Source organism: Callospermophilus lateralis, unplaced genomic scaffold, assembly GCF_048772815.1.
Source record: "Callospermophilus lateralis isolate mCalLat2 unplaced genomic scaffold, mCalLat2.hap1 Scaffold_63, whole genome shotgun sequence".
Lineage (NCBI taxonomy): Eukaryota > Metazoa > Chordata > Mammalia > Rodentia > Sciuridae > Callospermophilus > Callospermophilus lateralis.
The window spans coordinates 2,028,488-2,172,666 of record NW_027514713.1 but is presented as its reverse complement, the minus strand read 5'-3'; the positions used below and the strand labels follow the sequence as shown (position 1 = coordinate 2,172,666).

The window sequence follows — 144,179 nt, the reverse complement described above, 5'->3', positions numbered from 1 at the left end:
CTGACTCATTGCTCTGGCCACCATGAGATTATGCCTTTTAGAGCAGGGAACATAATTAACCAAGAGTCCCTCCTACCTGGCTCTGAACTTCAACACCACCATGTTGGTACCATGGCCATGTTTCCTATATGCTGCTCTCAGTTAGTGACAGAATGTGGTGGAAATACTATGGCAGACTCATTCCTGGCTCATGTGGAACTCTTCTGATGTGTGATTTTGGTTGAGGACTCCTCAACAGCCTGGGCAAGTTTCCAAACAAGTGCACTTGAAGCTGTCCAGGATTCTCCCACTAATTTGTTTTTCTACTTCCTATCTTTACTTGAGGGCAAACAAACATTATGATCTAATGTGTAAGTTGGCCTTTTCTAGGTCCCTCCCCATTTCCTTTCACAGACATTAACTCTAATAAAATTCTACCATGTTTAACCCTGCTTTTTATAAGACTTTGACTTATGCAACAGACTTAGAAACTAGCAATATCATTTGTAGAAAATATGAAAATTCTTAGAGAAATATGACAGGAGTATATGGCTATCTGAAATTATGTCTCTTTTATCCAAACTGCAGATATATTTATCAGAATGGTCTTCTTGGTTTTCTCAGACTGTTCCTTTGTTTACCCTACAGTGGTCTTCCTTTCTCTTTCTATCATCTTTATCCATGAATGCGTTATTTATTATTCAAGACTAGCATCAACACCTTCTTATCTGAGAAGCCTTTACAATTTCTCCCCTAGAAGAGCACTTGTTCTCTTTGGGCTTACAAAGAAATCTTATTGATTATGTCACTGGTTACAGTCAGCTCTCTGTCATATTTGGTAAATTACCATAAGATATTTGTGCTATGAAAGCTTCTTACTGATTTAAATTTTATGAATATGTAAGTCAGTTTTACATCACTGTGACCAAAATGTCTGACAAGAACAACCTAAAGGAGGGAAAGCTTATTTTGGGCTCATGGTTTCAGAAGTTTCAGTCCATAGACAGCTCTGGACCTGAGGTGAGGCAGCAGACATGGTAGAAGAGGAGTACTGCTCCATTCATGGCATCCAGGAAGCAGATATAAGGGATGTGGCCACAGGGAAAATGAAGCCTCCCAGGGCATGCCCCAAATGGGACCCACTTCCTTCTGCCATGTCTCATCTACCTATAGTCACCACCCAGTCAGTCTATTTAAAGTTGAATAGACTGATTGGTTACAACTATCATAATCTAATCATCTCACCTCTGAAGATTCCTGTACTAACAACAGAATCTTTTGGGGTACACTTCAGACCCAAACCATAACAGTCCCTTTCCTTTAAAAGAAAAAGATCTGGGTCTAAAATTACACTATATACTCAGTTGTATTGATTGAACTGAACATAAAATACTTTCTTCATTGCTGGCTACTTAATAAGAAAGTGCTTAGAAGTTAGGAAATTTAGAGCTGACCAGTAAGGCTTATTTTGCTTTTTTTTTTTCTATTGACTAATGAGAAACACTATTAATTTTAATACTACAGAATGTTCTGTCCCAAAACTTTTTTAATACACAAACCATAATGTTTTAAGACAAGTCAATTAAGTCTTTGAACTTGAAAGTATAACTGCTTCCTACAAGTATAGAGGCAGGTATCACCCATGAGTTCTCCCTTGAGTTCCTTCCAGCAGGAACACTCAACCTCACATCACATGCTCACCTTCAATATGTCAAAGCATTTTTTACATTGTCTCAACATACTTTCCCTCACACGGGGCCTGATGAGATCCATCAGGTTGCCAGATTCTAGAGAGGCTCTGGGTCCTTTGGACAGAGTTGTAAGTTGTCCTGCAGTTATGATAAAGCATAATCAGTGCTGTAATGGGGAAAGGACTGTTCTTTATCATGGAGCTTGGCATTTAAACAATTCTGAAAAGCACTCTAGTCTGACTAGGGTATGTATTACAAGTTAGGAAATTGGCACAGATTGAAGCCAGAGAGGCTAGGTCATAAATGACATTTGCCTTTATCTTGAAGCATTTGAAGGAGGATCACATTTCTCTTGTATTCTAGAAAAAAAACCCTCTTGATCTTTATTCTTAATCCTGATGATCATAGAACCAGCTCTACAAAAGATCGGATCAACTTCACATAAGAACTGTCTAAAAGTGATTATTCTTTTTGACCTCTGGCTCAAATCTTCTCTGTGAAAAACTCTAGGCTCTTATGCATAGGTAACATGGAACTACAAGGACTAGTTAATGCCAGTGGGGCAATCCTTAACTAATTGAGAATAGGAGATGACAAATAAAGAGCCAAAGGGATGAATAAAAAGAAGGTCGCCTAGGACCAAACTCCCAAGAACATCAAGTTTCAGAAATGGGCCACAGAAGAGAACTCTGCAAGGAAAGGTAAAAAGGATTAAAGAGAAACCAGAACAACAATATCACAGAAAGCAGAGCAAAGAGCTTTACCTGAGTGAGAGAGACAGCCACCACTGTCAAATACTACAGGAAGGTAAAATAGGACAAGGAAGGAAAAGCATCCATTGGATGCAGCATAAAGACCCTAGTAACCCTTACAGGATCAGTGCTATTCCACTAATCAGAGAGTAATCATATTACAGGAATTTGGGAAAAGATTGGGAGGTAAAGAAAATGTATTAGATTTTATTGCTGAATAATAATTCAGTAGCTTAAAACAACACACATTTATTACCATATAGTTCTGAGGATGAGAAGTCCAAGGTTGGGAGGCTGGGGTTGTAACTCAGCAGTAAAGTGCTTCTCTAGCACATGTGAGGCACTAAGTTTGATCCTCAGCACTACATAAAAATAAATTAAATAAAGACATTGTGTACAACTACAACTAAAAAAAAAATTTTTAAAAGAAATCCAAGGTTGGTGTTACTGGGTTAAAATCAAGGTGTTAATGGGTGCATTCCTTCTGGCGTCTCTAGGGAACCATTTTCTGCTTCTACAGTCTGCATGTGATCCTTGGCTTGTGCCTTGCTCTCTCTATCTTCAATGCAGTGCTACATCTCTGACCATCCTTCACAGTCACATCTCCCTCTGTAATCACACCTGGAAAGGTTCTCTGATTTTATGGATTCACGTGATTAAATCCTCCCACCCTAAGCCCAGTCTCTCTAGTTGTCCAGGAGAATCCCTCCATCTCAAGATCCTTAATTCAAACACACCTGTATGTGATGACCTTTGGGGTATTTAAAGCAACATATTTGTAGTTCTGGGGATTAGGATGAGGTGTCTTTGTATGTTTGTGAGCATTATTCTGCCTATCACAGGAAATTAGTAGAACTCTTTAGAATACTTTTTCTAGGGACTAGAGAAATAGGATGTAGTTTAAAGGTATATGGGTCAGAGGAATTTTTAAGGAAGTTGCAGGAAGGAGATTGGCAGGTAGATGAACACTGCAAGGATGATCTTCTTCTGAGACTAATAACAGACCCAAACTGCCTGTTGATTTTGTTGGGATGGTTATAAGTTAAGTACTCATACTGAGAACCATTACATGTTAGATTATGGCGATGAGGATGATTTGTTCTTAATCCAGCTAATCTGGAAATGATCACATCTTTAAGAACTTTAGAATCTAGCTGAAGTAACTTCATCTAAACATTTATTTAGTTTGCTGTGCCATAAAATATTGTCCTGGAAATTAAAATATGGTTTATGAAAACTATATTTTATTTTTTTTAAACAAGAAACACTCTAAATACTCGTATCAGTATGATAGAATTAATTATGTGCTCTGCCACAGTCTCTGGCTGGGACAAATCACGAGTGTCCACACAGCTTGTAGATTCAAACAGCAATTCTTTATTCCCGAACTCACACCGGCCGTCTACAAACACGTTCTGCGGGAATTCACGTTTTCTGCCCAAATCCACACTCTGCCCAAATCCACTCTCCTGGGCTTCTGTCTCCCAAAATATACTGTCTGACCCTAAGAACTCAAGAGGAACTCAGCAGCAGGATATGCCCTATTCTAAAGGGGGAACACCCTAATCTCCTATTATGCTAAACCGCCCTATTCTAAAGGGGGAACACCCTAATCTCCTATTATGCTAAACCGCCCTGGTCCTTGAGCAAGGTCACCTTACATGCAATGTCCTGCAAAATGTCCTATTTCCATGAGTCCTTCCACTAAAGAAACATGGGGGTACGCTGACAAGGAAATTGTCATACCTACTTGGCTGATGGCTCCCAGCAGTGCTCCAGAACATACTGTACTTGTTATGTTAAATGATCAACAAAGTGAAGTGCAAATAACTGAGGGATTAGGCAGGAATTATTAACTAAATTAATAAATATTATCAGAATTGCTTCTTGATGAAGACACTTAAAATATACATTAACATAAATGAAAGGTGTCTGTAATATTTTTCTACACTAATATACTATAGGGACATCTATCATAGATCAGAGCAGTAAAGGAAATTACAGAATCAATTTTACCTGTGGATAAAGAATATTTAGATTCTTGGAGTCCTCTGTTTAATAAGATGATTATGCATTAAAGCAATCTTGCTTTTTTTATCTATATCGTTTACTGAACTTCAGTATCTAATTATATTTAGTTCTTTACCCAGGCAAGTATTAATATAAAAATGATGAAGAGGCTAAAATGACCTCTTTCTGAATAGGTTGGGAGAGCTGTCTTCTCGCAAAGAACCAGCCATGGATTTTTCAGTATCTTAGTCCAGGAGTTTTCCTTCTCTGGACCTAACCAAAGAAAGACCACTGTGCTCCTGAGCTTTGGCTCTTTGAACTTTAAGATAATGGATTCTAACCACATCAAGTTTATGCATAGGAAATAAATTTAATGGCTAAGCTAGTTTAGTACTCAGCTACTTCTCTTGATGTTCTTTTCTCTCATCTCTTTTTTATCGGAGGCTTCAACTTCATTGGTATTTCAGGAAAAAACTGGATCTTGTCCATCATTTTGGTTGTTGCTTTCCTTTTCCTGGCAGGCAGAGACTGAAATTTCAATTGGGGAAATGGGAAGGGATACTACACATTCAGAGTTTATGAAAGACCTCATTTACCATCAAAGTGTCTTTGATGGAGAATTAAGAACTCCACCCAGGGTTACAGAAGACACTGAAAGGTGACTGGCAGATGGCATTACATGGTGTCCTGGAGTTGTTCATTAATTATAAATGATATTGAAGAGCAGACTGAGGAACAGAAAAATGGTGAGAAACTGTAAATATAATATTTTATACGCAGGCACTTCTGAGAAAAATTCGAATCTGCACAAATAAACGAGTATCTTTAAACTTCCATTGCATTTTTGAAATTTTTTTAAAATTAATTAATTAATTTTTAAATCTTTCATTGCATTTTTTTTGGCAAAGCATTCATTGCCCCTTGCCTTTAATATAGTTACTTACTTATGACCTGAGTCTATTGTTAAGTCCTCACATGGTGGTTCTCATATGTTAGTGAGCATAAGAATAATCTGAGAGCTTTGTTAAAAGACATTAAAGTGTAATGTCTGAGACACTTAATCAATACATTTTGGGGGCAGAGCCCAGGAATATTTGACTTTAAGGAGAGCATAGGTGTTGTAATTCAATGGTCCATGGTCCACTTTGAGAAATTTTGCCTACAAATAAGTGCACCTGTAGTCCTGGTGCCTTAACACTACATTCTTCACAAGGTCTTGGAGGCATGTTGGTGAAGCCAAGGCAAATGTTTTGGATGTGTTAAACTTCAGGGGTGATTCATAATCAAGTATATAGTTTGCCAAGGGGAGACAGCATTTTGAGTGGATTTTCTAAGGACTAAAGTTGTTGATAAAACGAATTTGCATAAGTACTTTTCTGTTTGGGGATAATTTTAGAGGATTCTTTTTTATCTAGAGTTCCTGATGGAAAGCTCTAGATAAATTTACTCTAGATTATCTAAAGTTTCTAATGAAAAGCTCTAGATAACTTAAGTTTTTTCATTGAGGAAGGGTGGACATCTACAGAGGAAAAGATGCATTCATTCCTTGCTGTCTGTAGTGCATGGAGAGGCAGGTCAGTCCATTCACCACTGGATGTGTGATTCCTAGCTCTTTCTTTTCTTTTGTTTATTGCTTACCAGGTGCTGTGAGGTCTGCTCTTTAAAGTGCCTTGCCCTTTATTCTTCTGCCTTAGGGTGTAAAGCTATTTACATTATTTGTTCTCTGCTCTCTGCTATCTCTTTAGCCATATGCAAAAGAAAGGGAAAAAATCTGCATCTTTTTCATCAGCTCCAGACAAAACTGCATCTTTCCTTCAAAAAAGTACAATTCCTCTTTGTCTCATTACTTATTAGAGCCTAAAATCATGCTCTGAAAAGACATCATAATCAAACTGATGTTGATTTTAATGTAAATACTGAGGAAAAAATCTTTTAGAGTTTCACAAGAGTTTTCAACTCTGGGAACAAACTAATATGCCCCTTTCTTGCATCAAAACCATTCACTAGTCTAAATAAACTTATTTAGATGTCATTAGTTGTGTGTGGACTGTTTAAAGTTGTTTTAAATAGAAAAAAAATGATTCTGAAAAATATGTGGTTAACATCTAGATGAAAATATATATGGGTTATTTTGTTTGCTACATTCATTAGAAGAAGTCAGCTCTTGGAGGTCTTGACTCTATTTCCAAGTGAGAAAAGGCAATGAATTTAAACCTTAAAATCAGAAAGCTCTGTTTCTATCTTCAAATGTAAGATAATCTCTCTCTCTTTCCTTCTTTGTCTCTTTACCATGAGCATTCAATAACAGTTTTACCTTTTTAAATCACAGCATCTCTTAGAAACAAAACTAGCACAAAGATTCTGCCTCTCCTTGAATTTACATACTATGTGGACTTTGAAGAAAAGTTATAGACATGCAAAGATGTCTAAACACCCCAGAGCAAGGGTGATGCTTATTGTATCTGGAGTTTATTGAATGGGTAGGGGCTGTCACTTTCCTATAGCATCCTCATTTATTATGCTAATTGACTTTCCAAGTGCAGAAAGGAGGGTGTCTGTCTGTTCTGTGAAATATTCTCAGTTTTTTTTTTTTTTAAATGCAAACCTGTTTTGTGCCTGAATAAAACCAGAAATCAATGTGTTTCTTTTCAAACATGGGAGGGTCAATACCGGGGTTACTTTTGTTCCCATCAAGTTATGTAACTGCCAGGACTTGTTTCTTTGCTTTCAGGATTTGTGAAAAACCCATTAAAGCTTAACAACAGGCGGGAGTCTCAGGAGCAATGTCCAAGACACCGCTTTGGCTGCTGGAACCGCCTACACTCCGGGGCTCAGGCCGCCTGAGGCTGGAGCAAGGGGGCTGGGCGCTCAGAGCCCCAGCGGGAGCTTGCTCTCCCAGGAGTTTCCTGTGCAGAGCCCCGCGCCAGTCCCTGAGTTCCACCTCCCTATCCTCATCACAGCATGTAAAGTCGTCCGTCCCTCCTCGGACTTTGCCAAGGCGGCAAATTTCCTCTCTAGCCGCCAAGAGCAGAACACCAGAAGCGCACGGGGCAGCGCGCAGCAAGGCCTGCAAGCCCCGAGGCCCGCCCCCACCATGAGCGAGGAGAGCTGAGGGGATGGCCGCGCTGAGAGCGCCAAGGACATGGAGAAACAGCTTCGGCTGCGCCTTTGCGTTCTCAGCGAGCTGCAGAAGACTGAGTGGCACTACGTGGGCACCCTGGAGTTCCTAGTGTCGGTGAGTGCCCCAGAGCTGCGACGACGCAGGGGGACCCAGGGGCGGGGAAGGGGAGTGGGTGCTGGAGCTTCCGCAGGAAGCATCGGGGCATTGTCTATATGGGCACTAAGGGACTGGTGGGGACATCCGATCTGCGCTGGGACAGGGAGTTCGTGGTCGCGGTGATCCACTGCAGGGATTTGTCAATGGTTAGAGTCCAACTGAGTGATCAGGGCCTTGGAGAGCTGGGAATCTGAAAAGTTAAGCTCCAAAGAAAGGCGTCCTGTGAGGGAAATCCTGGCTGCCTGATCTCCCCTCACTTTTTATTTCCTCCATAGCAGTTTGATCAGTTTGCAGTGTGACCCCCACCTCCACCCCCTCCCTAGATCTCCTAACCCTGGAGATTTTGTTATAAAGCCTTGGTGACTAAAATCTAATCTGCTGCATTTAGGTACATGTAGTTTTAAAAAATTCTTTGAATCTACTGGAGCTGGAGTTACTCAGATAACCTGGCAGTGAAGTCCCCTTAGTGATAATCTTTGCAACATCTTGGCAGGGTGGGTGCAGAAGGAGCAGCGGGGTTGAGGGGGTAGGGGTTACCATTCTATCGCAGCTGTTGGATATTAAAGCCACATGTGTGCTTCCCTGTCCTTGGTCCTACAATCTCCTTCCTCCTGGTTTAAATCTATCCTCTGCTCTGTTGCTATGCACATGAGCCCATGAGAGTGGTATAATAAAACTTGCGTCTAACAACTACAGGATTTCCTAGAACTGGGCACGAACTTGGTTTGCAGGTTTCAATTTGACTCACTGAAAGTGTGCTTTGAAAATATTTCATTCATTTTAGGGCAGAAGGGACAAAATTTAGTTAAAGTAACTTCTGAGACATCACTCAAACAGTACATTTTTCCTGTTCACTGCTGACAAGACAAAGAACTTGAAGATTGGCTCCTGTCCACCCAGATGCCAGCGACAGCATCATTTAAAGAAGCTTTGCAATCTCAACTCAAATCCTCTAACCTTCCACTTCCTTCACTCTGTTCCATAACCCTCCTTTCTGAAGGGAAATATTTCAAGTGCCAAACTTCCGGCCCAGTTGTATAAAATCTGTAAAGTTTCTGCTTACAGTACCCATAGAGGAAATTAACTTCTTGGCTGAGTCAAGAAGGAAAGAAGGATGTCTCAAATGATGTAAAATGCACAGGTTGGCTACTGCTTGATTTCTCAAAATCAGTATAGTTCAGTCCTATTATTTGTAATGGCTCAGGTATTTGAGAATATCCTGGCAATTGGTGATATATGGATGATTTTACATTTCTTTCTCATAGGGACTGTGAAAAGAGTTTTTTTTAAGGAGATTTAATTTTTAGTAGCTTCAGATTTAGCTTTCATAGTACTTTGTGGGTGATAAAGTCTTTTGACTTTTGAAGAATTTGAGTTATTTCTTAAAGAGGAATTGCTTTTTGAAAATAGCTGGAAAAAGTACCCTGCAGAATGCTAAGCCGGAGAAATACACTACTAACATAATCTACCTTAAAAAATGATTTGTTGATCTTTATCAGTTTTTCCTCTCATCTGAACATATGATTATTACAATTGAAAACTTATTATTCCTATATAGACAGCAAGGTGAAATTGTATGGGAAGTCTAAAATAAATTGTATTTTCCTTTTTACATGTAGAAGATTATATTATGATTTCACTGTTTTTAATCTTATTTAGAAATTATGAACTCTTCCACTTCACCCAGTATTTGTGCTTGTGTATGTTTACATACACATATTCACTTATTGACCTGAATGTCACCTTAAACAAAGGGTTACTCTGTCTTATTTTTGGTCATGACTGATTATTCAAAGCCAAAAATCTATTATAAATTATTATATTCAGTTTTCTCTTTTAGGAGTTATTATAGCAACTTTAACCCCCTTAAGAATTTACTTGGTCACCTGTAGTTGATGTAATCAATCTAGTTTTCATATTAGACTACACTGATATGTACCAAGAGCTTAAAAATATTCACACTCTTTGGCTTGATAATTTCTCTTATAGAAGCCTATTCTAAGGGAATGAGCAGAAATAGAGACAATTTAAATTATTTTAAAAAATCAGCCATACTATTAAACAAATTGAGCAATGCCGCAGTCCAGCTGGTTGGGCAAAATAACCGGGGAGTGACGAACAACTTGTGTACATTGATATAGCAGGAGTAGGAGCCATTTATTGTAGGACAGGAGCAGTATTTATACATTTCACACAGCTTATCTAATTAGCATAAACTAAATGCAGCAGTCAACCAATAAGGAATCTCCACACTTAATGGCTCGCTGGCATTACTTCACAAACCACTCCCTCTGGCATTTTGTCAGGCGCCATCCTGACTTGTTTACAGACTCTAACATTTCTCTGGCAAAATGCCAGGCACCATCCTGACTTGTTTACAGACTCTAACAGAGGAAAAAATATGTTGCAATGAATTGATAGTGCATTCCTAAGTCAAATCAAAATATTTGATTAATCATTGGTTTAGATTTCTGTGATTGCCTTAAGCCATACTTATGTGAATAAAGCATGACTTTATTAGGAAAAGGAAGAAGAGGTTGAAAACACATTTTTAGTTCTAACAACAAATTTTTACTTATAGGTCCACGAATGAGCAACACAAATGGTATTATTCCCTTTGATTAAAAGATCATAGTGGTGGGCTAGGATTGTGGCTCAGCAGTAGAGTGCTTGCATAGCACGGATGAGACCAAGGGTCGATTCTCAGCACCACATAAAAATAAGTAAATAAAGGCATTTTATATATATATATAAAAGATCATAGTGGGCCGGGAACATAGCTCAGTTGGTAGAGTGCTTTCCTCACATGCACAAAGCCCTGGTTCAATCCCCAGCACTCCACCGAAAAACAATCTTGAAAAAAAAATTAAAAAATGATCATAGACTACCTGGCTGGTGGTGTGCACCTGGGTTCTGGAGGCTAAGACAGAAGGATTGCGAGTTCAAAGCCAGCCTCAGCAACAGTAAGTGTCTAAGCAACTCAGTGAGATCCTGTTTCTAAATAAAATATAAAATAGGGCTGGGGATGTGGCTCAGTGGTCAAGTGCCCCTGAGTTCAATCCCTGGTACCCGCTCCACCCTCTACCCCCACAAAAAAGAAAAACAGATTATAGAGCCAGAGAGGAAAATTTGTTACTAAAATCTTAAATATCTTTGAGTCCTGTTTCCTCAATTCAACCTTTTTTGGCCTTTTTAAAAAGGGCTTTTGGAGCCAGGGATATAACTCATTGGTAGAGTGCTTGCCTCACATCCACAAGGCCCTTAGGTTCAATGCCCAGCACCACAAAAATAAATAAATAAATAAAGTACTTTTTCTCCTACCTCATCCCCCAGAGGACCTATGCTCAGCTCTCTGTACCATAGTATCATTCCATATGCATCTTTTTTCTAGTTGTTGCCCAGGCACCCAGGCACACACTTATTGTTTGGCAAAAGCTCTGTGCTTTAAGGTGGCTGTCCTCATTCAGAATGACTTGCCCTTCCCATGATGTGCCATGTTTTCTCAGGCCTCGGCCTTTGTTCTTTTTTTGTTCTTGGTGATTTCAAGGCTCAGTTTTCTCCTTCTGCATTGTTCGCTGCTTTGTATCTACTTCTCTACCCCATTTACTACTCCCTATTTTATACCCACAGGACTCCATATTTACTTCTTCTGGAAAACAAAGTAATTGATGCACTTATTTGTTTCCCTTTGTCTCATTCTACTATACACTCCTTGAGGACCAGGATATATATTTTGCTTGTCTGTGCTTCCCCAAAATTATGTGCAGTTCTTGTAACACTGTAGCTGATCAATAAATGCTTATTGAGTGATGGAATGAATCAATGAATTGATGCATCCTCCATCCTCCTAACCCTATTTTTAAGGATAGTTCCTCAATCATCCTGAACATTCAAATTCCCCTTGCCCCCAATTGGTCTTAAGTTTCAGAATTTGTGCCACAACAAGTTTCAAATGAGACATATACCTGCCTTTAAACCAGGATCATGTCATCAATAAGGCATTGAGATATTAAAGACTTTGTAATGCACTATTGTTTCTTCTCAGGTGTTTTGAATTTTCACTTGAGATCATGGGTAGGTTACATAATCTAGATGAATTGTTTTTGAGATCATTGATAAAATGCTAGAGAGTGACTTAATTTATTGTTGTATTTACTTAATTTACTTTTATATCTTGTTCTGTTTGGGAAATGAATTTTTGTTGCATTAGAAATACTATAAAACAGTTATTCTAGACAAATGATTTCATAGGCCTAATATCCAGTATTTATTGTCTGGAGTGTGGACAATAGTAGGTTGTGACCTGCTTCCTGTTTGCAGTCCAGTGACACAGCATGCCAAGATCGCAGACCCATTTGAGTGGACGGAGAAAGGGCAGACTCAGGGCTCTTCATGGGTGTGCGCAGTGGTACAGGGCTTTGAGCTCAGGGTTCAATGCTCAGCTACCTGCATCTTGAAATTCTTACTGATTTTATCTTTTATTTTGCAAGTGAGATCAGGTGGGACAGTGGGGCACCAGCAGAACAGATATATGAAAGAAAAAAAGCTTTGTTTTTCCAAACCTTTACTGGTATTTCCCCCCCACTTTTTGAACAAGGGGTCCTCCAATTTTTATTTTTTAGTGGAAAATTCTGTAGACAAGTTTCATCATGGGCCACTGGCATTGAAGCAGGATAACCATTTAATGTTTTGTCTTCTTTACACTTCTGAGAGAGAAAGGGAGGGTTGTCACTAATTATACTGGCAACAGATTCAAACAGGGATTGTTCGTGGCATACCAGAAGACGTGGTTATTCACATTATAGGCATATTAACATAAAGTGTTTCAGCTATGAGTCTTGTTATAATTATAAGATTTTTGACCTTTGTTGTCTGTCTAGGCATTGACCTCAGATTTTTCTAGAATTTGAGTCCTGTCTCCAGTTTATTGTGTAACATAAGACATTCCTAAACTTCTCAGGCCTCTTTTTTCTTCATCTGTAAAAAGGGGAAATAGCATTTCTCCAGATTGCAGTGGCACATGCTATGTCCTCAGCCTCAGCCTCAGTATCTGTCCTCAGATACTACAGTTAGAAAGAGTCAAGTTTGAATGGTCAATAGATATAATTTTCTCTGTATATTTTCCTCTATGCTTTTCTATGTTTCCAAGTCTCTTCTTGTATTTCTATTCTGTCAATGTAGTCCTTTTCATGGTACTCTTTTTGATGTGCTAATTGACTTTAAGACAGTGAAAAAAATTCTATATTCTGTGTAATAATTACCAAAATTAATTTGGTGCCTCATTGTTTACACTAAGAATTTGCATATTTGCTGTGTGATTTGGCTTAGCACATAGTGTCTCAGCTCTTTCATTTTTTTTTTTAATTTTTTTGGTACTAGATATTGAACCTAGGGTGCTTTACCACTAAGCTACATCTCCAGACCCTTTTTTTTTATTTTGAGACAAGATGTCACTAAATTGCTCAGGTCCTCTCTAAGTTATTGAGGCTGGTTTGGAACTATTCCTCCTGTCTCAGCCTCCTGAGTCACTGGAATTACAAGTCTCTTAGCTCCTTCACATGATGCTCCCTGGAGCTCCAGGGACTCTTACATGGGGCCAGGGGGAGCAGAATTTTATGACTGTGGTTTGCCCACCTTGGCTTCTTCCAGGCACAACACACTTTCTTTATATTTGTGCTTTAGCAAAATCAGTTAGTAAAACCACTTTTCTCTGTGGTAAATTCCCAGTGAACAGTTCCCATTGAACAGGGATTGTGAGTTTACTTCCTATGTGGGCTTTTCTTGGCTTGAACATGGTGCTTTGTAAATAACGGGTGCTCATGAAAACAAACAAACTGGCAAACAAAGCAAAAGCAAACAAATCTGAGTTTGAATGAATCTGAAAACAACCTCTTTCAGTCATGACCTGAGTCTTCCAGACAAATATCAATTGATTCAACACATTGTGCCTAAGGTCTGAATTGTCATTCTCTCCCCAGGATTCATTTGTTGAAGTCCTAACTGCTAGTACTTAAGAATGGAACTGAATTTGTAGATAGATCTTTTAAAGGGGTGATTAAGTTAAATTGAGGCTCTTCCACTGAACCCTAATCCAGTGTGACTAGATTCTTCAAAGAAGAGATTTGGAGACACAGAGAAACACCAGAGGCTCAGAGAAGCAAGCCCTTGGGAGGACAGACAGACAGACAGACACACACACACACACACACACACACACACACACACACACACGGTGGCCATTTGCAAGACAAGGAAGGAGGTCTCAGCAGAAACCAAATCTGTTGACACCTTGATCTTGAACATCTAACCTTCAGAAATGGGATGAAATAAGTTTGATTTTAGGATCTCAGTTTGTGATATTTTGTTATAGTACCCTAGGAGACAATTATAGCTTATTGTTAGGCACTGGGGATGCCAAGAAAAGTCAGGCTTGGTTTTATCCATAGTAAGTGCATGATTTTTTGGAAGAAAAAAGAAAAATGCACAGATAACCATGATGCTGTGTGGCAAGAGCAATATTAGAGTAATAAGCAAGGGGACATGGGAGCATTATAGGAGTCCCCAAGACTAGGAGTGAGGGAGAGGTGACCATGAACTGACCCAGCAAAGGTGGGGAGGAATGTGCTAAATTGGAAGGAGAATTGACTGTTCCCCAGCAGCATGTGCAGTGTGTCATTGTTATGGCAGAGCTTGGCACCCTGGGCTGCTGAAACAGTCTTCATGACTGGACATAAAATGTCCTGTGTTTGGGGGTATTGGTAGGAGACCAAGTAAGTTCAGTCCAGCTTGAGAAAAGTTCCATTCTTGAGAATTCTGACTTCTTCTCTAGGTAATGAGGAATCAACTGTGAGGGGACACTGGTTCTTTCAATAATAAGCAGGTCTGAGACCACCACAGTTGGTACTGAATGGGGATCTCCTCTGGGAAGAATTTGCCAGGCCAAGATTTTCTGAATCTGTGTGGCTATGTTTCTCCTTGGATCCCTCTCCTGGCTTACTGTTTCCCCACCTCCCTGGCCTCCTCACCCAGGCTTCTCTAGCAGTCCACACAGCATACAGAGAAGCCTTCTCCTTGCCCTTCCTAACTTGGGACAGGCTATAACCTTCAAAAGTTGTTCCTGTTTACTAAGGGTGAGCACAAGCCAGAAATCCTAGAAACTGCATAAAACATAAACATAGCCTAGCTTGTGCAGGACCAAGGAGGTCCTGCTCTCAGGGTCTGCAGACCAGCCTTCTTCCCCCCCCCCCAAATTCCAAGATTGCTCTCATTGGATCACCCTGCCTCAGCATTACTGGCTGACTTGCCTGGGTTTTTTGTTTCCTAGTCATTAGTCTGAATATGTATATAAGAAGGATGACATCAGGAAGCTGCTTGCAGAATGAATTGACTTTTCTTTTGTAGCTAATGAACCATGAACTAAATGGGTTTCTTTCTTAATTCTGATTTTTGGAGCATTGATCATAGGGCAAGAGCCCATTCCCTGCTCAGAGGGATGTGTGTTTAGTCTTGATTTCATCTACATAATTACATTTTAGCATAATATGATGACATTGATATAAGAATAGTCTCTATTGAGATTAGATTTGTTTCCTAAAAAAATTCTGTCCACAGGCCCTTAAATATTTCTTGCCCTTGATTGTTTATACTATTGTTATGATTTGTCTAACAGTTCTGAAAATATGGGAAAATAGCAAAAGGGGAAACCAGTCACCCTCACTGTAGAAAAACCAAAGTGCAAAATGATTGTGTTTATTAACTTGATGTGTGCATTTGAGAAACAGTTGTTTCTAGTCAGGTTAATAGCTGTTCCTTGGAACTATGGCCCCTAAACTTCATGTAAGGCAGTGTGAAGTCCAGATACTATTTAGTCATCAAGCTTCCACCCCAAGACAAACTCAGAAGTGAATAGAAAATTCCAAGCCTCAAAACCTCAAATGAGAGCTATTCCTATTTATAGAAAGAAATATTATAAGGATCATCTGTCTTTTTACAACATGGAATTAATTATCCCAGCAACAATAACAATACCCCTAATCTATTTCCATGGTTCTGTGTCTCTGATGGAACCAATTTACAAATAAAGCCTGATAGTTCACTTTGCAGTTCTCAGCCCCACCAACCTCCTACAAAGATTGGGCTGGGATACTAGTTTGGGAAAAATACATAAAAAAATTTTGGAGTTGAGTTCTCATACTAGTAGCTATAAACTCATGTTTTCTTCATCCATAGGTAATAATTTTTTGACTTCGAAGTAAGTAATGTAAAAAATATCAGTATCAAATCATTATCCTCTTGTGCAATGGGATACAATTGGTGTCATCCACTAGCTTACCCAGACCTCATGTCAGGAGGTCAGGGTCAATACAGGCTGCAGGTGCTCAGCTCACTTTACCCATCTTCTGACCTAGTGAGGCCTGTACTGTCTGTACTATGTGAAGCCAGTGTGCTTATTTACCTAGGCACCTACTTATTTACCTAAGCTAGACAGATTCTCTTTGTGTATGTGTGTGTGTGTGTGTGTGTGTGTGAGTGTGTGTGTATACTGGGGATTGAACCTAGTGGCACTTAACCAATGAGCACATCCCCAGCCCTTTTTATATTTTATTTTGGGACAGGGTCTCACAAGTTGCTTAGGGCCTTGCTAAGTTTCTGAGGCTGGCTTTGAATTTGTGCTTCTCCTGCCTCAGCTCCGTAGCCAATGGAATTACAGGCTCGACCATATTTATCTCTTATATATCTCTCTGGTAACACAGAATGAAAGCCAGTGACTTTTGAGTAGATTATTACTTTTGATGGGAATTGTTGGAAAGGGTGTCTCACCCCCGGGTTTTGTTTTGGTAGAACTGTGATTGAAATGGTCTGACTGCAGATTGGTGGATGGTAGGGGTGCAGAATGGGATTGGGGTGATCAAGGCCTTCTAGGCCATAAGCTGGATGGCCTTGAAAGCCAAAAGTAGGAATTTAGAATTAATTTAGTAGACAGTGAGGGGCTAGGTAAGGTGTTAGAGCAAGGGAATCAAAGAACTGAGCCTTGATTCAGAGGAGTCATTTGATGAGGAGGGTTAGCAAGAGAGTGGAATGGTTCTGCTGGGCACAGTGGAGATGGAGAGAGGTCAACCCATTAAGTCCAACAAATGTGGGAAGGACTAACTCAGTGGGGGATATATGCCCGGGTCACCCCAGATCATTTTCGTTAGAATCTCATAATAGAGAGGCAAGGGGTAATTGGTATTTAAAATAAAAATTAATTGGTACAAATAATAGCATACATTTATGGGGCATAGGGTGATATTTTGATACAATATGTAATGAATGAATCAAGGTATTGTCATACCCATCACCTTAAACATGTATCCCTTTTTTTTGTGATGGGAACATTTAAAATAATCTCTTCTAGCTGTTTTGAAACATGCAATAAATAATTGATAACTCTAGATACCTTACTGTGCTATAGGACACCCAAACTTATTGCTCCTATCTAATCATAATTTTGTACCCATTAACATGCCTCTCCCTATCTCTCTCCTCTCCTCCTCCCAGCTTCTAATATTGTCCTGCTCTCTACATCTATGAGATTGGATTTTTTTTACCTTGTACCTAAGAATGACAAGAATCAATTTTTTTAAAAGGTCCCCAGGTAATTCTAATTTGTAGGTAGGGTTGAGAAATACAGGGAGGTGGATGACAGGGCATTCATATGCATGTCAGTCAAGAATTGAGATAAATAATGTTCTCCAGTGAGTCCCTAGAAACTTGATTCCTGTACTTTAAATGGTGTGACTGCTTTCGAGAGCTCTGAGATGACAGAGGAAAAGAAAACGAGTTGAGAACTGAAATGTGTTTATGATGTAATTGGAAGACCACCAGTAGAGAGAGACTTGCTGATGGGCCACAGTGGCCAGAAATAAAACAGAGGGAAAAAAACAGGCTTTTTCTGTACTTGAATGTGCTTAGGGATTTTTTGATTCTCTCGTCTCATGGTTTACTCTAATTCTCCAGATTCATGAATCTTTGAAAAAAGAATACCTCCCAACCCTGTTTTTTCTAAAATGTACTGTGCAGGGGAGAGTTAAAATTGACTCCTTGGTGCAGTGAAATATGGTTTCTTGTTCTTCCACTGCTCATTAGAAAAAAGGAGAAAATAACCAATATGCAACTCCCATGTAATAGGAATTTATAATCCTTATCAGTAACCTGCACACAAGTCCTGTGGTGTGGGAGCTGAGCCCCCAATGTTATAGGAGAAAAAATGGGAATCAAAAAAGTTTTTCTCCTAACTTGAGAGAGAACATATACATGCTCTCACTCTGAAGTCTGTCTCAGTATAGGTGAGAGAAACTTGAAATGCTTTTTTCTCATTAAGGGAAGCACAGAGATTATTACTGTCATGATTAGTTCTTGTGGTGATAACCCAGATGGACGGTATCCTCAGGTACAATGAAGATAAAGGAGATTACATAAGAAAGCAGAATTCCCTTACCATACCCCAAGAATAAAGAACAGAGTTGGACTGAAAACCCAAAAATTCACATTACTGTCTTCTCATTGTCTTTTTGAGAGAGAGAGAGAGAGAGAGAGAGAGAGAGAGAGAGAGAGAGAGAGAGAGAATTTTTTTTAATATTTATTTTTTTAGTTTTCGGCGGATACAACATCTTTGTATGTGGTGCTGAGGATCGAACCCTGGGACGCACGCATGCCAGGCAAGTGTGCTACCCCTTGAGCCACAACCCCAGCTTTTCCCATCGCCTTTTGAATCCAGCCCTACTGGCTTTCATTCCATCATTCCTTCAAAAATGCCTTTGCCAAAGTCACCAAGGAGTTTCATATTGCTAAATCCAGTGATTGGCTTCTTAGTCCTGGTTTGCTTGACCTAAAGAAATATTCAACCCACATCTCATTGGGACACTCGCTTCCAGGATACCATACTCTTCTGATCTCCTTCTGACCTCCTCCTGATTCCCCAGGAATCATTCTCTGCACCCCTTCTCTCCCCTACTGACACTGACTCCCTTGGTGATCACCCTGAGATTCCATCCTGTCTTCCTGTCTGTCCCTCTGGATGTCCAGTACGCAGCTCAGACTTATGGCCAACACAGAACTCCTGATTGCTCCCTTAATTGCCCCTGATCTTACCCAGGCAATAAAAAACTTAAATCTTTTTTTCTTGAATCTTTCATCTAATAGCAGAATAATCCTTCTAGTTCTATCTTTAAAAAACATCCAGACTTTAACCACTTTTTGCCACCTTTGTCTTCTGCTGTTACCCTAGTCTTTTGGCTTCCCTGGAACCTGCTGTCTCTTGCCTTGTCTCTGGTGTCTCTGTAGCCACAGGTTAATCCAATATCCTGAGTGTTTCTTTTAGAACATTTTAGGCCATTTTAGTGTGCTCTGAACTATCTGTGGCTTCTTGTTGTCTGCAGGGAATCGATTCCAGAACTTCCTGCAGACACTCAAATCCACAGAGACTCAAGTCTTGGGTAAAGTGGCTCAGCATTTGTACATAACCTAGGCACACCCACCTGTGTACTTCAAGTCACTGCTAGATGACTTTTAATACCTAACAAAAGTGCTATGTAAATAGTCATTGCACTGTATTGTTTATGGAACAATGACAGGGAAAAGAAGTCCTATGTGTTTAGTCCAGATGTGAGGTTTCTTAAAAAATATTTTTCATCTGTGCTTAGTTGAATCTGTAGACACAGAATCCTCAGATATATACTCAGGGCCGGTTGTACTTCTCATTTCCATCAGCGCAAAAGCCAGAGTCCTTCTGGTGGTCTGTGAGACTGTATCATCTGCACCTTTACTCATTTCCTTTCTGACCTCATTTCTTGCAATTCTTCCTCTTACTTTCTTCTAATCACTACATCCTCTTTGCCGATGCTCTACATGGCACCATGCTCCTATCTCAGGGCCTTTGCACTATTGCCTTGTGTTTGGGGCTGCTCTTCTCCTGGGTACCTTTAAGTCCAACTACTTTGCTTCCTTTAGGTCTTTGTTAAAGATGGCTCCCCGATCTCTGTGTTCCAGGTTATAATCATTCCACCTTTAGTCCAACACTCCCAACCACCTTTCCTGCTTTAATTTCTCTGAAGCACTTACTGACACACTCATTATCTTAATCATTTTGTTTATGTCTGCTTTCTCCACTAGAAAGTGAACTCATTAGGGAAGCGACTCATACTTAATTGCTCTTTGCTCAACCCCTAGACATATGCTGAACACCTAGTACGTGTTCAATTACTGTCATTTGAATGACTTAGTGTGACTAGTGCTCAGTATTTTAAGGTAAGGAAATATTTTTTAAAAAACCTTTTGTTGAGAAAAACCCTGGAAATAATTATCATATATTGGAAAGAAATTAGAGGTCTAATAAAGGGTTATAAACTTGAGTCAGATCCATAAATGCTATGTGTTTAACAGAGTAGATAATATCAATAATAGAAAAGTGGTGAGAGATGCAGAGACAAAATGAAATTAGAAAAAGTCTAACCAAAGGAACCCAAAAAAGAAATAAAATCATCCAGGAGATTGCATTTATAAGCAGATATTAAGCCCAGATATTAATACCTAGTAATACTTTTTGATAGCAAGAAAAAAATTCTGGTAGTGGAAAAGATATTGTTAAAGTTTTGATACAACTTAGAAGAAAAAGTCAATTTATTTTCCATGTATCTGAGTGAAGCAAAAGCCAAGCATGATTAGTGCGAAATACTTTGGATGTGGGAAAGGAAGTAAGCTACTTTGGGAAATAAAGATGTTATAGAAATTAATATTTTTAAGTCTTTTGAGGATTCCCACAGGGCACTGATGTATTTTCCAAAGGTCTTTGTTATGATGAGCTATGGAGGGTTATTTTCTAAGTGCCAATTTGTGAACATGAACACGTGTGTACCAAGGAAGATCTGAAATGCAAGAAACTTATTTATGTGAAGCTACTTGTTTTCTTTTAATGTCCTTAATAATTTTGTTTTGTTTTCACCTCATCCATCGGGTCCAAAGATATAATTAAAGTTTGCTACTGTCAGAGGCTCAGATGTCTTTATTTTTTGCAGTAATAGATCTTGATCTGTGATTGCTGTAATTTCTGCAATAAAAGAATTGAGTCTGTTGGTGGAATCCACAGAACTCATTAAGGAACAAAAGGGTACTCTTACTTTCTTTCTGGTCATGCTATCAGCTGTAGGCATGTGTTTCTTGTTGAAAATTATGCAGAAGACTCATCTGGAGTCTCATTGCCTCCTATAGGTTCTGTGTAAATTCTCTCACAAACTTCCTTGCCCTCTTGTAACCATTTCCCAGCCTAGATTCCTGAACTTATTAGCCTTTGGAAGAGAGCCACCTGGTTTTTTTCTGTGATCATTTTTTAACCACATTTCTTAACTCTACCAATTTTGATCTCATTTTGTATTCCTGACATTAGCCTTGGTTGATAAATGTTATTTTTTTTGAAATTCCCTCCCTATGTATTTCCTTTGGGTTCATTGATGAAATTAATCCCTTATCCTTTAAAAGACATTGAACATGTCATTTTTGTCTCTGACTAAATATGTGCAAAAATGAGCCCTTCACTTTCTCTAATAAGACACTCAACCTCATTGTCTCCCTACCCCACTTCTGTAATTCACATTCTCAGGTTATATTGGAGGTTATATTGTCTATTTATCTTTCATCCCCTATGCATCCAGTCTCAATGTCCTGTTTATTTCCATTTCTAAATGTCTCTATATTTACCCCTTTCCCCTGGACCTCCACTTCATGTTCTGTTAATGATCTCCCTTCATCAGAGGAGATATGACAATGAAAGAATGAGCAGAGTGCTATCCCTCCCACGAATATGCCCAGCTTAATCTTCCTGTAGTCCCCCCCTTACTCATGGATTCATTTTCCATGGTTTTAGCTACCTGCTATCAACTGTTGTCAGGAAATATTAACTGGAAATTCTAGAAATAAACAGCTCCAACCTATTACACTCCATTCTATCCAGGGGTGTAAGTCATCTCTTTGGCCAATGAATCCATGTTGTATATGCTACCTTCCCATTAGTTACTTTTACACTGTCATGGTATTGCAAGCACTTGCTTTTCAGTAACTTTAATGGCCCTAATGCATAGTAATAGTGATGCAAATGAAGCACCAGGGTACAAAACATGCAAGGACAGATTTAACTCTGGGGAAATATGTAGCAACACTGCAGAGCCCATAGTAAAAAGAAATAGTATAGAAGACTCCCTCTGTATCCAGGGGGCATTGGTTGTAGAGCCTTTTGTGGATACCAGAATCCACAGATACTCAAGTTCTTTAATCAATAAATCCTCCCATATTCTTTAAATAATCTCTATATTATTTCTAAAACCTAATATAAATGTTATGTAAATAGTTATTATACCATATTGTTTGGGAATTATGAAAAGAAATAAGTCTATACCTGTTCGGTACAAATACAATTTTTTTAATATTTTCAATGTGCAGTTGGTTAAAACCACAAATGTAGAACCTCTTGATACAGGGGACCTGTTTTTGTCATAGGCCTCACTTCCTTGCTGCTCAAGTATCCTGATTTTTCAATTTAGCATTCTAGAACTTTTATAAAAAGAACTTAACATCTGGGTGCAATGGGGCATGCTTGTAATTCCAGTGGCTCAGAAGGCTGAGGCAGGAGGATCACAAGTTTAATGCTAGCCTCAACAACTCAGTAAGGCCCTGGGTAACTTAGTGTGAACCTGTCTCAAAATTAAAATTAAGAAGGGCTGAGGATGTGGCTCAGTAGTTAAGTGCCCCTGGGTTTAGTCCCCAGAAAACACACACACACACATACACACACAAAGTCCTTAACCCTTATCTGTCCAAATTTGCTCATTATATCTCCCTCTAAATAATTCCTCCTGTTGGTTAGTTTGGTTCTGAAGTAATCCAATTAAAAATATTTCTGCTGCTACCTTTCTGCCTTTGTCTGTGCTATTTTTTTAAAAAAATTAGGATGCCTTTTCCTTCTCCATAGTTAAAATGCTTTTCAGGATCCAATTCAAATACCACCTTTCCATAATGATACCCCTTACTAAATAGTAAGTCCCACCCCACTATTACCTTTTGTCAATTCATACAGGTTTTATTGTTGCTAAAACATATTTTAGATTTTGGTGGTTTTGGTCTTGTCATTATTTATTTGGTTTTTGTCGTCATTATTTCTCTGGCACATCATAGTTTATGAAGCATTATTATATGGATGATAATATTAGTGTGAGCCTCAGAACACATAGGTACTGAGTTACATATGAAAATAGAACCTAAGAATTAATGTCAAGAGCAATGCTGTTTCAGTTATTCCAACTTTCAAGGTGCTTTTATTTATTGTAAATTTTAGTTTTCTTGATATTTTTCATGGAAACCAGTGTATGCCTTTTACAAAGAAATGTGAATGAAATGTTGTCTTGATTGAAATATTTGTAGCAATAAATGCTGTAAGTAGGAAAATATTTTCTCAATTAGGCAACTGTTTATCTTTATGCACTTGAAAATCAGAAAATTAGCTGCAAAACTTAATAAACTTAATAAACTATGATATTCATAGGTAGGCTTTAGCTATTCCATCTAAGACTATGTTATAAAGTATGATACCTATTAAATATATTTTAATATTATAAAAAATAGTCATAAATTTTGCCCCAAATTGCTTGGATGTGCTCTGAAAATCAGTTTTCGTAGGATAATTTAAATGATAGATAGCTCATGTATGACAGTTCCTCTCTCAGTGGTGCTTTGGTGATACTTCTCTGGACTTAGCTAGAAAAATATAATTTTGCCAGTATCTTGATTAAGAAGAAACAGATGATTGCTATGTTGAAAAGATAAAAAGAAAACAAACAAAGAAAAGAAAATTGGTATACTTTTTTTTAATTTTAATTTTTGCAGTGCGAGGGATTGAACCCTTGGATAATTCTCATCACTGAACTAACCCCAGCTGGCTGGGCTGGTGAGATGAACTGGGTTCAAAGGAGCTGGATATATGAATAATGAAGAGAATTGCAAAGAAACAACACAGCATACAAACATGAGTTTCTATTATGGAGGGTGGGACTGCACTGCGACCCCAAATGTCAGCTCTATGCTAGACACCTGGATTCTTTTTATTTTATAGGAGGTACACACACAAAGGAGGTTCTATGGAATGTTCTTCACCAAATAAGGCAAGAAATAGGGTTTCAATAGTGGAGTCTTGCTTTATGATGTGTGTGGTCAGCAGATTGACTTACATCTTGGCTAGTCACACTCATCTCAGGTGCTGTGTGGGATCACAGGCAGAGCAAGAGGAAAGGGATTCATGCATCACACAGCTCAATCATCTCCCAATTCCAGACCAGTCCCCTCTTACGCTTAGATGTGCATAGCTCCCACACACAGCCCATGGATGGCTTGCAACACTGAATTACATCCCTAGCCATTTTAATTTTTTATTTTATTATAGGTTCTCACTAAATTTCCCTATCTGGCCTTGAACTTGCAATTCTATTGCCTCATCCTCCCAAGTAGCTGGGATTACAAGCCTTTGCCACCATGACTGGCAGAGTTTTTAAAAGCATTCTCCTAAAGTCAATTTTTAAAATGAAAATTTATGACTATTTTTTATAATATTAAAATATATTTAATAGGTGTCATACTTTATAACATAGTCTCAGATGGAATAGCTAAAGCCTACCTATGAATATCATAGTTTATTAAGTTTTGCAGCTAATTTTCCCAAATAAAGGATAACAAAAAGATAAATGAAAGGGAGTTGACATTTTTATTGTTTTGCATAGATTAAAATAATGTGCTTTGGTCAAGCATGAGTGTGAGAAAATTTTTCTACTACTTATCATGCAAATTTTGAGAATTTGTTTGCAACTGATCCTACAAAGGCTAATACCAAGAAGTTACTTAGCTGTCATGAAGGGGAATGTGGCTGCACTCCCAGCTGCTCCAGGTTATGTTGGGAGGATCACTTAAGCACACTGTTTTTCATCAGCTGCCTGGTTAACAGAGTGAGACCCCTCTTAAAACAAAACATGCTTAACATATATATGTTTATGAACAAATGCCATGTACTTTCTATCTTGGTTTATGCTTGTTTTATGATGTCTCTTACATTTACCATTCATTTATTTATTCTATAAGCATTGATTTATTGCATGGAGTGAATATCACTCTGGGATGTTCCAGTTCTTTAGACATAGCTCTTCCCTGGAAGAGATCACTCTCCTGGGGATATCAGATTTTAATACAGATACTCACAATATGATATCTCTTAGATATAGGAGCAAAGTAGATCAGACTAATTCATTCTATGTAGGGGAGTTCTGGAAATTTTATGGAGCAGGTAAAATATGAATTGAGACGTGAAGCTTAGGGCATGGTTGGAGAAAAGAGAGATGGGAAGAGTAAGGATGAGGTAGGTTGCTGTCCTCATAGCCAGAAACTAACTAACCACCCAGCCTTTCCCCTTATCCTTTTCTGACCTTTTAAACTTGGAATGCTGCAGTTATTTGGGAACTGGTAACCCTTTGTGGAAATGACAGGAATTGAAGGAAAGGTAGATTTTTTTCAAAAATATATATTTTTTAAGTTGTAAATGGACACAACATTTTACTTATTTATTTTAATGTGGTGCTGAGGATGAAACTCAGTGCCTCACATGTGCTAGGCAAGCACTCTACCACTGAGCCACAACCCATCCCTGTAAAGGTAGATTTTTGAGTAGCAAAAAGTATAGGATTGGAAATTCCAGAAAAGAAGAAAAAAATGGATATGAAAGCTGGGGAGTAAGCCCAGCATGTTCTCAGAACAGTAAGCAAATCAGTTAGCTATTCCTAAAAGAGAGATACTAAAGATGGACTGGGAGTAGGATTTGAAGGGAGGCCTCTAGAGAGTTTTACAGGCCTTGGGCCTGGCTGTCTGCATGCCTTTGTCTCTCTCTGCAGTGACCTGTGTGAAATTGTAGAGGGCAGTTTGGTGCAATAGCTGTAAATGTGATCAAGCAACAAATATTTTTCATGAGAAGATGTGGAATGAGAATGTGAAATTTAAAGACATAAATTCTAAGTTCCATAGTTCAGTTACTGGGAAAAAGACATTGGGTGTTTTATACAAATGCCTCATGTAAGAGAACAGTATCATGAGACTGTCAATAAAGCAATTGTTCTCTTACAATGAAAGAAAGACCTGGATAAGGGAAGAGGGCCTCTCCCCAGGGCCTCTCCAGGCTCTCCACCTTCCATCAAGGCACTTCAGTTAGTTATAGATGCCATCTTTAAAAGCCAGCAATTACAAAGAAGAGAATGGCCAGGTGAAGGAAACCAGGGTTGTGAAAACTCTGGGAACAATATTGCAGGCAAAGTAGATAGTGAAACTGAGGCTTTTTACCCTCTAATTGAGTTAAAGTGACCAGACAGTTGCTGAGAGGAAGAATTGTCTGGAAGGAAGACAACAACCACTGAATACAAGCCCAGGGTGGGAGCTTTGGTTCTATGATGAGATGATTTTTCTAATGCTTTTCATTGTGAGCAGAAAACTAAACAACACTGAAATTAAAACCCTGAAGATAATGAGTTCCCTGTGACTGGGAGAATTCCATCAGAGGATGGAGCCACCTTGTTGGGGATGCTGTGTGCTATGACAGTTTCACCTGAATGGCTGTCGGCATCACTATATGATGTTCGAGAGCATAAACTAGACTCTCAGTTTCCCTAAGAGGTGTATGTTCCAGGTGCCTTCAGCTGGATGCACTTAGGAGCCCTGGGCCAGTGAGCCCTGGTCATGAGGAGGGCCATGTGCTGAGAAGTTTTATTGGAGGTTTTATGGGTGAGAAGTCACTTGGTTGCTAAACTCTGATGCTTCTATAATAATCACAGCTACTAGGGGTGGATTGAGTGCCTGTCAGTGTCTGCTCAGGTGGCACTCGCTACATGTCATCTGGTTTAATTTTTATAACAAACATAGATGGGGGACTTTAAGAGAAAAAACAAAATCCGACCCTCTTTTTACCAGTGAATAAATAGAGGTTAAACAACTTACATCTAGCTGTGGTGTTTATTAACTTTAGAAATTTTAGAAAGTTATATAATACCTCTATGTCCCTGCTCCCCCATTTAGGAGTGTGAATAATGGTGTTTGCCACACAGGTAGGCTGTGTGGTTAAAATGTGAGTGTTGAAGTCTGCCATCATATTCTCATATTCATTGTGGCTACAAAGCTTAGACTATTTTCATACAACACCTTGATGATCCCTCCAGTGGCAATGGATGGCAGGGAAATATGATCATTAGCAAAAGAATACATAGACAAACATGAAAATAGAATTTTCACAAAATGAAAATAGAATTTTCATTCTTTAATTTTTTTTTTTAGTTGTAGATGGACACAATACCTTTATTTTATTTGTTCTTATGTGGTGCTGGGGATCGAATCCAGTGCCTCACACATGCTAGGCAAGTGCTCTACCACTGAGCCACAACCCTGGCCCTGGAATCTTTATTCTTTACAGGGAAAATATTTAAAAACTATGCATCGTGTTTGAGAATTGGGTAGAGAGCCCCCAAGGAGTTGATGGGCATATGGATAGACTTACATTTTTATAAACAAGAACAGCTTTAAACATTTTGCCTTTGTATTTCCTTCATCATGCACAAAATCTCTCAAAGTCAATCTAAGAATACTACTTACTTTGTACAACTTTTTCTGACACTCAAAATGAAATGGGCCTGTGTTTTCTTTGAGTCCTTCTAGAATGTTCTTACTCTCCTGTGATATTGTTTCTTATGTTACAGTATATTTACTTATGTTATTTTCTTATCCTCTCCAGTGGATCTGAAGATCTATTTTGGCCTGACCTTCAGTGTTATGTTGGTGGTATTTCTTGGAATAGTTTAGTTTTGGTGTATGGGGACTCAAATCTCTATTTGACTGAGTGGAGTCAATCAAAGCTATATCAAGCTGTAATTTTCATCTCTTTTTCTGATCCTTTCAGACAAACAGTGTGGGACATCTGCAGAACATTTGCTGTGTACAAGCTGTACTAGTAGTATTTCTTTTAAACACATATGGTAATTTCTAAAAATTTCTAAGTTTGTGTATTTCTTCAAAAACAAACATTACTTTTAATGAGATCTGATTCAAAATCTTTGTTTGTTATCTGCATATCGATGATTGTGAATCAGTGGTGAAAGAAACACTCTTGGTTTCACTCTGACTTGCACCAAAGAACTTTCAGGGAAAAAGAACAGATGATAAAATATTCTCCCTAGTTGACCCAGCTCTGTCCACCTGCAGATGTGATTCTCCCCTGCATTGCCCAGCTGAGTGCTGGCTCAGGGGTATTTGAATATGCAAGTGCTTTGTAAGGTCTATCAACTCTCCATCTTCTCTATCACTCACTTTGTGCTCTGAGTTTCTCACCTGAGTTATTACAGTAGTCCCATAATTGAGGTTCCTGTTTGCATTCCCTCTCTTTCTCTCTTTTAGGGGTTGAACCCACAGCCTTGCACATCTAGGCATGCACCCTATCACTGAGATACATGCTCAGCCCTTTGGCTTCATTCTTTTTTTTTTCCTTTGACACCAGGGATTGGATCTAAAGGTGCTTAATCAGTGAGCCACATCCACAGCCCTATTTAGAGACAGGGTTTCACTGAGTTGCTTAGGGCCTTGCTAAGTTGCTGAGGCTGGATTTGAATTTGCAATCCTCCTGTCTCAGTCTCCTGAGCTGCTGGGATTACAGGCATGTGCCACCACACCCCTGGCCCCTTGTCTTCATTCTTGACTTGGCAGTGTTCCTCACTTTGCTGTGAAGGGGAATTTCTATACAGTGATCATGTCTTCCTAGCCAGAAGGGTCACAGGATAGGTTCCTGGCAGTGAAGCTGCCCCCCACCCACCCCCAGCCATCCATGACCTCCTCCACTGAATTTTCAGCAGGACCCTTTTGCCCTCTCCCTTCTTCAGACTCCTTGAATGTTTTGCTTTAAAATTCCAAGTTTAATTGTTTGCACTCGTTTTCCTATTGATTATTCATTAAATATTATTGAGCACATAGTTGTGGTTGGGGTACCTGGGGACACTGGGAATTTGGGGGATCTTCTGCATTCTCCAGACCTGTAACAAGAGATGTATGGTCCTAGAAGCGGTTCTTGAGTTTTCACATCTGTGAGATGAAAATAGTATACGTGCCTACATCAAAGAATTGTTGCCAGGATTGAGGAGATTCCTGGAAAGTGCATAGGACAGTGCCTGGCACAGGCGAGGTGTGTGCCCTTTCACTCTGTGCTCTGGGAGCTGGTAAACTCACGCCATTGTCCTGCCCTTCTCCCTGTGTTGAATGTTCTTGTCCATCAACTTGAAGAATTTCTGAAAATCTTTTTAAATCCCTCTAAAGTATTGACCACTTAGTAAAAACCTTTCATATCAACCCTTCTGCCCTCAGAACAGATCACTTCATACTCTGTCCTGCTTCTGAACCTTGCAAACAAAAAGTATTTAGAGCACACTTCAGTTTGAGTGTTTGTGTACCCTATCAGCGTTCACTGCTGGACTGCACATTTAGGAGAGCAAAGGTTCTGATGTACTCAGCATTGTTGACTTCTTGGAGGTTAGCTCAGTGCCTGGTGCATGGTATTCAATAAATAATTGTTGAGCTGTGTTTTTCAAATTGAACAATTAAACACTTTGTGACTTTAAGAGGTGGAGGTATTGCATTGCAAATTCTAGGATTCAAAGTATTTTATCATTGTGTTATGCTGATAAGCGTGCATACAGCAATGGCTACATGTGTGTCCTTTGATCAGCATATGCCTGATTAAATAGAATTAATTTCTGTGAGTTATTCCTCTATTCACTGACTTCTGATAGTTTATAGAAATGAATTCCTGTGACTTCCTCTGTAGAACTGCAAGCCAGGAGTTGGAGTGCTCGAGTGCCAAGGATCTGTGACAGTTGGCCTGGAAGACTGCATGTTGGCTGGTTCAAGCTGTTCTTTAATAAACAGGATCTCAGACACTTTATGATGGGAAGTACAGCTGAGGACTATGTCAAGTGCATGGGCTGATCATGCTGAATGCTTTTCTGGGTCATGTTCATTTCCTAGAAACAGCCAATTCCTAGCCTTCCCTGAAGAGGAAATCCAGAAGGTCCCCAGCTGCCATGTGGGATGAGGAGGAAAGCGAGAATAGAGCCAGGGGTGGGGGTGGGGGATTCCTCACTGCCTCTCCTTTCCTTGGCCAGTATTGGGACAGGCACTCAGCCAGTCACACAGGTCCTCATTCAGGATTTCAGGTTGTGCTGAAATGCAGAAGTTCTCCCCCACCCCCCTTTTTGTAGCAACTATGTTGTTCTAGTGACCAGAGCAACATGACATTAGAGGCAGACAAAACACACCAAGTTCCTGCCAGTTGCTAGCAGAGCAAATGCATTTGGATGTTTGAAGTACGCTTCCCATGTTGATTTCCTAATCATGACTTGTTTTCAGAGCCAAGCACAATAGCTTTGTGAACAATCACCAGCACTGGGTAGGCTTTGCTGCCAAGCTAATTAACAGATTTCAATTTAGAGGAACGAGAATAAAAGAGATGCTTTATGCCAAGAAGCTTCGTGGGAAATTTGACTTTTCCTTAAGGATTATTTCTAATTTTCTGACACGGTATAAATATGAATTCCACTGTTATGTTTAATCTGAAGTCATGCAGTGTTTAGGCAGTACTTAGCATTGATGCTATTGTAGTAGCAATGGATTTTCCCCCTCCCATGTTTTCTTTTTACAAATATGTTGAATTTTTGAAAAGGCAGTTTGCTTTGGATTTAAATGTCAATACCAGAGCATCTTATCTGTGTGATGACTTACTTGTGCCTGGATGGAACTTCATTTACCTTATTGTCAGGGCTAGGAAAATAACTGTTTGCTCTGGAAAATCAGAGCTCTCACTACTAAACAGTAAATCTTAAAATAAGAGGCTGAAATCCCTGGGAGGTGGTTGAGTTTGGGAGTCTGGAAAGGAATTAGGAGAGGGACTTTCTTCTCTGCATGGTCAGACAGATTTTCAGGGAATTGTTGGGTGGTGGTTCTAGGTAGGACTTTTGGGTGCAGGTGGACGTGGGGCAGCTGTTTTCCTGTGGACAGTGGCTGCTTCATCCACGCAAGCAGCTGGTGGTCCCCCACCAGGGCTGTCCAGAGTGATGACCCTTTAATTTTATTATCAGGACCATGAGGTTTCTAGCAGAGAACACACCTCCCTAAGAGGTTGTAAGGAAACTCTGTGAATAGAAAGCCACATAGTGGTGGAAAGATCTCAGACCAGTCATCCCTTGGGAGGTGGAAGTTCAAGGTTAGCTTCACTCAGTTGGCAGAAAAGTTTTGAGGGAAAAGTTCATTTCCATAACGTTTCTTATGGCTGGAGACAGGACAAATGTGGCAAAGATGAACGTGTTTTTCTACATTGGAGTCATACATGTACCCAAGATAATGATATCCATCTCTTTCCACTATCTTTCCTGCCACCACACATTCTTGCTCCCCTCCCTCCTCTTTGCCCAAAGTTTCTCCATTTTCCCCATGCCTCCCTCATCCCCATTATGGATCAGCATCCACTTATCAGAGAGAACATTTGGCCTTTGTTTTTTTTGGGATTGGCTTACTTTGCTTAGCATGATAATCTGCAACTTCATCCATTTACCTACAAATGCTATAATTTTATTCTCTTAATGCTATGTAATATTCCATTGTGTATATATACCACAGTTTCTTTGTCCATTCGACTATTGAAGGGCATCTAGGTTGCTTCCACAGTTTAGCTTTTGTGAACTGAGCTGCTATGAACATTGATGTGGCTGCATTACTGTAGTATGTTGATTTTAAGTTTTTTGGGTATAGACTGAAGAGTGGTTTGTGAATCAACTTAACAAAAGAGGTGAAAGACTTCTACAATGAAAACTAAAGAACAATGAAGAAGGAAATTGAAGACCTTAGAAGATGGAAAGATCTCCCATGCTCTTGGATAGGCAACATTAATATTATCAAAATGGCCATACTACCCAAAGCGCTTTAAAGATTTAATGTGATTCCAATTAAAATCCTGAAGTCATTCCTTATAGAAGTAGAAAAAGCAATCATGAAATTCATTGGAAAAATAAGAGACCCAGAATAGCCACAGCAAGAAGAGTGCAGCAGGAGGTATTACAATACCAGACCTCACTCTATAGTATAAAGCTTTAGTAACAAAAATGGCATTGTGTATATTTTATTTTGAAACACGGTTTGCTGAGTTGTTTGAACTTGTGATCCTCCTGCCTTAGCCTCCTGAGCTGCTGGGATTACAGGCATATAACACTATGTTTGGCTAATTATGAATAATTTGTATCATTAATTTCATTGGTCTGTTTCAAAAAAGAGTTTTATATTATTATTAATTAACTCATACATTGTTTTTAAGACTTTTGAAGATTCTTTTCAGGGTTTGAGGTTTATCCTACCTATATTGTAAACTCTTTTTAAGCTCCTATATTTCTCTGTAAAAATTTCTTAATTCACACAATGGGATACTATTCTGCATTAAAAGAGAATTAAATCATGGCATTTGCAGGTAAATGGATGGAGTTGGAGAATATAATGCTAAGTAAAGTTAGCCAATCCCCCAAAACAAATGTGGAATGTTTTCTCTGATATAAGGATGTTGATAATGGGATTGGGAGGATTATATGAACTTTCAACAGAGTAAATGGGGGGAGGAGGGGAGGAGGTATGGGGGTAGGAAAGACATGGAATCAGATGGACATTTTACCATAAGTACATGTATGAAAACATGAATGGTGTGACTTTGTGTACAACCAGAGCTATGGAAATTTGTGCTTTATGTGTATAATATGAATCACAATGCATTCTGCTGTTATATATAACAAATTAGAATAAAAAATAATAATAACAAAGTAACATGGAGAATCCCCTCCCCCTAGAATTTCTTAATATGGTAATTTCTGATTAAAATTGTGACTTTTTAAGATCTAAATTTCTCAGAAGACATAAGATAATTGAGGTTTGGAGGGGACACCTTTCCTGGTGAAACTAGTGAGTAATATGTTAACCAGGAAAACTTTAGCCAGCCCCTGGTAATGGCTGGAACTTGTTAAGTAGAAGTAGGTGCTCAATGGCATTGTGTTTTTTAAAGTAATCTTCTTAACTTACATGCTGTAATTAAGATGAGAGGAAAGGATTTCTGGAGAATTTTCTTTTATAAGCAACATTCTGTTTCAGAAACACAAGGTTACTCAAATTCTGTAATTTTTTTTAAAGTTAGAAAGTCAGTTCAACCAGTCTTGTTGGTCTTACAGAAGAAATTTTAAAAATTTCTCTGCTGCCTCAGGCAGGCATCAAATCCAGGCTGTTTGACTCATTTCCTGGTTTTTTCACATTGGAGGAGTTACTTAACCTCTGTGAGACTCAGTTTCTTCATTGCTAAAAAGGAGCTAAAATGACTTCCACCTTCACAGGATTATTGAGGATTAATTGAGATAGTTTGTATAGCTGGTAAAGAAATGAGCACATTGTAATCTTTACTATGACTAATTATGTTAGAGTAAGTTGGAATAGTCAACTTACTATTAATTTTATTTTATTAATTACTTAATTTTTCTGTAGCTGCTTTTCTTGCTTTTTTCTATTCACCTAATAAGGCTGGCTTGCTTATTTATTTATTTATTTAATTGTTTTGGGGGTGCTGGGGATAGATCCTAGCACTGTAAGCACTGTACTACTGAGATAAATCCTCAGTCTAATATTTACAAAAAAATTGATAGATAAAAGGTCATAAAATTGTTCATATTAATGGGATATCATCTGACATTCAATATGGGTAGTTATTTCTTGGCCATTCATTTATGTGTTTTCTTTTTTAAAAATTTTTATTTATTTTTTTTAGGTGTAGATGGACACAACACAATGCCTTTATTTTTATGTGGTGCTGAGGATCAAACCCGAGTCCTACCCATACTAGGCGAGCGATGTACCGCCGAGCCACCATCCCAGCCCCCATTTATGTGTTTTCACTTGCCTGTTTAGCGATTGTATGTGAATCCACTGTACCCTTCCTTACTGACTATGACTCTGTTGAAAATTTAAATTTTTTTTTGTTTTTGGCCACTAATAAAAGGACCATTTCAACTTACTTGAACTATTCTACTTAGTTTAGATTTGCAAATTCATAGTGATGAAATATTTCTTGATGAAAATAAGTTTCAATATTTTCTTTAATATTAGTAATCTCAGAAAAATATACACAATGTTTTTTATTTCTGAATCCATATACCCTCAAGCATGGTCTTTTTGTATCAGGAGGTTTTCATTTATTTATGTCACTTCGGATTAAGAATTCTAAACCAAGCATGATCACACCTCATTCTCAATTTACATGTAGAAAATAAGAAATGAATTGCTATTTACTATTACTATTAATTCTACTTACTAGGAATATTTTTGATGACTTCCCTTAGTTTGGTATGTAGAACAGAAGGGTATTTTAATGAGATAAGAAACAAACCAGATGGAATAGCTGTGCATCTGTTCATCAGTTGGTGTTTTAAATAGTTTTTAGAAATTGAAAAGACATTCCTTGGATAAGTGCTTATTAAGTGATATTAGTTTTGAGTGGATTGAGTTTTCCCTGCTGATTCAGATATTGCTTTGGAAAGATTAGATCTGTTGATGTTTTTCCTTCCAACTCTGCCATCCCCTGTTCTTCCCAGTAAATGGCTCCAGTTTTCACTCAGTTGCTCAGACCAAAAATTTAGGAGGCGAACTTGCTTTGTTTGTCTTTTTTCCTTACAAGTCTGCATGACTCTATCTGCAAATCCTTTCAACAATAACTTCAAAACACAGCAGACCACTTACCATTTTAGCCACACACAGCATCATCTCTACTTGTCTTATTTCAATTGAAACCCAGTTGGTCTCCTCCATGGTCAGTCTCCATTCAGTAGTGGGAATAAACTTTTGACCAACTCCTCTGCTTACAGCCCTTCAATGGCTTCTCATCACACTGAGAATAAAATGCCAAGTCCTTACCGTGACCCCTTCAGCCCTCTATCAGTTTTCCTTGTCTAACTGTTAGATGCTTTTACCAATTCTCTCCTCCTCCCTTGAGTCATGCCTTCCACACTTGGTGTCTGCACATGCCCTTCCTTCTTTCACTCCAGTTGTTGGTACCTTTGTCCACTATTCCTGTGCTTCCCTTCAATGTCTCTTCTCAAATGACAATTATTATTTTTTTTTTCCTTTTTGGCTCTTGAGTTTATTTTTTATTTTATTTTTTTATAATTTTTATTGTTGGTTGTGCAAAACATTACATAGTTCTTGATATATCATATTTCACATTTTGATTCAAGTGGGTTATGAACTCCCATTTTTACCCCATATACAGATTGCAGAATCACACCGGTTGCACATCCACTGATTTATATATTGCCATACTAGTGTCTGTTGTATTCTGCTGCCTTTTCTATCCTCTACTATCCCACCTCCCCTCCCCTCCCCTCTTCTCTCTCTACCCCATCTACTGTAATTCATTTCTCCCCCTTGTTTTTTTTTCCCTTTCCCCTCACTTCCTCTTGTATGTAATTTTGTATAACCCTGAGGGTCTCCTTCCATTTCCATGCAATTTCCCTTCTCTCTCCCTTTTCCTCCGACCTCTCTTCCCTGTTTAATGTTAATCTTCTTCTCATGCTCTTCCTCCCTACTATGTTCTTAGTTACTCTCCTTATATCAAAGAAGACATTTGGCATTTGTTTTTTAGGGATTGGCTAGCTTCACTTAGCATAATCTGCTCTAATGCCATCCATTTCCCTGCAAATTCTATGATTTTGTCATTTTTTAATGCAGATTAATACTCCATTGTGTATAAATGCCACATTTTTTTATCCATTGTCTATTGAAGGGCATCTAGGTTGGTTACACAGTCTTGCTATTGTGAATTGTGCTGCTATGAACATCGATGTAGCAGTGTTCCTGTAGTATGCTCTTTTTAGGTCTTTAGGGAATAGACAGAGAAGGGGAATAGCTGGGTCAAATGGTGGTTCCATTTCCAGCTTTCCAAAAAATCTCCATACTGCTTTCCAAATTGTCCGCACCAATTTGCAGTCCCACCAGCAATGTAAAAGAGTACCCTTTTCCCCACATCCTCGCCAGCACTTGTTGTTGTTTGACTTCATAATGGCTGCCAATCTTACTGGAGTGAGATGGTATCTTAGGGTGGTTTTGATTTGCATTTCTCTGACTGCTAGAGATGGTGAGCATTTTTTCATGTACTTGTTGATTGATTGTATGTCCTCCTCTGAGAAGTGTCTGTTCAGGTCCTTGGCCCATTTGTTGATTGGGTTATTTGTTATATTATTGTCTAATTTTTTGAGTTCTTTGTATACTCTGGATATTAGGGCTCTATCTGAAGTGTGAAGAGTAAAGATTTGTTCCCAGAATGTAGGCTCCCTATTTACCTCTCTTATTATTATTATTTTTTTTTTTTGCTGAGAAAAACATGTTTAGTTTGAGTAAGTCCCATTTGTTGATTCTAGTTATTAACTCTTGTGCTATGGGTGTCCTATTAAGGAATTTGGAGCCCGAACCCACAGTATGTAGATCGTAGGCAACTTTTTCTTCTATCAGACGTCATGTCTCTGATTTGATATCAAGCTCCTTGATCCATTTTGAGTTAACTTTTGTGCATGGTGAGAGAAAGGGATTCAGTTTCATTTTGTTGCATATGGATTTCCAGTTTTTCCAACACCATTTGTTGAAGGTGCTATCCTTCCTCCATTGCACGCTTTTAGCCCCTTTATCAAATATAAGATAGTTGTAATATTGTGGATTGGTTTTCTGTGTCCTCTATTCTGTACCATTGGTCCACCCGCCTGTTTTGGTACCAGTACCATGCTGTTTTTGTTACTATTGCTCTGTAGTATAGTTTGAAGTCTGGTATCAAAATACCGCCTGATTCACACTTCCTGCTTAGAGTTGTTTTTGCTATTCTGGGTCTTTTATTTTTCCATATGAATTTCATGATTGCTTTATCAATTTCTACAAGAAATGTCATTAGGATTTTGATTGGCATTGAATTAAACCTATAAGAGAACTTTTGGTAATATTGCAATTTTGATGATGTTAGTTCTGCCTATCCATGAACAGGGTATATTTTTCCATCTTCTAAGACCTTCTTCTATTTCTCTCTTTAGGGTTCTGTAGTTTTCATTGTATAAGTCTTTCACCTTTTTTGTTAGGTTGATTCCCAAGTATTTTATTTTTTTTGAGGATATTGTGAATGGAGTGGTTGTCCTCATTGCCATTTCAGAGGATTTGTCGCTGATATACAGGAATGCCTTTGATTTATGCGTGTTGATTTTATATCCTGCCACTTTGCTGAATTCATTTATTAGCTCTAATAGTTTCTTTGTAGACCCTTTTGGGTCTGCTAGGTATAGAATCATGTCATCTGCAGATAGTGATAATTTAAGTTCTTCTTTTCCTATTTTTATGCCTTTAATTTCTTTCATCTGTCTAATTTCTCTGGCCAGTGTTTTGAGAACTATGTTGAACAGAAGTGGTGAGAGGGGGCATCCCTGTCTTGTTCTAGATTTTAGAGGGAATGCCTTCAATTTTTCTCCATTCAGAATGATGCTAGCCTGAGGCTTAGCATAGATAGCTTTTATAATTTTGAGGTATATTCCTGTTATCCCTAGTTTTTCTAGAGTTTTGAACATAAAGGGATGCTGTACATTGTCAAATGCTTTTTCTGCATCTATCAAGATGATCATATGGTTCTTATCTTTAAGCCTATTGATGTGGTGAATAACATTTATTGATTTCCATATATTGAACCAGCCTTGCATCCCAGGGATGAATCCCACTTGATCATGGTGCACAATTTTTTTGATGTGCCTTTGTATCCGATTCGCCAGAATTTTATTGAGGATTTTTGCATCTAGATTCATTAGAGATATTGGTCTGTAGGTTTCTTTCTTTGAAGTATCTTTGTCTGGTTTAGGAATCAGGGTAATGTTGGCTTCATAGAATGAATTTGGAAGTTCTTCCTCTTTTTCTTTTTTCTGGAATAGCTTGAAAAGTATTGTTATTAGTTCTTCTTTAAATGTTTTGTAAAACTCTGCTGTATACCCATCTTGTCCTGGGCTTTTCTTAGTTTGTAGTCTTTTGATGGCTAATTCTATTTTATCAATTGATATTGGTCTTTTTAGATTGTCTATGTCCTCCTGACTCAATCTGGGCAGATCATACAACTTAAGAAATTTATTGATGCCTTCACTATCTTCTATTTTATTGGAGTATAAGGATTCAAAATAATTTCTAATTATCTTCTGTATTTCTGAAGTGTCTGTTGTGATATTGCCTTTTTCATCCTGTATGCTAGTAATGTAAGTTCTCTCTCTTCTCTTCATTAGCATGGCTAAGGGTCTGTCGATCTTATTTATTTTTTCAAAGAACCAACTTTTAGTTTTGTCAATTTTTTCAATTGTTTCTTTTGCTTTGATTTCATTAATTTCAGCTCTGATTTTAATTATTTCTTGCCTTCTACTTCTTTTGCTGTTGTTTTGCTCTTCTTTTTCTAGGAAGGGATATATGAAGTTAGAAGGATCCAGAGGGTATCGACCTATGTTATAGTTGTGTGTTTTCAGGAAAAGGGTGGGCAATTTTAGAAGTCAGTTTTAAAGAACCAGTAACATAGGTACCTAAATTTCTCAGTTATAAAACTTAGAGGCAAAGTGGATAGTAAATTTCAAAAATAAAAAAGGTCCTTTTATTAATTGGATCAATCATCTATCATTAAGCCATTTGTAAATCCTCTCTCTGTTCCTCACAGGATTGGGAAGTGAGTTGGAGTAGAGGGAGATAAAAGAGGGCTTCACATTGCCCTATTGATTCATTTCTTTGGGTTGTTTTCCAGCATCAAATACTTTTCCTTCCTCCTCTGCTAACATTTCCTTTTCATGGGAACAAAATTCTTGAATAACGACTTGAACAGGAATAGTGTTCTGCACTCTAAATTTGGAAAATGAACCATTTCCTGTGCTAGAGAAAAGTCTGTGCCTTAGAATATTATCTCTATAGTGTACTTTGTACTTCCCGCTTTGCCTTTTCTTTCATTGTGCTGTGTTATTTATCTGCTATTAATGCAAATTCCTGACCAGCACAAAATGAAGTATATATAAGAGACACAATAGTCCACTGACATCTCAGTATAAATATTACTGTAAAAATAAAAATAAGGCTGTGTTGCCAATGTCTTACTAAGGAAAAACAATTCACAAATATGTTGATGTAAGCTTGTGAAGTACTTTTAGATAACCATTTTTTTCCATGATGATTACCATCTGACACTGTGCAAACATTTTTATGTGAAATACCACCAGAATAATTATGGGGTATTTGAAATCTCTTTATTTCTTTGTGTGTGTTTTTTCTCTTTCTTTGTTATTTAATTGTTATTAATTATTAATATTTATTATTTAATTATTATTATTATTATTAATTATTTAATTATTATTGTAATTTAATTGTTATTTGATTATTTAATGTTCAACATAGGGTAATGTTGCAAAAGTATATCCATTTTGCCATACAATTTACCATTCTTGGTTGGCTTATATGGACCACCACAAGGCCAAGTGGGTGGTATTCTGCACCTGTAGTAAAACAGCTACTAATAAAGTTACTTTCCATAATGTTATACAAGGCCTTATTTAAGAATCAGTTTGATGTTTCCTTTTCTATCTTTCAATTTTATTTTAGCTTCTTGTCTAAGATAATACCTCTCAGCCCAACAATATTGATTCTTAACACAAAACTAACTATTAGACAATGAGAAGAGCCACAAGATGAAGGAGACTGGGCCCTGAATCATAAACAGAAGAAAGCTGCCCTTCTAATAAGAACACCCAGGGTCTCTGGTGTGAGCTGCACAAAATTTTCTATGGTGAGCCATTAGAAATGTAGAATGTTTCTATACCTAACCTTATTATTTACAAGTAAATAATAAGACATCATTGATACTGGTCACTGGATTTGAGGTTGATATTTCATGACAATTCATATTTCATGACAATCCTTGCTTAACCTTATGACAGAATACATGAAATTGTGTAAATTTTTTACATCTTCATTTATATATCTATTGTCAGAATGAAAAAAAATTAAAAAGGAAAATGTCTAAAATTTAAAATGTATTTGTAATATAGATAACCAAGTTAACCTAATAGTTTTTTATTCTAATTTAGGTTCCCTTTTGGAAGTGTCTTGTTGTAGACATAAGAGTTTTCATTTTACTTTAAATTTTTATAGTTGACCAGAAAAACTATATTAGTGATTTTGTGGAAATATGAAATTTTAAAAATCAAAAATGAAAACATTGATTGAATCAATAATCAGAAATTGACATCAGATTAAAGGAAACAAGACCTATCTAAACTTGATATTCTCTTGCATAGAACACTGCATGATCTCTGTTTAAAACTTCCTTTATGTGTTTTGCTGCAGTCTCTGGCTGGGCACGAATCACGAGTCTCCACACAGCTTGTAGATTCAAACAGCAATTCTTTATTCCCGATCTCACACCGGCCGTCTACAAACACATTCTGGGGGAATCCACGTTCTCTGCCCAAATCCACTCTCTGCCCAAATCCACTCCTCCTGGGCTTCTGTCTCCCAAAATATACTGTCTGACCCTAAGAACTCAAGAGGAACTCAGCAGCAGGATACGCCCTATTCTAAAGGGGGAACACCCTAATCTCCTATTATGCTAAACTGCCCTATTCTAAAGGGGGAACACCCTAATCTCCTATTATGCTAAACTGCCCTATTCTAAAGGGGGAACACCCTAAACATGGATCCTGCCCTGGTCCTTGAGCAAGGTCACCTTTCAGAAGTCCTTCCACTAGATAGCATGGGAGTAAGCTGGCAAGGAATTTGTCATACTTACTTGGCTGATGGCTCCCAGCATCTCCCCCCTTCTGATTAATTAAACAACAAGTAATGTGGCTTAAGGACCATGCCTGGTAGGTTGTCCAGTTCAACATATGGCTCTTACCCGTCATTGGAAAACTGACCTTTAGGCGTCAGCCTCCTGTCTTAGGTTGATACCACTGCAACTGGATCATACCCGTCACTGACTACTGGTCCAGCATACAGCCATACTTGTGGATAGGTCTATGCACCAGTGGGGGGGTGAGGTTCTTTGCCTCACCTCTGTTGGCCCCCAAATTTGGCCTTGGTGCCAGTGGGGGAGTGAGGTTAATGTGGCTTAAGGACCGCGCCTGGTAGGTTGTCCAATTCAACATATGGTTCTTACCCGTCATCGGAAAACTGACCTTTAGGCAACTGACCTTTAGGCGTCAGCCTCCTGTCTTAGGTTGATACCACTGCAATTGGATCATACCTGTCACTGACTACCAGTCCAGCATATAGCCATTGGCCCCCAAATTTTAGACCATCACTAGCAGAAGGGAGGAGGATACAGAAATGCCATGACACCAAGCCAATTGACAGTTCCTTTGGAAAAACTGCATCATTGGTGACACCATCAGCAAAGATATGCCAGCATTACCACAATTAACATGTGGTGCGCTGGCAAGGAAATAAAAATTGCATCACTGGTGACACCATCAGCAAAGATATGCCAGCATTACCACAATTTGCTGCACTAAACGTAGTTACATAGTCTAGGCAAGTTCTGTAAGCAGTTCAAAGTGGAGGAATCTATCAATCTGTCCGTCTCCTCCCAAAGTCCGTTGCCTCCCAAAGTAAGCTGACTCCTTGATTGAGCATACTTGTTGAGTTATATTCATTGGGATGAAGATAGGAATTCTGGCAATGATGCTAAAAAGACATTATCCTGAAAAGAATTATTAAATATAATGAAAAGGAAAGGTGAAAGTAAACAAACAGATCTGTTAACCTCCTTAAAAAACAATCCTTAACAGCTGTTTACCTGATTTAAATTAGTAAACAAGCAGATCTGTTAACCACCTTTAAAAATAATCCTTAACAGCTGTTTACCTAATTTAAATTAAGGCATTTAAATCACGTGAATAATAAAAAAAAATAATTCGGATCCATTTTCTCATGAGCGCTCCTCATATATGAAATATGGACATACGCACACACAGACATATAACACAAAACACAAATGTGCAAACAAACGTACAACACATAAGATAATAATAAAGGCCTTGTAGCTTTACCTAGATGAAATCTCCATTGCAATGTTTAAAAACTCCACAGTCAAAAAATAAAACTGATCAGAAAAACATTAACCTAGGTTTGTATGAGCTCAAAAAATAAAAATAGAACCCTATGATGTGGAAAAATGCAATAATAAAATAGATATTGAAAAAAGCATCCTGGTTAATCACAGTCGCAGATGTAAGAATGGCCAAGCTGGAGTTCTGGATATCAGCTGTTACGGATTTGAGTCAAATCATCTTCTTTTCGATCTGTAGAAATCGTTTTGGTTAGTCTTTCTGGAATCCAAATCGGTTGCTGTTCTCCCTGTGGAAACACACAGACAGAGCCCCGACTCCAGACAATCACTGGGTCAGGACCTTTCCATTGTCCTGTTAGAATATCTTTCCAAAGAACTTTAGGCTTATGTACATTTTTTGGATACATATGCCTTTCCGCAGCACTAAGTCCTGATGAATCCAAATTTAAAAAGTTTAGAGTAAAAAGGGTTATTTTAAGTTTATCTTTGGGGGATATATACCCCTTTCCAATTCCCTCTTTTTGCTTTAATAAGTACGTTTTAATAGTTTGATGAGCTCTTTCAACTATGCCTTGTCCCTGTGGATTGTATGGAATTCCTGTTATATGAGTAATACCAAATGATGAGCAAAATTGTTTAAAAGAGGTAGAGGTATAGCCAGGACCGTTATCAGTTTTTAACTGTTTAGGAACGCCCACAGTGGCAAAATTTTGTAAGCAATGAGCTATAACATCTTTAGTTTTTTCTCCGGCATGAAGGGAGCCCATCAAAAATCCGGAAGAAGTATCAACTGTAACATGTAAATATTTTAATTTTCCAAATTCTGGCAAGTGTGTGACGTCCATCTGCCAAATATGGTTAGGTATCAGTCCTCTAGGATTGACTCCAAGATTAACTTGTGGTAAAAAGGTCACACAATTTTGACATTGTTTTATTATATGTCTGGCTTGTTCCTTAGTTGTTTTAAAACGCTTTTGTAAAGTGTTAGCATTAACATGGAATTTTTTATGAAAATTCGTAGCTTCTTCTAGTGTAGAGAAAATATGTATGTCATGTGTAGTTTTATCTGCTAAATCATTGCCCAAACTAAGGGCTCCAGGCAATCCTGTATGTGCTCTAATATGTCCTATAAAGAATGGATCTTTTCTGTCCCAGATTAGACTTTGTATAGTGGAAAACAAAGAGAAAACAGTAGAGGAAGGGGAAATCCTACCAGCATCTTCAAGAGATACTATAGCATTAACTACATACTGACTATCAGAAAATAAATTAAATACAGAATCTTTAAACATTAAAAAGGCTTGTAATACTGCATTAAGCTCTACCTTTTGAGCTGATTGTTTGGGTACTAAAAATGTAAAAGTTTGATCAGGGGTAACTACTGCTGCTGTACCATTATTTGACCCATCAGTGAATATATTTGGAGCATTCATGATAGGGGTTTTTCTTGTCATTTTTGGAAAAACTACAGGATGCTTAGACCAAAAAGACAACAAGGGATTAGATGGTAAGTGATTATCAAATGAAACATTAGATTTGGGCTTTTCCTTAATCTTTGAGTGTTCTTTTTAGAGAAGGTTAGCTCTTGTTTTGAGTATATTGAAAAATATGCTATGATTAAAATCATAAAACTATATACATCACTATATCCTTTTTTTAAATTTATTTTTTAGTTGTAGTTGGACAAAATGCCTTTATTTATTTATCTTTATGTGGTACTGAGGATTGAACTCAGGGCTTCATATGTGTTAGGTGAGCACTGTACCATTGAGCCACAAACTCAGCCCATACATCACTATATCTTTTGAAGTAAACAAGAAGCATCTACTTATTTAATACAATAATTCATACTTATGATAGCATTATGAAGTAGGTGGGAACATATTACAACATTGTGGAAAACATCCTCAGCTAAATGAGCAGGGATATTACAGGATCCGTCTAGTAGCTCATGGCCCAAATGGGAGATAAGATATATATTAGAGGATGGAGACTTTATTTGAAAAGCTAGTTGGTTAAGAAGATAGAAGTTTCTTACCCAAAGTCCATCTTTCTTGGAAACTAATTCAGGAGTGGTTTATTTTGAGAGTTAGTGGGTATTGTCATAATGGTAGGCACCTTTTCATCATATGGTGTGCCATATGATGCATACCTACCTGATCCTAGTAGTTCCCAGCTGGTTTCCAGTTCTGCAAATTTGAAGAACAATGATCAATATTTCCATCAATTCTGAGCTTCAGGCATAGAAGAAATCTGCATATTTTGACTTGATTCAGTGGCAAAACACCAAAGCCTTTTGAGCTAAATGTGGCATGATGAAAAAAATAGTAAAGTAAGAGCCAGTAGGGTGAGAAGAGAGGGCAGTGATGTGACTTGAGTAACCCAGGAGGGAAAGGAAGGAAGAGCTGGGTTCTATAGGTGGTAGGCCCAGGGCATACACCTGTGCATGTTAGGAGCATTACCTTGATGACTTTGGTGTGTGAACTCATTGTCTTTTGGGCTCTGTGGGAGGAATTTGTTGTGCTGATTTTAAAGTAAGTCCAGACAGGTGCAGTGTAATTTCAGTAATTCCAATGTAATGCCTATAATTCTAGCTTCTGAGGAGGCTGGGGCTGGAGGATTCTAAATTCAAAGCCAATGTTGGCAATTTTGTGAGACCCTGTCTCAAAATAAAAAAAGGGCTTTGGATGTGGCTCACTGTTTCAACACCATTGGATTGAATTCCCTGTACCACACACATACACACAAACAATAAAGTGCAATGTTTAGTACATAAGCTACATGTGGCTACTTTGGTTTTCTTCATCTAGAGTTATTGCTTAAATGGTAATAAACGTAGTGGAATGCAGGATCTTTTAAAGTGCAGTGCAAGATTCACTTAGCTAATCACAGTTACTGGTATTATAGGGAAACAAGTTGTGGTTGGGCGGAGGGGTTGTTAACATGTATAATCTGAAATTTTTTTGAACAATTTTTTTCTACCAGTTTATTATAATCTCTTACTTGTTTATTTTTGTAGCTATTAAGGAGGGTTCAGAGTATAATTATGAAATAAATAACTTTTATTTTCCCTCTGCCCATTAATACTTAAAATGACTTGCATTATGAGGTTCTGCTACTTTGAACAGAATGTGAACGTAAATCAAATATGTAAAAGGAAGAAGAAAAGTACAAAAATTATAATGTCTGATATAATGTATTCTAAACCAAATGTTACCTGGGAGTTTGAAAGACCCACAACTCTAAAACATCATTTGATAGTGAATTTTGGGAATTAATAGTCTAAGAGCAGGTAATGTGTGGTGACATTTGGGTACGAATGAAAGAATGTGGGAAGCATATTATCAGAAACTGAGTGCCAAGAACCTCTGCTTCTGTTCAAAACTTACTAAGCAAAATCAATCATTTGAGAGAGGACTCACCAAGCCAGTGTAAGTGCTATATAGAGTCATTCTCTAAGCCACCTTTAGCCTTTTTCTGGCTTCTCTCTTATCTATGGCCATGGCTACTCAATAAATTTTAGCAGAGACAAATAAAAACATTCACTGTTTGAGTCAGATTTTTCACTGCTGTGATTAAAAAATCTGACTAGAACAGCTGTAAGGAGGAAAAGTTTATTTGAGGGCTTATGGTCTCAGAGGTCTCAGTCCATAGAAGGCTGGCTCTATTTCTTTGAGCTTGAAATGAGGTGAACATCATGGAGGAGTGTGTGGCAGAAAGAAGCCGCTCACATCATGATGATCAAGAAGCAGAGAGAGACTCCACCCTCTAGATACAAGTATATACATCAAAGCCTCACTCCAATTTGCACCTTCTCCAGCCACACTTTACCACTTTAGTTAATCCCATAGTTAACTCACTGATTAGGCTGGGGCTATAATCTGGTCATTACTCCTCCAAAGCTTCTTGCATTGTCTCACATGTGAGATTTTGGAGGACACTACATCTAAAACCTAACATTCACTTCAGTCGCTACAGACACTGACACAGCCCTCTGAACTCCTTTATTCTGTCTTGGAACCTTTGTTTCAGAGTGGTCTGCACGTCTTGGCCAGTAAAGTTTTCTTACAAGTTTTGTCACAGTAATATACCTTTTGGTCAGAGAGTAGCCATAAAGGGCTTCCTGGGGACATTCACAAATCCATCTTCATGGTTTAGACAAAATTGTAATAACATAACAAATAGAAACAATTTGATGTGCACTCATCTTCAAGGAAATTATTTAGTGAACCTTTATTCATGAGAATTATATGAGATAATATGGTTTTCAAAGAATATGTTTTAACTACATGACATGATAATGGTTTGGTATTTGTGTTTTCTCATTTTATGGCAGCTTTGGTATATCCACTTGTTTTGTGTTTTATTGACTTATTCTCATTCTTACTGTGCTGTTTATTAAATAATAGAGGATTGTTCTGTGGGTACAAATCGTCCCTGAAAACTTTTATTACTTTAGAAACTTTAACAATATTTTTGGACATAGAACAAATGAATGTTAATAAGTTTGTAGTGTTTAATTTCATTTAATATGTTATGAGTTAGAAAAGTTACATAATTGAGCACTGACTATATCCAACATAGAGCTGTTTCTTTAGTTTTTAAATTTTTTTTACAAAAGCAAAAATATCTTGAAGAATTTTGTGGTCTTGAAACTTTCATGAATTGAATGATCATGTTGATATATTACACTTTATATTTTGCTTATTGGCCTTTGCCCATTAATTTCCAGCTGACTTCCATAGCAGTGGACACATTGTTGTTAACAGTTGGAAGATACATAATACAGCAAAAAATAAGTGGTTTGTGTGCATGGCAAAAACACCTGAAGAAAAGCATGAGTGGTTTGAAGCTATTTTGAAAGAAAGAGAATGATGAAAGGTGAGTATATGAATTAGGCACTGTGATTTTTTTTGTTTGTTTGTTTGTGTAAAGATTGTAACTTGGCATTAGAGCAGATAACTGAAAAAAGTTATGAGAATGTGGACTGACAAATAATATTCACTTTGATTTGCTGTGTGATATAAGGTCTACCCTAAAATATTTTTGAATAATTAACAATATTGTTAAATATACAAAAGGGAAACTTTTTATAAAGTTAGCAACATAATTATAGTATAGATGACAATGTTTCACAAGACTGACAATGTTTTAGTTTCACTTATTTTAACAGTTATTCTGTTACTGGGCATGTCATTCTTGCTGCCTCCAAAAGCAGAACACAAAGTCTTCCTTTAAGCAGACTTCATTAATGTATCATAGTGAGGGCTGGGGATGTAGCTGACTGAGTGTTAGAGCACTTGCCTAACATGTGTGAGATCATGGGTTTGATCCCCAGAATTAAAAAAAAAATGTACATAGATATAGGTACTTTATCTATATGTATAGATAAAAAGAAATATAGAAAGAGATATGTAGTAGTGTCATAGGATCTTTCTGCATATTTAGGACCTCTATGTACATTTAATAGTGTAATGAAAATCCTTTGATCAAACATGTTAGTTTTATAGTTGTAAATTGAGTCCCTGTGTGTGTGTGTGTGTGTGTGTGTGTGTGTGTGTGTATAAATTTGAGATATTCTCAGCGTGTCATTGAATATTAGGGAATGTAACCAGTAAAAAATTTGTTCAATTAGTTGTCCTAGGTAAAATTTGATTTATGTTTTTAGAAAGATTTTCAAAAGATATTTGACCTGGCAACATTCACTTGTGTGAAGCTTATTGACAAGCAAACATGTGCAATTCAGCTCAGAAATAGAAATACTTATATTTCTTTACCAATTGATTTGTTAATTGTTAGCAATCTTGGCACTGCTGATTACCCTTCCTAAGATTTGGGAACAAAACTTCTCTTGGTAATGAAATTTTAAGACAAAAGAGCTTTCTTCTATCTTCAGGTGTTTCCCCTTGAATATACAAAGTATCAACTTTAAGATATGTGTAGTTTACATCTGCATAAGAATTTGCAAAGCATTTTTAAACCCTTATTCTTTTGATTGATCACAGATGGAGAATCTGACAGAAAAATTTATAAGTTATAGATGCATAACTGACTCCTAAGATTTGTTGAATCTAGCACTTTGTTCAATCTAGCAATTTTTCAAGTAGAAAAGCAAATAAATTCAAAGGAGAACTGAATTTCTCATCAAGTTGAAACTTTAAATTTTTTTCTAGGAAAAACTTTGTCTTAAGATACCCAAGATAAAATATTGAAAGCAAGAGAGTGAAAAAAAAAAAAAATAAAAAGCACATTTTATAAAATAGGGAAATTGTACAATGTTTTAGGCTCTGATCCTGTGGTATTATTCATGATTTTTGGTAATTGTTAAAGGCTCCTGTATTAGAAAAAAATAAATTTTAGTAGAAATTTTTTAGCTTAGAAGACTAAAAATAATTCAAACATTTCTTATTATAGTCCTTCCTCTGGCCTGTCTGCTGATTAATTGTTGCTGGTCCCAACATTTTATCTTTGGCACTAGCTTCTAAATAGATTTCTTTCTTGGGTTATCTATTCCCAGTAGATTAACTTCCACATTACACTGCCAATTTTACAATTTTCATGTCCAGCCTTTGTCCTCTGTCCCAAGCTCTTTACTTGTGCATTTGGTTGACCCCAGATTCCACTCAAAACTCTAGCACTGATGGATCCTTATTGCTTGCTTGTTTCAGGCCAGAAGCATCCCCATCTACTTCCTCTCATCAAACTCTGGAATATCCTATTTTCTTCTCTCTCCTTTACACCTACATTTGATCAGTTGCTGTGACCTATCATGACCACCACCCCCCCATCTAATTCTCTATTTGATCTTTCTTGCCCTAGAACCCTTATTGTTTGCAGGGTCTTGTTCTTGCTTAAACTTTCACAGTTTCCACCAAATGGTCTCTGTATTAGTCAGCTTTTTTTAGCCATGACCAAAATACCCTACAAGAACAACTTGAAGAAGAGAAAAAGTTTATTTTGGGCTCATGGTTTCAGAGATTCCATCCATGGTCAGCCAGTTCTGTTGCTTTCAGCCTAAAGTGAGGCAGACTATCATGGTGAAAAGGTGTAGCAGAGGAAAGTTTCTCAGCTCATGTCAGCTGGAAGGGGGGGGAGAGAGAGAGAGAGAGAGAGAGAGAGAGAGAGAGAGAGAGAGAGAGAGATTGAGAATGAATATGAATGAATGAGAATCAGACAGAGACAGAACTGAAGAATCAAAGATAAGTTATAGGCTTTGAGGGCAACAACCTCAATGACCTACTTCCTCCAGCAATGGCCCCTGCGTATAGTTACCACCCAGTAGTTCATTCATATTATGAATCCATCAACTGAGTTAATCCTCTAATGAGGTTACAAATGTCATGATCCAGCTTTTTCCTAAAATTCCCATCTCTGCATCTTGCTGCATTTGGGAACATGCTTTGAACACATGTTGCTTTGGGGGAGACATTCCAGATTTAAGTCATATAACATTCTTCCACTTTGTAAATCCTAACCCCCTTCAGTTTGTTCTCCACATTGTCCTATGAACTTTGTTTCCAAAACAACAGAACTTTCTTTCCTATATTGTACTGCCTTTTATTTCCTGCTAGCTAAAACACAGATGTTTCCCCCTCTTCTAACTTGAAAACATAAGCACCCTCCCTAACCCACCAGCACATCTCCTGCCTTCTTGCGTAAAACCCAGGACTCTAAGGCCTCTGTGTTGCTTGACTTTAATTAGCTCTTGCAAATCCTTTGTGTAAAAATACCTATTTGTAGTGGTGCTCTTAAATATGGCCCTACTGAGAAAGATTTCTTAACATTTTCCAGGTAGAGATGTGGTACCTTGAATATTTCTTTATTTTATCAACCTTTCCCTTCACAGGGATGCCTAGGACCACCATGATGGTAATGCTCCTCTTATCTTTTGCTCTCACTCCACTGGCTAAACTGTGTTCATTTAGGATATGATTGTACAAAGGAGCTCTGTGCTCTGGGAATCTTGTCCTGGTTATCTACCTAGCATATCAAGAACTTCTTGAAAACTATGCCCAATCTTAAGAGCTCTGTATCCATACCCTGTATCCCATGGTAGACACATAATAAATGATTCTTTAATGAATGCATAAACTAATGGATGAAGAGATTTTTTTCAATTACATGTCCTTTGTCTCATTTTTGATAGGGTTAAAACTAGGAATGGAGCAAGACACCCGAGTAATGATCTCTGAACAGGGTGAGAAACTTTATAAAATGATGTGCAAACAACAAACTTTTTAAATGTACATGATCTCAACCATTATAGTTTATTTACCCTCTCATATTTTTATTTTTTTTTTATTTCTTCTATTCCTTCCTTTTTTAAAAATTTGTGGTCTTTCTTTTGGATGGTTCTCATTTAATAAGTGAATTGGAAGAACTTTAACAACTTTTTCTGCCTTAAAATATGTTTCTTAGACTAGACAATTTATTTTTAGAATTTCATATCTAGAGTCTTTGAAATATTTTGTGTTTCCTTTGGTTTAGCAATAAATGAAAAATAGTTTCCTGGTGCTGTCTGTAGGTTTGATTCTCTGGTCTCTGTGTAACAAAAAAAATTTTAAAAGTCTAAAACAATTTCACTAGGATGTCAAAGTTTAAATGTTAGTTTTTTTTTAAAAAAAGCCTATGAGAATATTTTTATTTTTAAAATGTTTGTGTAATTAATGTTCTTTTAAGGATAGTTCATGAGCATTTACCTTTTTGTGGACAGTACTCTTGTAATTAAGGCTATGCTAAGATTTTCACTTTGGGTTTATGAGAGATCTCAATAATTTGAATAGTTTATTAAATATAGTTTAGGAGAGTCTCAATGTGTGGACATAGGTTTTCTAGAATAAAGTCCACCTTCTATGACATGCAGGTCTTACATGTGAAAAAATATCTGCTGAATGGTATTGCCAGTATTCCTTTATACTTTGAGACTCCTTTCATAGTTGTTTCATGACTGCATGATACAGATAGATTTCCAGGGGAGGGAAATGAAATGTTCTACTTTTATTATTGGCTTTCTGTTGCAGTGAATTTGTGTCGTGGTTGTTGGAAATTGGAGAAATTCATAGATCGGAAGAAGGTGTTCCCTTGGGACAAGCATTATTAGAAAATGGAATTACCCACCATGGTGATTATATTTTTTTAATTTAATTACTTATTTAACTTACATATTTACAAATTGCCTGTCTCTTAATCTTACTGATTGTTTAGTTTGTAATTTTCTATGTTATAGGAAACTAACCATTTTCCTCAGCATTGTCAATACCTAATATGTGCAGAATTGTGAGTGTGGGTTGATGGTGATGTGGGTTTATGAAGTGTGGGTTTATGGTGAAACCATTGTTAACTTTAAAATGAACAGCCACCACATAGGCAGGAGTAATGATATGGGTAGGTTATGTGGGATTATGGAGTAAGAGATGGCAAGTTCTAACTGTAGTATATTCCATTTGTTACTTTTATTTATGTTGTACATTAATTACAAATTAATACAAAATATAGTTAAAACAAACTTTAGTCTTGATCAAATTATCCCTCCTACCCCAGGCACCACTTTCTTCAATAATACATTTTGAAATCAAATCATTTTGAATAAAAATTAATTTTGAAATTTCATATGCAATAACCCTTCAAGTATCTAAATTATTAGAACTGCATTGGTATCTATAATGTGATTAATTCTTGGAGAGAAACAGTACTATGTTTTCTTTATGTTGTTGTTGTTTGTTTGTTTTTATTTTTTAGTTGTAGTTGGACAAAATGCCTTTATTTTATTTAGTTTTTATGTGGTAGTGAGGATCGAACCCAGGGTTTCAGATGTGCTAGGAGAGTGCTCTACCACTGAACCACATCCCCAGCCCAGTACTATGTTTTTAAAATAAACAAATAGATTGATAGATAGATAGATAGATAGATAGATAGATAGTTTATCTATCATCTATCAATCCATGCTAGAGATTGAACCCAGAGCCTTATACATGACAGGCAACATTGGTTAAAATTTGATTTTAGTGGCCAGGGCTTTTACTATTATCAGGATTTGACCAGTTGTAATGTCACATTTGGTATTCTGAATTTTTGTCATGAGAAATTTTTTTAAAGTGTCTGATTACCCCAAACTGGGGGTAAAAGAACATATGAAGATATGACAGTACCTCAGCAGCGGGATGGCCGTAGCTGTGGCGGCGGCTGCAGAAGCCGGAGCAGCTGCGGCTGCAGTGGAGGCTAGAGCCCGAGCGGCGTCGGCAGTGGCACCCTGGGGAGTTTAAGATGGCGGCGGGAGGGGGGGGGGCGGCGGCCTGCTGGAGGAGCAGCGCCCGGACTGTCTAGCGGGTGGCTAGGGCAGGACAACATCACTGTACTGCATGTGAAGCTCACCAAGACAGAGATCCGGGCGCTCGAGACTTACCAGAGCCACAAGAATTCAATTCCTTTTCGACCTTCGATTCAGTTCCAAGGGCTTCAAGGGCTTGTCAAAATTCCCAAAAGTGATCCCCTCAATGAAGTACATAACTTTAACTTCTATTTGTCAAATGTGGGCAAAGACAACCCTCAGGGCAGCTTTGACTGCATCCAGCAAACATTCTCCAGCTCTGGAGCCTCCCAGCTCAATTGCCTGGGATTTATACAAGATAAAATTACAGTGTGTGCAACAAATGACTCATATCAGATGACAAGAGATAGAATGACCCAGGCAGAGGAGGAATCCCGAAACCGAAGCACAAAAGTTATCAAACCCGGTGGACCATATGTAGGGAAAAGAGTGCAAATTCGGAAAGCACCTCAAGCCATCTCAGATGAAGTTTCAGAGAGGAAAAGGTCAACCCCCATGAACCCTGCAAATACAATTCGAAAGACTCATGGCAGCAGCAGTGTTTCTCAGCGGCCATATAGAGACAGGGTGATTCACTTACTGGCACTAAAGACCTACAAGAAACCTGAGCTCCTGGCTAGACTACAGAAAGATGGAGTGAATCAAAAGGACAAGAACTCCCTGGGAGCAATTCTGCAACAGGTGAGGGCATCTAGGGAGAGGTCCTTCTGTATAACTTCTTGTTGAGAAGTTCACTAAGAGAGTTTATTATCATTTAATCTTTTTATTATTGTAATAGAGAAATTCAGAGTAATTTGATCAATGGTGCATGAAATATGTAATTGCCTAATATTAAGTTAAATCATCTTTTTTTTTTCTTTCCCCTTTTTTATTGGTACATTATAGTTGAACTCAATGATGAGATGTGTTGTTACATACGTGCAGACAATATAAACATATACTTTGGCCAATAGCACTCCCCAGAACTTCCCACACTCCGTCCCTCCTCATTTTTTAAATTATTTTTTAAATTTATATATGACATCTGAATGCATTACAATTCTTATTATGCATATAGAGCTCAGTTTTTCATATCTCTAGTTGTATATAAGGTATATTCAAACCAATTTGTGTCTTCATGCATGTACTTTGAATAATAAAGACCATCACATTCCAATATCATTTCTAACCCCATGCCCCCTTTCTTCCCCTGCAACCCTTCTGCCCTACATAGAGTCCCTCTATTCCTCCAATGCTCCCTCTCCCTATCCCACTATGAATCAGCCTCCTTATATCAGAGAAAACATTTGGCATTTGTTTTTTGGGATTGGTCAATTTCAGTTAGCATTATCTTCTCTAACTCCATCCATTTTCCTGCAAATGCTATGATTTTATTCTCTTTTATTGGTGAGTAAAATTCCATTGTGTATATATGCCAATTTTTCTTTATCCATTCATCTACTGAAGGGCATCTAAGTTGGTTCCACAGTTTAGCTATTGTGAATTGTGCTGCTATAAACGTTGATGTGGCTGTGTCCCTATAGTATGCTGTTTTTAAGTACTTTGGGTATACTTCGAGGAGAGGGATAACTGGGTCAAATGGTGGTTCCATTCCCAATTTTCCAAGAAATCTCCATATTGCTTTCCATATTGGACGCACCAATTTGCAGTTCCTCCAGCAATGTATGAGTGCACCTTTTTCCCCACATCCTCACCAATGCTTATTATTGCTATTCATAATAGCTGCTATTCTTAAAGGAGTGAGATGAAATCTTAGAGTGCTTTTGATTTGCATTTCTCTAATTGCTAGCAATGATGACCATTTTTCATATATTTGTTGATTGATTATTTATCATCGTCTGAGAAGTGTCTGTTCAGGTCTTTGGCCCATTTATTCATTGGGTTATTTGTTTTTTTGGTGCTTAGTTTTTTGAGTTCTTTATATAACCTAAAGATTAGAGCTCTATCTGAAATGTAAGGGATAAATATTTTCTCCCAAAATGTAGGCTTCCTACTCACCTCACAGATTATTTATTTTTCTGAGAAGAAACTTTTTAGTTTGAGTCCATCCAATTTATTGCTTCTTTTTTTAAATTTTTTTATTGTTAGTTGTTTAAAACATTACAAAGCTCTTGACATATCATATTTCATACATTTGATTCAAGCAGATTATGAACTCCCATTTTTACCCCGTATATATATTGCAGATTCACATCGGTTCCATATCCACTTTTTTACATACTGCCATACTAGTGTCTGTTGTATTCAGCATTTAGTCAAAAACTAATTGAAATGTGGGCTTATTTTCATGTGCATCAAATTTTACCATAAAATTCCATTAAGAGTAGGCAAGGGGCTGGTGTTGTGGCTCAGAGGTAGAGTGCTTGCCTAGTATACATGAGGCACTGGGTTCAATCCTCAGCACTATATAAAAATAAAGATATTGTGTCCACCTATAACTAAAAAATAAATATTTTTAAAAAGAATAGGCAAGAAGTTCTCTTCTGCCTTTAGTCTCAAATCACCTAAACTTTTGCCTTAATTTTCATTTGTTTATGTATAGGTAAAGTTATACAGTATATTTTGTGGTCTTTGGTAAAAGCCAGGATATTTTTCCACTACATAATTTAGAATGTCTCCTGTCTTGAATATAACTTTCTGCTCTCACTGGCCTGCCGTTTTCTGCCACCAAGTGTGCCGATATCAGTCCCATGTCTGCATTAAATTATATAAATGTGTTAATACTCTGAGCAGTATTAGCTTGATGAGTTCAGTATATACTCTGAGCAGTATTAGCTGTGATGAGTTCCCTTGCAATCACAAGCTTAAGTATAATAAGCCATTCTTTTAAATTAAGTCAATAGTTTGTCAGATTGTTAATTTCCTGTATTTTTCATACTGGCTTCAGATCCACCATCAATGGTGATCCATCTCTGTTTTTTCTAAAGCAATAACATTTCCAAATTTAAGTTGTTCTTAAATTTCATCATTAAAAAAAACCTATAGGCTTTCATCTGTTTTTCAAAGAATAACATATTTAAATTTGTTTTTTATTAATACATTTCTTATATTCAAGATGTAATACTACATGTTATAAAAGAGAAAAACCATCAACTCCAGTTCAGGATTAGCCATTCCCTATCACCTCTGTCTGCCTCAAGGATCTTTTAGATCTGAACATCTTTTAGAAACAATTTAAATCCATATATCCCATAGAAGGTTTAAGAGCTCCAAAGAAAGGATGAAAGAAAAAGTGAGGATGAGAGTGTGTGTTCAGTCTTACATTTGAGGAATTGAGAATCAGGTTACATTTGACAAAATATTTGGTACTTGCACCTCCAGAAAGGTTATGGATTACCTTCTAGTTTAATGGATGGAGAGGGAAAAATAATGGCAGAAGGGGTTCTCATAGAGACCAATCATAGTTGTATGGTCATATGTATGTAGATAGATATATCTAAAAATGTAGGTATACTTGACCTCTGAGCAATTGAGACATAGAGTTATTAGGGTTGGTTGGTAGAATCTAATGTAAAGACATCCTTGCTGTATATTAGAATACTCCAGGGAGCTTTTTTAAAAATGCCAGTGCCAGAATTCCACCCCATAGCAACGAATCCAAGGGTCTGAAAATAGGGCCTGGGCACTGATATTGTATAAAACTCTTCAGAAATCTAATGTATGATATGGGCTGAAAACTGCTGGTTTTGTGAAAACATAGATACAAGGGCTACTTACATCTATCATTTGGGGGGCATTTGCTATGTGCTAGGCAATTCACTTGTGCAATCTCATTTAATCCTCAGAAGGAAAATAGCAAAAGCATATTTAGAATTTTTACTTAAAACAATTACCCTCTTGTTTCTTTCCCTGAACACTCCTGATAGCTAACATAAAATGACTTGTGCACCAATGAAACTGACTAAAAGTAGCATGAAAGAGAAAGGGAAAAAAAACAACAAAATACTTAAATCATTCAAAAATTGGTTAGTCTGTCCCAGAGAAGCCAGCTGGCAAACAAGTTGCCTAAAATGATCAGTCATGGTTTTTCTTTGTCAATAAAGATATCTGCTGATTCGTTGCTTGTATAGTTGTTTTTTGTACCCTGTAAACATTATTAATTCATCAAAGTAATAGCTATCGAAGGTAAACTAAGCTGCTAGCACCTAGTGAAATTTAAAAGCTTGTACCTGAATTTTAAAATGCTTGACATCCATCAGGAAATATGGATTGTTACTAAAATGGTATATATTTATAGAGCTTTTTCTTAGAATGATGGTTTTCCTGGAGAAAAAATAAATTTTAGAAATCACAAAAGCAACTAGATAAATCTGAATAATGTTCTTCTTAAGCTTAACATTTGGCTATTTGGCTCAAGCTTAACATTCATTTATTCTACTCATTTTAAGTATAATTGGCCTTCCGTATCTACTGGTTCCATATCTACAAATTCAACCAACTGTGTATCAAAAATATTCAAAATAAAATTACATCTGTACTGAAAAAAAAAGAACGTATGAAGCAATTTCACATTAATAGAGTAATTCTATTAGATGGAAGTTATGAGGCAAATGTGGTAGATTCACTTGTATATAGTTCCAGGTGCATTTTAAAGAAAATAGAATCCCTAAATTAAAGTTGAATAAACCATCTGTGATAAGAGAGCAAGTTTAAAAAAATTGACTGTTGAGACCGGAGCAGGAAGCCGCGACAGCCGCCCAGCCAGACCGAAGCAGGAAGCCGCGACAGCCGCCCAGCCAGACCGGAGCAGGAAGCCGCGACAGCCGCCCAGCCAGACCGGAGCAGGAAGCCGCGACAGCCGCCCAGCCAGACCGGAGCAGGAAGCCGCGACAGCCGCCCAGCCAGACCGGAGCAGGAAGCCGCGACAGCCGCCCAGCCAGACCGGAGCAGGAAGCCGCGACAGCCGCCCAGCCAGACCGGAGCAGGAAGGCGCCAGCCGCTCAGCCAGACCGGAGGAGGAAGTCCGGTCCCGCCCAGAGCGCTAGTCTCCAGGAAGCCCATCAACCCTTAAAACCCATCAAAGTGGGTGTGGCTACCAGCAAAGTTGCGGCTGATCCAGGTACCCGGTTTCCAACTCCCCCACCCTTAGCTGCGATAACTCAAAATATTTCCCACAAGCTTTTGGGGATTGTAGCTATCAACACAAAACAACAACTCTAGAGGCACCTGGTTTCTACCTCAGAGACTAGAGTAGGGAAGATACAGGTGGAAGCTCATTTCCCTTCACACTGGCTATACCCACCACCCTGAATACAGAGGCTCAAACTAGGAATAGACAACGCCACCTACTGGAAGCAAGGAAAACAGTGTTCTGAGAGACTTTTTTTTTTTTCCTCTCTTTCTCTTTTCTTCTCTCTCTTCCACAACTTCAGCATATGTGAAACCAAGAACTGAGCATGAACAACTGAATTACCAAAGTAATATAATATAGAGGAATTGCATATACCCCACCTCCCCCCATTTTTTTTTCTGTATTTCTATCTTACTTCCCTTTCCCTTCTCTTATTTCTCTTTTCTTCCTTGTTATTTCTTTTCTTTTCTTTTTTTTTTAATTCATATTCTCTCTATACCACTTTCAATCTCCTAACTTTTGCTATCTATACATAGGGTAACTATCTAAATAGGAGGTTGAGTCTATACATTCTTCCATAAATTACCAGTCGAGTGGTTAGAGTTCTCCAAAGGTGCTAAGTTAGTTTAACCTCATTCCCTCACTCCTTTCTCTTTAAGTATAACATCCTTCGTCTGAAATTAAGTTTTCTATATGCCACCAGATATAGTACGCCTTTTATGAAACTAAGGAATATATTCTTAAGTAATAATTAAATCCAACATCTATAGTCTTAGAATCTAACTATAAATGTATTAATAATGAAAACTTGTCCTTAGATAATGTACTGTTGATATTGGGATCTGTTAACATTGTCTTTCTCCGAAAAAGAGGGATATTGGAGCTATTCAAGAACAATACAAATATATAAGGGGAAAAACATTAACTCAACAGTTTCACAAAGCTAGAAAGAATCATGAGCAGTATAAAAAGACAAGGAAAGAAAGGACCACAAACAATACAGGTCAATTCAACATTAGATGAGGTAATATCTGCAGCTGATGGAATGTCAGACAAAGAGTTCAGGATATACATGCTTCAGATGATCTGGAGTCTCAAGGAAGACATTATTCATCAAATTCAGACAATGAAAAATCACTTGGACAATGAATTACATAAACAAATCCAAGAAGCAAAAGATCAACTCTATAGGGAGATAGAGGATATAAAAAACAAACAAACAGAAATCCTGGAAATGCAGGAAACAATAAACCAAATTAAAAACTCAAATGAGAGTATTACCAGCAGAGTAGAACACTTGGAAGATAGAACATCAGACAACGAAGACAAAGTTTTTCAACTTGAAAAGAACATAGACAGCTCAGCGAGAATGTTAAGAAATCATGAGCAGAACATCCAAGAATTATGGGATAACATCAAGAAACCAAAACTAAGAGTTATTGGGATACAAGAGGGTACAGAGGTCCAAACCAAGGGAATGAGTAATCTATTCAATGAAATAATACTAGAAAACTTCCCAGACTTAAAGAATGAAAAAGAAATCCAAATACTAGAAGCCTACAGGACACCGAATATACAAAATCATAAGAGATCCACACCAAGACATATAATAATGAAGATGCCCAACATACAGAATAAGGAGAGAATCTTAAAAGCCACAAGAGAGAGGAAGCAGATTACATTTAAGGGTAAACCAATCAGGATAACTGCTGATCTTTCAACACAGACTCTGAAAGCTAGAAGATCCTGGAACAACATATTTCAAACGCTGAAAGAAAAAGGGTTCCAACCAAGAATCATGTATCCAGCGAAATTAAGCTTCAGGATTGATGATGAAATAAAAATCTTCCACGATAAGCAAAAGTTAAAAGAATTTGCAGCTAGAAAACCAGCTCTTCAAAACATCCTTGGCAAAACATTACAGGAAGAGGAAATGAAAAATAACAATGAAAACCAACAACGGGAGGTAGTACAATAAAGGAAAAACTAAGCATAGAGGAAAAACTAATCATGTTAAGTATCATACATAACCAAATATGGCTGGAAATACAAACCATATCTCAATAGTAACCCTAAATGTTAATGGCTTAAATGCACCAATCAAAAGACATAGGCTAGTAGAATGGATTAAAAAAAAAGATCCAACAATATGCTGCCTACAGGAGACTCATCTGATAGGAAAAGACATACACAGACTGAAGGTGAAAGGTTGGGAAAAATCATATCACTCATACGGACCCCGGAAGCAAGCAGGGGTGTCCATACTTGTATCAAATAAAATAGACTTCAAGCCAAAGTTAATCAAAAGGGATAAACAAGGACAATACATACTGCTCAAGGGAACCATATACCAACAAGACTTGACGATCATTAATATATATGCCCCAAACAATGGTGCAGCTACGTTCATCAAACAAACTCTTCTCAAGTTCAAGAGTCTAATAGACCACAACACAATAATCATGGGAGATTTTAATACACCTCTCTCACCAATGGACAGATCTTCCAAACAAAAATTGAATAAAGAAACCATAGAGCTCAATAATACAATAAATAACTTAGACTTAATTGATATATACAGAATATACCACCCAACATCAAGCAGATACACTTTCTTCTCAGCAGCACATGGATCCTTCTCAAAAATAGACCATATATTATGTCACAGGGCAAAGCTTAGCAATTACAAAGGAGTTGAGATACTACCATGCATTTTATCTGATCATAATGGAATGAAATTGGAAATCAATAATAAAATGAGAAAGGAAAAACCCTACATCACATGGAGATTAAACAATATGCTACTGAATGAACAAAGGGTTACAGAAGACATCAAAGAGGAAATTAAAAAATTCTTAGAGGTAAACAAAAACTCAGAAACAACATATCGAAATCTTTGGATCACTATGAAAGCAGTACTAAGAGGAAAATTCATTTCATGGAGTTCATTCCTTAAAAGAAGTAAAAGCCAACAAATAAATGACGTCATACTACACCTCAAATACTTAGAAAAAGAAGAACAAATCAGCAGCAAATACAGTAGAAGGCAAGAATAATTAAAATTAGAGCAGAAATCAATGAAATCGAAACAAAAGAAACAATCGAAAAAATTGACAAAACTAAAAGTTGGTTCTTTGAAAAATTAAATAAGATTGATAGACCACTAGCCACACTAACAAAGAGAAGAAGAGAGAGAACCCAAATTACTAGCTTACGGGATGAAAAAGGCAACATCACAACAGACAATTCAGAAATACAGACGATAATTAGAAATTATTTTGAAACCCTATACTCTAATAAAATAGAAGATAGTGAAGGCATAGATAAATTCCTTGAGACATATGAACTACCCAGATTGAATCAGGAAGATATAAACAACCTAAACAGATCAATATCAAGGGAGGAAATAGAAGAAGCCATCAAAAGACTACCAACCAAGAAAAGCCCAGGACCGGATGGATATACAGCAGAGTTTTACAAAACATTTAAAGAGGAACTAATACCAATACTCCATAATCTATTTCAGGAGATAGAAAAAGAGGGAGAACTCCCAAATTCATTCTATGAGGCCAATATCACCCTGATTCCCAAACCAGAGAAGGACACCTCAAAGAAAGAAAACTACAGACCAATATCCCTAATGAATTTAGATGCAAAAATCCTCAATAAAATTCTGGCAAATCGTATACAAAAACATATAAAAAAGATTGTGCACCATGATCAAGTAGGATTCATCCCTGGGATGCAAGGCTGGTTCAATATACGGAAATCAATAAACGTTATTCACCACATCAATAGACTTAAAGATAAGAACCATATGATCATCTCAGTGGACGCAGAAAAAGCATTCGACAAAGTACAGCATCCCTTTATGTTCAAAACATTAGAAAAACTAGGGATAACAGGAACTTACCTCAAAATTATAAAAGCTATATATGCTAAGCCTCAGGCTAGCATCATTCTAAATGGAAAAAAACTGAAGGCATTCCCTCTAAAATCTGGAACAAGACAGGGATGCCCTCTCTCACCACTTCTATTCAATATAGTTCTCGAAACACTGGCCAGAGCAATTAGACAGACGAAAGAAATTAAAGGCATAAAAATAGGAAAAGAAGAACTTAAATTATCACTGTTTGCGGATGATATGATCCTATACCTAGAAGACACAAAAGGGTCTACAAAGAAACTACTAGAGCTAATAAATGAATTCAGCAAAGTGGCTGGATATAAAATCAACACGCATAAATCAAAGGCATTCCTGTATATCAGCGACAAATCTTCTGAACTGGAAATGAGGACATCTACCCCATTCACAATATCCTCAAAAAAAATAAAATACTTGGGAATCAACCTAACAAAAGAGGTGAAAGATTTATACAATGAAAACTACAGAACCCTAAAGAGAGAAATAGAAGAAGATCTCAGAAGATGGAAAAACATACCCTGTTCATGGATAGGCAGAACTAACATCATCAAAATGGCAATATTACCAAAAGTTCTCTATAGGTTCAATGCAATGCCAATCAAAATCCCAACGGCATTTCTTGTAGAAATAGATAAAGCAATCATGAAATTCATATGGAAAAAAAAAAGACCCAGAATAGCAAAAGCAATTCTAAGCAGGAAGTGTGAATCAGGAGGTGTAGCGATACCAGATTTCAAACTGTACTACAAAGCAATAGTAACAAAAACAGCATGGTACTGGTACCAAAACAGGCGGGTGGACCAATGGTATAGAATAGAGGACACAGAAACCAATCCACAAAATTACAACTATCTTATATTCGATAAAGTGGCTAAAAGCATGCAATGGAGGAAGGATAGCCTCTTCAACAAATGGTGCTGGGAAAACTGGAAATCCATATGCAATAAAATGAAACTGAATCCCCTCCTCTCGCCATGCACAAAAGTTAACTCAAAATGGATCAAGGACCTTGATATCAAATCAGAGACTATGCGTGTGATAGATGAAAAGGTTGGCTCCGATCTACATATTGTGGGGTCGGGCTCCAAATTCCTTAATAGGACACCCATAGCACAAGAGTTAAAAACAAGAATCAACAAATGGGACTTACTTAAACTAAAAAGTTTTTTCTCAGCAAGAGAAACAATAAGAGAGGTAAATAGGGAGCCTACATCATGGGAACAAATTTTTACTCCTCACACTTCAGATAGAGCCCTAATATCCAGAGTATACAAAGAACTCAAAAAATTAAACAATAAGAAAACAAATAACCCAATCAACAAATGGGCCAAAGACCTGAACAGACACTTCTCAGAGGAGGACATACAATCAATCAACAAGTACATGAAAAAATGCTCACCATCTCTAGCAGTCAGAGAAATGCAAATCAAAACCACCCTAAGATACCATCTCACTCCAGTAAGATTGGCAGCCATTATGAAGTCGAACAATAACAAGTGCTGGCGAGGATGTGGGGAAAAGGGTACTCTTGTACATTGCTGGTGGGACTGCAAAATGGTGAGGCCAATATGGAAAGCAGTATGGAGATTCCTGGGAAAGCTGGGAATGGAACCACCATTTGACCCAGCTATTGCCCTTCTCGGACTGTTCCCTGAAGACCTCAAAAGAGCGTACTACAGGGATACTGCCACATCGATGTTCATAGCAGCACAATTCACAATAACTAGACTGTGGAACCAACCCCGATGCCCCTCAATAGATGAATGGATAAAAAAAATGTGGCATTTATACACAATGGAGTACTACGCAGCACTAAGAAATGACAAAATCATGGAATTTGCAGGGAAATGGATGGCACTAGAGCAGATTATGCTAAGTGAAGCTAGCCAATCCCTAAAAAACAAATGCCAAATGTCTTCTTTGATATAATGAGAGCAACCAAGAACAGAGCAGGGAGGAAGAGCAGGAGGAAAAGATTAACATTAAGCAGAGTCATGAAGTGGGAGGGAAAGGGAGAGAAAAGGGAAATTGCTTGGAAAGGAAAGGAGACCCTCATTGTTATGCAAAATTACATATAAGAGTTTGTGAGGGGAATGGGAAAAAAATAAGAAGAGAAATGAATTACAGTAGATGGGGTAGAGAGAGAAGATGGGAGGGGAGGGGAGGGAGGATAGTAGAGGATAGGAAAGGTAGCAGAATACAACAGTTACTATTATGGTATTATGTAAAAATGTGGATGGGTAACCGATGTGATTCTGAAATCTTTGTAATGTTTTGAATAAAAAAAAAAAAAAAGAATCTAAAAAAAAAAATAAAAAAAAAAATTGACTGTTATTGCTATCTTGCTAGAAGGGGAGTTCTTGTTTTCTGGTAGCATATGTTTTTTCCATGGTATGCTGTTAATATTCATCTTGTTTGACTCTAGAATTTATAGTAAAATTCTTATGTGAGAATTCAGAGATCCATTTGTTAAATCCTCTAGTGTGCTGAAGTTGGCTTATACAAGCTCCTGAGAGCTGATAATTAAATTAAAAATATTTTGCAAGCTGGTTGGTTGTTAAGAATAATTATTATTAATGTTAAAACGATATAAACATTTACACAAGTTACATTATAAGTAAAGGTGATGTATCCTTGAAAGTTAAACACTTTCTAACTATTTCACTTCATTTTATTGTTACCTATATTCTTGAGGATATTTATTATTGAAGTTATTATTTTTGTGTGGTGGAAATGTGCTGTAACAGTGGGACACTCATAATTAACTATGTGTTAGTAACTGTAAGTTGGTAGTTTGAAATTGCCCAGAATGAGGCTGTTTATATCCCAGAAATTAGCATATGCTACAAATCAGAGGTCCTCCTCCCACACTTTCCTCTACCTCCTTGTATCTCTCTGGTTCTCTCAGAGAGAATTGTTGTAAGGATTACATTAAGCAAGATGCCTAAACTCTTTTTTAGTTAATAAATTTTTCATGCTAGATAATTTGGGCAGTGGATGGAATGTGTTTTTCCAAGTCTTCACTGTTTTTCCAAGGAAGTGGCTAAGATTGACAGAGTGGCCCAGGGCTGGAACTATTAGGGTCACAAGCATTTGCATTACAGTTGAACCCTCCCTTTAACAATGAGTTCAGCTACCACTTGTTTTATTGTGGCAAGAGACATTTGGGCCCAATATTTCCTTGAAGTTTGGAATATCAAGAGAATAATTGATTTCAATGAATATTAAGGGACAAAATTGAGATTAGATTTCATAGGAGAAATAAATGACCCATCTTGAAATACAGTATAAAATTTCAAAATATTTCTCTTAAATTTTAATTTTTTCATATGTGTCTTTTTCTTTATAGCTTATCCTAAGGAAAAAGATTCCAAAGGCTGTATTGACTGTTTGGGGGCTGGCAATAATCTTAATTCAGTTTTATTGCTACATGCCCCAAACTTTGGTGGGTTGGGTAAAACTGTGTGTGCATGCTCTTTTGCATGTGCACTGCATGTGTTTACTAACTAATGTTTTAATATTCAACTGACTTAACCAAATGTAGTTAATGAGAATTAATTCTGACAGTTTTGTCTTCTTTCAGTGTTTCTAGCAGAAAGTCAAAGTCTTCTATGTAATCCTGAAAGCATAGCTTATTGCAGCAAATTATTTCTTTTGCAAATGTTGTATTCCCCATAATGAAAATATTTAAATATAAACATTTGAACTTTTAAAATATAAACCTTTGATCTTATTTTAAGGTTTTATTCTCTAAAACAATCATTTTAAAAATTTTGGAGTCTATAAAATAGCAGCCTGGAAAAGAGAAAATTTAATGGGATTCTTTACTGAGGTGTAATCAGCAAATAAAAGTTATATGTAATTATGGTGTACAACATGATATTTTTTATACACACACACACACACACACACACACACAGTAGGAAATTATCACCAATCTAGTTAATGAACATACCCATTCCCTCACATAGTCATTATTTTTTGTGGTGGTAGCATTTAACATTTATTCCCTAAGCAATTTTCAAGTGTATAATACATTATGTAACATTTTCTTTGTTTATCCATTGATGGACACTTAGGTTGATTACATATCTTGACTGTTCTGAGTAATGCTTCAGTGAACATGGGTATGCAGATATCTCTTTGCATACTGATTTTGGATATATTTCCAGAGGTAATATTGGAGGATCATCATGATTCTATTTTTAATTTCTGAAGGATCCTCCCTACTGTTTTCCATAATGGCTGTACTAACTTACACTCTTACTAACAATGTACTATAGTTCCCTTTTCTGCACATCCTCCTGTACACTTCTATTTTGTCTTTTTGATATTTGCCATCCTAAGGGATGTGAGGTGATATTATTGTGGCTTCAATTTATATTTTCCTGATCACTAGAGATGTTGAGCACCTTTTCATGCATCTGTTAGCTATCTGAATTTCTTATTTTGAGAAGTACCTATTTAGATCCATTTCCTGTATTTCAATGGGAGTATTTGTAGTGTGGTGTTGAGTTCCTTAATATGTCTTAGAATTTAGCCTACTAATCGAATATATAGTTTGCAAATATTTTTTTCCCATTCCATATATTGCCCTTTCATTTTGTTAATTACTTTACCTGATATGCAGAAGCTTTTTAGTTTGATGTAATTCCATTAATTGATTTTTGCGTTTATTGCAAGCACTTTGGGTATTACATTCATTACTTATCTTTTTACTGGTAGTTTTATAGCTTCAGGTCTTTAAATATTTAATCCATTTTCAGTTGATTTTGAGTAGTGTAAAATAAGGGTCCATTTTCACTCTTCTGCATGCAGATATACAATTTTTCTAGTTCCACTTTTTAGAGAGAATTTTTTTCAGTCAGTTTTTTATTGCCGTGACGAAAATTGCCTGACCAGAACAACTTAGAGAGGAATAGTTTTGGGGGATTCATGATTCAGCATTCTTAGTCCACTGTTGGGCAGTTCTGTTGCTCTGGGCCCAAGGTGAGACAGCCCATCATGGCATAAGGGTGAGATTGAGGGAAACTGCTTCCGTCCTGACCAGGTCAGAAAGCAGAGAAAGAGGGAAGGGGCCAAGAGGAAGAACACCTCAAGGGCAAGGCCCCAGTGACCCATCTCCTTCAGCCATGCCCTACCTGCCTATAGTTAACTCCCATTCAAACTAGAATGGGCTGATCAGATTACAGCTCTCATAGTCAGGTCATTACCCCCAGACATTTTCTGCATCAACACAGAAGCTGTGGACTGATATCTCAAATTCAAGGCATTGCTCTGTCTTTTGCTATTGTGTGTTCCTGGTAACTCTTTTGAAGATAAATTGACTATAGATATTTAGGATTCTTTCTGAGATATTATTTTATTCCATTGATTTTTTTGTCTCTTTTTATGTCAGCGCTTTGATTTATTTACTATATAGATTTACTTTCTATCTAAATTATGTCTTAAAAATTTTATACTTTAAGAAAAATAATATCGGGCTGGGGATGTGGCTCAAGCGGTAGCGCGCTCGCCTGGCATGCGTGCGGCCCGGGTTCGATTCTCAGCACCACGTACAAACAAAGATGTTCTGTCCGCCGATAACTAAAAAATAAATATTAAAAGATTCTCTCTCTCTCTCTCTCCCTCTCTCTCTCTCCTCTCTCACTCTCTCTTTAAAAAAAAAAAAAAAGAAAAATAATATCAAAAAGCCCTTGTAGAGCATATCATGTATATGATAAATTCATAGTACAATTGAATCCTGCTATTAATGATTTAAAATATTATTTTTGGATTTATCATAACATTGGGATGATTTTTACACTGGTTGAAATTGGTGTAGTGATTGCAGGATATTGACAGTGAATTTGCTTGTTCTTTCAATATGGCATTGACATGTCTCTTGAGGCACCTCACTTGCTTTTACCATTCCTTTATTTTTCAGAGGGTGTAAGATTGTATTGTCATCTTCATAGTCTGTTTACCCCAGTGATAAGGTGAGTCTGGTTTCTATGTTCCAGGAATCTTAAATAGAAATATTTTTATTGCATATTAGAACTTGGATTATTTTGTCTACTTCTGAAAGTGGAAATTTTACTTTATTTAGTATTTTAAGTAATTATTTATCTTAAAGTATGCCTTAATTTTTCTGAGACTCTATGCTGTGCCTTTCACTTTTTTATTTTGAGTTCCAAAGTTATTTTGCTTTTATTACATGGTAAATTATAGACTTGAAAATGGAACAATCCACACTCAGTTAATATTAATAAATAATAGTTAACTGGAGAGAATTTGGAAATACCATGAACTCTGAATGTTTATCATTATGATTACTTGTATTTTAACCCTTTTAATTACATTGTATAATTAATTATTAGATATATAGTTTATCTTATGATAGTTCCTTCTAATAGTCTTAAGAAAAGTTTTATATTTGAAAATTTAAAATTTCTTTGAAATTACCAAATACAACTTTTAAATTTTATTCTTTCATGTATTTGTTACTGAAGAGATATGGCTTCTTTTATAGGAGGAATTAGGATTAGTTTTGTTTTTGACTTCGTGAAAGATCTAGAGTTTTATATTAAGATTACTAATAGATTAGATAGTGAGGAATATTATTGAAGCTTGGTAATATACATTAACTGATAGAACGTTAAATTTATTTTAGGTGGCTAGATGCTATTTGGAGTTTAACAGCTAGATCATATTTTCAGAACAGAAATGTGTGCTCCATTTCTGAAATGAATAAAGATGCTTTTTATTCTTGGCTGCAGGATCCAAATGTTTTATGTGTGCAGTGTTTCTATTTTTCATTCTGATTTTCAATTCCAAGAAATGCGAGACTAAAAGAGAGAGAAGGAAAGAGAGATTGCAGAAAGCTGTGCCTTAAGTGTGTGGTGTGTCCTTTCACACTGCATAATCACACTGCATGCATATCCTGCAGGAGAATTCAGGATCTTATCCATTATTCCAGAAATGTTATGTGCACTTTTTCAAACAGGCTTCACAAAGTAGAAAGAAATGAAAATAATGAATATTTATTGACTTTACTCCATGATCCTATTATGGATACCCTTCAAATATTTTGAGTAACTTAATACTAAGTACTTAATAGGAATTGGGTAATTTTTTTTCTGCTTAGTAAGTAGAAAATAGGAATGGTTTAATTTGCCATGTCACCTGTGTGCATATTGATCTTATAGGTGTGAAAATATGTTCTAAAATATATTTTAACCATATGGGATTTCTTATCCAAAAGGCTACATTCTCTAAGACTTGGTAAGAAAGAATCATTCTCTGGATAGAAATGGTAATTGTTTTTGACTTGTCAAAGGAAAATTGAATGGGTCAAAACCCATAATACAAAGGGAATGTATGTTCGTCATGCTTTTAATATGCATGGCTTCAACTTACACATAGAAAAATGGGTATATTAACCACAAGTCTACATGTGTTGTATAACACACTGTCCCTTTTATTTCTTACTGATGCTTATGGAATCCCAGATGGAATGCGTGGTGAGGTTTCAGAAATGTGGAAGTGGATTTAAAAGATTCAAAAAGAAAAAGCTACCTTTGATTATTGGCTGACCTAGTTTATTTATATTGAAATCTCATAAATTCAACTGTATCTTGGAGCTTTTTAATGCAAGTGGGTAAAAAGATGGAAATATTAATTGTAAATTACTGACAGAGGCTAAACAGTGAATAGAGCTAGTAATTACTAGACACTTTAAGCTTTTGCAGTTTGCATTTTTTTTTGACATTTTGAAAGGACCATGATTTCCTCATTCCCTTTTGATTCAGGCCTGCAAAATGAATGGATGAATGCCCTTGGGTCTGATCATGAGACTTTGTTGGTATCTAACTGAACTTTGAGTGATTATTTCCCTCAGTACTTGGAAATCTACTGAACTTGATGTAGAGAACCCATTGGGCTGCTTTTTCCCTGGAATTTTGGTGTCAGTATGTCTGTGCTCTGATCAGGCAGAAGAGGTGACAAGTGCTCAGTGTATCTATTTCAGGGTAGGCCTGCAGGTTTTCAGGACAACAGAGCCATATGGACAGTCTTCTTTTAAATACAAACCCTTCCTTCTTGGAGAATACAGAAGTGGGAATAATGGGCGTTGCTTTCTTCTCCACATTTTATAGAAATTTTTAGTAGAAACTTCTATGTGACTTAAAGGAAGAAGTTCTGTTTTAATTTTTCTTTATTTATGAGATGTTATACCTCCAGCTAAATTATTACTAGATATTATAACAATAGTAGCCTATTTGTATATAAGAAAATGTTCTGCTTCAATGTCATAATCAGTCTCTCTTCCCCTTGTATGAGACGATGAAGGATTTTTTTCAGGCATTGTCCATACTTCGCAAACATGTACATTTGTGCATTAATGGGCAATTGATTCTCATTAAATTGGTAAACTTTTGTGTTGTACACCAACACCAAATGAAAAATATGTCCTTGTGCTCACTTATTATTTACTCAATGTATTTGGATTCTTTTTCCTTTGTAGAGATAAAGATTACCATTTCAGGACCTACAAATCTGTTGTCATGACCAAGAAATTGATAGACTGGTTAATTGCACAGGTAAATACACAAGTTTCTGAGTTTCATTTACTACTCTTCTATACTTTGAGCATGTGAGTTAGGCACTTTTAAAAAAATTAATGTATGCCTACAGATGAGGTACAGTGAAGTATCTTTTCCGTGGTCATATCACTAATAGGAAGCAAAGTTAGAATTTCAACATAGATATTCTCAATTCAGAATCCTTAAACTTAACTTTTATGTTGTCTTGTCTTTTAAAAGTATCAGCTGAGATTGATCAAAAAACACTAGGCATAATTTGAGCATCATCAAATACTTGCTACAATTTTTTTCATGTTTTTTTTTTTTACTAGTTTGTTTTAAAGTATCTTTTTGTTAGTCCTTGCAAATGATTCTATTTCCCTATGCCTTTTTCTCTATTAGATAACAATTGTGCTTTGGTAATGTCAGTTTTCATATGTCTGTGTATATTTTAAGTAGCAAAGTACAGATTTTATTATTGTTATTGTTTCTTCGCTTCTCAGGAATTTGATGCTGACAGCTTGTGTTAAGAAAATGATTTGCTTCTAAGTGTAGAACAAATTAAGACATCTAGTACATCATAAATATATTCAAATATAGTACTTATTTAGATATTTTCTCATACTAGGTCAGTTAATAAGTGAATGAAAATTCACTTATTAAATTAAAGAAAAAGCTAAAACAACTGATACCCTTTTAACTGAACTTATTATCTAGGAGAAAAGATAGTGCTTATCTGAAATGTTATTATTACACTTGGATATTAGAGTCAATTTTATGAGCAGATAAACCATTGTTTTTAAAGAAAGTCTCTATCTTTGTTACAAGTAGATGATAACATTTGGTATTTCATCATAAAGTCTTTATTTTTGTTTCATTATTAATATTTAAACCTATTAGTTTCATCTCTGCACATGTAATTTGAGATTTTTATTGTTTAATATTATTTTTGTTTTTATTATTATTTTTTTCTGTGCTGGGGATTGGACCCAGGGCTTTGTGCATGCAAAGCGCAAAGCACTCTACCAGCTGAGCTATATCCCCAGTTGTTTAATATTATTTTTAGACTCTTTAAGATTACTTATTTTTTTAATGACACCCAGATTTTTACATTTAAATGTTAATATTTTAGATGAGACTGAATGATTACTTTCAGATAAAACCCTAATTTGTGTATCCAGCATGAGGTGAAACTTACCCTGGGTTCTTCATACCCAATGGGTAGAATTTAAATGAATGGAGGGCAAGGGAAAGGGCATTGCAAGCATGAACAATTACCTGAGTGAACACAAGGACGAAAATGACAGAGAATTCAGGCCACACAGGGAGGCTGAGATGACTAGCATGAGAGCTGTAGGTATTAAGCTTTGTAATGTGAATCTGGAGAGGGACAGTAAAACTAGGGACATGGAAGGTCTTGAAAACATAATAAAATTTTTGATATAAATGTAAAATTTTGGAACATGAAATTCCTGTGTAGAAAAGTTGAATTCTATAATAGCATATGTTAATACCCAGAAGAAAAGTTGATACTTTGTACAAGGAAAATTCAAATATCAGACTAGGGTGTTGACAATAGAAATTAAGTAGAATTGATAAGAAAGAGAAAATAGATTTGGTTGAGGATCTAAGCTCTAAAGAATATGCTAGGGAAAAAATGAGACAATATGTGAGAAAAAGTTGCTTAAACTATAAAACATATAAATATGAGATTATATAGCTACAAAGATATGTGTTCATAGAGGTAGATGGATCTTTATCAGTAGAATTGTGTTTTCCAAATCAAAACCATATTAAAATGTTGCTTGGGCTGTTTTGTTGGGTTTTGTTGCTTGATATGATTATTTCTTTTGGCTATAGAGTGAAAGAAAAGCTTGCATTTGCTGGCTTGACGAAACACTTTCAGGTCTTACAAGTCACCAGAGATTAATAGACTGTGTTAAGAGTGCCTCAAAAGCAAGGGCATTTGGTGGAAGAGAAGAGTGATTAGCCAAGATCATGCAAACTGGTTTTTACCTACCTATATTTAGAGCGTCATCATTTTATAGGCTATTTTCCTGTTCCTTAACCATGATACAGTATCTAAGAAATAACAGGGATTATGTGTAGAGGCAACAAATATTATATACTTATATATTTCCATATTTAATAAAAATTTTACCCAGAGAATATTAAACATTTTTATTTATTGTCAAAAAAAGCATTTTTGTATTAAATGAGTGTTGGATGCATTCTGTCTTATGAAATAATGGATGTATCTAATAACTGTTGGATGCATTCTGACTTAGGAAACAATGCATGCAGATATATGAATGACTTTATTGAATATAGTCCTAGGGGCATCAAGTGTGATAAGATACAGGACAGCCTGTGTTGATTCTGACTTACACAGTACTTTTTGGTTAACAGGAGGATTGCCATACCAGAGAAGAGGCAATGATATTTGGCATTGAACTCTGTGACAATGGATTTATGCACCATGGTAGGGATTTTTGTCTTGGAAGCTTACAGATGCATTTCATTGTTTTGGTTCTTCTTAGGACATTGGGAGTATCTCAGTACTCTAGTGATGTGCAGAGGAACCAACAAGTCTGTCTGGGTGTTGCCCTGGGTCCATGCTGAGTCACCATATCTGCAATCCATTTCACTGCTGGTGCCATTCCTGTGTCAAATTGCTGTTATCTACCAGTTGCCATGACTTCTTTTATTTTTCTAGGCGATGCTAATTGCAGAAGAGCAATGGCTTGAGTTAGAAGTTTTGGTTTGATCATGTACCTCTTTGAATTGGTTTCAGATTAGACTCATATTTTTAAAAATTACACTAGAAAGTAGAATAATTAAATGAATTATGGCTGAATATTTATTGTTTTTTGAGGGGATATTTTCAAAATCTCTTTAGGGAATTAAATTATAGATCTCTGGGGAAAATGTTTCTTTTTGGCGATTAGTGACTGATTTTTTCTAGTTTCATGACTTGATTTTGATGATTTGCTGAAAGTCATCAAACAAAAGTTTTAAATAAAGTTCATGGATTTATCAAAATAACAAGATTGGATTTTTCCTCTCTTCACACTAGGTTATAGAATCTGTGGACTCAAAACATTTTTCTTTCGAAAAAAATGTGCTTCTAACTATGTTCCATAGCACTTGTATTCATTTGCCAGTTATTTACAGAATGTTGTTACACCTTTATGAAAGAAATATAGCCGAATCACATGGGTTACACATCCATGCTAATGTATGAAATATGATATGTCAAGAGCTTTGCAGGGTTTTGAACAACCAATAAAAAAATTAAAAAATAGAAAAAAAGAAAGAAATATAGCCAAATTCCTAGCAGTTCTGAGAGCATTCTTGGTTATCACGTGTTAGTTGGGGATTTCTGTCCCTTCTCTGTGTAGACAGATCACTGTGCGGTTGGACAAGAGAAACACTAGTCCCTGAGGAACCATTTAGTGGAAGAAATTATAATATTTTAGGGAATTAAAACTAGAATATCAAGCTGATAATTCTCAAAAGTTTTGATTCATTCTTCATTTTAACACAAAGCATCAGGAAGCAGTATATTTACCTAAACATTTATTGTAAAATATTGTATTACAACAGAGTAGTGATAACTGACAAGGGAAAAATAGTTTGCCTCATGCCTGGCTATATTGATGCCTTTCCTTGTTGCTTTTGATGTGTTATTTGGTGAATGAAAGCAGCTATAGCAGAGCTTTGTAACTCTGTTTATCTCATTTAGGCAAGATTTAATCTAAAATATGTTATCATTTCTATTTTTCACCATGAATTGTGTTGCTTTTATGTCATGGTTGATACGTTGCCAGTGAGTCTTTCATTCAGAGATCAATACAGTCTTCCCATCCAGGCAACTCTGTAAAAATAATGAAATGAAATAGCGGTCTTTTTGGATTGCTTACCAAGTTTCCAAGTTATTTATGAAGATCACCTCTTTTTAGTTTAATGCAACATGGTGAAAATTTTATTACCCTCATTTTGCAGACTAAGAAAACTGAAGTATGGAGTGCTTAGGTAGTTTTCTCATTATCACATCCAGAATCAGTTCCAGACCTGGACTAATCCATCACAATTCTTTCTACTGTGCCCTGTGACCACTATCTTCCCTTTAGCTCTTAGTTCTATGAATCAACTTGTACCAAGAAGTATACTTCAAGGTACAAAGGACAGATGAATAAGAAATACAGAAGATTTCTCTTGTAAAGCATTTTGACAGATGTCAGGATCTCATTCTGTACAAATTCTTTAGTATTTAGACTTTGTTTAAACAAGGCTAACAAAACATAAACTTTATGTCATCAGTCCATGCCAAGGATCCTAAGGGTTTTGGTGAAAAATATTAATGGTCAGATAGAAGGAAGAAAACTGACCTTGACCGAAATGAGATTACTTGAGAACATTGCAATTTTGAGGTGGTACCGGGGATTAAACTCAGGCGACTCAATCACTGAGCCACATATGTAAAGTCCTTGCATAGCATCTGGATGGCCATCTTAAATGACAGCCACCATTTAAAGAAAAAATTCACTTTCCGGCCTAAGGGTCTTTCTGAGAAAGGCTCACCCTCCCTGATACCAACCTCTCCCTTAACAGCCACAGTGGAACCCACCCGGCTGTATTCCCTGAGCCTGCCCCATGAAAGTCCTGAACCCCAAACTTGTTTTGCCTCTCTCCATCTATGGAGAGATGTGCCTTTGTTTGTCAGCTCTGACAAATAAACAATCCTGTGTATCTCTGCCTACTCTCCGTGTTTTATTTCTCACTCACCTGTCTCCTAGTTCCTGGATTTCCTTTCACATCCCCAGCCTTATTTTGTATTTTATTTAGAGACAATGTCTCACTGAGTTGCTTAGAGCCTCAATTTTTCTGAGGATGGTGATCCTCCTGTCTCAGCCTCCTGAGCTGTGTACTCCATCACACCTGGCTGAATATTGCTTTTAAACAGAAAAGAACTATGTGGGAAAAAAAGATCACATTTCACACAGAAAGCATGTTTATGTGAAAGTCTTAGAAGAAAAGTGACACATGGGACTTGCTCACACATGAAAGGCAACCCTTCACCTATTTAATTTTTCCATAATTGTGCAAGATATTAAAAACATGCATAAAATGATTACTATGAGTTGAGAACAACATAGGTTTCTAAGTTTGCTTTGCAGTGCATGTTAGGATTTATTAAAATCTTTTAGTTAAGTTTGGATTTTAATCTGATCAATGACAGACTTGGTTAAATAGAAAAGAAGTTAACATTGGAAAAATAATTACTTTAAAAATCCAAAATCCTTTCAGTAACAGCAATTTAAAGGAAACATTGATTTGAAATTATAGAAAGAAATAGAAAAAAAAATCTGAGGGATATTTGTGTCACTTGTCCTAGAAATATAAAGTTGAGATTGTGGGTAGATATTTTATTTACCTAATGTCTACAGGTGTGGAAAATTTGATTTTTTAATTAATTGAAACCATTTAAATCTTTCTGTTTGTGTAGTCCTGGAAAAAAGTGAATTCAAAGATGAGCCCCTACTTTTCCATTTTTTTGTAGATGAGGAAATGGAAGGATCAAATATGAAACATCGACTTGTGAAACATGATTTAAAAGTTGTGGAAAATGTTATAGCCAAGTCACTTTTGGTAAGTTAGTTAATATGTTAAGCCTTTTCATTAGAGAGTAGCAGAAGCCTGAATAAACATATTTGGTGGGGATACATATGCCTTCATTCTGTTTTAATTTTAATTTTTCACCAACAATGCTATTATTTTGCATTTCAGATTAAATATAATGATGGTAGTTATGGCTTTGGGCTAGAAGACAGAAATAAAGTTCCAATAATAAAATTGGTAGAAAAGGGGTCTAATGCTGAGGTAATGTACATTAGCATTTTTATTTAAAATTGTTGTCATGATAGACAAACATAAATCTTCTAACAAATAGAAATCAACCTTATAAGTATCCTTAGCAAAGACAAATGTCTTTGCATGGTCTTATTTTCAGGTTCTACAAAATACCCTTGAGATTAGTGGCTGCTGAACTCCTATCTATGCATTCAGAGATATTTGGGATGGGGAGGTGGTAGTAATTCCTGGGATCTACAACTCTGATCTTCTTGACCTCTTGGGAGGCCAAATACCTTGGCACCTCTTATGTCCCTGGGGCCTCTCTAATCAGAAATTCCAACTGGAAACTTATGGAGACATGTTTTTCCAGGCATTTTCAACAGATGCTTTGGACGCCCAGCTTCATCTGCTGTGACACAAATGAATGCCCTCTCCTAGTGATACTGCTGGTTATCTTCTCCCTCAAACGTACCTAACATTAGAGGAAGCACTCTGAGGCAAGCATATAAAGTAGGGTTTATTTAGAAAGGGGTAACATAGACTTCTCCCAGGAGGGAGAAGTGGGCCATAGCTTGTATCCTAGTATCCCAGGAAATGAGGGGTTTTGCCTTTTTTTTTATATGTCCTGGGCTTCCTTTGTTATTCTGCTCTCTTCCCCCTTATCTCTCTCCTCCCTGCTATGACTAGGCCAAGGAAATGCTGGGTGGAATGTCCAAAAGGTGGGAAACAGGTGGGCTAGAGTGGCCTGGGAAGAGTGATCTGGGCAGGAAGGGGGCCCACGGTGAGTTAATTAGCAACTTTTACAACTCCCTGTAGGGAAGGACAATTCCTGGGACTGGTTACCTTAGCAACAGGGTTGGAGCTGGGGAAGGTTCTTGATAAGGGTGGAGGAAGGGCTCTGAAAGAATTAACATTTCAATCCCTTCATTCTCTGGATATGACCCTTGCCAATCTGCCTGTCTCATTCTGGCTTCAGCAAATAGGCAGCCAAAAGCAGCATGGAGTTTATGGAAAGTAGATTGGATAAGAAAAGCTTCTGGTTGGCTTGGAGGAGTGATGTCTTCCTTGTCCTCTCTCAGAATCTTGCACTCTTGACACCTCTGTGATTACTGGAGCTCTCTTGCCCACTCCTCTCCTCTGCTGGAGACTCTGATGCTAATGAAACTGGTCTTGAAAATCAGTATCTGGTCCTCTTCAGTTTTATTTAAAGGACAGAATGGAGAGAAAGACAGTTCAGAGTCCACAGAGGAGCTGGTGCTGAGGGAATGAGGGTGTCTTAACCCTTTTATAGAATCTAGATTTCCTTTCTTCTCAAGTTCCCTACTCCTCCCATTTTTCCTATAGGACCAAAAACCCTGAGAGAAGCTGCCCTTGGGGTATATCTCCCTATTTTCCATAGCTGCCCTAAAAAGTAGGAAGGGAGGGTGGTGTGGATACTCAGGTCTTTTTGCCAGGGTCTCAGAAATGTCAGGCTAGAGGTGCCCATTGAGTGTCATTGATATGTCGGTAGATATACACACACAGCAAGGATTGAAACTCTCTTAGTATAAAAAAATTTAGCTTGGGGTTTAAATATAGTTTTAAAGGGTGAAATTTTAAAAGGATCTCTTTATACAATAGAAAAAGGAGTAAGAGGAGTACAATGTCAATTCAAGGAGGAAAGGATGAGAAATTCACTGAAGCTTTGTAATCAAATTCAAAACTAGATCCTCAAAAAATGAAAACTTTGTTATTTTATCCTTTCTGTAAATTTGCATAAAACATTACAGATGTGTTTAAAATGCCAAAGTGTGTAAGCTCTGAATTGTTCAGATTCTAGTTCTGTGAAAACTTAGATTTCTTACTAAGTCACCATTTGAATTATATATGTGTGTGTGTGTGTGTGTGTGTGTGTGTGTGTGTGATTTCTCTTTTAGATGGCTGGCATGGAAGTTGGGAAAAAGATTTTTGCTGTTAATGGTGACCTGGTTTTTATGAGACCTTTCAATTAAGTGGATTGCTTCTTGAAATCAAGCTTAAACAGCAGAAAGCATCTAAGAGTTCTTGTGAGCACAAAGCCAAGGGAGTAAGTTGTATGATTTTTGTGGGATTAAAAAAATATACAAAAAATGAGTGAAATAAGAAGTTAACTAAGTAAATTTTAGAATTAAGCATCTCATATTTTAGAACATAACCATCATCCTAAATACTATTCTGTAGGACATGGATCCTACATTGCTTATAGTGGATGTGGCTCAATGGTCAATTACCCCAGAGTTCAGGCCCCAGTATAAAAAGAGAGAGAGAGAGTGAGAAAATTATGAATGAGAATTCAGAATTGCATGTGAAATTGTTGCTGAAAGCTGGAGTTGCAGGCCCTGTTATGCTCGAATTCAGGACCCCCAAAGACCACCAGAGACCCAAGATCGATGTAAGCAGCAAAGAGGTGTTTATTGCGAGCTAGCTCGGTCCTCTGCATGCACACACAGCAACTGGTGATGCTGAGAGGCCCCGAACCCAGGGTTTGCAGCATTTTTATACATTCTTTGGAGAGGGCAGGGACTTCACATACATCATAGCCTCTTTTAGCAAATCATCACAAACTGCGGGAAAATCAAATAACAACTCTAAAACATGATTAGCACATTCACTGGTGGGAACAACTTGTCTAGGGGTGATTGGTCAGTACAAAGGGAGTATTCATTTGAACTGATTGGTTTAAGCCAAGAGGGGTGTACATGCTGAACTACATGGTTTCCCAACACCATAAACTACTGGTAGGGTCATCTGGCATCCCAGGTATTTCCCTGTCTCATGCTGATTGGTGGCTGCTAGGGGGCTGCTATGGGTCCCCATCTAGCCTGACTGAGTCAGAAACACCTGGCACAACAGATCTCTCCTGTAGATAAACAACTTAGCAGGGTGGGAATGTGCCTAGGAGTGCTCTGTGGGTTTTTCCAAGGACAAAGGTCATGTCTCTTCCTTGGACAGGCTTTGCTCTGAGATAGAGGCTGTTTTTTCACACCCATAAGGGGTCATGTTGTTTTCTGGGTCCTGGCCCACCTTAGAGGGAAAGGGCCAAAATGTTGGCTTCTTTTTACTTGCTTGACTTTTGTTTTCCAAGTTTTGGGTTTTAAACACTCAGCAAGCCAGTTTCACCAGTCTTAAAGAGGGAGTAATAGGTTATAACTTCAATATTGATAATTTTACAGTTATCATTTTCTTTTAATTGGGGTCATTATTAGTACTAGAAGTCAGCATTATATACTATTTATCCTGTCAGTAATGACTTATTATCACAAATTAACCCAGGTTTTTTTTTTTTTTTTAAGAAGTAGTACCTCTGTGAAACAGTAATAGGCAACAGTTACAAAGTTTACAAGGAAAATACAAAATGAAATTAATAGAGCAAAAACATATTCAGTTTGTGTAATAGCTATGAACCAAGAAAAATGACTTTCATAATCTTGAATCTTTACTTATACATTATATGCCCTGTTTGAGATCACAGCCATCTTTACAACAAAAATAAATCTTTTGAAAACAATTTTAAATAAGCTGAAGTCTTGTTAAGCTCGAATTTGGGACCCCCAAAAGACCACCAGAGACCCAAGATCGATGTAAGCAGCAAAGAGGTGTTTATTGCGAGCTAGCTCGGTCCTCCACACGCACACACAGCAACTGGTGATGCTGAGAGGCCTCGAACCCAGGGTTTGCAGCAGTTTTATACATTTTTTGGAGTTCAGGGACTTCACATACATTATAGCCTCTTTTAGCAAATCATCACACACCTCGGGAAAATCAAATAACAACTCTAAGACATGATTAGCACATTCACTGGCGGGAACATCTTGTCTACGGGTGATTGGTCAAGACAAAGGGGATATTTGTTTGAACTGATTGGTTTAAGCCAAGAGGGGTGTACCTGCTGAACTACATGGTTTCCCAACATCATAAACTACTGGGAGGGTCATCTGGCATTTCCCTGTCTCATGTTGATTGGTGGCTGCTAGGGGGCTGCTATGGGTCCCCACCTAGCCTGACTGAGTCAGGGACACCTGGCGCAGCAGATCTCTCCTGTAGATAAACAACTTAGCAGGGTGGGAATGTGCCTAGGAGTGCTCTGTGGGTTTTTCCAAGGACAAAGGTCATGTCCCTTCCTTGGACAGGCTTTGCTCTGAGATAGAGGCTGGTTTTTCAGTCTAGCTTACTTTGGAGCTATCCTAACATTGAGTAAGGTGGGAAGCAGAGCTTTATCTCAGGTAAGGTGGGGCTCTTTATAAATAGCACAATACAACATTACATCTGAAACATGAATCAAAGAAAGGCTAAGAGAGCTTTTAGCTTCTTTTTGTGGAAAAAAAGTGGCAGAATACTTCCATGTTTTACAATGTCACCTTTAAACAGATCAGGCTGTCCTTGTTATTTTCCAAAAATGCATTTAAATTTCAATTTTATTGTGAAGAGTAAGACAAAATTGTATAAGTAACTTATTAATAACAGGTTAATTTATCCAGCTATAAAATTTCTAATAACATGAATAAATACCAAGTTTTTTTTTAATACAAATTTGAGAGTTTTGCTGCACGTACTTTTAGTTCAGAGAATACCAACTTGGCAAATTGCTTTCCTAAGCTTCACATTTACTAACTTTAACTTTCACATTTAACTGACTTTAACTTTTAAGGTACAATTTAGAATCCAGAGTGCATTTTCTAAATATAGAATCATGTAGTTGGCAAATAGTGAGTTTGAGTTCTTCTATTTGTATCCCTTTAGCTTCTTTCATCTGTCTGATTGCTCTGGCAATCTGTTTTGAATAGAAGTGGTAAAAGGGGGCATCCCTGTCTTGTCCCAGTTTTTATGGGAAATGCTTTCAATTTTTCTCCATTTAGAATAATGTTGCGTGCAACTGATGTGATTCTGCAATCTGTATACGGGGTAAAAATGGGAGTTCATAACCCACTTGAATCAAAGTGTGAAATATGATATATCAAGAACTATGTAATGTTTTGAACAACCAACAATAAAAATTAATTAAAAAAAATAGAATAATGTTGCCGTTGGGCTTAGTATAGACAGACTTTACAATATTGAGGTGTATTCCTGTTATCTCTAGTTTTTCTAGTGTTTTGAACATGAAGAGGTGCTGTATTTTGTCCAATGCTTTTTCTGCATCTTTTGAGATGATCCTATGATTCTTGTATTTAAGACTATTGATGTGATGAATAATATTTATTGATTTCCATATGTTGAACCAACCTTGCATCCCCAGGATATAAGCCAGTTGATCGTGGTGCACTATCTTTTTTATATGTTTTTGTGTGAAATTTGCCAGAATTATATTGAGAGTTTTTTTGTGTCTTTGTTTATCAGGGATATTGGTCTGAAGTTTTCTTTCCTACATGTATCTTTATCTGGTTTTGGTATCAGGTTGATATTAGCCTCAGAGAATGAGTTTGGAAGGGTTCCCTCCTTTTCTATTTTATGGAATAATTTTGAATCCAGATTTAAGGTTAGGTAGTCAGTGTAGTTAGGTAAATCGGGTCTAATGTCGAGTGAGATCTAAAATGGAGGCCATGTTAAGAACAAATTCTGGGAAAAGTTGAGCAACTCTTGGATAGTTAATGAAGTGCAGGAAAAAGCCCAAGGCCAGAGTCCATTCCAAAGAAGTGTTAATAAACAGCCCCCAGCAAACATAAAGATAGCCCATCCCAAAGGAGTGTTAATGAACAGCCCCCAGCAAACTTGAAGATAGCCCATCCCAAAAAAGTGTTAATGATCAGCCCCCAGCAAACTTGAAGATAGCCCATTCCAAAGAAGTGTTAATGAACAGCAAACTTGAAGATGCTGACTCAGAAGTGCCCAGATTACTTCTTTGGCCCACCTGTGTCCCAACCCTTTGGGCCTTCCCACCTACTTTCTATCACTGAAAACTATAAAAAGTGGAACACATTCGCCCTTCAATGGATTCCATCTCTTGGATCCCCTTCTTCCTCCGGGAGGGAGAAATCTTTTCTGCTGTCCTTTAAATAACTTTTAATTTTCCACTCTGTCCTTGCCTGGGCGTGCTTCTCTGGTGTTATTCTTCAACATTGGGGAAGCAAGGACTCATCACCAGTAAACAGCAGTAACATATTGGAGGTTGCACTGAGATGCTACACTGAGGTAAGCGCCTCTCCACGCACCCCATGTTTGTCTAAGGTGCATCTTTTTCTCTCTTTCTCTTTGGAGGGTAAGATAGGCACCCGATGGCTACTTATGCAATTAGTGCAGCCGCCACTCTTTGAGACTTGGGTGAGAGGCTTCCCGGCCTAGGAAGCTCTCAAATCACCTGTTCAATACAAAGCAGACATGTTGGGTTCTTCCAAAGCCACTTCCAACTTTTCTGTCTGGGCCCAGAGAGCAATTGGTGTGAGTACACAGTGTCCCTAAATCCTGATCTGTCTCGGATGTGTTGAGGTGGAGGAAGGAGTTTGGAACAATTGCAGTCTGGGCTACACTCAGTCATATTCCTAAGCTTCCTTTCTCTTGAGCCCCCTCCCAACATCTCTAAGGGGTATCTAGGGTGATTGCTAGATGAATGGCACTGAGGGAAAGCCCCAATTACATTTGCCTCTGTATGGGCTATGCAACACTCCCAACCCTGCTTCCATTCCCTCCAGGATGCTCCCCTTTTTTCGCAGGTCAGAAATGTTAGCAATTCAGGTTGTAGGACTGAGAGAAATGCATGGGATAATTAGTAAAATCTGCCCAGGTTCCCTAAGATGCATAGGTAACTTTCACTAGTCTGTTTTACTGCTCTGATATTTAAAATATGCTGTGTTCTCTTTAAGCTGCTAGAGAGGCATTTTTAGAACCAACTCCTCCAGTAATCGCTCTGATAGAAAGCACTACGTTACAATCAGTAGATATCCCTCACCCTTATGCGGTTCCTCTAGTCTACAGAGCAAAGGGGACAAAAGAGCACACAATTTTCTTTTGCTGTGGGTTTTTAGTGGCAGGGAGGAAATCAGTTAAGCCCTTAAGTATGAATCCTCCCAGGGTCTTTGGCATGGGGCAAACTGAGAACCTATCACTTTGACAAAGGGGACCAGAAACCCCTTGGCAAAGCAAGGTGAGAGATGGGTTTTCTGGACCATTTAGGAAGCTCAAGCTTAGGGAGATGAACAGTTTTCTCTGGTGTGGGCTCCTGAGTCCTGTTTTCTTTTCTTCTCACTCAGATGGGAGCTTCACTTTCCAATATGCCAGGTACACCACTTACCTGCATATTGAAAAACCGGGATAGATTTGACCCTTAGATGCTCAAGAAAAACCACCTCATTTTCTTCTGCCACCAGGCTTGGCCTCAATACAAACTCCCTAATGGAGAAACCTGGCCACCAGAGGGAAGTATCGATTTTAATACAATTTTACAGCTTGATAAATTTTGCAAAAAAGGAAGGGAAATGGTGTGAGGTGCCATATGTTCAGGTTTTCTTTCCTGTCTAAATTATGCCAACAATGTAAAGTAGACTTAGCCATGATATCTGCCATGAAGAGAGAAAAACTTGGGGACTCACCTACTGAGGAGAAGGAATCAGGATAACCCATAAAATCTCTATTTGCTGTTGGTGTGCAACAACAGCCTTCCTGTCCCCCATATCCTGGCCTCCCTGCATCTGTTCCAAAAGATAAACCAAATATATTACCTCTCCAGGAGATTCCAGGAGGAGAATTTGGGCCAATCAAAGTACATACGTCCTTCTCCCTTCAAGACCTAAGCCAGATAAAAACTGACTTTTGGAGGACCAGATAAATATATTGAGGTATTTCAAAACTTATGCCAGATATTTGACCTCATTTGGAAAGATATTATGATGTTATTCAACCAGACCTTGACTTTAAATGAGAAGGAGGCTACTCGGAGAGCAGCTGAGGAATTTGGGGATGAACTACACCTTGCTCCTTCCCCAGCAGAACAGACTAGGAGCAACCTAATTACCCATCTGGAGCACAGGCAGTTTCCAGAAATGATCCTGAGTGGGACCCAAATGATGAGCAAGATGCTTGGAAAATTAGCCATTTTCAAGTGTCGGTCTTTGAGGCCCTTAGGAGAATCAAGCAAAAGCCCAAAAAACTATTTTAAGATTTTATAAATTATTCAGGGCCTCCAGGAAAGCCCTGCTGTTTTCATGTAGAAACTCAGAGAGGCAATGAGAAAACACACCACCATGGATTCTGAATCCACAGAGGGCCAATTACTTTTAAAGGACAAATTTATCACTCAGTCAGACCCAGACATCGGAGGAAGTTACAAAAATTGGCATATGGCCCTGATAAATCTTTAGATAATATCCTCCGACTTGCTACTTCCGTTTTCTATAATAGAGATATAGAGGGAACAAAAGGAGAAAGAGCTCAGAGACAGAAAAAGAACTGAAGCATTGGTATTTGCCTTTAGAGGAGTAAGCTCCCAGGGTGTAGGAGGAAAATGAAATGCTCCTCAATCCACAAAAAGGACGTGTTTCCATTGTGGAGAGGTAGGACATTTCAAATGGGATTGCCTGAAAGCCAAGCGTCCACCTCAAAGGCCCTGTCCTAAATGTCAAGGCAATCACTGGAAGAGTGACTGTCCTCAGGGGTGTAGGTTCTTGAAGCCATTCTCCTCCACACAGGCCTGATGGGGCCTGGGCTGGATTCTGGCTCCCGTGACTCCTATCACTGCATGTGAGCCCCAGGTATGCTTCCCTGTAGGGAACCGAAAGGTCAACGTCCTTTTAGATACTGGCGCCAGTTATTCTGTGCTCATCTCTTATCCTGGATCCCTTTCCTCTAATACTGTAACCATACCAGGGGTGTCTGGATGGCTTATTACCAGAAGGCTTACTCCCCCACTGAGTTGTGAGTGGGACAGGGTGATGTTTTCTCATGCATTTCTGATAGTCCCTGCCCCTTTATTGGGAAGGGACTTACTTTCAAAACTTCAGACGTCCATTACAATGAATTTAGGACCGAGAGGACCATTATATTTGCCTTTATTAGAATGTGATATAAACCCTGAAGTGTGGACTACTGAAGGCAAAATTGGAAGGGCAAAAAGTGCAGTTCCAATTAAAATAATGTTAAAGGACCCTTATGTCTTTCCACATCAGAGACAATATCCCCTATGTCCAGAGGCAAAAAAGGGCTTATTAAAGATCATTCAGAACCTCAAGAGACAGAAACTTTTAGTGCCCTGCAATAGCCCATGTAACACACTCATTTTAGGAATTCAGAAACCCAAGGGGAATGGCCACTAGTTCAGGACCTGAGAATAACTAATGAAGCAGTTGTTCCTCTCTACCCTATGGTTCATAATTCATACACCCTGTTATCTGAGATTCCAGCAGTCGCTGCTTGGTTTACTGTGTTAGATTTAAAAGATGCCTTTTTTTGGTATACCCTTAGAATCACAATCACAATGTCTGTTTGCCTTTGAAGAGCCAGATAGTGGATCTCAACTAACTTGGACTGTATTACCCCAAGGTTTTAGAGACAGCCCTCATTTTTTAGGCCAAACCCTAGCTAAGGGTTTAACAGAGTTCAGAGATAAGACATCTCTGACTGTCCTACAATATGTAGATAATATACTTTTGTGTGCCTCTACTGAAAAGGAATGTCAAAAGGCTACTAAAGAGCTTTAAAACTTCTTAGCTGGTACAGGTTATAATGTCTCAAAGAAAAAAGTTCAGTTATTCCAAGAACAAGTTCAATATTTAGGATTATATCTGTCTCAAGGAACTTGCAAGCTAGGACCAGAAAGAATAACCCCCATAGGACAATATCCTCTACCTCAAACCATAAGACAACTTAGAGGCTTCCTAAGGATAACTGGATACTGTAGGCTTTGGATCCCTGGATATGGGGAAATAGCTAAACCTCTCTATAGCCTCCTCAAAGAGACACTATGCCAAGGAATGATTTCTCTCATATGAGAACCAGAACAGATTAAAGCCTTTAAGGCATTGAAAGGGCCCTTACTCCAAGCCCCTGCCCTCAGCTTACCCACTGAACAAAAATTCAACCTATTTGTTACTGAAGGAGGAGGAATAGCCCTAGGAGTGGTCACACAAAAGAAAGGACCAGCTCAACAGCCAGTAGCTTATCTCAGTAAGGAGCTTGATCTAGTATCTTGAGGATGGCCTCATTGTTTGAGGATAGTAGCAGCTGTGGCCTTGCTAGTCCCTGAGGCAATTAAAATCACCCTGGGAAGAGACCTTATATTCTACACCTCCCATGATCTCTCAGGAATTTCAAATACAAAAGGTGAACGATGGCTCTCAGACAATTGCCTTCTAAAATATCAAACCCTATTTTTAGAAGGGCCTGCAACTCAAATAAGGACTTGTTCTAATTTAAACCCAGCTACCTTCCTCCCAGAGAAATTAGATGGAAATTCTGAACATGACTGCCAACAAGTAATAGCTATAAATTACTCAGCTCAAAAGGACCTTCAAAACCTTCTCCTATCCAATCCAGACCTCACCACATTCACAGATAGGAGTTTTTTTTTATGGAACAAGGAGAATGCAAAGCTGGATATGCTGAGGTGACCATACATGACACCATAGAGGCAAAATCTTTGCCCCCAGGCACAAGCTCACAAGTAGCTGAATTGATAGCCCTAACAAGAGCATTGGAAATAGGGAAACAACAGAGAATTAATATTTATACTGACTCTAAATACGGCTACCTAATCCTGCATGCACATGCAGCAATTTGGAAAGAAAGAGGATTTCAAACGACTGGGGAACGTCTATAAAGAACTATGAGCAAATCTTAAGACTGCTAGAGGCTGTCCATTTACCCAAAGATGTAGTAGTAATTCATTGCCAAGGACATCAGAAAGGGATAGATGAAATAGCAGAAGGAAACAGACCAACAAACCAAGGAGGCTGCTAAGGGAAATTCACAGATAACTACCTTAGCCCCTTTGATATGGACAGGCCCTCCCCCAGAGATAAGACTTCAATACACCCAGGAGGAAACTAAAAAGGCACTATCTAAAGGTGGTATTCTTTTACCCTCTGGGTGGATTCAAATGGAAGATGAAAAACTTTATTTACCTGCTAATTCCCAGTGGAAGATTTTACATACCTTTCATCAATCTTTCCACCTAGGAGAAGAAAATACTCTCAAATTAACCCGAGAGATATTTGAAGAAAAAGATCTTTCAAAGACCATCCTCCAAATAGTCAAAGCCTGTGACACATGCCAAAGAAATAATCCACTTAATTCTGCCAAAAAGCCCCCAGGATTACAAAGAACGGGACAGTTCCCTGGGGAAGACTGGCAACTTGATTTTACCCATATGCCTAAGAGTAATGGATTTCAATATTTATTAGTTATGATAGATACTTTTACTTGATGGACTGAATCCTACCACTCCCGAACTGAACCAGCAGGATAGGTAGTCAAGGCATTATTACAGGAAATAATCCCACAGGTCTGCAGAGTGACAATGGAGCAGCCTTTAAGGCAGCTGTCATTCAAGGGATATCCAAAGCCTTAGGCATCAAATATCATCTCCATTGTGCTTGGAGACCTCAATCCTCAGGAAAGGTAGAAAAAACTAATGATATATTAAAAAGACATCTAAGGAAACTCACTCAAGAAACCCACTACCCATGGCCTAAAGTGCTTCCTTTAGCACTGCTCAGAACCAGGAACACCCTCAAAACATTAGGGCTCAGCCCATTTGAGCTCTTGTACGGTAGACCATTCCTAAGAAATGATATCCTTAAAGACCAAGAAACTGCAGATCACAAACTTGGCCAAATTGCAAACTGAAATTTGCAAATATCCTATATCAGAGCCAGTTACTTCTCCACCTCTATATGAGTCTGGAGATCTAGTTATGATTAAGACCATACCTTCAAACTCTCCAAACCTAGACCCTCTTTGGAAAGGACGTTTTTCTGTAATCTTATCCACCCCTTCTGCAGTAAAGGTGCTGGGACAGGAGAATTGGATCCACTACTCTTGGATTAAGGCCTGCCATCCTGAGTCGATACCCAAAGAGACTTCTTCTGCCCAAGAAATTGAGGAGCGATACTCCTGCACTCCAGTAGAGGACCTAAGATGTCTCTTCAACAGAGAAAATGGTGATATGTAAACTTTTTCTTCTCTCTTTGTTTGCTACCATAAACAGATCAACAGACACTAACTCTTTTATAATGTGGGTTCAACAATATGCCACTAGGTTACAGAAAGATATATGGATATGTGGACTATTACCCCTTTCCATCACTTCTGGACTACCTTGGTGGGTATCCCCCTTACAAGGAATTGACTGTTTAAATTTACAATCCTTAATGTTACAACAAAATAAAGAAACACCCTTTTTACAAAATGCCTCTCATGAAGATGTTAATATATGGCCTATAAATGAAACTTTATCACAACCTGGTCATGGAAAGATTTTCATTTTAAATCAGACCAACCTTCAGACTTCCACTACTGTTAAATCCATATAGGCCCATCTAATTCTCTCCTTCCACTACCCGCACCATCAATATGTCACAGATACAAAAATGGTTACTATCAGATTTTGGACAAAGATTTATGACTCACTCCCACTATTGGGCATTTAAACCAAAAAGCCTCAATCTGTTGTGAACAACGAAATCATACACATGACACGTGACTTAATGCCACTTGAGAATCAGGATGAACCCCAGAGTCACAATGTCAACAAATTATAGTTTTACAAGCCAATGATTGGTTTGGAACAAATTGGCTTTCTAGACCGAAAACTATTTGGCCAGCACCCAATGGGACTCAAAGGATATATGGAACTAACCTATGGCCCTGGCTTCCCCCAGGCTGGATAGGAAGATGTACTATTGGGTACCCCTGGATGCAGGGGAGATGGACCTAAAATATACCGCAGCCAGAAAATCTCCCCAGTTTCAAACACAGATGGGGACAATCTGTGTTTCATTGGTATGATCATCTAGCTTCTCTGTTTATCCCACAAATTGGTTTAGAAGATGTAATGTGGCATGTAGAGACTTTAAACCATTTAACTCAAACTGCCCTCCATGATGTTGAAGAGAGTATCTCTCTCCTTAATACTAAAATAACACTTAATAGGAAGGCCATCTTACAAAATCGGATGGCTTTAGATGTCCTCACTGCAGCCCAAGGTGGTACTTGTGCCATTATTAAAACTGAATTTTGTGTTTACGTCCCTGACAATTCTGGCAATGTGACAAATATCCTTAAAGATTTACATGTTCAGATAAAAGCCATGTAATCATCAACTTTGTCATGGAAGCAAATCCTTAGCTCCTCTCTGGTACTTCCTGGTGGAAAACATTGTTAGTCTCTGTCTTTGGCATCATACTCATTGGCATATTCTTGTGCTGTGGCATTTATTGCTGCATCAGTATGGTTCCATTACTAATGAATTCTTGTTTCTCTTATAGACCACCCATCACTCAAATGGCCTTCCAGCCTATTACTTCTCAATCGGACTTCTATCATGGACCACTAAATAGACCTGATTTTTAATGGGGGACTCCATTTTCTCTCCCTTTCCTTACTGTTAATCTTTTCTTCCTGCTCTTCCTCCCTGCTCTGTTCTTAGTTGCTCTTATTATATCAAAGAAGACATTTATTTGTTTTTAGGGATTGGCTAGCTTCACTGAACATAATCTGCTCTAGTGCCATCCATTTCCCTGCAAATTTCATGATTTTGTCATTTTTTAGTGCTGCATAATACTCCATGGTGTATAAATGCCACATTTTTTTTTTATCCATTCATCTATTGAAGGGAATCTGGGTTGGTTCCACAGTCTAGCTATTGTGAATTGTGCTGCTATGAACATCAATGTGGCAGTATCCCTGTAGTATGCTCTTTTAAGGCCTTCAGGGAATAGTCAGAGAAGGGCAATAGCTGGGTCAAATGGTAGTTCCATTCCCAGCTTTCCCAGGAATCTCCATACTGCTTTCCAAATTGGCTGCACCAATTTGCAGCCCCACCAGCAATGTACAAGAGTACCCATTTCCCCACATCCTTGCCAGCACTTGTTGTTGTTTGATTTCATAATGGCTGCCAATCTTACAGGAGTGAGATGGTATCTTAGGGTGGTTTTGATTTGCATTTCTCTGACTGCTAGAGATGGTGAGCATTTTTTCATGTACTTGTTGATTGATTGTATGTCCTCTTCCGAGAAGTGTCTGTTCAGGTCTTTGGCCCATTTGTTGATTGGGTTATTTGTTATATTATTGTCTAATTTTTTGAGTTCTTTCTATACTCTGGATATTAGGGCTCTATCTGAAGTGTGAGGAGTAAAAATTTGTTCCCATGATGTAGGCTCCCTATTTACCTCTCTTATTGTTTCTCTTGCTGAGAAAAAACTTTTTAGCTTAAGTAAGTCCCATTTGTTGATTCTTGTTATTAACTCTTGTGCTATGGGTGTCCTATTAAGGAATTTGGAGCCCGACCCCACAATATGTAGATCGGAGCCAACTTTTTCTTCTATCAGATGCAGAGTCTCTGATTTGATATCAACCTCCTTGATCCATTTTGAGGTAACTTTTGTGCATGGGAGAGGAGGGGATTCAAGAGAAAAGGAAAATTGCATGGAAATGGAGGGAGACCCTCATTGCTATACAAAATTACATATAAGAGGTTGTGAGGGAAATGGGAAAATAAACAAGGAGAGAAATGAATTATAGTAGATGGGGTAGAGAGAGAAGATGGGAGGGTAGGGGAGGGGGAATAGTAGAGGATAGGAAAGGTAGCAGAATACAACAGTTACTAATAGGACTTTATGTAAAATTGTGGATGTGTAACCGATGTGATTCTGCAATCTGTATTTGGGGTAAAAATGGGAGTTCATAACCCACTTGAATCTAATGTATGATATATGATATGTCAAGAGCTTTGTAATGTTTTGAACAACCAATAAAAAAAATTAAAGGGGGACTCCAAACTGCTTGCCTAACATCGTTCACTTTCAGCCTGAGGAAGCCAGAATGACTTCACCCCCTTTCCTTACAGCAGTAAAGAGTTCCCAAAATTAGAAGTGGGGAATGAAACCAGATTTAAAGCTAGGTAGTCAGTGTAGTTAGGTAAATCGGGTCTAATGTTAAGTGAGATCTAAAATGGAGGCCATGTTGAGAATGAATTCCAGAAAAAGTGGAGCAACTCTTGGAATGTTAATGAAGTCCAGGAAAAAGCCCAAGGCCAGAACCCATCCCAAAGAAGTGATAATGAACAGCATCCCCCCTGCAAACATGAAGATAGCCCATCTCAAAGAAGTGTTAATGAACAGCAAACTTGAAGATGCTGTCTCAGAAGTACCCAGATTACTTTTTTGGCCCACCTGTGTCCCAACCCTTTGGGCCTTCCCACCTACATTCCATCACTGAAAACTATAAAAAGTGGAACACATTCGCGATTCAATGGATTCCATCTCTTGGGTCCCCTTCTTCCTCCGGGAGAAGTCTTTTCTGCTGTCCTTTAATAAACTTTTCATTTTTCACTCTGACCTTGCCTGGGCGTGCTTCTCCGGTGTTATTCTTCAACATTGGGGAAGCAAGGACTCGTCACTGGTCAACAGCGGTAACAATTTGAAGACTGTTGTGTATAGTAACAATAATGACAGGTCTTCATGGATTAACAAAAAATCAAAGGAGAGGCTTAAATCTCTTCTTTGCATCCTTAGTTTTGCCCTCTTTTGTCTTTGACTTTAGCCCAAGAATATTACTTTACCAAAAAAAAAATATTTTATCATCCAGAAACATTTCTTTTACCTTCTAATTTTCTGTACTAAAATATATTTCCATACCTATAATTTCTATTTTTGGATCTTTCTCTTAAATTCATATTCTGAAATAGTCCTTGTGAATTTTATCTGTGCATTTACTTTACACAACAGATTTCATTTTAGGAGAGGGTTGGAAAATGTAGCATATACAAAACCTGTGCCTTAATCTTTTTTCTCTCAGGTTACATTCAAGGGGTTGGAGGACATGATATTTTTGATGCTGTTCCAGTAATCAGTATCACAATGCCATCAACTTTAAGTGAGTTCCCCACTGAGAGTTGTGTTGGAAGGCATTTTGGGGGCCTTTTTCTTATACGGTATTGATAAGCAATGGGGGAGTCCCCTTTTCATTTTTTCTTTGGGCTTCCTTGAGGATCCCTTTGCAGAGGCTGCCTAAAACACAGGTTGGCCTTAATTTCTGTCTTTTTCTTTTCTTGGTGCAGTTATTTATTTTGCCAGCCTCCAAAGGCATTGAATCATTTTGTGCCAGTGATGGCTATTCCCTGGCCAAATGGGGCATCCTGTCAGATCCTAAAGGGGAGACTGTTTCTGTCTCCAGGTAATATACTAATAGTGCTGAAGCCACATCATTTGTGGCCATCAGCTTCCACCCAAAAGAGGTGGAAGGGGCTGGGAGGAAGGACAGAGGACAGGTTCTCTTTGGCCATTTTTTTCTACAGCCCAGGCAGCTTTCTTCCCATTTTAGGGCTGGTGAGCTGCTTGCTATCCTTGTGATCCAGAGGCAATGCATTTTGCCACCTTGAATTAGTTCCTGACTGTTCAGATGCCTTATCATGGAACTGCATAAATGCCTGTGCGTTCAGAATCTCTTTCATAGGCTTCACCCCTGATAGACTAACTTTAACTTCAGAATTGTATAATAATCCAGAAAAACCATATAAAGGTCAGATTGTGTTACAGTAAACCCTCTTTATCATAGTCAGGCTTATCCTTATAGGTGGCCTATGCATCCATGATCTCTGTGCTCTAGAGACTCCACTAAGATCAATGTAGTGTGCCTCAGGACTTAAAGGACCAGTAACAGACAAAACAAACAAACAAACAAAACCCCAAAAACAGATAACAGAGGATCCTAAAACCAGGGCTGACAGACGGGAGCCTTTAAAACACAGACTTGCATGCACAAATTTCTTTCACTTAACTTTACCTTTGACAGACCAACTCCAATTGCAAGATTTTACAGTAATCCAGAAAGCTATTCAAAAGCCAGATTGTTACAATAAAACATTATCTCGGACAAAGCTTTAACTTACTTTATCTTTGACAGTCTAGTTCCAATTGCAAAATCGTACCGAAAAAAAAAAAAAAAAAAAAAAAGAAAGAACAGAGAGAGACAACAGAGAGGAGACCGCAAAGCAAGTCTGACAAACAGGGACCTTTACATTGACCAGCCAAGATCTTTTGCAAGACACTACCTGTAAGATCAATGCAGTATTGGCCATGTCTTAAAAGGGACAGTAACTAATAGAAACAAAACAGAAACACAGACAGATTTTCAGAGGGCTTTCCCGAACCATGGCTGATTAGACGGGATCCTTTAAAACAGACCAGACAGGAAAATCCTTCAAGTTCCCAACTCCCGCTTTGACTTTTATACCAGTGGGACCATAGATGTCCCCATGAAGAGGGACAAGATGGTATCACAAAGGGAAACCAACTATGTAGAACCAAGGGTCTCGGTTCGGGTAAGGGGAGTGGAACTTACCGAACAGCCAAGGTATGGCACCTTTACTGCATCCTTTTTTTTCTCAAATAGACCAGGATGGAGCAATCCATATAGTTTAGGGAAGGAAGGCAGGGGTTCTGTGAAGCAAAAGCTGCTTCGGCAGCTGCTGGGGATGGTCCCTCAGTCCCTTTCTTTACTCACATTTAATACATTCTCTGGTTTGACCGGAGGTACACCCAGTCACCTGTCTCCTAACTTTACAGTAGTCAGCTCTCCAAATGTTTGCCTTACATCCTCAGCATACAAGTGGTGTTCCTTGGAGAGCCAGGCCTGCCAAAGAAAGCTGGAGTGGGGGCCTTCTCTTGGGTCCCACCTGAGGTGCCAATTTGTTGCTGAAAGCTCAGTCCTTGTGAGGCCGCCAATCCAATAATGAGGACGTGGTTTATTGGAAATTGTGGGGGGAAAAAGAAGTTTATTGCTTTGCCAGCAAAAGAGAAACACAGGGGACTCCTGTTCCAGAGGCTGTGATTCTGCCCATCAGCAGGAACAAGGGGCCTTTAAAGAGGTGTCTCAAAGGCTACATTCCATGAGTTCTGAGTTATAGTTTTAGTTCACACGTTAATTTGGGAGATTGTTATTTCTGAGATCTTCTGGTACCATCCCCAAAGTCTGGATTACTTCATTCCTATGGTGGGTGTGTACTCAAGGACAGATAACCCTGTGGAGCATGGGGAAGAAAGGTAATGCTGTTTTCCCTGAGATTAGCCACAGGGAGAGATTAGGGAGGAGTAGGCAGAGTAGAAAGAAATGTGTTCATATTAAAAATAAGTGCAGTGGAAGGGTACCAACACTTATATTCAAAGCACAAAGAGGATCACTGTTACAAAACTATCAGACTTTCTGATGCTCTGAGGTAATTAGACACCATTTTTTTTTCTTTTTTGGTATGTGCTAGGGATTAAACTCAGGGTCCTGTGCAAGCACTCTACCAACTGAGCTATATCCCTAGCCCAAGACTCGATTTTTAATTCAATGCTCATAAGAGCATATCTAGCCTGATAGATGCTCTAGACTTGTGTATGCTTGGTAATATGCTCATTCATTTAAAAAATATATCTGTAAAAAGATCTATCATCTTTCTACCTATGATTAGAAAAATATTCATGTTTATTGTAGAAAAGTAAGAGAGTACAGATTTTTCTCAGGGGAAATATTTTTCTTACAGTCTTATCACCTATAAATCGCTATTTTTTTTTTAAATTTAGGGTGTAGTGAATTTTCTTAATGTTAATACACATATCTACCACCTTATACATACAGTGTGGGGCCATGCTTTATATACTACTATGTGTTCTGTTTTTTCAAGACATATTGTAAGTAAACTTGCAATTGAATGAATTTTCTTCTGAAAATCATTTTCCTCAGTCTACTAGTATTACCTAGTCAGAATTGCCCTGCTTGTTTAACTGATTGAGATTATACATATAAAGTACTTAATGCATTGTCTTCATGCACCATGATGATGCCACAATTACTGTTCAGATATTACTTATATAATTTATCAATAAGCGACTTCATTAATTTCCAGAAATGATACTTATCACTTCAAAACCAAGATTTTTTTTAACTGCTTACAAAAATTTAGGTACATATAGTATTCTTTCTTGTCTTAAAATGTATTGTTATATGTAAAAAAAATTGCATATTTATATATAATCACGAACAGCTGGAGGTACTATGTATAGCTTACCTGAGTCAAAGAGCAGTCTAATGGTCCAGATTCTCCCTAGTAAGTCTGTTAATGGCAGTGTGAAATCATTAAAGTGGATGGATGCTTTAGCTCCACCAGTAACTTATTAGGTGGTCTAATAAAGTGTGACTCATTAATTAGTGTTAGTAATTTAGGAAGACTGAGCTAGGGGGCAGCAAAGAACCACAACAGTGTCTTCCTTCTAAACCTAAGTATGATCTTTCTCTCTCTTAATCCAGCTCTGCCTGGGATGAGGCTCTTCCACTTGCCTATTTTCTGATACTTTGAGGAACTTTAACAGGGAGAGGCAGATTGGAATAAGATAAGAAAGATCAGATAAGAGAGTAGTAATTCCAAAACAATCATTAGTAAGCATTAAGGCTTTGCCTTTTTCTCTCTGGTTTAACCTCATAATTATTGACTGGTGTGCTTACATATGATGTGAGAACACCCTTCTAACTGCTAATATATGGGTGTGAGGCCACTGTCTTCAAACTAAACAGACAAAGGCAAATCCCCATCCTTGAATTAGTGCTAGGAGAGCAGAGCTGGGACATGGGGGCTCTGATCCATCCCTCAGTGTTTGCTGCATGGTATTTGAAGCCTGAGGTCCAATCCTCTCTCTCTTCCTCTACTTACCAGCTAAATGTGGTACTTCACTTCACTTCAATGTTCACTTCAGAATATGTGATCATAAGATGGGCACAGGTGTGCTTATACACAGAGCTGCCAAGACACTGTGTAATTCTAGGCACATGAAGAACTTAGTGAGAGGTTTAACACATAGTGAGTACTCTTGTCATACCATACATGGTACTTTTACCCATTTTCTCATTTCATTTGTTCCATTGATTATTATATAAAGAACATATTTTGTTTTATGTCATATTTAAAGTCTAGAAAATTTGAGTTGAAAGGACCTTCCTAAAAGGCAAGGCCTGGAAATACTAGGGCTTCATTATCAAAAAATAAATTTCATATTTACAATAAAAAGGACCTATTTTGAATTGTATTTAAAAACTTTTCTGAAGATGGTATATTCATTTTCTCTTTTCTTTTTCTTTTTTTGAAATGTATAACTTTTGAGTCTTTATTCCATTGAGTACTATAAATCACTCATTAATACACACATACACATACACATATAAATATTTGTCTTTCAGAGAAAGTTTGGAATGCAAATTTACTAAGAGAATAGGAAAAAAAAGTTGTAGTACGGTATTTTAGAAAATATATTTAACCAGTGTAAATAGGCCAGAGTGACATTTAATGTGAGAAATCACAATTTTTATTGCATGATATGTACATATTCTTTGCACAATTATGCTAATTCCCATCCAGGAAAATTTTTGGTGAAGTAAAATACTCATCTGCATTAACAACGTCCTTGAGGACATGCTGTGTGCACTGTAGGAGTTTACCTACATCCCATTCTCTACCCGCTGAATGCCAGTAGAAGCTCCAAACAACCAGTTATAACAATCAAAGACATTCTCCACCGTAATCTAATGTGCGCAGACCCACAGTGTGGCTTTATCTATTATTAATGGAATCAAATGTTTTGGAAATATCAATACTAAATTTACCATTTCTATCTAAAAATTAACATCCAAATTATGTAAAATGTTACCCCATTATTACAAGTGTTTTTGGAAAGTTATGACATATTAAAGGTAATTATAAAGATTTACTTTATTCTTACTGTTCATTGTGATATCCCTGCTTGATAAGGCATTCCTGATTTTTTGTGGTTTCTTTCTTAAATTGATGTGAGAGTGAATGGTGATAACCATGTTTCTGCCTTGTGTGAATTTTCTGCTAAAAGAGAACAGGTCTCTTAGGAAATCCATGAACTTAATTAGCTACTGTGGGCTACAAACAGAATGCACACAATGGCTCAGCACAGCAGGTATTTATTTCTCACACTCTTAAAGTACAAATGGAGGGGATTTGGATAGAGGTGGGGAGATCTCTGCTCTTTCCAATCAGCTCCTTTTATCTTACAACATAGTTCACTTCTCCTGCCTTTGGCTCTCAAGGCTATGCTGAGAGGTCATCTTCCTTCAGATCTAGAGTGAAAGAGACCTCAGAAAGCACTGCATGGAAGTTTTTGAGGGGCTTCTTAGTCACAGCTGACTCATGTTTTCCATCCCTTCATATTTTATTTCTGTGTGGATTTACCATAAATATTCCCTTTTTGAAAAATTCAGGTTTTCTTTTTAATGTATTATTTTTTTAGAATTTGACAGCATAAATACTAAAGTTAATCAGATTCTTTAATTATTTTGATGTAGTGTTTGACAGCTCTGTTCTGTTCTTTATAACTTGTTCTTTGTTCCTGTTCTTTTATGAAATTCCCAACAGCTAGAAACGTATAAACATTGTGTTTCTGTTATATTAATATTCATCAAGAAATTTCATAAGGTACTCCTTTCTTTCTTTGTAACAACAGTAAATTAATGAGAGAAGCTTCCATTGTATTAAGTACCTAACTAAGTCATGGCACCGTGCAGAGCAGTTTATCAACAGTGTCTCTGTTGATAATAACCTGCAAAGTAAGTTTTAACAGTAGTATCTTTCTGTGATCAATTTCCATGAAGCTTTGTGTCAGAGAAGTTCAGGAGTCGAACTATTCAGTGCCTGATTGAGGTTTGTCTACCCCCAGACTCTGGCCTCTTTTCAGGATATGCTATGTAATGATTGTGTTCAATTTAGAAAATAAGTATTGTGTACCTGCTATGTGCTTTTGTGTTGGTAGGGACCAATTTTATCTCCCAGGGCTTCTAGCCAATGTCTTTCATGTGGTGCACCCTCCACATGTATTTATTGAAAGAATGAATAAAGGTGTAGATGACTGCATTTTAACCAATAGTTGCATTTAAAATTCATCTTACCTTATTTTCTGGTTGATATTAGGACCCTGAAAATCCCAGATTTAGCTGATGGACTTGGATTCCAGATCCGAGGATTTGGCCCTTCTCTTGTACATGCAGTAGGAAGAGGTAAGAAATTCATCTGGCGTGGTAAAGAACTTTCCAGCAGGTTTTAGATATTCCATTCAGAATGGGGATTTAGTTAAAATATGCATAATCATTTTGCTGGGAATTTTCTCACTAATCTTATTTTCACTGTATTAATTCAATGGTAGGACATTCTAGAAACAAAAAAATTTTTAAAAAAATCTCTTCAAGAATTCTGATGCATTTTTCATGGATAAATTTTTGACCCCTCATATCACTTTTCTGTATATTTCAGCTCAAACCAAAGAGTATTGATGATTTTAAGATTATATATTTGTATTTTTCTTGATTGCAAGTAATTGGATTTTTTTATTAATTTTTTGTAATTCAGAGATATAAGTTTTGAGGCTTCTGAGTGACCTGTGGGCCTTATAACCTGTTGCTATTTAATTCCTTCAGGTATTCTTATGAACCTTGGATACATTTCTCCGTAAAGTGCATTGTAAATTAAATGATTATGGTGACTAAAAACTTGGTATATTATTCGAGTTTTTGAAAGACAAGTCATCTAATGACATGTTGTTTTATGTATTTTTTTTATTGACACTAAGAATGGAGCCAAATAACAGTTCCCACATTACTAAACATAATAAATAACCAAATGCTGTAGCTGGAAGTATTTCTGTAAGCATGAGAAGCCATGCATTTATCTAACAAGGAGGAAATAAATACCTTTTAGTGCCAAGAAACAGGAAGCATCTTAATATAATCACTCAAACATTAGAGAGGCCAATTTAAAAGGGCCTTGTTATAAGAATAAAATTTTATCATAATCTGTATAATAATTAATCTTATACAGATTATGATAAAAATCTGTCATACTTGAAAAACTTGTCTGTTCTCTCAAATTTTTCAAAGTAGAGATGGATAGACGTTTAAAACTGTTTCAATAACTCATTCAATTTTATCAAATGGAAATGGGATATTACATATTAAATCTCTTCATTTTCACAAAACCAAAAAAAAGAGTTGTTCATATTACCAGTATTGGCAAGTCACTGAAATCCTGAGTGAATTGAGGTCTCCCGTCATCTAAAGAGCAAGGTTCTATCTTTGGAGATTAGTGATGAGGTTGGTCAAAATCTGATTCTTGTGCTTTTCTGCTTCTGATAGAGTCAAAAGACAAATGCTTCTGTGCATTAAATGAAAAAATGTGCATTAAATGAAAAGATGTTTTTCTCTGGTTTCTTTTCACACTGATGTTATGTGGTCAAATCAGAGAGGTCTCCCTAGACTTGTTCTCACAGTGAGTCACAGCAGTCAGCCCACACTTTCCAATGTGACCAGAGGTTCTCTTGCCTACCTACATCTGGGCCACTGGATTTCAGACTTGGATGAACCTTTTTGTCCTTCTCCTAAACAGCTTTGTGGTCGTGGTTCCTGATGGACTGTCTTGTCTTCACCGGGCCCCTGTTACTACTCAGCAATTTTTTAAATGTGTTCTTCATCAGCTAGCTCCTTCTTCTTTTTCTTAAAATGATCCCCAAGACTGACTTCTCTTTTCTTACCTCACTAATTCTGGATCTTAGATACAGGCCTTCAGCATCTTCTGTGTCTGTAAGGTTCAGAGGCTGAGGGCTTTGCACCAGCCACACAAGGCCTTCTCCCTGGGGCTCTGCTCTGCTTCCGCTTTCTCTCTCTATCACACCATCCTTCCCAGTACTGCACTCACACCCCCATATGTCCAGGTGATTTCTTGACTCCATTCCCTTCTTTCTACTATTTTCTCTGCTGGGAATGTCCTCCCTTCCCCCAAGACTTAATTCGATGCAGAATAACTGAATAACCGCTTGATATTTTGGGGAGTGTTTTGGTCAGCTTTTTTGCTGCTGTGACTAAAGGACCCAACCAGAACAACTGTAAAGAAGGAAAGGTTTTTTTAGGGGCTTAGGATTTCGGTGTCTTAGTCCATAGAAGGCCAGCTCCCTTTCTTGGGGCTCAAGGTGAGTCAGAACATCATGGCAGAAGAGTGTGACAGAGGGAAGCAGCTCACATGGTGATCAGTATGAGAGAGAGAGAGAGAGAGAGAGAGAGAGAGAGAGAGAGAGAGAGAGTCTCCACTCTCCAGATACAAAATATATACTCCCATGGCATGTCCCAATTCCCACTTCCTCTAGTCACACCCTAGTACTTCAGTTACCACTCAGTTAATCCCTACCAGGGGATTAATTTGCTGATTGTGTTAAGACTCTTATAAACTAATCATTTATCCTCTAAACCTTCTTGCATTGGCTCACACATGAACCTTTTTGGGATACCTCACATCCAAACCATAAACAGGGAATGAATTTTATTAGGAACTGAGAGAAAAGGAAAAGATTTATTCATAAATATTAATTTTCATGGAACTGTTTAATAATTCCCTAATGTGAGAAAATGCTTATAAGGACATCTTTTCTAGTATATTTATGATATTTACAACCATTTGTGAGAATTACATATATTCTATTTTTTAGTGGTACTTTCTCAATGTTGATTTGCTCAGACTATCCAATATCAATCACTGGAAAGTTCAGAGAAACCTTAACTTTCTGGCTAGAATATGCCACTTCTGTATTTAAATCTGTACCTATGCAAACAAAGTGATTGAAAAATTGGTAGCATCTGCTCTGTTCTCCACAGATTCTCTGGTTCCTGAACACTTATGTTTTCATAGAACATCCAGGCTGCTCATAGTAGCTAATTGACTTGATTTTTTGCCTTTAAAATTTATTTTTATAGGTTGAGAATGTGACTCAGTTGTAGGGTACTTGCCTAGAATATGTTAGGCTTTGGGTTCAATCCCCTGAGCCACCAAAAGAAAAAAGAAAAAGAAAAAGAAAAAATATATATATTTTTATATTCATATTAAATTATTGACATTATTTTTAAAAAGTGAGGTTTCTTTCAATGTTTAGGGACTCTGTAAAGAAAGATAAGACATATGTTTCTGGCTTTTGTAGTTTTTATTACATAGATGTATATTAGGAAATTAGATTTCCTAGACATTTAAATAGGAAAATAACTGATTAGCAGTTTAAAGGTCACTTTGAAATATTCCCTCAAACTTATTCTTAGGGAGATGGGAAAATGTTCTTTTAATCACAGTTTGAATGGTGAGTTGAAAAGCAGAAAAATGTTGAGACAGAATTGCTATCAGAACCGAATTTATTAGGAGTATATTAGCTAAGCCCTTATTATATTTTAAAAATTGCTTTCATTGTTCTATATATGATAAAGATGAATCTTATTTTTCATATACATTTTTGGCCATTTTCCCCATTTGTAATTAAAGGAACTGTAGCTGCAGCAGCTGGTCTTCACCCTGGACAGTGTATTATCCATGTAAATGGAATCAATGTCAGCAAAGAGACCCACGCCAGTGTCATTGCGCATGTTACAGCGTTCAGGAAATACAGGCGACCAATGAAGGTAAACTGCTCTTCGGTTTATCTGGATCTGAAAACAAACTTGCAAAGGAGACCAAGGGGACAGCCTAGGATAGTGCTGGAGATGTTTGTAGTTTCCAATTCTGAGTGAGTTTAAATGCAGCATTGTAAATCCCATAATGACTATATTATCTGAATAATTAATCAAAGTTGACTATGTTTAAATGGTTGTATCTTATTGTTATAGTCTTATTACTTGCTTAAAAAGTGATGTTGGGTATTTTCATTTTCATTTTTTTTCTTTTTGTGGTGCTGGGGATTGAACCCAGGGCTTTGTGCATGCAAGGCAAGCACTCTACCAACTAAGCCATATCCTCGGCCCTCATTTATTTGATAAGAGTTTATCTAATTGAAATCCAAAGAATTGAGCTGTTGTCTTAGAATCACTTTAGAATATAATAATGATCATTGTGTATATACATGTGAATTATAAATATACTGTTTACCCTAAGACTTCTGTGAAAAGTTGAAATTGTGGGTTTTATAGAGTGTAGTTGATTTTTTGGATATTGTTATTTAGGAAACTGGGTTAGCTTTTGAAAGAAAATGCCAAAATGTGCTTGTCTTTACTTAAAATTTAATCACTTTTATTTTTGGACACATACGTGTCACAAAGAGATGAAATTGAAATCCTAATTCATAAGTCAAGTTCATTATCTCATGAAGAAAAAGTGGAGATTGGACTATAGGAGAAAATTTCTCTCAATTTAATCAACTAGATGCATAAGGAAATTTAGAGAGGGCTTATATTTTTAGTACTCATGTGTGGTGGAATGCTCTTTTCTGGATTTGAGAATATGAAATTGTTCTCATATTGGCAATTTTTCTCATAGGCCAGGACTGATGTTCTGAAAAATTTTAAACTTATATGGAAATAACCGATCAATTTTGCTTACTAATAAGGTCAAAACTAGCATGGAAATTGGAATTTACACATGAACTCATAGGTTACTCTGATTGATAGAAGTTCAATAATAATTTGTTAAGAAACTGTATGATTGAATGCATTTTCTGAAAGACTCTTTAAGAAATTATCAAGTCTTTCCTCTTTATCAGGAGTGTTAATCAGTGAAATAATTTTTAAAAGGAATAAATGGACAGAAAAATTCACTGAGTAACATGCTCTCTTAGGTATCCATTGCTACAAAATAGACCACCCCAAAACTTAGTGGCTTAAAAGAACAGTGATTAATGATTTCTCTTTATTTGACTGGTTGGTGGTTCCTATGTCATTGTGTTCAGTTGGGACCTTACTGGGTGCCTGGGTTCCCTTCCTTGTGGCCTCTTGCCCCATGTGGCAGGTTGTCCTCCAGAGCTCCTGTCTATGGTTTCCCTTTCCAGTCTCCAGCAGGGTTTCCTTTTCTGTGTGGTGTGTAGATTTCCAGAAGGAATATTACCCCCTAGTTGGATGGTACTTGCTTTTGGACACATGAAGTCACAGGGTCACAGGGTCACAGGACCAAGCCAAGGTTCAGAGTGGGAAGGAACTATAGAAGGTGTGGGTATTGTTTGATAAGTGTGGCTCATTGGTGGCCACAACAAGTGACCAAGTTAGTTAGCATGCTTTTGTTTGTTTTTGGTTCTGGGAATTGAACTCAGGGCTTTTTGCTTGCTAAACGCATACTCTACTTACAAAGCTATACTACATCCCCAGCTCTTAACTCTCATTTTAATGATTTATAGCACTATAATAAATACAATAGTGAATCTGATGCAAGAGAAAAAATAGATTACATCACACTTCAGTAATTCAGTTAGAATTTGATTTATCATCTTATCTTAAAAAGGATAAACCTTGAAGTAATATTACCCTTGAAGCATTTATTTGGTAGCCATTTCATCTCTCTCATTTCTCTAAATAAGATTGGAGTTACTGTCTCAATTAAAATGCAAGATGATTTTTGACATGGAAAGATTGAAGATAGTTAGAAACTCGATGAGATAAAAGATATTCTCCCTATTTTCATGTCGTTTTGATTCAAAGAAGCATTAAATGTATTAAAAGAAGATGACTATTGAGGGCATTTAAAATGGTTTGTACAGTTATAGAAAATTTGATTCATTCCCAAACTGTCCATCTAACATTTGCTTATTTTTAAGATGTAATTTATAACTCATTTTAAGATATACTTGAGGCATTTAAGTAAGACATTTGAGAAATACATCCTGTTTAAAAAATATCTTTGGGACATATCTTTGGAAGATAAATTAACATAAAACATATCTTTGAATGATAATTTAAGCTTGAAAAATGTCAGTTTGTTAAATTATCATTGACTTTCCATTCTGATGTTGATTGTCTTTCTCTTTCAAATTCTATTATTTCTAAACAAACTACAGCAGTAAATAAGGTGGGCAACTCTTCTTCTAAAGCAAGTTTATGAAGTACATATGCATTTTAGGATGTACTATTTATTACCTCTGAAGTTTCTTTCCCCCCTCATTTCCAGCAAGATTCCATACAGTGGGTTTATAATAGCATCAAGAGTGCTCAGGAAGACCTCCAAAAATCTAACTCAAAACCTCCTGGAGATGAACCAGGGGATGCTTTTGACCGCAAAGTTGAAGGTAGGTTTCTTCTTTTTCTCCCTGTTCATTTAATAGTTTTCTTTTCCACTCTGTTTGCATCTACATGCTAATGTTGAAGGTCTTGTATCTTCCAATCCTAACTTTGAATCTTAAGTCATTATCACCAAATAGATGTCATGTCATATAAGCAAGCAGTAATAGCTTGAGCCTAACGTGTCATATTCATATTCATTCCTGGTTGGTAGGCACTATTTAAAAGTTTTACATGGCTTATCGCACTTAATCATTAAAAGAGAACATTTAAAAAAAATAAGAATGATCATAGCCTTTTAGAATTTGCAGTCTTTGTAGGTTTTTACCCATTATGGTTAAGTGTTAAAGTGAGGACTCAATCTTGAATTATGTCACGTTTCATTATTTGGAATTGAATGTTTTAAAATTTTTTTGTTCTTTTTAGTTTTACATGACAGTGGAGTATAACAATATATTCAAACATGGAGTACATCTCATTCTAATTAGGATCCCAGTCTTATGGTTGTACATGATGTCAAGATTCCCTGTGGTGTATTCATATATGCATATAGGAAAGTTGTGTCAAAATCATTCCACTATCTTTCCTATTTGCCACTGACATGATTATATATTTAGAAGACCCAACAAACTCCACCAGAAAACTTCTAGAACTCATAAGCAAAGTCAGAAAAGTAGCAGGATATAAAATTAACACCCATAAATCAATTTCATTCCCATGCACTGATATGAATCAGCTAAAAGAATAATTAGGAAAATCATCCAATTCACAATATCCTCAAAAAAAGCCAAACAAAAACAAACAAACAAACAAAAAAAACAACCCACAAAGAACAAAAATAAAACAAATCTGGAAATCAATCTAACAAAAGAGGTGAAAGACCTCTAGTAGTGAAAATTATTGAACACTAAAGAAAGAAGTTGAAGAAGATGGAAATATCTCCCATATTCCTGCATAGGCAGAATTAATATTATCAAAATGGCCATTTTACCAAAATTGCAATACAGATTTAATGCAATTTCTATTAAAATCCCAGTGTCATTCTTCATAGAAATAGAAAAAGCAACCATGAAAGTCATTTTGAAAAATAAGAGACCCAGAATAGCCAAAGCTATTGTGAGAAAAGTGAAACTGAAAGTATCACAATATCGGACCTTAAATTATGCTACAGAGCTATCATAACAAGACCAGCATTGTATTGGTTCCAAAATTGACATGGAGACTAATGGAACAGAATAGTTGACACAGAGACAAATTCACATGAATAAGGTTATCTCATACTTGACAAAGGTGCCATAAAACATACATTGGAGAAAAGATGGACTCTTCAACAAATGGTTCTGGGAAAACTGGAAATCCATAGGTAGCAGATTGAATGTTGTTTAGACTTTGCTATTCCAGTGATCACAAACCAGAGAAAAATGCAGAACCTCAGCAAGGCGCATGGGTACACCTGTGATCCCAGTGGCTTAGGAGGCTGAGGCAGTTCAAAGTCAGCCTCAGCAACTTAGAGAGGCCCTAAACAACTCAGTGCCACGCTCTCTAAATAAAAACTAAGAAAAGAGGGGATGGGGATGGGCAGTTCTGGGAATGTAGCTCAGTGGTTAAGGGTCTCTGGGTTCAATCTGTGGTACCAATAAAAAAAAAAAACAGAATCTCAGCTTATCCTCATTTTGAAAAGATTTACATGTTTATTAAAATGTAGAAGCCTTGGTCTGGAAGGTGCAGAGATCCTTTCAAAATATGTTCTTGATTTGAGTAACTTTTACTATATTCTAACATTGACAGTAAGGAAATTGGCAAACTAATAATGGGAAAAGAGAAAGAAAAGAGAGAGAGAGAGGTCTTTGGATAAATTCTCCTGCTATTTCTGTTTTCTCAATTGAACAATCCAGCAAATTGCTTTATCCAGAGGTGTTGTCAAAAGCAACTGAAGCAATTGCATGTATGTCTGCCTCTGACAGATACCTTGAATTTTTATTTTAGAACTTTTTCATAGAAAAACAATCCTCCTTTATAATTATTTTCCTGTTTCCACTCATCTTATTGGTGCATGTCTATGGACAGTTTTATTTTTATTATACCATTAGATTCTTTCAAACCAGTACAGATAGAGAGTTCCGTATTCTGGGCAGTTTTTACTGGCAACACTTCTAACACCATATGTGTGGGTTTTTTTCCCCCCACGCCAAGCAAGATTCCTACTCTCCAGATACCAATGGGGTGTGCTGTAATTCAGTTCCAACACCTATTTCTGGGAGTTAGTATGGATGTCAGTCCCTCAAGACTGCCCTCTCCTCAGATGCCCTTGTATGTTCCAGGTTTTCACCTGTATTTCTGACCAATTGGCTTTAAGGTCAGGGGTTCTCACACCCTCTTCTTAGATCCAATATTTGCTAGAAATATTCATGGAACTCAGTAGCACACTTCACTTACTATCACTAATTTATTATAAAGTATACAACATGAGCAGGTTTACAAGGTGAGCTGTGTCCCCAGTGTTTTGAGATGTGTACCCCTCTGGATGTATGCATATGTTTTTCTACTTGGGGGGATCTCCAAACTGCATTGTTTTTTAGTGGGTTCCATTATGTAATGTGTTTGGCTAAATCATTGGCTATTGTAACTGAAATTAATCTCAACCCACCCCCTACACCCAGAGGTCTGCAGGTGGAGTTGAAAGTTCCAGACCCCTAATTGCATGGTTGATTCCTTTGACTATCAGCCCCCATTTTGAAGTTATTTAAGGGCTCACTAACAATCACCTCATGAACACATTACTAGTATGTGGTTGAAAGGAGCTTGTCATGAATAACAAAAGGCACCCCTGTTGTTTCAATAGCTCTGTAAGTTGTAAGTATTTTAGAAGGTCCAGACCAAATATGTTTCTTATAGGGGCCACAGACCAAATACATGTTTCTTATCATATGACATCTGTTTATATCAATCATAGAAAGGGTTCCTAGGAAAGCTTAGTTGGATCCTGTCCAACTCACGGCAAAATCAGAAATGCCTCAACTTCATTGGAGCACCATAATATTATTATGATAAGACATGATGTTAGTTATTCAAAATAAGATGAGCATCAGTACCTCATGCCGAGGCTTTTATTTCTCATTTGGAATTATTCTTCTTTGGTGTAACAATATAAGTTAGGTTGGTTAATTGGTAGTTAGGAACTGATGTCTAACTATTCTGGGACTTAAGTAGTTTAAGGTAAACCAATACACCCCTTTAGCCTATTTAAGACATACATTTTACTATCTTATTCTAAAAATTTGTGGTTTTAAATAAACAATTAAATTTATTTTTGTTTACTTAATATTATTATTGGATCTCCTGGTTTCTTTCATGCCACTTTAAGTGTTTTTCCACCAGTTGACTGATTCCAGGCTGAAAATCTATAGGAAGACCTTCTATATAGAAATTTTTAGTATACTGATCAATGATGAATTTTCTCAATGAACTCTCCCTGAAAGAGGCTGTTTGGGAAACTTCAGGTATCCTAACCTCTCTGTTCAAAAACAATTCTTACATCTCCTTTGTCTTCTATAATATGCCCTTCTTTACATGTTTTTTTATGCTTTGAAAAAATATTCATTCAATGTTTAACACATTTTTAGAAACCCTTAATTTAAGTTGTGTATACTCTTTTCATGAAAAAAAAAAACACAAAATCACATCTGTAGTGTTTATATTGGTATAACTAAATATACACATGGTCCACAGATCTAAGTGGTATAAAGATGAGATTGGTCATATTAAAGTGGTGAGATTTGGATCACTCAAGCATTTGCTTTCTATAAAGTGCGTTTATTTTTCAAATTGTTAACAAGAATAGATGCTTCATTCATCGGATTTAGCCAACATTTAAAGAACTCTTGAAAAATTATTTGAGGCTCAAAATATTTGAGGAGATGAAAAAACCCTTCATGATGTTGACAAATTAAGATCGTCTGCATTGCAGAGGCACTTTACAAGTTCAACACCATGGCCATTATCGATGGAAAGAAGGAGCACGTGAGTCTGATGGTGGACAACGTCCTCCTAGAGTATGGGGTTGTATATGAGTATGACAGCACGCCTGGGATCAAGTGCGATGTGGTGGAGAAGATGATCGAGCCCAAGAGGTTCTTCAGCCTAACTGCCAAGGTAGGAGTGGACCTGTCACCACCAGTGGTTCCCTTCTAACTAAAACGACCTTATGAAATGCAATGGCTGTACATGTAGCAGCTTCTAGGTCCTTCAGCATCTTTTTCTTTTTTCTCTAGTATTGAGTATGTGTATGGTCTTACTTTTATTGATCATTTTGTATGATGAATTTAACTTGGATAGAACTCTTGCCCCAACTAATTGGGCAAAGACTTTCATACATTTAATAGGTTTGCAGCCTCTGTTAATTCAGTATTGTGGATATATTTCAGATAGTTTTCTTGACAGGTTTTTTTAATGCACATTATCCTCTGACCCTAGTCATTGAAGTCCTAAAATATAAGAAATTTCAAATTCTGCAAGTGTCAAAATTTCAAGAAGCTTAGAAATCAGGTTATGAATAGATCCTACAAATAGAAATTTATACAAGTCATATTTGGAAAGGACATCACCATATGGTCCTTAGACAAAAACAAGATGAGGGAGGAAGCAAATTTATATCCAAATGGACGAAACACGTGACTCTGAGCTTTCTTTTCATGGTGTTTCTAAAAGTTGAGTCCCTCAGACTCCTTCTGTGACCTCCAGTGTTTGTTTCTGCTTTGCTATCATTCTGAGAGAATTCAGATACTTCAAGAAAAATAAGATATATTTCTCTTACTTTTATTTTTTCATTTTATTTTTCATTTTAAATATGTGTAGTTGAGGCAGTTGCCAGTTAAAATATATATTTTTTAAATTGTAGTGGGAGAAAGTAATGTGGAGATCTAAGTGATCCATTTTAAAAATAAATATTTTACTTTTTTATTTTATAGTCTGGATTACAACTTTAAAAAAACACAACTATTCATCATTATGAGGCTGTTGTGTCATTGTATGTATCTATTGATATATATTTCCTAACCACAGTTCCTTTGCAACTATGTTATACAGCCAATGGAAACCATGCAAGAGTTTGAAACCACATTATTATAGTTAGTAATTCTTATTTTTCATGTATTTCAAGTTTGCAGAATTGTGTGGATTATTCTACATATAATTATGTCTGTACTGCAAAAATCATTTCCATTTTACAGATGAAGAAAGTCAAAAGAATTAAGGCAGTTAGCCTGGAGCATGCTGCCTATGATAAGGCCAACTCTGATTTCTACACTAATGGCAAAATGAAAAATTCATACTAACAGGGAAGTGGATGGAGGTAGGAAGAGGCTGAAAGAAATAAAACATCAACACATTTTTGTGACTTACACAGTATTATAAAAATATTGGTAAGGGTAAGATCAATCCCTGTGATCTCTAACAGTCATAAGACACCATGTAATTCTCAATCCATTGGAAATTCTAGTGACTTAAGGTAAACAACACACACACATAAACACACACACAGCCTTACAATTGATTCAAATATTCAAAAAATTTTGCTAATTGAAAACATTATATGGATGCTTTTACATGATGCTTTTATCACCTAGAGCTTAGACACAGCATAAACATTAGTTTATACTTTACCCTGATTACTGTTTATTTGTTCATCCCTTCTGTAAACATTTGTTAACTGCACTGTCTGTGCTGGGCTCTCTGTAAGAGGACACTATTGCTTTTTCTGGCTTTTTATTTTTTTTGTTCTCCCACCAAATTGAGCGGGAAAAAATGTTCTGGGTTACTCTGACTAAAAATATAGGAAATATGTTCCCACATCAGATGTCTGATCTGTCCAGTAGGGAGTCTTTGAAGTCCACTTACCTCCCCAAGCAGCCTTTTTATACTTAGCAGAAGGTGTAACCTGAGATACCAAACAGACAAATCAAATCACCTCTCTCACAGTGCCTCAAAGAACATGGAAATCCTGGGAGCCACGAAGAGAAGAGCAATACTGGAAAGTCACCTTGGAGCGATAACTTATGAAAATTTTATGTGGCTACTTCTGATGTTTGTTTTTTCCTTATTTTATTTTGTATTGTGTGTTTATTACTAGATTCTTGAAGCCCTGGGTAAAAGTGAAGATCATTTTGTGCAAAACTGTGCCAACCTAAATTCTCTAAATGAAGTGATTCTTTCTGACCTTCAGAGTAAACTCAGTGCGATGTGCAGTGAAATAATTGAGCACATTTGTCAGAGAATTTCCAATTATAAAAAGGTAAAGATTCTATAAATCTCATATGTAATTAATGCTGAAATTATTATTGAAGTGCCAAATTTAAATCAATCCTTGATATTCTTTTTATACATATATTATGTGTAATTTATTGTAATACTGATAACATCTATACAACTGTCCTAGTCTATTGTTTTCTGTTACTATAGCAAAACACCTGAGGCTAGCTTGTTTTCAAAGAATAGAAGTTTATTTTCATAGTTCTGGAGCTTAGGAAGCCCAGTATCAAGGTGCTGGCATCTGGTGGGAGCCTTCTCTCTGCATCATAATGTGTTGGAGGGCATCACATGATGAGATAGCCAGCACACTAGTTTGGGTCTGTCTTCCTCTTATAAAGCCACTAATGCCATCATCATGACAACTCCCCATGACTTCATCTAATCTTAATTCCCCAAAGTGTACCTCCCAATGCAATCTACACATGAATTTGGGGTTTAAGTTTTCAGCACACGAATTTTGTGGGTCCAGCCATACTCAAAACATAGCAATAGTATATTGGAGTATTTTAAAAATGTCTTTACATCCATTACCTTATTTGATCTTTGCCAGCCTATGAGCTATATTATTATCCCACATTTTCAAAAAGATAATATTAGCTGAGGTCTCATGAATTAAATAATTTACTTGTAAAAGATAGAGCTGGGTTTTTAAATGCAGATCCTTTAATTCTGATATCAAAATTTTAAATTACGCTATGGCCGTTCTTTCCTTTTTCTTCCAACAAAGTAAACAAAAGGCCTCAATCAAAGTATGTGGCAAATGGGCTGCTTTAAATTGATTGATTGGTTTATTTACTTTTCATACATTCTAGGGCACCTTCTGTGTGCCAGGTACTTCTTGTCATGAGGAATGTAACCTGGGATGGGACAGACAAGATCGCTCCTCTCATGGTGCTCACATTTGAGTGTGGAAACAGCGAAGAATTAAATAAACCCTTGCAAAGGGGGTACTCAAACACTGAGAAAGCTTATAAGGAAATCAAAATAGGGAGGTATAGTGGGTAATGTCAGGGTGGTACCTAGTTAGGGACATCCTCCTTGTGAAACCCTGGGTGTGCATGACAAGTAGAACACTCCATTTGCATTGGAGAAGGGAATATTTGAGTGTAAGGATCAGAGGGGACAGAGGCCAGAAAGCAGAAAGAAGGCCAGGGGGCGGTGGGGAGGTGGAGGTGAGGGGTTGGGGGGAGTGGCCAGTTCTTCAGTTAGAAAGAGTTGTAGAAGTGTTGTGCCTTTTGGAACTTTGGAAGGAATTTGTGTTTCATTCTTATATTGATGAAGACTAATGGGAAGGCTTTAAGCAGGGGGATGATTTTATCTACTTGAGGGTTTTAAGTAATCATGCTTTTATAGGGATGGATTGCAAGGGTAGGAATAGAGAAATTGAGAACAGTTGGAAGCAATTACAATAGTTCATTTAGCAATGATGACAGCAATGAGAGTGGAGGAGACAGAAAATTAGATGGATTTGGGGATATATTTTGGAAATAGAATATGCTATAATAGTTTTTAAATTTTGTGTGTATTTATATCATAGAAGACTAATTAAATTTCCCCCTCAAAATGATGTAATTGCTTAAAATTTCGGATGTCTACATTTAAGATTATTACTTATCTAGATATATATGAATATTATGTAACCATACATGAATTTTATATTGTTTATATTGTAAGTGAAAATAAGTCCATGTGTTTATATATGGATGAGAATGTGCATGAATGAATACCCAAAGGACTGTCATTGTTGACTGCATTGGGTAGAATGAGACAAGGGGTAGAGGGCCATTATTTTTTGTTTAAGAACTTTCTGTGATGTTTGGGTTGTTGAACATACATTACTGTCACAATTTTCTAAAAGTCCAGTCACATGAGTAAGTGATATCGAGATTGCAACCTGCCTGCGACACCCATTAACTCTCTTTCCATGACTACTGAACTTGGTTCATCTGAGTTGGGAAGGAGTCCACAAATGGGTCATGTTGGAAGTTGTAGGGAAGAAGATCCTCCTTTTACTTCTCCATTTATGTGTAGTCTGTGATAGTACTTTGAAGTAAAATTCAAAGGCTCTTAGCAAATGCAAACTAGTTTTATTCTCATTTTGATCACATTTTGAAAAAGAGAATCATTCTGCTTCAGAGATGGATCTGTAAAAGATGTGATGGGGCTCAGGCAGATTCTGGGTGTCAAACTGGTCCCTTGTGTCTGTGTTATTTTCTTTCTTTTTTTAAATTTTCTTTTTCTCTCCATTCCTTCATATGACAAAGACGCTGGAAGTAGCTTACTGGAACATATACGAAAAAGGTGAGCTGTTAAACACACGCATGCACACACACACTCAAAACTTTGGGAACCACTGTAGATTGGGTGGTAAATTGCTTCATCTGCTTCACAGAGGACCAAGATAATACAGTATTAACCAAGATGGATGGATGGATGGATTGATTGATTTTTTTTTTCACATAAAAGCCCATCCTGTCAGGAGTACAATGTTACTTGTTAATCTTAGGAATATTCTGCCATGTATGGTTTTGCTCTTCTAGGGATATTACTATCTTCTTCGAGGTCAAAGCTGCTTCACTATCATGTCTATGCTGTGACCCTTCAGAAGGGCAAAGAGGAAGTACAAAGTAAAAAGAGTTTGCTTTTGCTGCCTGACCCAGAAATTATCCACATCATTTCTGTTTAACCCTTATTTGTTATTTTTTTAAAGAGAGACTGGGACGTATTTTCTCAGACTTTCACTGGGATCAACTAAAATCTGGGGAGTCTTATTACAGAAAGGAAGAAGAGGAGAATGGGTATTGGAGAAAAATTATCAATATCTACACCATAGTAAAACTGTATTAGAATAGATGGTACTGGCCACCAGGGGAAAGGTCATAAGGTCCCAAGATTCTATTTAGGTTCTAAAATTAAATACTATATTTGGCCTTCTACTTCCTGTATTCAAAATGTAAAGACAAACAGCCTGTTGTATTTTTGCAGCATCCCTGTGAAATAGACATTTTGTATAAGAGAAGCATAGCTTTTCTTGGGCTAAAATAAATCTCTCACACAGATATTTATGGTGCTGCCCATAAGCATACCATCGTGAAAGAAAGAAGGGCTTCAATAAAAAAAACATCTGTTTTACATTACAAATATTTTTTTAAAGAGAGAGTGAGAGAGGAGAGAGAGAGAGAGAGAGAGAGAGAGAGAGAATTTTTTTATATTTATTTTTTAGTTATCAGTGGACACAACATCTTTGTTTGTACGTGGTGCTGAGAATCGAACCCGGGCCGCATGCATGCCAGGCGAGCGCGCTACCACTTGAGCCACATCCCCAGCCCCCCCATTGCAGACATTTTTAAAGCTCTCTTTAATGAAAGCTGATGGCGTAGATGAAAAACCCAGTCTATTCAAAGCAAATCTGTTGTGGGATGGGGCAGGAGGAATAGGAAAATATTAACTAATATGCACTTTTTCATTCTTTCTCTCTTTTTTGGTAGGAAGTGCTGGGGATTGAACCCAAGGCCTTATGCATGTAAGGCAAACACTCTACCAACTGAGCTATATCACCAGCCCCTAATGTGTACTTATCATGTCAAGAGTAGGGGCACATGCACAGTTGTTCCAGGATGCCTGCCCTTCCATACTTACAGTCTAATCAAAAGGAAAAGCCAAAGGGACATGAGGAATACAAGTGCCCACTTAACCTGCTAGGAATACCCCTGAATGGCTGAAGTTGCTAGCCCCATATAACCTAGTTTACATGGTGCTTCCTAGAGTTATGAGCTCACAATAGTGTGTGTGTGCATGTATGTGCATGTGTGTGTGCATACACACATACATGTGCATGTGTCCTGTGTTTTCCCTTTCTCCCTTTCTTTCACAGTTCTGGGGTGGAACCCAGGACCTTGAGCATGCCAGGCCTATGCTGCTCTGAGCTAGGATCTTGCTAGGTTGCCCAGACTGGCATTGAATTTGCAATCCTTTTGCCTGAGCCTCCCAAGTAACTGGGGTTTTTGTCAGGCTACAACCAGCTATCTAGCATTGCATGAGGTGTTTTCTAGTTTTCTTATATTGTAGAATTTACCAAAACAGTGAAATGAGGTACACATTTCTCATTTCATGGAATGGAGTGCCCGAAGTTCAGGATGGTAAAGTAACTTGCCCGAGCACTCAATTGACAATAGCAATGGGATTTGAAACGTGCTCCCTTTTATACTAACACAGGTCGTTGTTCGTTTACCTGACTTTGTGTTACACAGTTCAGTGTGGTTCTGACTGGAAAAGCAATAGGATTTCAGTAAAGAAAAAGTCATTGTGGATTGAATAGTCGCCAAATAGTAGGTCCTGTAAGTTGGGTTGATTTGTCAGAGTGAAGGGAAAGATGGCATAAAGAGTGACCTAAGTTCAGGCAGAGATACAGAAATGAGACTGCTCTTATAGATAAAGAATCAGCATAGTCCCTGAACTAGAAATGAAGATCTGAGTGTGGATGTAATTAAAAAAAAACCTGACAACATTAGACTTTTCCAGTGATATTTTGGAATAGCATAATAATCAGACTTGTTTGTAAGAAAATCACTTTCTCAATTGCATAAGGTATTGGTGGGAGAAGAGCCACAGCAGGGAGTTTGGTAAGTGGTCTTTACCTGTGGAAGTGCAAGTTGATGGTGGTGTGGACCCTGTAGCAGTATTGGAAATCGAGAGGATCATTCCAGGATACCTGTAGGGGGTTAAAAATGGGCAGACCTGCTGACATCGTTATAGCAGATGAAGACACTGTCATTTCTTGGTTTATTGTAACAAACTGAGGTGTGCATGTACAGAAAATGAGAAGCATGTACATTAGGGTTTCACCCAAATGTTGGAGATTCTCAAAATCATCATCTTAGTGAGTGAGAAATACGTTCTATTTAATTGTTCGTAACTAGCATCCTGTAAGCTTTTAAGTTAGAAATGGACAGGCGAATGATTTCATTTATGGGAAATGATTTTATTTTATTTTTTGTGCCAAGGAACACTCTACCACCAAGCTACACCCCTAGAGCCACAGGAAGTGATTTTAGATAACAAAAAATAATATCATTGCATTATACAGAGCCCTTTTCTGCACTTTATCATTCTCTGAGTCTCAGAACATCTGTGTGTACTGACATACCATACTGCTTCTTCCTCAAGAAGGTGACATTTGCCTCCAGTCACATAACTGGCAAGTAGCAGACCTATGGAATGCTGCCTCACTTATTTTCATGTTCCATTTAGAAATAAAAAGAAAAATCTGGTCAGAAACATCAGGACAAAAGTGCTTTAAAAGTTAATCTTACCATCTTCTTACTTGGCCTTAAATATTCTTAAAATAATTGGTCATCTTTTCGCTAGAGAAGCCAGGTTAGCGAGAAGATATTTCAAGGATCTTTTCACTTTCAGTGAAATGAAGATACTTAAGACTCCTAATAGGTTATATGAGGTTAGCTTCAGTTATATATCAAATGCATGTCAACCAAAAACACGTGTGAATATAGACTTTAAATTTTTTTCACATATTTATTTAAAAACTGTATTAGCAACATATTTTTCTTCCATATGAAAGTTTCAACACTCCTCTTTTTGTGAAAGAAGATGTATCCATAGAAACTAAAATCTTAATGAGCCAGGCTTTATTTTATTTTGACTGTAGAAGTTTTAGGTTTTAAAAATAGTAACCAGCTGATTTCTTTCATTTCTATAGCCAGGATATAATAATAGATTTCCTGTTCTCAGACATCTTATGATAAGGTTGGCCCATATTGAAGGTTGTACTGAATCTTGAGCAGACATTCATTCTCTGTGGAACAGGGTGTGTAGACAGTTCAGATGTAAATCTATTCCCTGTTTTGAGAAACATTTGCCTTGTAAATTGTCTGGGAAACTCTTCTAAATTTTAGAGTCATTCTTTTACTTAATACCAATTCCATAAATGGACTTTTCCCTGCTATTGGGGTTACTTCCTGGATATGCATTCAGAAGATAGTTTCTGTTTGTACAAAAATAGTATAAGTAGGAATTAGAAGTCTTACTTTGAACATTCCAGGTACTTTTACTTATCTAATGCTAACTCAGACTCCTCAAACTGCTAGATGGATTTGGAAACTTGCATGCAAAATTCTTCCCCGTGTCCCCTTACAAGACAGTCTAATACAGAACTTTTGTATCTCCGTGCCCAACAAATTTTATACTTCATTGAAATGGGAGACTAAATGGGAACCTCTCTGCATAGTAATAGCTTACTTGCTTTGTATTATTTCTGACTTAGCCAAATGACTATCATTAAGTTTAAATATGTGGCCATCGTCAATAATTCATGAGTTAGCTACCAATGTATTCAAAACTTGAATTTCCTGCTGTAAAAACTGTTTCTTCCCATAAATATACAAATGTGCTGTCATAATCACCTTTATTAGAAATAAGTGCTTCCCTTGCCTCTTACACTTCTCTCTACCTCCTGTTCCAATTCTTTGATCTTCCTGAAAAGAGCTTTCTATAGCCCTGTCTGTACCTGTTGTCTCACCTGCTCTTTCTCCTTAGCATGCTCCAGGTGGATGCTGGAACCCACCACATGACTGAAATGGCTTTATTTTGCAACAGCCTGTTAATGTCCTGATTGAATTCCTTGTCTTAGTTGTCCTGATGCAGTTGACTTCGAGCTTCTAATTAGCATTCTCTGTGACACCCTGGGGGCCTGACTTCTGTCCTTTCTTCTTGTTGGTGGCTCATTCAAAGTGTTCTATGCTGATTTTCCTCCTGACCTCTTGATTGACCATGCCTCAGTAGATCTCAGTCCCCGTGACTTCTCCATCTGACCTCCATGGATCTCACAGACTTTGTGTGTTTGACATCAGCCCCTGATCCCAGCCCTCTGCACACCCATCCTTCTGTTGATTTATCTTCTTCACCCCCTTTCTCTCAATTCTGTTTTGGCTCTATCTTCAGAATACGCAGGCTTTCCTTACTGCCTCTATCACTGATGGCCCCTTGGTGAGCCACTGCCATCTCTCTCCTGTAGGTGGTCCTTCTTCTGCCCCCTGTGCTCAGCCAGTTTTTTCCTCAAGGGTTTTGCATTTCCATCCTGATAAGAGCCACATTATTACGTGTCTTTCCTCTTGCCGAATGCAAATTTTCAGAAGTCAAGAATCTTTGTTTTATTCATTGATGTTCCCCCCCACATGCCTAGGACAGTGCCTGGTACACAGAGACCACATGTGATCTCTAATGGTCCCTCCATATTCGGGGTTCTACAACCACAGATTGAACCAACCACAGGTCAAAAATATTCAAAAAACATTAAAAATACTACAAATATGCTGAGAGCCATTGCCAAGTAGGAATGACGCATGGCAATTTCTTTGTCAGCCTACCCAATGTTGCTTAGAGGAAGGAATCTCCATATTGGACCCAGGTCATTTGCAGTGACATTGCATGTAAGGTGACCTTGCTCAAAGACCAGGGCGGATCCAGGTTTCGGGTGTATCCTCCTGGGATTAGGGAGTATCCCACTCCTTGGGTTTAGGGCGGTTCCAGGTTTAAGGTGTACCCTGTTGGAAATAGGGTGTATCCTGCTGCCTCAGGCTCACCGCTCCTTGAGTTCCCATTGAGTTCTCATGGGATTCAGAGAGTATTTGGAATTCAGAGCCTGGTGGAGTGTGTGGATTTTGCCCAGAACATGGATTTTTCCAGAACGTGTTTGTAGAGTGCCGGTGTGAGTTTGGGAATAAAGAATTGCTGTTTGAATCTAAAAGGCTGTGAGTCACTCGTGATTTTGTGCCCAGCCAGACTGTGGCACAAATAATTATGCTGTATAACAACTATCTACATAGAATTTACATTGTATTAAGTATTATTAGTCATCTAGAAATGATATAGGAGAAGGTGCAATAGGTTATACAAAGTACTATGTCTTTTGATAAAAGGAATTTGAGTATCTGTGGTTTTTGATGTCCCTGGAAAATCCTGGAACAGATCCCCTGTAGATACCAAGGAACAAATGTAATAGTTAAATGAATAATAGTGGCAGTAAGTTCAGGCTATGCTATTCCATAATGGTTCTAATGTGAACATATATTTACGGGATATTATTTTTATACTTATCCGTTAATTTAACCTAGAAAACATAGAGAGTGATCCTTGTAGACTTTGTTTTTATTCTTTTTAATGACAAAATTATTACTCCAGTAGTAAAATAAGTAGGTAGAATCATGGTTATAGTTTTTAAGCAAGAAGGGAACATAGAGATTATATAATTCATATCCCTTATTTTGCTACACATGATGAAAAGACCCTGATTTGTTTGATGTATTATTAACTACCATGACAGCTCTAGGAACACACAGGAAGCTCATGACTTGTAGTCCTCTGCTTCTGAGACTACAGTTCAGTTCAACTCTGTGAGATACCTATCAGTGCCCAAGATGGATATAGTCATTACCTTCTTGGAGTTTACCATCTGCTGCCTGAGCTGGAGATGAGCAATTATTTACAATTATAAAGAGAGTGACAGTGTGCTACAACCTAGCATGTAGCCAGGAAAAGGGAACATAGCTTGGGAGGGACTCAGGGAAGCCCTCTTGATGATTTGCTAGAATCTGAAGATGCATAAGAAAAAGTTTGGCCATAAGAGAAGAAGAAAATTCTAGGTACATTGAACAACCTATAAATAAAGGCTCAGAGTGGGTAGATTGTGTATGAGAGGAACCATGTGAAAAAGCCTGAGGGAACTTAGAGGACAAGGGAGGAGAGTTTGGATAGATAACAATCTGTGTAAGAAATGGATTTCGGGAAGCTTTATAGACCATGGCAAGGAGTAGATAGACTTGAATGGTAGACTGTTGTAAGTTTTCAAACAGTGGAGTAGATACCCTTGGAAGTCATACATCATTTTAGTATCAGTTTATTGTCAATGTCATAAAAGCAGAGTGACCACTGGTCTGCAAGTTGATTTTGACCCCCAAACACAGCAATGTTTAGGAGACATGGGCAGTACAGTTGTCCAGCCATTCTGGTCAACACTACAGTACTTTGCTGTCTTGCCTGGACGTCTGCTTTGAATTGGCTTTCTGATGATACTTTAAATAATCCCATCTTCTTTCACCCTGGACCTGATAGCTATCCTATTTTTTAAATCTTGTCTTGCATCCTCTCTATTGCTTCTCTATTGCACTCTCTCACCTTCTGTCAGCCAGTGGAATACAGTCCTAATAAGTTGTATTGTTCACTGAGGTTCATTTATTTTAGCACATAGCTTGCAGTCAGGAATTTCAAACAAATCCTGCATTTGCTGTCCATATTGCTTTGCTTCATTAAAAATGTTTGGGTTTTGAAAGAGCAGTTTAATTTCCAATAACTTAGAATTTATGTCACTCATTTCAGTTGACATGATTTAACTTTCTTTTGATTTTTGTTTTGGATGACACAGTTGAAATGTTTTGATTTATTACTACTGTGTGTTCAGCTGCTTTTTATTTCTTCTGTAATTTACAGTTCTCTTGGGTGCTGAGGAATCGAGGTTGGCTCACCTTTAAACAAGCCAAATCTAAGATCTCCCCATTGCACAGCAGTAATTTCTGCCCTACCAACTGCCATGACAATGTGATGGAAGTTTTTTATCCCAAAACATCAACCTCTCTGGGGAGTGGCTTTTGTGTTCAGCTGGATAGTAGGAAGCATAATTCTCAGGATAAAGAAAGTAAGTCTTCTGAGCAAGGTATGTTGGCTTTTGAAATTTTATTATACATGAACATTTAGGCAATTACAAGCATTGCTGCATTTTATAATATGCTAGATTGCTGGTATGCAAGCAATCCTGCCCTTTAAAAAAAAGAATTCTCACGTGAATAGTTATATCCATGGATAAGTGTATACAGAGTGAAATTGGAGTTAGGCATTCATTATTATTATTCTGTCAAGAAGGACAGTAGCTCTTGCCTTCCTCATGTCTATGATAAGCATAGCTCATCTTGAGTGTGAAAGCCACTAATCTGAAATGGCTTTATAAATTTGGGGAAAATCCCAGAGGAACTGGTTAGAAATGCATTAGTGCCAATCTGCATCATTTCAGTGAGATGAAGGATTGGACTATTTGTAGCTTTTAATTACTGCTCCCCACAAGATTTAATTCCTCAATTAAATTCAGTGTTGGATTGGGATTTTGTTTTATACCAGCGTGAACCTCTAAAATGTATTGGACTGGATAGTCATATATTTAAGGTAATAAATATTACTGTGGAATGATTTTTATTCCTCAGGGAAACTCAGCCCTATGGTGTACATTCAACACATCATTACGACCATGGCAGCCACTTCAGGACTGTCTCTGGGACAGCAAGATGGCCATGGTCTTTGGTATTTGTTGAAAGAAGAAGACTTAGAAACTCAAGATATCTATCAGAAACTTCTGGGCAAAATCCAGACTGCACTGAGAGAAGTGGAGATGTGTTTTTTTCAAATAGATGAGTAAGTGTTTTATACTATACTTTAAAGTTTGCCTAATAAACAAGCAGTAGAAAGTGGGACTTTTGAAAAATTTATTTGTTCTATAGATTTAGGTAGTGAAGGAAATTTGTGCTGATCATGCAGGTTCTCTTCATTCCAGTATTCCGTGGATAGATAGATATTTTAAGTAGACACTTAATACCAGGGAAGAGAATGACAAAATTCTGTCTTATAGAGGAAAACTAAGTCTCAGTGTGAAAATATGATGTGAATAATATGTTTGAAACTGTAACAGCTGTGTATGAGGATTTTCTTGTTATCTTTTGCAGTTCAAATTCCTGATATTTGATGTATGTACACTGGAGATATTTATGAAAGATGCAAAATATAATAAATGTTTAACATAGTTGTTAAATGAGCAAATATAGAAAATGTACCTCCAGGACCAATACTTCTTTTATTTTCTGTTTCACATACTGGCCTAGAAAACAATAACCCAAATTGCTTGGCCAGGAAGCAGTTAATGAGGAGTTTATTATCTATCTTAATCCTAATTCTTATTAAGAATTTGACAGTTGGTAGCTGGGCAATGTGGCTTATGCCTGTGATCCCAGCAGCTTGGGAGACTAAGGCAGGAGGATTACACTTTGGAGGCCAACCTCGGAAGCAAGCAAGGCTGTAAACAATTTTGCAAGACCCTGTCTCAAAATAAAATAAAAAAAATTAAAAGATCTGGAGATATATAGCTTAGTGATACCGACCCCCACTCTCCAACCTGGGTTTAATCCCTCGTAGCACACTCAGAAAAAAATTGGAGGGTTGGCAGATTGTCTGCACTCTGTGGGACTGTAGGATAATTTGTCATGTTCTTTTCTGTGATTATGCCTCATGTTTAGTCAAGGCAGTCCAATATGGTCAGAATAGCATGGCTTTGGGCATAGGTCAATTCCTTATATATTGAAGTAGATAATAATGAATTTCAAGTTTCTTGTGACAGAGAAATTAACATAGAAAGCAGTCAGCATAGTTCGAATATCATGCCTACTCAGTCATTCAATGGATGGAAATCTTTGAGTACCTCCCAAATTGGCATATTCTGAGAACAGTTAAGTTATAAATGCCATCATCTTGTTTGCATTTTACTCTTTATGAAGTTGTTGATTTAACTTGCTGGCAGATGTGTATATATTTCCTTCACACACTCATATAATTCAATACCTTCATGTATAATTCATTTTAGATAAAGAGTTTAGAAATTATCACATGCATTTGTAGTAATCAGGCATTATACTAATAAAGTGTTAATTGACATGATCTCTTACTTTACATGTCTTTGAAGTTTGGAGATCAAAATAGATACATTATATTTTTAAATTACCTTCGAATTTCTATTCTTTTTTTTTCCTGACATTTTAGGGGTGATTTAAAATTAAAATTCTATTTCTCTATGTCTAATGAACTAGTTTTTAAAAATGATAACATCTCTATGTAGAATTAAACCACCTGAAGTTGCTAAGAAAACTATTTTTAAGGAATTGCATTATATTTTTGAATTTCCTTGAAACCCGGTAACATAAGTTTATAATTTAGGACATCATATTTTGCTTAATCTAATAAACGTGACTTTATTATGTGTTGTGTTCTACTTTAGATACCAGTTTTTTCCCCTTGAGGTATTTAGAAAATATGTAAATGAAGCATTTTTATCAATGAGGCAATAAATAATGGTATTAAATCATTGGTGCCAACTCTAAGGAATTTTATGAGAATATCTGGCCCAATCTCATACTTCTGAATGACCCATTTGTTGGTGGCAGGATTACTGATGTGCCTCAGTTGAAACTGCTTGAGAAACTAAGCCTCTAATGCTCTGACTAGCCTGCAGTGCCTGGCAATCATCAGACTGTCTTTGTTAATTGATTGACTTTTTTTAAGAAGTAGGTACTGTCAATACATTTTCAAGAAAAATGTTTGAGCCAAAGAGGTTCATTTACTTGATCTGAAATGTTTATATTTAAAGCATTAGCTGTTAAAAGGTATTAGGTGTTTTTATTAGCTAGAACTACTTAAAATGATTAATTATTCCTCTCGTTTCCCCCATTCTAAAAGCCTTTACCCAGCTCCGTATGTTTATCAGAAAAGTGACATGACATGAGCCAGTGATCTGTGCAGCTAGACTGGTCTTCTCTGTGCATACCATGTAATTTAATTCTAAATATAAACATGTTATACACAATTCAATCTGCAATATAATCACTTTAAAACAATACAGTGTCCAAGTGCCTGGATTCCCTGTTGCCCTTAGTATTCAGAGATGCTGTATTGCATTCGAGCTTAACAATTTATTTAAAAAGCTAGTTAACAAGCAATTTTCTTGTCATATAGTAATTATTCTTGGTCAGAGTGCAAAAGCAGATCTCATATACTTTTCCAAGTTTTAAAAGAAATTGCCTCTTAAGAAGTTGCTTATTCCTATGAAGGGCTGGTGTTGAGCTTGTCTTTTCATGAAATCTAGACACCCTGCCACTTGAAAACACTTCTGGAAGTAAAATTTTCTTTAATACATAGGCATTTTGCTAAATCTTCCTATTTAACATCAGATCCTAAGATAGAGTTAGAGATGAATTTGCTATCTAGTAACACAAGATAAGGTGATGTGATGAATTTAACCAAGGCTATATGATTGCTCTTTCACTTTGGGACACTAAGTACTTTTGTCCTTGAATGGGCTCTTTCCGGTTAATGACACTTAGATTTAAAATATGTAAAACCAAAAAATAATTTATGAATAGCCCAAAATCTATTTTAAATTAGAGGATTTGTGTGTTCTTCCAGGGAGGAAAAAAACAAAGAACATTGGGGAATAGGAAAGTTAGGAAATTTGGGAACAGATTTCATTTTGCAGATGCCCCAAGAATAAGACATGAGTTTACTGCATTATAGGACAGTTAGTGACCTGGGGGTGGGGGATGGTGACAGATGGAAAGGCTAGTGGAATTATCTTTGGCATTTACTCAAGCCTTTTGTTGAAAAAATGTACAAATAGAAGCATAGATTCATAAAAAGCAGCATTTGTAATAGGTGCTCTGTGCCAGGCAGGGTTATGCTGTTTTATACACTAATTTCATTCTCACAGTTCCTCTCTGCTTTGTATTATGAAACCCTGGGAAGTATCACAGACATTTGAAGCTTAACTTTGTTTCCAAAACTGAATTATGATTTCATTATCCTCAAATCTATTTTGACCCTTCTCTACCTTGGGCTTCCCCTTCTCAGTAGATGATTTCCCTATCTCTTCAGTTCCTCAAGCCAGAACCCAAAAGTTATCTTTGGTTCTTCTTTTACCTTCCTCCAGCTCTTATTCTGCACCAGGTGCTGTCAGTTATACCTCTGAATGCATTCACATCTGTCCCTTTAGATTGAGTTAGCATCCTCTCTCACTAGCACCACCAGAGGAGTTTCCCCTCTGTGTGATTTGCTCTGATACATTCTATATTCAGCAGATGCCAGAGGGACCTGGAAAGGTAAATTGTATAGTTCCCTGCCTATAAAACCATGAAACAACATTATGCTACAGTGAAACTAGGGCTGTTTCTTGGTATTCACAGGAGATAGTTTTGAGTATCCTCTGCAGCTTCCAAAATTCCAGGATGTTCAAATCCCTTATATAAAATTGGTTATTATTGGTATATAACCTGTGCCAAACCTCCTGTATACTTTAAATAATCTCTATAGATTATGTATAATACCTAGACATTATAAATGTTATGTAAATAGTTGATACATTATAGGGGATAATGGCAAGAAAAACTGTACATGTTCAGTACACATAGTTTTTTTCCTGAATATTTTTGATGTGTGGTTGGTTAATCTATGGATGCAGAGTCTATTGATATGAATATGTTATTGGGGCCTGCAATTTTCTACATGATCTTCCCCTGTCTGCCTCTATAAACTCATCTCACTGGGCTGCAGCTTCAGTAGACACTTTCTGTTACCAGAACTCTGACCCACTTCAAGGTGATCTGCCTGGTGGGCACTGCTTCTAAGGTCTCCATGTCTGGCTTCCTGAGTGCTCAAGAGTCAGACTGATGGCAGACCCATTTAGAGGCCCTGCCTGTTCTCTAATTAAAATAGATATCCCTCTGTCCCTGATACTCAGACATCTCTTCTCTAGACATCTCTGTGTAACACTGGCTTTTCACCCCCTTAATCATTCACAACAGAGGTTTCTTTCTCACTCATTCTGAGTCCACCTTGGCCCACAAGGTCTCTGTTCCATATTGTGCTCCTGCAGAATCAAAGGGAAGTGCCCCATCAGATGGAATGTTTCTATCATGGCAGGAAAAGGGAATGAGGCAAACTGTGTACTGGTGTGTGCAGAGGCTTCTACAGACAAGTGATCCCATTCACAACCACTCACATTATTTTGGCTAAAGCAAGTCTCATGGCCAAGCCCAGCCTCACAGGGCTAAGGGAGCACCTCCCAATCATGTGCTCATACTAATGACCCTTGTACTCCCTCTAGAGCACCTAAGGCATATGCAGGGAGAGAAGGTTAAGTTTCATTTGAAAAGCATGTGCAACAGTGGATCTGTCCCACCCCACCTCTGAAATGGAATGACAATAATGTTACTTGCTTCATAAGGTAGTTTTAGGATTAAATGAATTAATACCTGTTAAGTATCATAGTGATGGACATAAAAAGCATAACAAATGTGACTTGTGTGAGGATGAGGATTATATTTTAAAAGCAAGAGTAGATGAAATCCACTGTGCCCAGAATCTTTATTAGTGACATTAGGAGGTGACTGATGTGGAATGAAATGCTGCCTAGAATTTTAATTAATGGACCTTTAGTAAATAGCTTAATATTATATATGAGCAAAAGCAAAGCAAAATATTTTTGCATTCACAAATGAGTACTATAATCTGATGCCTTATTATTGCTTTTCAGAATCTGGAAATTTTATGTGAGAACTTGGTGTTGAGAATAGGTTTTCCTATCATTTATTTTTAAGCTTAAACACTTGTTCCCATAGGGTCAGTGCAAGCATGACTGCAACTGTTTGAAGTGAAAATAATTCTCATTACTTTGAGAAAATATTTAATGCTTAGCTCCATGACTTCTAATTTAAAATATGCATAAGCACAGAGGTCTGTCTTCAAAATGAGAACTCCTGCATATCTTTCCTCTTTGATATTCATAGTTCATGTGTCTGTGTAGTGTGGTGCTTGGGTAATTGGATTTACTCTAATGTTTTAATCTTTGGGGTAGAAGGAGTGAATAAATATACAATCTGTCTTACAAGACATTAAAAGTATATTTCCAAATAGAGAAACTGTTTAAAATAATTCAAAACTTTCAGTTATTGACAATGCTCACAGAGCCTTGAGCTATGTAACAGGGCTCCTTCAACCACCACTGATGTCTAAAACCTATGAAATGCTAAAATAGTATTCAAAGATCATTTCACAGTGACACTGTCCTCAGCTATACTATTTGAAATTTTAGCTCCGTGTTTTCTTTGTTCTTCTCCTTAACATTTGTCCCTCTTTTTTATGCTCTAAAGTTTACTTATTCACTGTTGATCTTCTTCCATGGAATTTTACACTCTGAAGAAGGCAGGGACCTTTGTGTTTTGTACACAGCTGTATCCACACCACTACAAATAACACCTGGTGCAACAAATGTGCTTAATTAGTGAGACCTCTCAACAGGGATTTCACTCCACACACACCTTTGGTTTGATGTTAGAGAATATGTGTAAGAGGTAGAAAGCTACCAAATAATAAAATGAACATTTTCATTATTATGAAAAAATAAATGTCAAGACACATGCTATTGGTTGGAACTCAATGTCATAAGCATGTAGTATGAACTTGTTCTGTCTTGAAAGCCAGCCATGGGATCTTGCTTTAGATGTGGTTCAGTTAATTGAGTGAGTTTTATAGCATTCTGTTGGATAATAAAGCCCAATTACACCTTTGCCTGATTTTGAGTTAGTTCTAATGGAAACATTCCATGGCCAAGCCTCCAGACCTTGGAGTGGTGAATCCAGCAGGTCGCAGTCTTCCCCACGTCTCACACCACTCCATTTTCCATACTGTGCTCTGTATGGTGCTCCAGCCTTGAGCCAAGTGGAAGAGGTCCTAATTTGGGCCGATTTGTGATATTATATTCTGGCCACATTGCAGGTGAGACTAGAGTTGTCCCTATTTCCTCCTGTAGTCACATTGATGCGACTTATAATTACTACAGTCAGACTCCTGCTTGTCTGAGTAGCCAGTGAGAAGCCATTGACAACAGGATATTGTCCCTGTCAAATAGAACAGACCTGGGAGAAACCCCTGGTGGGAATTGGTGGGTAGGTGGGTTTTTACTATTTGAGGGTGAGCCAGTGACGATAATGAAGCACATTTACTATTTGGGTTTACTATTTAGTAAGCACCTTAAATTTTACCAGGTGTTTTCACGTGGTGATGTTAGCAGTAATGGTGAGACAGAGGAGATGGCTATTGTGCACCAGGAATATGTGGTTCTCATTTCCTTCCACAGCTCCACATGGGCTAGTTATTCTAATAACCCTGCTTGTGAAAGTGTCCCTAGCTTGTTCTGATAACAAAGCTGATCAGTGGCAGAACCGGGATCCAAACATAGTTTTCCAGCATAAATTGTATGTGGTTTCTTTATGAATTCTAAGCAGAAAATGTGAGCTCTACTACATGCTTTTTTTTTTTTTTTTATACTGGGATTGAACTCCGATGCATTCAACCACTGAGCCAGATCCCTGGCCCTATTTTATATTTTATTTAGAGACAGGGTCTCGCTGTGTTGCTTAGCGCCTTGCCCCTTGCTGAGGCTGGTTTTGAACTCGTGATCCCAAATCACTGGGATTTCAGGTGTGCAGCACCACAACCCCTCTACTACATGCTTTTTATGCAAGAGGATATGTATTTGATGTGCAACATGGGAGTACTCTAGAAATATTTGTAAGCCTATCATATTAAACAAATAAGGTAGCTATTGGTAGCAGTCAGTATGAAAATATGCATTTATATATATATTTTCAAATATCACTTTTCAGCCTTCTATCTTCAATCATATTTTCTCCAAAATTGGAGTGTAAAACCTTAGAGGGCATAATACCAACAGACAGTGACAATGAGAAGGGAGAAAGAAACAGCAAATGAGTCTGTTTTAATGTAGCAGGAGATGAGCAGGAAGATTCAGGTTATGACCCCATCAGCACAGAGACTCATACAGCTAATTCATTAATTGTCCACCTCATTTCACCTGTGATGACCAGCCCAAGTCAAAGCATATTGGGACAGCATAATCTTTGAAATACTTGCCTTATGTAACCTAAGTAACTTGGAAAGAACATTTTTTCTTTAGCTGTGTGGACCTAATTTGGGAGATTTTTATAGAAATGGATTGTGTTACATGGAGAGAAGGTAAGAAAATTGTGCCTACATTTACTGTTTTATTGTTGTTGTTGTTGTTGTTATTTGTTTTTTGGATATCTGTTTGAGATCATTAGTTTGTTGGGAACTAAATGGGAGTTCTTTTTGTCCTGTTTTCCCCTTAAATTATGTCTTCCAAGATAACTGGAAAAATTCCACTTGCCTAGCACCATAGCCCAACTTTGTGTTTGTTTCTTCTTTTGGATGCTTTTTTAAAAAATTCTAATTTGCTATATAGGATAGAAAATGTCTTATTACAATTCATATTATACATATATATTATACATATATATGTAACATATTATACATATACACATACATATTATACATATACATATACATATAGAGCACAATTTTTCATTTATCTGGATGCACACTTGTATACTTTTTGTATTACTTTGCTAGGGCTGCCCTAAAAAAGTACTTTAATGTGTAAAGTATTTTAATGTGTAGGTTATTTCTTTTGGCAAAATGATCTCAAGGCTTGTCTATTTTACAGCATATGTCAGAATTTTATTTTTTTTTTAAACTCATATTCCATTTTATGTGCACACCATATTTTTCTTATTCATTCTTTCATTGAGGGATAATTAGGTTGTTCCTACTTTTTGACAATTGTGAATAATGATGCTGTGAACTTTGATATACAAATACCTATTTAAGTCTCTGCTTTCAATTCTTTTGTATATATGCCCAGAAGTGGAATTGCTGGATCTTACAGTTCTATGTTTAATTTCTTGAGGAAATGTCATACTGTTTTCCAAAGTGGCTCCACCATTAACACATTTTTTTCAATGTGTTCTTTTAGATATACATGAGGGTAGGGTGTATTTTGACATATTGTACATACATGAAGTAAAACATATTCTAATTAGGACCCATTCTTGTATTTATATATGATGTGGAGTTTCACTGGTTATATATTCATACTGTTATATATTCATATATATATATGAATATTCATACTGTTATATATTCATATATATATATATATATGGATATTCATACTGTCTTTCCTGTTCCCAAACCCTTCTGTTCCCTTCATTCCCATTTTTTTTATCCAATGAACTTCTAATCTTCCTCTCCCTACCTTCCCTTGTTGTGGGTTGATGAATATGTTTTTTAAAAGACATTGAAGTTTAGGGAATTTAAGTATATACTTAACTGAGCAAAAGCATATTTTTCTCTGAATAGATGCCACTATCATAATGCTCCCAGGAATTGTAAATCTGCAGTTCTCATCATCCTTGAGTATTTCTTGTTGATGATCAAAAGAAATTGATTTAATTATATTTATTTTTAGAATAAAATGCATTTATCTATTAGAAATGGAGAAATACTTAAAATGTATTTGTTGTTTTTGAAGAAATTTAGATACAGAATTCTAATATGGGATAAAAAAACTTAATTTTTAAAATGGTATTCATCTAAGAATCCTGCATTTTCTTCTCAAGTTCTGCTTTTAGACTCTGTACCTTGAGTCACAGTGGGCAGCTGTAGAAATAACAACTTTACATGTATGCTTTGATCGACTGACCAGTTGATATACTGGTATCTTTTTTGGTCATGGGAGCCCAATAGCTCGTTGAGTATGGCTGAGTGTACTGAGAACTCTTAGTCAGTGGTATGAGGGCTCTCCGCAAAATTTAACATAATGTCACATAGCCAGAATTTCATGGTTGATGGGATGACCCCATTTCTGATGTTACCTTGTCTCTAACTTCAAAATATCAAATGTATGCCAAATAGGATATCAAAATATCATCATTCTATGATATTTACTTAGGGAGGATTGTTACAGAGCCATTCAAAAGTTATATTGTGCCACATGTGGTGGCTCATACCTGTAATCCCAGCTACTTGGGAGATGGAGGTAGGAGGATCACAGTCTAAGGCCAGCCTGAGTAGGTTTGAGAGCCGTCTTGACAACTTAGTGGAAACCTGTTTCAAAATTAAGAATAAAAAGAGCTGGTGATGAAGCTCAGTGGCCAGGTACCCTGAATTCAATAGCCAGTACCACCCCTACACACACACACACACACACACACACACACACACATACACACACATTGTATCCTAATGCTCTCATCTACTCATAACTTTCTAAATTGAAGAAAGAAATAGTAGGGTATTTAGGGGACTCAGTGGGAGACTGGTTAATTGCAAGGTGTTACTATGACAGTGCCTATCTCCTGCTTAGTCCCTGAGCTAAATTCTCATTTCATAGTATCAGCTGAATGAAGATGTGTTTCCCTGAGTAACACAGCATCCCCTTAAATTCAAATGTTTATTAGTCAAAACATCTTTAGTTCTGTCACCTATGAAAATTGTACTCCTTTCAAAATCTGTGTCTTTTTTTTAAGCAACCTACTTTTTCATTTTTTCTCTATTTGTCCCAATGTCCTATAGTATGGCTCTTACTTTTCCCCTTTTTATCATATATCAGTAACAGTAATGGTTTTCTGGCTAATCTTTCTGTTTCCATCTTTGCTGATTTTTTTTTCCTACACTGGGCTGTAAAATTGATAAAGTACATGTTGTTATCATTTATGAATGAACTAATTGAGACTTAAAAGTAATTTAGCAATTTTCTAAAGCTACAAAGCTAGCATATAACAACCCGGCTTTCTGACTCTTAGTTCAACATATTCTCTGCCTCTGAAATCCTTGTTTTTGCAGTCTTGTAGAAATAACTTGCAGTCTCCTAAAAGTGCTTGCCCTCTGAAGTATTTGGCACATCGATGACCAGTTAATTCTGTTTCTGAATCTACTGTGAACCTGTTTAGAATAGGATGCAAATTAACCTTTTTGGTAATTATGTAAGTTTTAAAATTTACCAATTACAAGTTATCTGCTTGCCAATTGGAAGCAAATGGTAACACATATCTCATTAGACCTAAAGCAATGGGTATGAAGTTTAATACACATTTATCAAACATCTGTGATTTGGCTTGTGTAGGATGGGGTGGAAAGAAGAATGTGTGTGTGTGTGTGTGTGCATGTGTGTGTGTGTGTGTGTGTGTGTGTGTGTGTGTGCGTTTTTTAAGTAATAGTAGCAAAAATTTTTTTTGACTGTTTATTGATATAGACCACAAGAGCTATAGGAGATTAGAGAACTCCATGCAGGCTATCACAGTTAAGGGTGAGTTAAAAGCTGTCAGAATGTAATGTTTCATTGAGTAACACAATTCATAACTGGAAGACATGGTAGGGTGTAAGTTGTGGGGTAGTATTTATATAGGCAAATATAACGTGTTAGTAAATGAGATTTTTATTACCTAATTTTATAAATATAAAATACATTCATGCTAATTTTTACTCACAGTTAAAATGTGATGTTTGTGACTGAAAAGAGAACAATTAACTGAAGTGTTTTTTTTCCCTTTCTCTGCAGAGGTAGTGTAGGATACTCCTGTCTCTTCTTGAATACACAGGTAATATTTAAGTAATATTTTGCATTAAAAATATTTTTAGTTGTAGATGGACACAATACCTTTAATTTATTTTATTTATTTACAGGTCCTGAATATTGAATGTAATGCCTTATGTGTGCCAGGCAAGCACTCTACTACTGAGCTACAACCCCAAGCCTCTGAATTATTTTTCAAAGCAACTGATTCCAGGATCTTATAAGTCTTAAAATAGGAAGGTAATGACTTTCACTAGTTTAAAGACAGTTGAAAATATTATCCCTATCTTCTTTTAAACTTTGGAAAGATTGAAAAAAATGGATACTAACATAGTTTCAATAAAAAACACAAAGTATATGCTTATTTTTGATTACTGGTAATAACATGAAATGTACATCAATATCTAAACAGTGTCATTGAAAAGGAGTAAGGGAACAGGTTTTGATAAAGTTGTGCAATTAGTTGTAGATTAAAAAATATTAGCAATAAGAAATGATACTAAGGACAACTAAGTATTTGATCAAACTCTAAAATACAGGCAATAAGCTGCTAGCCTTATGCAGGCAGGTACTGTGTCTATTTTCATCATCAACAAATGCTTAAAATAAGAACTGGCATGTAGTGTTCAACAAATATGTCTGCAAGACTATTATTTGAATTAAAAAGGGAAATTTTATGAAAATATTTCTGCAAGGTTTTTATTCAAGATGCATTAAAAAGGATGTGGATCTAGAAGATCGGGAAAACTCAGACATCTTTTTTTTTGTAAATATAAATGCATGTACATGTGTTGATTGACTTATTTTTGTTATTTTAATCTCATCCTTATCAAGTATGTGTCTATGAATATACAAACAAGTACTATTACAGTAACTTTAGATTCAGCAAGGAATTTGCACCTAAAAATGCAAGCTGAATAATTGTCCCATCAATTAGTTGTTGTTTTTTTAAGAAAATACTATGAATTTTGTGGCTTAAACCAATAATTGTTTATCATTGCTCCAGTGTCTAGGGTCACCTGAGGTGTTCTGGTGATCCCTGCCAGGTTTTATTGAGGTAGTTAGTGCTGGGAGCCATCAGCCAAGTAGGTATGACAATCTCCTTGCCAGCTTACTCCCATGCTGTCTAGTGGAAGGACTTCTGAAAGGTGACCTTGCTCAAGGACCAGGGCAGTTTAGCATAATAGGAGATTAGGGTGTTCCCCCTTTAGAATAGGGCAGTTTAGCATAATAGGAGATTAGGGTGTTCCCCCTTTAGAATAGGGCGTATCCTGCTGCTGAGTTCCTCTTGAGTTCTTAGGGTCAGACAGTATATTTTGGGAGACAGAAGCCCATGTGGAGTGAATTTGGGCAGAGTAGTGGATTTGGGCAGAAGTGGATTTGGGCAGAGAACGTGGATTCCCCCAGAACGTGTTTGTAGACGGCCAGTGTGAGTTCGGGAATAAAGAATTGCTGTTTGAATCTACAAGCTGTGTGGAGACTCGTGATTTGTGCCCAGCCAGAGACTGCGGCAAGTTAGGTTTGTTCATGTGCCTGCAGCCAGGAGGAAATTGGCTGGGCACAGATTATATTGGGTGAGCTTACTTGCCCATGTCACAATTGGTTGGCTGCTAACTGGGATAGCAGGGCTGATGGTTGTGAGGGTCTTTAAAAGCACTATTCGGAAATTTCATTATTTTCACAATTTTAAAGGTGAAGAAAATTGACATTCAGGTATGTTAATAATAACTAATATTTATTTGACACATAAATTTGAGCATCATGACGATTAGGTAAATTAGGCCTTATTAAGTAAATGATTAGCATGTCATCTATGAGACTATCCTGGTCATTTCCATGTGGAGAATTTGCAGGGTTTCAAGAAGAGAGCAAAAGCACACTAGAGTTCACTGTCTTCTCTTGGTCACAACACTTAACTGGCACCCCCAGAGCTTTAGATGCAAGATGCAGTGGTGAAGATGGAGACTCTGCCTTTATTTTATTTTCTCCCCCAGACAGGGTCTTACTGTGTTTACAGGCTGGCTTGCTGGATTTCAACTCCTAGGCCCCAGTGATTCTCTTACTTTAGCTTCCTGAGTAACTGGGTCTGCAGATGAGCATGTGCTCATCTTAGGACTATTGATGCTATTGATGGCAACAGTTGCAAAACTGTATTGCAAGGGCCTGGATACAGAGTTGGGAAAAATTTGTGACCACTTTGAAACTAGACCACCTGTGGCAATTTTCAGTTACCAATGAATGAATGAGTCCAGTTAACCAAGGGGGATTTTCTGTTGTTTGGTTGATTTTTGCTTTAATTTAACAAGATTTTGCCTTTCTTTTCTGACTAACAATTATAACAACAACAACAAAAATCTTACAGTTCTAAATTTTTCCTAATAATACCACACATCATGGACCAAATTTTCACAGATTCTGCTGGGTCCTCACAGCCACAGTGTGAGAATGTTATTGTTTTCACAGTTTTAAAGGTAAAGACATATGAATAATAACTAGTAAATGGCATTAATTCAACTTATAATTTTTAGCATCAAGAGAATGAGGTAAAGTGGGCCTTAAAAAGTAAATGAATAAAAGAGTAAATGAATAAAACTAAATCATACTTAGTTTTGCCGGTTCCAGAAGTGGCTTGCTGGAAAGACTTCATTGTTTTTTTTTTCATTAATATTCAGATGACTGTTGCTTATTTTTGATTTTTTTTCATACCTCACATAACTTGTTTGCCTACTTAATTCCTTACTCTCTGTTCTCCCTCTTCTACGTAGGATGGCACCAAAACAGTAATTAAAATACTCCATATTTTTAGTTATTTCACTTCAAATAGTGTGCACACTTCCATTAAATACCTTTTTAACTTTTTTTAAAAAAAAATTTGTTGTGGATGGACCTTTATTTCATTTATTTGGTTTTATATGTAGTGCTGAGAATCAAACCCAGTACCTCAAACATGCTAGGCAAGCACTCTACCACCGAGCCACAACCCCAGCCCACCTTTCTTAACTTTTTGTTCCTATCTTTCTCTTTCTTGTGTTTATCTTTGTTGTTGTTGTTGCTCTATTTTCTTTTCGCTATCTTTCCCCTACGATTTCTTTTTCAGTGTGATGTCTGAGTTAATTGTTTGGATCTAGAAACCATCTCATTCTTTTTTGACCAGCTAGCTAGTAATAGAACTTGAACTTTTAAAAGCTGAGATTAAATGAAGTGTTAATATTTTAAAATGCATTGGTAGGAGATGAGTTAAGTAGGTGCTTAAGTATTGAAACAAAACCATTCGTTTGGAACAAATTCCCAGTATAAGAAAACTCTTGCTCCACAACGTAATAAGCAACCTGTTACAAAAACCTAGAATGCCTTGGTCTTTATCTTCTGCTAGAAGCTGGAAGCAGCTATTATAATTATTGCTGAATGTCTTTCTTTTTGATAGAAGTTCAGTAAAAGATTGTCTTTGGTGTATTTTGAATGAATGATTCAAGGTAACAGAGTGGATGTTTTCCTGGGAATTAGCAGATTTTGGTTTTATTTCTTTTTTTAAAAAAAATAATATCATTTTAGTCATCATCTTTGTATGTTCTAATAATATTTTCAATGGTCTGATTATACTTCTATACTTTGAACAGTATATTTGCAAAGACCAGTATCAAAGAATAAGAACTCATTTGTTCAGGTTTTATTTTTTTAATTTTTAAAATTCTAATTTGTTATATATGACAGCAGAACACATTATAATTCATATTACATATATAGAGTACAATTTTTTATATATCTACTTGTATACAAAGAATATTCACACTATTCGTGTCTTCTTCATACATGTAGTTAGGATAGTGATGTCCATATCATTCCACCATCTTTTATTTATACCCCCTTGCCCCTCCCTCCCCTTTGCCCTATTTACAGTTTGTCTATTCCTCCCATGCTTACCCCCGAACCCCTCTATGAATTAGCCTCCTCATATCAGAGAAAACATTTGGCATTTGTTTTTTTGGGATTGGCTAACTTCAATTAGGATTATATTCTCCAAAACCATCCATTTACCTGCAAATGCCATGATTTTATTCTCTTTTTCTTTGTTTATCATATTGTTTCTTCCCCATACAAGAATAAAACTGAGCACCTACTCAGTATCAGGCACTGCTCTATTCTGGAGAAAGGGGAATCACAATGATAAGTCTACCCAATTTCACTTTAAGCATTTAAATGATTTTAATCTCATTTATTTTTATTGCAGACCTAAGAAGTAAGAATGAAGCCAATTTTACATATAGGGACCCATGACCCAAGAACATGTGCTTTAAAGTGGGTAGTGATATAGAGATTATGTGCATCTAAAACCCATGAGCATAACCCACAGGATACACCACTTCCTCTGGCCTTGGTGTAGTGATGATCCCCTGGAGGACATATATATGCAAATGGACTTTCTGAATGCTATGTGGTCAGCCAGGGATGCCCCAGGTGTGTGGTGACAAAAGAAGTTCAAGGTGTTTCATAGAGGGGAAGTTTCACATAGGGAGACAAAATGTTCTAGTATTTCAATGAGTTTCAATAGTTCAGGGAGTTGAATTTTGAAGAAAGACTTAATGTTTGCTAGATGGAGAGGAGAGGACAGGGTGGAGAGGACAGGGCAGCCTGTTGCCAGAGGAAACCTAGTGAGAAAATATGGGCTGTAAAGTGCATTTAATAAGTATATTTGATGTTGAAGAATGTGGGGCAGCACTTTGTGACTCAGAGGACAGATCTGTGCACCCCCTGTTCTGGCAGCTTTCAGATCCATTGTTGAAGTAGGACAGAAGAAGTTGGACACTTGAGGAATTTTCAGGAAGCAGCTTTATTGACTGCAGTGTTCAGAGGTAGCTCTTGCCTAAGAATTCTTACTCTGAAGGAAGATTTTGGAAATTCTTTGAACTTTTTACCCAGCGGGAAGAGGAGCCTAGAGATTTACATAATTTTTTTTTCTTTCATTGAGTTCTCATGGCCAGTATCCAAACTTGAACTTCTTTATACCTCAAGTATATTGGTACAATGTTTGATTCCCGTGGGGCATTCAGGGTTAAACATTTGATTTAATGAATGAATATAGCTTTCACAGGGCAGATAGAGTTATCAACTTTTTTGCATATTGGCAAGGCTAGTGAACATTAATTGAAATCAGTTCCAATTTAGTAATAAGATTGAGTGAAATTTCAATTTGGCTTAACTACATGTGGGGAGTAGAATAAACATCTATATATTCTTTTTAACATTAAAAAAGCTTGAGAATTTCTTCTCAAGCACAATTTAGTGATAATTATTTCTACTCATGGCCAAGTTATTAAACCTGGGGATCTCTACTAAAGCTCACAATGGAACCAGAGTGCTCCTTCTTAAGACTCAGGCTTCCTACTCTTGATATCATAAATTATCTTTCAAATTATATTTTATTAAGTTATTTTCAAGTTATAAGAGACAACATTTCTGCAAAGCTTCTGAAATAGTTTTAAAATCTCACTCAGAATTTCTGCTCTAGTATATGACAACTGAAAAGTAAGAATGTAAAAAGAAGAGCTAGGGAAATTTTTACTTCTGTGGTTTCTTAGATCTCAGTACTCTAGCTGCACATTTGAACTAATAAGCTATATGAATTTCCTTCCTAAGTCCAACCAAATCCAGAGATTTTAGGAACACAAAGGATTAATTAATACATTTTCATTTTATTTATTTCTTATCTCCTTTGGTTTGTAATTTCCATTTACTCATTTTGTAAGCATTTATTGAATACCTACTCTTTGTTTGAAATTGTACCCAAAGAAATAGGCATTTGGTTTTTTTTAGATAATTGAGAATTCGAAAATACTAATTCCTAGTTTAGACATTTTTGCATTTTTATCTGAAAAACACTCTTTCCCACTTTTTCCTTGGTAGCAAGGAATACATGGTTTAGAACCACTTAAGGGAAATGTCTAACATATGTGGGTTGCATTAGGAAGGTGAATCATATGGAACTGCCGTATTCAACCATTTTGATCCCCAATGCAACAAGTTCATATAGCTCAAGCTACTAAAGGAATATTTTTAATGGTTAATGTATTTCTAATAAAAAATTCTGGAATGTTACTCTAAAATATCTAGGTATTACTAATGATGAGACTGAATAAAATTCACAGCAGATACATTATGTGTACACATACTTTTCATGGTTATTAAAAACAGATGTTCAGTGTTCTTGGTAAGCATCTTAAAATTATGTCTCTTTGTCAATAATTCAAGAACTTAACACTGAGTAAGGCACTATTTATCTCAGTTATACACAAATATTGACAATGCTTCTTTGTTCAAGAAGGTTCTATAAGCCCTTGAAATATTCAATATACTTTAGGGAGATTATTTTTCCCTGTGTTTTTTTTTCTACTATGTGTGATTTTTCAATATGCAAAATGTTTGGCTTGATGTTTATACAGGTTGTATATATGTGTTTACCCATAGACACAAATTCTGGATACGTTTCTTTTCATTTGAAAGAAAACTAGCTCAAGAATGGCAATTTATAAAGCAGACATACCATCAAATGGGTCACCCAACAATGTAGTCAAATGCAGGAAAAGACTTCTATATCTAAGATATAAGTGTATATAAGTGTGTGTATCTTGGAGTAAAAATCAGTTCATGGTAAAACTGTAAATCTGTTACTTTTGTCAAACAAATGTAAGAATTTGTCTCCTATATATCTGACCATATTTGTAACTGACGTAACTCCTATCTATTTGACCATATTTGTAACTAACTGGATTCAGGAAATACAGATTTTCTTATTAATATGAATAATTGAACAGCAAATAATCTTTGCTCATCTCCATTATGCATTAATATTAGGATAGATTTAGTAGATAATTTTTAAACAATATTAATAACATCATATTTCACTTGTCAGCATAAACTAAAAAATTAGTCACTGAGTCTTCAATTGAGGCAAATTGTGTCCCACAGGTAAAGAAAATATAGATAAATGAGCCCTATTTTTTTCTTATATTTTATAAAACAATTTAACGATTTCAGGATAAAGTCACAATATAAATTGTATAAAGCAATTTTAATATTCCTAACTTTTTTGGTGTTTAAAATTTTCCAAAAATTATATTTGGTAAAATGTGTGTGCTCATTAATAGAGTCCAAATTCAGTTTTCCCTTGACATGAGTTTGATGGAAAGATGTAATACCAGTAGACAGGTGTGATCGTGCTTGCCTGTAAATCCCAGCTACTCAAGAATCTGAGGCAGGAGATTGGCAAGTTCAAGGCCAGCCTGAGGAACTTAATGAGAACTTAATGAGACTCTGTCTCAAAATAAAAACAATACAAAAGGATGGGGATGTAGCTCAGTGGTAGAGTGCTTCTGAGTTCAATCCCCAGTACAGGGCAAAAAAGATGAAATACCCGTCAATGCAAAGTAGATGCTTACTATATTCATTTTCTCCATCTATGACATTTTTTTCAAAGCTGTTGTTGTGTTCTTTTAATTCACAGTCAGTCAGACACAGCTCCGGAGAGACATTGTTTTCTGCCAAAGTCTAGTGACCACTTTCTGAAAAAGTCTAGTGCTCAGGGCAGCCTTAAACCAGATGTTTGAAAATAGCAAGGAAAATGAGATGAAAACATGGGAAGCCAGCAGAAGGTGGCTGGACCAGATAGCAAATGCTGGTGTTCTCTTTCACTTTCAGTCACTTCTTTCACCAAACTTGGTAAGGAATCACACGACTCTGGTTGTCTATATTAACTGTAAGCTACATTACTGCATGTTCCCAAATATGAAGTGTTTAGTCATTTCCCACTCATTCTCTCCTTTGTAAGTACCTCAGCTGCCATTAGCTATTTTATATAAAGTCACATTTTTCCATGGTCATTCAAATTTTAATAAGTATGTAAAAATATATTCCTTTTTTTCCTGATTTTTAAATCTCTTTTCTGAGGCTGCTGAAAGCTGAGAAAGCCTCCATGTGCTACAGCTTCTTCTGTCCCTAAGCACTGACTAAAAATGGTCATCAGGAAAAAAAGAGGTTCTTTCTACTATAATTCCCTTATCCAGTCCAGAAGAAACAGCCCACTGTGAAATCTGAATTTCCATTAAGATTGATAATCAGGAGAGTATTTCATAGAGGAGCTCAGACAACTTACATGCATGTGTGCTGTCTGACGATATGTTTAGAATTTGCATGTGTTAAAAGAAATTGTGGTTTTTCTTTATCACATTTGTCCTGTTGAATCTAGGAGCACTGTGCTAACTGCAATAGAATTGGCCATGTTTGTTCATCCACACTGGATATGAAGAAAGCATTTTGAAATATTTGAAAAATAAAACCATGCTAAATTTGGAGGGTTTTTTTTTCACATGTACTTTCTGTGATTGTGATAGTGGTCATGATATTTAGAGGCATAGATGTTCACTTTTACATATGAATCTCAGGTGTGTGTTAAAAGGGATTGTGATTTTTAGTAGGAAATCCTATTTCATTCATTCAAGCATACATAGAAAATGTAGCTACTAAGTGATAAGGTTGAGTTTTTAAATAAATATGTATGAAGTTATACATAAAAAATAATGCTTTGAGTGATGCTGAGGGTAACAAGGTGATTGCTGACTGCACAGCTATAGGAAATTCTGGAAAAATGGGGAAAGAAGTCCATTTCAGGGTACTTCAAAGTAACTACATAGATTATCTGAAAAGAATCTGTGCACTCCATATGGGTAATTTATTTTTACTTATTTGTAGTACTGGAGGACTGAACCTAGGACCTTTTGCCTGCTAGGTATCTATTCTTTACTGAGATAGATTCCCAGCCATTTTATTTTATTTTGAGATAATTTCACTAAGTTGCTCAGGCTGGCCTCAAACTTGCAATCCTTATGTCTAAGCCTCCCAACTAGGTAGATTACAGGTGATTGATATTTTTATTTGGTTAATTTGAAATAAAATACTTTTGGAAAAGTGTTTAAAAACAAAATAAAAATTAGTCATTGTTTGTCAAATGAAAATTAGTTTCTGATAGGAAGCTCACTTCCTATCACATTAAATATTTGCTAATGAATGAGTAAATGAATGATATTTATCATCCTCTTTACTTTAAAACTGTCATAATCTAATTAGATGTTGCTACTTTTAAAGCAAAAAATTTTACTTGCATTTTCAAGGATTAGGAGAAAATTTTACAATCATATAACTAAGCAATGACCTAGTCTACAATACATGAAGAACCCTTTTAACTCAACAGTAAAAAGACAAATGACCCAGTTTAAAATTGGGCAAAGGATTTGAAATGGCAATAAGAACATGAAAAGATGATCTTCATCATTAGCCATTGGGGAAATGCAACTAAATCTATGAAGAAAGATTACATCACCTGTGCTATGGATACAGTTGTAATTCATAAGACAGATAATAACAAGTGTTGGTGAGGATATGGACAGACTGTGATCCTCATAAATTGGCCATGAGAATACGAAATAGCACAAATATTGGGAACACAGTTTGCCAGTTCATCAAAATGGTAAACATAGACTTTCTGAATTATCCAGAAATTCTACCCCTAGGTAATAATCAATATTGCAAAGATGACAATTTTCTCAACTATTTGCATCTGTATTGTACTTTTTTGAAATCTGGGGTTGCCTTACTGATTGTTTTTTATACAATGAAAATTTCTTATCACCTCCTTTACCCTCTACAAATGCTGTACCAAAATATGGTAAGAGCTTATACTAACATATTAAACTGTTGCTTAAAACATGTTGTGCTGGTTGTTTAAAAGGTACATATAAATCATTAGGGAACTTTTAAAAGTTGTGTGTAGTAAGGTTAATTATATTTTCATTATGAGACTATTAAAAGACCCTATAGAGAATGCATTAAACTGCTAATAGGAAGGCCAAAATCTGATAGCATGGTGATATTGCTAAGAGTCACACTGATATGATAAGTATATCTGGCCGTACATGCCAAACCTTGAAAATTATAAGTTGTAAGAATGAGACAAATAGCTAAAAGTAATTGGATCAGATATTCACAAGATTCTAGACTAAATTTCCATGAAGACAGTTAAGTGAAAATTATTCTTGCCCCCAAACTCTCTGCAATAAAAATATATATACATATGTGGAAATTGCTTTTATCACAGTCCTAATAAATAGCAAATTGAACAGTGAATAAATTATCCCATTATAAAATAGGGTAGCTGTTATATAATGTGGTTTTAAAATAAAATTTTACTTTTGCTTGTCAGCTGTTATTTTTATGAGACTTTACAAACTAAGAGTCAAATGTCATGCTCTATGAAATTATTTGTAAATGAAATCAACATGATTACAGTCTAGCTACAAAATAGCCTGAAAAAATGTGTGTATAACCATTAAATAACAGAGAAAATGAAAAATATAAAATCATAAAAGGAATGTGTAACTTTCTGGAACTTGTTAATTTCATTTTGGTCAGGAAGGTCTTAAGGATGGATTGATATATTTTGCATATAAATGAAGCACAAATTAAGCTATGTTTCATCCAGATTTACATTATGTCATGGCATCTTACATTACATTGCATTCAATTTTGTCATATTGTTTTTCTTTCTTTGTAGACCGATGAACAAGCCATGCTAGAAGATACACTGGTTGCACTATTTGATTTGGAAAAGGATTAATTTTACTTTAAACCATCAGAAGAGGAACCACTGGTTGCAAGTAAGAAACTATGTGTTTGTAGAATTTCTTCAGCTCCAGACAATAGCATATGCTATAATTTTGATATTAATATCATGTATAGTTACTTTATGAATTGAAGGATTGAAAATCCCCCTTTTGGTTTAGCAATTTTCTATCACTAAACCTGACAAAAGCAGTAATTTAGAAGTTATACATTCAGAAAAGTAGCAATACCTACAGTTTAATGTTCACATTTTCTAGTTTTTGCAAGTCATGATCATTCATATATTATTTCTACATTGTCATGAATTGGTTTAAAATGGATTTATTAGTTCAAGGAATCTTCCATAGTTTGCTGTTTTTTTATGTGTGTCTCCTTATTTTTTTCGTTAAGTGTGAGGATCCCCCATCCCAATGTTATGATAAAGATGTAAGCTTCTTCAGGCTGGAAGAGGTCATTTTTCACCTTTTTAAAAGATCTAGTACAATAAATAGAGACTCAGTAGAGGCTCACTGAATCCATGATCTTATTTAGGAATGATAATTATTATTTCATTTGTTCCTCACAAGTTTCTTGAATGCCTACTTTTTGCCAAGAATTTTCTAGGTATTAGACTCAAGAGAGAACTAAGTTATTGTAGCTCATTGGATTTATGTTCAAGTGGAGAAAGACAATAAGTCAAATGAACAAGTTGATTTTATAATGAAGTAGAAGACAATAATAAAAGAAAATAAAGGAAAAAGATGAATGGATAGATGAGAAGTCACAAAGAATAGGGCAGTGAGTGAAGTCTCATTAAGGAGAACAGAGCCCTGACAGGGTGGAGGGTACAAGTCATGCAGATGTTGGGAGCGGGGTATCCCCACAGATTAGACTCTGAGGTGGGAATGTTTGTGGCACGCTCTCAGATGAGCAAGCAGGCCTGTGTGGGTATAGGAGAGCAAATGAGAGGAACAGAGAGGGAGAGAACAGTCCATGCAGCACTCATCAGCCCCCTGGGAAGAGGTTTTCCTTTCCATCCAAGCCATTGAGAACAACAGGATTTGGCTTTACTTAGTAAAAGGCTGCCTCTGGCTGCTGTGTTGAATAGACCATTCCCTGGACTAGGACAGAAGCCCAGGGAAGAGTTAGCTACCCACTGAATGACTAGGGTGAGAGATCATGGTGACTTGGCCTCAAAGATACTGTAGAGATGGTAAAAAAAATGTCAGTGCTGTTTATATTATTTTAAAAAAGTAGAGAGAAAACAAAAGTAAAGTTTTATTTCCAGTAGTGGACAAGAGAACCAGAACATGATGTATAAAGTTGGAAATGCAGGTTATATACAAGAGACAATATGGCAAGGGGCATTATTTGATGAGGGTAATATTTGAAGCAATTATGTGATCTGTGAATACATATATAGAGAGAATAGGCGGTATTTTTGTTTACTTCAGTAGCATAGGCACAATTTTGCTGAAGGCAGAGATGACTATGATTGTTGATCTTATGTTTTTAAAGTTTTGCCTGAAAAACTATAAGCTCACAGAAGTACTGTTTTCTGTGTTTCTAATATGACTTTATTGGCAAGGGGTCTGTGGAGCCGTGGAAGAATGAATATCATATGCTTGATAAAACACTTACTTGTTATAAATCCATGGTAAGAGCTTTAAAACTAGCACATTGGAACACATGCTAAATATTAAAGGTAACCAGGACCATAGAAGTAATGGTAGTACATGAATGTAGCTGTACCTGTAACAAGCTTTGCGATACATATTCAGCAATATATTTTTGTGAATTTCCTCAAAGCACAATCTTGACTTCTGAAAATGGTTCTCTAAGGAAGAGCTAGTTTCAATACTACATGAGTAAATTTACCAAACAAATATAAAAAAAAGTGATGATAAGAACGTAGTTCTCATTTTATGTTGGCTCAGGAAATAGAGAATTATTCA

At 37.0% G+C, this 144,179-nt stretch overlaps 1 protein-coding gene across 1 annotated transcript; it reads left to right on the top strand.

The window, feature by feature from the left end:
• The first annotated feature begins 52,139 nt into the window (after nucleotides 1–52,139).
• On the top strand, nucleotides 52,140–127,972 carry LOC143389518 (phosphatidylinositol 3,4,5-trisphosphate-dependent Rac exchanger 2 protein-like). Its single transcript, XM_077108374.1, is given in 18 exon segments — nucleotides 52,140–52,220; nucleotides 52,346–52,873; nucleotides 52,927–52,987; nucleotides 67,229–67,280; nucleotides 69,806–69,881; nucleotides 72,273–72,345; nucleotides 75,373–75,515; nucleotides 75,654–75,746; nucleotides 77,636–77,784; nucleotides 97,852–97,937; nucleotides 101,230–101,366; nucleotides 103,834–103,951; nucleotides 107,911–108,095; nucleotides 110,071–110,232; nucleotides 119,751–119,973; nucleotides 120,515–120,722; nucleotides 127,790–127,950; nucleotides 127,953–127,972. Coding segments are annotated over 18 exon segments (2,556 nt in total).
• Nucleotides 127,973–144,179: the final 16,207 nt, after the last annotated feature.